The sequence below is a fragment of the Pieris napi genome, chromosome 21 (genome assembly GCF_905475465.1).
Source record: "Pieris napi chromosome 21, ilPieNapi1.2, whole genome shotgun sequence".
In the NCBI taxonomy this organism is placed as follows: Eukaryota; Metazoa; Arthropoda; class Insecta; order Lepidoptera; family Pieridae; genus Pieris; species Pieris napi.
Window position 1 is genome coordinate 3,810,545 of NC_062254.1, and position 144,179 is coordinate 3,954,723.

Consider the following 144,179-nt stretch of genomic DNA (forward strand, 5'->3'; position numbering starts at 1 on the left):
TAAGTGTTCATGGGCTTAACATCAGGTGCGCCTCAAGCCCGTTTGCGCACCATAACGCAAAAAATATATATTTGACATACAAGAGTAATACTTACAAACAAAGCCTCAAGTCAAATTAGTAATAACCAATGTTTTCTTAACGGAAGCGCGGACATGCACAGAATTTGTAACTATACAAATGTCAAAAATTACATGACACTTGACAAAATCACAGAATATAATATATTTCTTGTCTATGGGTTTCTATTATTTAGTTTTTTTTACATGCGATGTTCGAAGGAGATCTTAATACGGCTTTTAAGCTGATGCGTGCGTGTCGAAAAATATCTAGTTTGTTTTAACGTTCGCGAACTAATTACAATTCGCAGAATCCTAATACAGATAGGCACTACTCGGGAGATAGATCTGGGAATTTGTATTATATTGAGGAGTTTTCCAGTTAAAAATGTCCCCTTAAATGTGTTCTCAGTAAAAGTTAAGAGCTTTTTAATATCAGTAGAGAAACAGCATTGACCTGGTTTATAGATAAACAATCAAAGCCAAATGGATAACACAATTTTATGGATTGTAAGAAGTTTTCCGATATATTCCCAATTCACGAATATTCACACATAAGTAACAGTTTCAGAATAAACTCAGTTACTTTTAGAGGCCGAACGTCTAATACAATATTTGCGCCACAGTATATACGACAACCGTAGACTATTGAACTATTTACAAATTTAGTCTGGCTACTAAAAAAAATCATTTCGGCGAAAGGACTTGTATCCAGATCGTGTATGTTAAAAAATAGGATAGTATATGTAACATCTATAAAATAAATATCTATTTTTATCTATTTACGAGATTAAATGATACTAACGTATATCACATTATTATACACACGAGATAAATTAATTTAGTCTTCAACAATATTAAACTTTAACGGTCTTACTAATAAAGATTTATGCACATCGTATAAGCCTGTTATAAGAAAAATGTTACTAATAATTCCTGAATTGACAAGGTTGATGTATACTGCTGTTATAACAAGTGTCTGGTTTGTATGAAGACTTGTACAATGCTTATACAACGCAGAGGCCTAGTTTAACGGGTGTATAAGACAAAAATTGCGTAATTTTATCTGATTTCGCGTTTGACAGCATTTTTTGACTGTTTAGTTCAAGGAAAGATTTAAGTTAGTAGGTATTTGTGTTTGTTGAAAATAGTTTTATAGATCAAATGGAAGATTTAGATAATATTGATATGCAGCTAATACATACGATTGAAGATTTGCCGCCTCCAAGGAAAGTCTAAACATACCAAACTCGGTGCAATCCGTTATTACTTTCGCATGGCGATTTCAAAACAAAATACCGCTTTTCAAAGAAGTATGTTATGAAGATCTGTGACATAGTGCGAGCTGATGTCGAAAAGAGTACTAGAGGTGGAGGGTTTTCGATTTAGGTGTCTTCTTCATGACTTCTCAGTGTCATTAGAAAATGCCAAATTATATATAGTAGCACTGGCAATTCTCCAGAATATTGCTATTGATATCAAAGAAGACCTGGATGTTACGTATGATGACACTGAGAATGCTCCAGAAGAACCAAGGCCAACCTAGACGCCCCCAAGCAATCTGGCTGGACAAGCTGCTAGAGCTGCTTTTATTGAAACATATTTTTAAGGCTGTTTTATTTACATAGGTGTGGATAGTTAAGGACTTGAAATAAATAAAAAGTTATATTTCATTTAAAACAGGGGATTTTTTTTTTTATAAGTATATAATTATTTATTTAATTGCTGCTGTAACAATTTGAGCCTTAGAAGATGCTTCTGTCTAGCCCTTTCGTGAGCTTCGGCAAGTTGCTTCTGTTTGAGCTCATGTGTTTCAGCCATCTGCCTTTGTTTTGTTTCGTGCTCTTCCTGGAAACACTGGAACCCTACCGTATTGCGGAGATTGGCACTTTCCACTATTTGAGATGCCTAAAAAATTTAAGTATGATCGTTGAGGGGTTTTGAATGAAATAGTCCTTTCTCTATCACATTGATACTAACCTCTTCTAACTTTTGTACTGCAGAACGCGGCTTTTTATGTAAAATTCTATTCCTCTTTGTCTGAGGTTTTGGAGTTTCTTTTAGCGGCAAATAATAAAATGTTATTAGTATATTAAGTAAATGTGTATATAATTGCTTTGGTTGATAAAATAAATACAACTTACATTAGAATTATGAGTTGTATCAGAATTATTAAATCAAACGTCAATCAAACACGGCGGGTTGCCAGGGTAACAATAAATAAGGGTCGTTTTGTTATTCAACCAATACACATCGATTATTGGTCAAAGAGGTGTTTATGCCCTGTACAAGCTCTATTCACTGAATTACTATCACATTGTCATAACGCATGTATAGTGTTTTTTTATTAGTAAGACCGTAAGAATTCAATTTTGGAATGATTTTATATTCTATTTTTATTTTGTTTTCCATTCCAAATTAAAATCTTTCAGGAACTGTCAATCATCATTTCTGTATGAAGTTTGACATATTTGACAGCTGTCAAGACGAGACTATCTTGAGATAAAAACTAAATTGCACTAACTAAAGTAATCTTTCATCTCTTCCTGCCCAATTCTGTTTACGCTGTATATACGAGAGATGACTTTAGTTAATCTGTGCTATATTTAGTTTTGCTATTCTGTAGAAACTATGGGTTGATTCCAATAACAATAGAGGATTTCACCCAATTCAAAGAAGTTCTGTTCGATTTTTGAATTACGCGTTTGACATCTAAGTAAAGTCATTATACATATATCTTAAAGTTGTCAGTAATATGGCGTGTATTTGGGCGAGGTGCTGTGTGATGTAATGTGACGGGGACGCGCGTGCTCGGGCTGGTAAATTTCTCGCGCGCTGCCACGCAGCCCCAGATACCAATGGTACATCCCCTGGGCCGTTTAGATTCACGTCGATTTCTGTAAAAAAATATTTAAATTGGCTCTTAATATACACTGACGACAAACGTTTTACAGTCAATGATATTACTATAGGGGTAAAAATGTACAAAAAATCATTTAGGTTTATAAAAATATTTTACGACCTATCTTAGACTTAACGAATATCAACTAATTTCATACAAATCGGTACAAGTATATAGTATATATGAGGACATAAGTGATTGACATTACTATTTGTTTAAGAAAAATAATTGCACACGAATAAATAATATTTTTGTAATACTTTATTATTATTAGAATGTACTTCATTAAATATGTATTTCATTAAATCCTATGTTATACCATTTTAATTGTTATATCTAAAGGGCAACTACTGATAAATTGTTACGTAATACATATAGGCCGCTTTCTATACTCGATCTATTATCTCCAATTTTCGCAAATTTAGATTGATAAATGTCAGAATTCGATCTTTCGAATACAAAGATATTATACAAAAACGATCCATCGATCGGTTATTAAAAAGTATTTTATGAGATTGAAATATCAATCTCTAGCAGTAAAAATTGGATTGGGATTGAGTATAGAAAGCGGCCGTAAGTTTCATTAAATCGCCATAACTGATATCTATAAAATAAGAAGGACGTTCGATTTTCAAACAAACGAATAACTCACTGTGTAAGCTAACTTGACTCTCCATCTTTCCGAGCGCGTTGACTGAGGCGCACACGTAAGTGCCAAAATCGCCGAAAGCCAGCGATTTTATAGTCAGGTTCATCCATAAAGAATACTCGTTCACCGAGCGCTCCACTATACGGAACTTTGGATTCTCGAGCAGTTTATCGCTCACCAACGCTGAAACGCATTATGTATAAATTCTCTTTGTTTACAGTTTGTGCCAAAAGTGGTTCATGTGACTTTAAGTAATGAAACCTTTTTTGTTTCGATATACAAAGATGTTAGATGTTATAACACATTGGTCTTTTGGTACTAGGTTTTTCAATTTACCTCAAAACATATTTTTCAAGTTTAAGATTACTATGAAGAATGACAGACATATTTACTAGATTGATAAGCCTTATCAGGTGATCAATGTATACAAAGCCGAAACAATTATTGCTTCACCGCGAACTGAAGCGAGGACCTCCGGCTATACGCCTATTTGAGTTTGTCTTTTTATTTAGAAGAATTACCCAAATACCACTTACTCGTTAATATTAATGTATATAGGTACACACAATATATATACATAAATAAATAATATGAAACCTTATGCAATGGAAAGGTAGTTTATAATAATATTAGTAATTATTTATAAGCAAGAAAATGAGCCCTTCTTTTCTTAGAATCGAATCCACAACCTCTATGTCAATTTCAAGTGGCAGTTCTATCATTTAATTCATCCAAACCACGTTACGTAAAACCTTGTTTCCACAATAGTTTTGTATGAAAAACCCAAGCAATAAATTCAATAAGTCCAGACTTATTATACTTTAGTAGTGTACCGTTATTAAATCGCACGGAATAGAAAATATTTAAAATTCAAAAGAAGAATGCGATAAAAATAGAACGTTCTAGTCTATCGAGTAATATTCCAAAGATTAGATATAATCTGTCTTCTATGAAGTTCGATTCACGAATGCTGCGTTAATGCGATAGAGATGTCAAAGTTCTCGATAGAACAGGCATTAGTCTCCGGTAATTTGTCTCTCAATTGTCTGGCGGTATTCCAACTCCTAGATAACCTAATGTTAATTGACCTTACGCGTGGTAGATGGAAATATCTTTTACCGTGTGCAACTGTAATCAAGGGCGGCCATTACCTAGTCATTTAAGTTTCGGACAGGACTTGATTGCTTGGTAATAGATCACAGGCGCAAGGTATTTTTGGTGTAATACTATGTTTAGGCTTTTGCTTTGTTTAAGATTGAAGTGTATCACTTTTATCGTGCTTTAGTCAGTATTTTTGATGGCTTGAAACCGAATTAAAGGAGGAGATTAACAATACAACGTGTTTTTGTTGTTGTATCGGAAATCATTGTTGAATAAGAAATACAAAAAAATCAACAATCAAGATAAGGTTTTTTTCTATGTTTGTGTAATGTTTAAATGTGTTGTTTATTTATAATATTGTGTGTTTTATGTGTTAGTTTTTGTATTTTTTATTTAAGTCTTTAGTTCATAACAATTTAAATTTGTGCTGTTGTGTAGCCCTGCAGGCACTAAAGTTAACCACTTAGTGGTTTTTAGGTATTTACTGTACTTATAGTTTATTTATAATATATTAAAAAATAATCAAAAGAAAAATGTAAACGAAATTAATTAATGTTAGTAATTTACCATCTTCCCGGTACCAGGAGTTCATAGCTTTCGGAGAGGCTTCAATATAACACTGCAGTTCTACGTCACTGCGAAGCGGTGCCCCCACTAATTGTAGCGCAGCTTTTACTTGTGGTATAACTGATATAAAATAGTAAAACAATATAGAATTAGTATTTAATTTGAAGATTTCAAATTTAGAACGTTTTATATTACCACTAACATTCTTTTAAAAGGAATATAAGTTGAACGTTCTAAATTTAAAAATCGTTATAGAAATGACAGGTGGATGACTTACAATGTACTTGCACGTGATACCGGCGGCTGACGGTGGGCGGTACCCCGTTGCTGGCAATGCAGTAATATGCACCCATGTCAGTGCGCTGCACGTGAGCCAGCTCAAGACTTTCGCCTTTGTGGATCTCTACGACTGCAAGAGAAATTTATAAATTGGTTTAGGGAAGTTAAGATAGATTTTACTTTACAGTGAACGTGTATATTTATTATGATAATAGGAATTAAATAGAAATAGTAAAACAAACTATTGTCGCCAATAACTTGTTTGATGTCTTGTCAACCACAATAGGCCAACACATTGTCAGACACATATGTTTTAATGTTAATAGGCAATCAAGTTTCTATGCCAGCTTTAATAATAATTATTAAATAACCCAGGAACTAACGCCATGGTCGCTAACAATGACCCTAGCAGATTGTATAATGAATTAAGCAGAAGATAGTACAATGTAATAATATTAATGATCTAATATTGTAATGAAATCTAAAAAAATGGTAATTAAAAACATAACACCAAAACAACAATCTCTCTGTAATATATGCAGTCATTTTATATGCATATTGGCATGTTCTTTTACCGGAAAAATGTAATTTTATAGCCCCGCCTTATCTCTAGGAAGTAAGTCAATCATTCTTTAACAATCCATTGCTCTTTCGAGAGTTTTGAACAAATTAAATTTTCAATGAAACATCAGTGTACACAACTATCTCGTAAATCAACAGTTTAGATATTCCATATAGATTTTCCTTTATTGAATTCCTCGGCATATTAACGTATTATTTCTTACTTTATTCCCGTTATTGCTTTCCTCCGTGCGAAACTAGCGGAGCGCGAAAAAAATAATACAATATAACAAGTGAAGAGACGAGCGCGGAGTGCAAAATTTTACCATTTCACGCGAATATCGTCCATTCTGAAATCGCTTTTGAGTACAAAATCTTTTATTATGCGAACACGGTTCATTTGGCGCGGCATTAAGTGAATTTGTCGAACAACGTATTTTAAAAAATGAACGAGTGAAGGCCGGTTATGAAATGATGAAAGAAAAATTATCGGATCGGAGTGGTTTTGTATTGGAATTTTCTTTAATAGCTCCTTCTTCAGGACGGATGGCATTTGCAAATTAATTGGTTTCAAATCACCCCTTTCGTTATATTGGGAGGTTGTATATTATTTTAGACTTGGAGTAATATCGGAGAATTTTACGGTAATTAAATCAAAATTGCGACGAATCGTTATTTTATATCGTCGACGAATAGACAGGATTCTGATCTGATCTAATTGATATGGACACTAACAATTCGTACTTGAATTTGTGTAGGTATGCGCTGATGTTAGTTATTTTGATGTATTTGCGTGTTGTTCCCACGAGAATGTAAGTGCGTGCTCCTATTTCACCATGCCTCCTGCTGATAGAGGATTAATCTATGTTTTTAATTTATTTTATTTTTATTTATTACTTATGATGTCATGTGGAACATGGTGTGATTGCAGGTCCTTACAAACGTTGTGTAAAACAAAATACTTGGCGATTAAAAAGAGTGGCGGAGAGTTTATTGCCAGTTCTTCTCTTCCGTTCTACGCCCTTAATTTGAGAACTGGCAGTAAATGTAAAATTAGAAGCATTTCATACGTATATTTTGACGTTCATAAGTGTACATTGTAGTACCTATGAATAAATGATTTTTGAATGTTGACTTTTGAAAATACCAAATTCGCGAGTGCGTTGTTGGCCTTTTAAAAACTTTCGTTGGAACTTTACTTCAAATCCGATACATTTTCTTAGATGGATGTTGAGTTAACTTGAGTATAACCGAACTTGATACATATCGAGTAGTTAATTGCTATACGCATATATTATGGAATTGGTACAATGAGCGTAACGGGACAATCAGCGTAACGGAACAATGAGTCATGCTTTTTACGAGTGCAACCGGCGTTCATCGTTATTAGACGTTGTCACGTCAAAAAAAAAAAAAGAAGTCGCGTTCTTCCACGATAGGCCAGCGAGCTTATAGAGAGTGGTGAAGATAGAGAGAAATGGTTCCGGTTGGAGGAGCCTTTACTCTTGAAAACAGCAGCTGCATTTGTATAAAAGTAGGTATGTGTATCTTTTATAAATAGTATTTTCTACGTCGCATTAAATTACAAATACAATTTACTTGAAAAAGATATGAAATAAATAAAATGAAAGCTCTTAGATAAATTACTCCCTATCACGGAGAATTTCTCATAAACAGAAAATATTAATTAAAGCTTTTTACGACTTTACACAGAAATGTGGTTTTTAATACCATACGATTTATACATACAAATAAAAGCTATTTTAATAAGTAACATTTACATATCGGCAACAAGGATATTACGGGTGGCACGGTTGGACATTTATTTTTCATTTCATAGATATTGATAAGTTCTTTAATATTGTGGAACATTTTTTTGTTCTATCATCAATCGTTTTCGCAGCGCATGAAATGAAAGATTTTTTATAGGCATTTTACACCTTGGGTAACATTATTGTAATTTTAGTAGGGATCCTTATTTTTCTTGCAATTAAAATAGCCTATACATATATATATCACTGACAATGTAGCATTCAAATGGTGGAAGAATTTTTAAAATCGGTCCAGTACTTTTTCAGCCAATGCGTTACAAACTTACATACAAATCTTTCCTCTTTATAATATTAGTGTAAACTAGAAAATAGTCAAGATCCGTAGCGAGTGAGGTCTATAAAGAAACATTTATCTACTGTATGACGAGGCTAGCAGTTATTCTGTAAATTAATATTTGCATAACGCAGGCATTTAATTTGAAAATCGCATTCAAAGGCGTGTAATTACTATGACATGTATCTATGATTTACGTTAGATGCGAGTGAATGGTTTATTTTGTATGTGATGTCGTAATTAAGGGACTTTAATGCCAATGCGATTGGCCAGTCCCAAGTAATTAACTGTAAATTCAACGGAAATGTTAAATTGAATTTATACCATATATAGGTATGATGAAAATCTATATAACCCAAAAACTGAGCGGAAAAACTATGTGGATCCAGCGGCCTACCTAAATATTTTTGGACCAATTCGACTTAGGGTACTTAAGGAAAAGAGCGTTCCAATTCTTAAAAGGCCTGCAACGCACTCGGGAGCCGAGGCATTGAGTGCCCTTGGGCAGCGGTATCATTTAACATCAGATGAGCCTCCTGTTCTATACAAAAAAACCCCAATGGAGTTGCGCATTTTTTGGGTTGATCCCTCATGCCTCGTTTCAACAGCGTACGAGCCATATCAATTCAAAATATCACCAGCATCACCTTGATGGCTGGAAGTCTTCCACTTCGAAGGCCGGCAACGCACCCACTAATAAATCGTGTACATGGGTGGCGATGGCAGCTCTTTGGGCGTCCCGTAGGATATTTTGCCCCCTATTCTATAAAAAAGCACTCGCTGGTGAAGAAAAAGATCGTGATGTCGGCATGCCTTAGACCCAAGAAGTCGACCTCGTGTCAGGTACATAAGGCTGATCACCAATAAAGAAAATAATATCAAATCATCACCTCTGAGGGCAACTATAAGCGCACCGAATTACCCGAAATGAATAAAGCATACATTTCACTTCGAGGATCACCTACTATACTATACTATACTATACTTGTGTACAGTGACATAACTATGTGACCCAAACATGACTCTCCATGAGTGACTCGAGGGAACTTTCATTAATACTATGTTATTATAGGTTAATAAAATTTAATTAACTTTTTGATTTAGTCCATTTTTATTGTGGACAATCGTAAAATATTCCTAATAAATTTAATTGTTTCAGTTCAATTTGTTTTTATAGTCGTTTTATATGCCATTACAGTCAAAATGGAATTAAATTGGATTTGAAATTCAAAAATATTTAACTGAAGGAGGTAAGGACACTACACTTTATAGAATTAAAACGCGTTATTGTTTATAGATTTTTTTGCGTTCCGTGCAAGTGAACGTGTGATTGTAATTAAACTCCTAAACGACTGGACCGATTTTGAACAACTCCTTGACACCCTCGGACGCGAACCCAGAACCTGATGCGACTTCGGCTGCGGGTTGTTCTTCGAGTGGATCCCTTCGTCTCTTCGCGCGCTGCAGCCCCCATAAAGGGCTACATAGCCCGCCCCCCGAAATACACTAAATTAGTATAACATTTTAAGCCCGAAGGGGGCAAAAAACCCCCCTCGCGAGGGAGTGTCAGTGTATAGTTTTTTTTTAAATTGTATTTAAGACGTATACTTTATAAATAATTAAGGGTCCTGTAATATGTATAATAGATATTATAAGGAGGTTTCCGGACGTTATAATGTATGATAGGCTATTGTTAAAAATGTTCTTACATTTATAAAAAAATCTGACTTATAATTAGTCTCAAACATGTTAGGATTAAAATATTTTGTTTTTGTTTGTATGCTTGTTAAGGTGTACTGGTAATTTGGTCATGTCAAATCAGATTTCCTACCATGGAGAGTATTATACTGAGGAGTTATTCGGATTAATACATGCAGCTGCATCTCATCATCATCGTCACCTCCACGTCCGTAGTTCCACAACTAACCGTTTTAAGGCACTTTTTCGCGCACACCACCATCATGTGGAACCAGTTGTCTAGTGAAGTATTTCCGAACCAATTCGACTTATAGTCCTTCATAAGAACGTAACATTACCTAAAAGGCCGCCAACGCACTTCCGAGCCTTCTGGCAGGGGGCGTCTGCGTTTGCCCCTTGTTCTATAAAAATGTGTAATGAATAATAATTAACGAATAAAACATGAAAATAACTTCATTGTTAGACAGTTAACTAGTGCGGCTTACTACTAATACATCAGTAAGCGATACAAATATATATAATAGTTATAGAGAGTACTATTCGAATTTGTGTATCCAATATACGCTGCGAAACTATATATTGGCCGAACCTCTCGAGGCCAAAATTGAAATATTTAGATGTTAAATCTATTTTAGACCTTAAAACTAGAGCAATAAAAGCGAGTATGGTATATCCTAAGCTGTTTATCTTGAATGGCTTTTCTTTATTTTGATGTGGATTAGTTTCAACCTAATTATTATGGGCCAGGAATAATGCTAAAGAACTTATTTATATTTACTATAATTTTAGCAGTATAGTAAATACTAATGCAAGCGCCTACTCAAAACAATAGGAATTATTTTTCAAGTTCCCTTAAAATATCTCAACATCAATCATCATCACATATTATGTTTACAATGTGGATTGTGGAATATGGATAGCCCATTTCCGTCCATACATAATTTCAAAATACGTTATAGTAAATAGTTAGTTCATCTTATAATGTACCTACTGACTACTGAGTACTGGGCTACTAGCTACTACCTAGTAGCCAGTAGGTACATAACGGAAGCATCAAGCAGTAACCACTAACCTGTAAAGTGTAACTGTAACAGTAGCGGTAGCATAGCATAGCAGTAGCCCGAAACACTTAGACGTAAGTCTTAGACTAAGACTTACGTCTAAATGCTTACTCAGACTCTTAAATTAAGTTGAATTTCGAACCACATCATAATTTAATAATAAATAAGAGATTTGCACAATCGTGCTATAATCTCATGCAAAAATATTTACAAGTAAGGTGATCAGCCTTTTTCTGTGCCTTTTAAATCGCAGAGCGATAACAATTACTTGGAAACCCTGACTCCTTATACTACGTAGCCCATACTTTGCTACCGCGTTTGTGAAATTACTGTAATGCGCGTGGCGCCATCTATGTGTGAAATTGTGAACTAACTACCAATAGTATCTTGACTCGATTGTTACAAATATAATATTAAAATCTACAAATACAAGATAGGAAATAAGTTATTAGTTTATACATAAACATTTGATTAAGATTGTGTTATATGATTAAAACGGCAGCGTCTATTTAGTGATTAATAGTACTGTATAATGTGTATATATCACACATAAATTCTTGTATATATTAATTAATGCATATAATAATTTTAAAAAATATATGTAGCCGTGCGCATGTTTCACATAACAAAAACTAAGTTGGAAATTATTAAGTAAAAAAAATGTTTTGGTAATAAGAAATATAATATTTTTAATGTGTTCAGATAATGGGATTAATAAGTACTTAATAATTGATTATATTTAATCTACTTCTTTTATGTGAAAGACTTAAAAGTATTATTTACTCTTGCTATTTTAAATAAGAAATTATTTACATTCATGACAGCTGAAATGAATGCTTTGTTAAAGTTGTCCAAAATATATTTTTATTAAACTTTTAAACGAAACCAGAATATACATTATTTTGCAATATTTTTCTAACAGAGTTTTTATTTTTTATTATGATACAGGGCGAGGTCAACGCCAACAAGTATCTACAACTATTTATCGGAATACAAATACGATTTTATTATTAATACGTGCGAATCGCGCCATCTATGGGCCATATTTAATATTCCATTTTTTGGTCTGGCAGCGCCCGCATTTACGAATGCGCGGGAACTTGCTGTGTTTTGTTTTGTAGTGAAATGTAAGTTCTTAGTTAAATTGTCTCTTACATATTTTATTTGGCGCAATTGATGTTTTTTTAGGTATACAGGTACACAATGATAAACAACTTTTTGGAAAATGTACGTCACTGTATAAGTCATTTTATAAGAATAAATTATAAACATAAAAAGAAAGTTTTACAAATTACTAAGTAGTTTTTATCTCATATCATGATTTCGAAGTATTTTTATCTTAAATATTATTATATATTATAATAGTAAGTATATAATTTATTTCAAATATGTATTTAGTAACCGACTTAAAAAAACAGCTATTAGTTGTTTTTTTATTTAAATGATTTAAATATGTATGCTACGGGCGATAATACGGACATCAACCGTTCAACGGGTTTTTAAATTTTCTGACCGAATAAAAATAATTTTGCATAGTAATATATTAGTAAGTCAAGAAATTTCAATACGTTGACAAATTTTAACAAATAAGTAGTCAAAAGTTTTACACTTTGTACATCGCTTATAAAGAGGACAAAATTAAGCAAAAAAATGGGTCAATCAGTTTCCAAAATCTTATCTAGAGGTATACGTTGGGCGTATAAAGTTGCCCAAAAGTACGTGACTTGTGTACACAATTCCAGACTCTACACAAATATAAGAACTGTCAGTTGCGAATAAATTATGATAAGGAATTTTAAAGCGCATACCTCGATTCATCTTTTTTTTTATGGTATAGGGTATTAGTACAACACCAGGAGGTATGCAGGTGCATTGCTGTGCTTTAAAGCAGTGGTACGTTCTTGTCTTATAATTGTTTTGTTTGCATTTAAAAATAAAGAAAGCGCTTTTTTTATTAGTCACAAAAGTATCTTTATATTATAGTGCGTCCATATCGTTATAATTGTCCTAAATAATTAAGAAACTAATTTTATCAGCTGGTTTACTTCATGCAGGTCTAGGCTCAATTGCGAATTGAAATTGTACCATATTATTAGGAATAATGAAAGAAACATGTTTGTGTATTTGGTTAAATTTTCTAAGCGCATAATCACTGGATCTAATTGAACTTAGCTGTATTGGATACTCCAATTAACGAGTAAGCCATCAAACACGGCAGAATTAACTCGAGTATACCGCGGGGTACAGCTAGTTAATGTAAATGTTGCGTTCTTCCTTTAAATCCTAACTATTCACCTTTCGATGCTAGACTATAAATTCTTCACACTGTAGAATCCCTGAACTTGTAAATTGCTTTTTTTTTTGTTTTTGAAGTGAAACTTCTTTATCGGGGTTGGAAAAAAATTTTGTGTAACATTTTTTCGTTACGCGTCACATTTTTCGGTTACGCGTCACATGTTTCGGTTACGCGTCACATTTGACCGATACGCGCGTCTTTTTCTTGTCCCTACCAGGGTTGATTCAAAGAGATTCTAAACCATTAATAACAAAAATGTATAATAACGATAACAATGATACTAAAAATTCTATTACAATTTATGAAATTCTGTAATAATCTTAGTGGTAATAAGGTAAAATGAAATAATTGTATTAAGTATTTGTATTCAAGTCTGTGATATTAAAAGCCTTTTGTTAAACTTTATCTAATTTAACTTTATTTAACCAATATCTGTAAAGTTGCATATTATAGATAATTTTTCGAAAAATAAGGTCATAAAGAAGTTTCACTTCTAACGTGTGTAAACTAGTACACGCACATTTTGTTTTTTTATAAATGTTATTGCTTATTGCCCACTGGCACTTTAGGCAAACATCTAGAATTAATAATATAGGTAAGAGAGTGACAAATGACAACATTTGTCATAGACTAAGTGTCGAAAAAACTAAAATGCTAAATGTATTACGTTCACACGTCTTTAATAATTAATGTTCAAAAGCGGCTAATGAACTAGGTATGCAGATTTCGCACTGCTACCTACGAAATTGTAAATTCATTTTCCTAAGAATCGCTAACAGACCTCATTTTCCTGCTACGCGAAGTAACAAATGCAATTTACATGCCAAATCCATTAGAGTGCGTTTCAGTGTGTAGCCATGAACGACGAAAAATCTCTAAGATAGCGCTCATAATAATCGTGGTAAGGAATTACGAACTTTGAGTATTTTTTTAACCTCCATCATCTCCCAAAAATTGTATCAGATATATTATTAAGATGTTGAAATTCTGTAGGTAGTAGAAGGTTTAAGTGATTAATGTCAAAAAGGTATCAGCAGGTATACATGATGCTACATTTTTTTTATACTGCACGAAGACATCATTTAACATTATGATCTACCCTAACTTAAGACTAATGCGTAGTTTAAGTCTATCCAAGTTAACTATAAAGTACAGTGAAATCTCCATGTAACTTCCCTCCATTTAACGAGGTACTCCCTAAAGCGTCGAAATCACTCGGCTTTGGTCGGTTTAGCTTGTCTTCTATACAATGATACACTCTACATAGCATTACATTCACACGCAATAACAACAATTAAATAATAAAATGTACTTTTTAAGTAGCCGAATATAGTTAAAACTGCGGAACTGTGTACGTTCTTTTGTCGCTTTATTGTCCTAGCCCGTAATAAATTCGACTGTCGACATCATACGTACCGAACTTTCTAAGAAATCCATTATTTTGATTACAAATTGGGATTGCTTGAGCGTGATTTATCACGAAGATGCCTCAATATCGCAAGATATGAATAAAACAAGTACAAAAATACATCATAATTTCTGGTGCAGCAAAAGGCGTCAGGCGAAAATAACAGACTATATTATGCAATAGCGTTCAAATAAGAATTGTTTTTTTATGTAATTACTAACACTAGTCTGAAATAAACTTTTTCTTTTTCTCGATTTTTTTACTTTCTATTTAACGCCAACTCTCTGTAAAGTGTCTTCTATACTTACAAGTTACAGTCTATATTAAGGGGTGATTCAAAGTCTGATTTTGTCTAGGTACTATTTTTTCCACTTATTATAAATTAATTGATACAAATGTAAAGGAAGCGAAATAACCGAATGAAGCTTTATATATAATTCCAATGAAATTACGTTTCGATATCACGGTTGTTAATTCAATTAATTTTAATGCTAATTATTATAAATTAGCAAATTAAACGCGTCGCATTATTACTTGCCGTTCGCAGCGAAAATTGTTACGTTAAATGTATTTTAATAATCTCCTAAAATGTACATCGAGTTATGGTTTGTTTGTTTAATATGGGTATTGTTAATTCCACCGTTTCACCTGGGCGTCCTTCGTTCCATATGTGGACCCAGCTACCCACTGAAGTATTTCCGTACCAATTCACCTTACAGTCCTTCAAGAAAAGAGCGTACCAATTCCTAAAAGGCCGGCTACGCACTCGCGGGCCCTCTGACATGTGTTCATGAGCGGTGGTATCACTTAACATAAGATGACTGGTCCTGAACGTTTAGCCTGTTCCATAAAAAATGGCTTGTTTCACGGTGTGAAGCATAGTAAAAATTTCAAAATAAAAGATGTCCATTTCTTTAATTATGTAGAATTTTTTCTTCTTAAAGGCTTTCATTGTTGTAACGATCTCTTATGAATTACCAATTGATTGCGTGACATTAATATGCCTATCACATGTTTTCTAATATTATTCTGTTCATTCCTTTGAACGCATGATAGACATTTGCTCATCTGATATTAAATGTAACGTTAGGTGACGTACACATTACACATTATTACATTCCTGTCACGTTGTAAATGTATGTGAGCTTATCAAACGTATAGCCGAATATTGTGTACAATTTAGATTTGACATGGATTTTACTGTTTAATCATAGGGATCGCGTCACAATTACTGTTGACAATATTAATAATATGTAATCTGGAAGCGATCTATGCAAATTGTTATCATATGTAAGGCTTGGTTGGTAAGACTAAAGCCTGAATGGAGCTTTTTTCCGTATAAGGTAGGGTTTTGAGTAATGTATATGTTAACGTAAAATTGTAAAAACCGTTAGATTGTAATCTATCGGTTATCGGTTATCGGTATTCGGTAGATTGTACTACACTAACTTAGTTATCATTCAAACTTCTTTGGTCAATTACAGATTAATTTTACTTCCCAACAATTTCATATAACTACCGAATAATAATACGTTAAATTGCAAGCAGTATGTTGAGTTGACAATCTTTCGATAGTTTACAATCTCGCGAGATAGATTACAATCTAACGGTTTTTACAATTTTACGGTGACATATATTTTTATGAATGCGGTGTAATACTATATTCTATGATGATTTCCATAGATATTAGGAGCGGGTGCTAAGCGAAGAGTAAAGTTAAAAAGGTACTTAATGAGGGCCACAATGTTTTACCTTGTTTTATTTGTTATTAATGAAATTATTTTTTCAAATTAAAAATTAATTAGTAGTTCTGATTAACGTTTTCATATAACATTTCACGAGGATATCTATACTAACATTATAAAGAGGAAAGATTTGTATGTATGTTCATAACGAAATGGCTCAAAAAGTACTGGACCGATTTAAAAAATTCTTTCACCATTTGAATGCTACATTATCACTGATTAATCCCTTCTAAAACTACAATGATGTTACCCAAGGTGTAAAAAAAATGCCTATGGAATATCTTTCAAACTCTTGATGATAGAACAAAAAAATATTCCACAATATTAAAGAACATAATTATCAATAGCTACAAAAAAAAAATCCACTCGTGCGAAGCCGGGACGGTCTATTCATTAATATATTATTTACCAAGTAATTTTATTTAGTACAGGACATACAATTAAAACTTAAAGTAAATTGAGAGCTCAAAGTAAGGACATTTATAGGGGTAATACCGGCTGTTTAGTGCAATGCAGCTCTTTTACAAATAATTTCTCAGTTTCACCTAGTTTTCAGATTCAGTCCATGTTCAATAGAAAAGTTCTCATAGTATTAATTAGTAATATTTCGTATTATTTATTTTTATGCAGACTGCATTACGGGTGCTTTAGAAACAGCATTTACATTTTTTTTTAATTTCTTTAACTAGACTAGGCTGTCGCAGTGACTGACTCCACTAGACTAGGCTTTAGTATTAGCAATACGTAATACTATACGTAAGTACGAAATTTTTCTTAATATTTGTACTATAACGATAGCTAGTTTTAGAAAATAATACTAGAACGCTTAAATTGGAATTTTAGAATAAAAAACAACCTCTTTAGGTCTGGGCCTCAGATTTCTGTATCTGCTTCATGATTATTTGTCAATCTAATATGCAAGTAGGCGATCAGTCTCCTGTGCCTGACACACACCGTCTATCTTTTGGGTCTAAGGCAAGCCGGTTTCCTCACGATGTTTTCCTTACCGTTCGAGCGAATGTTAAGGAAAACATCGTGATAGCCGGGGATCGAACCTACGACCTCGGATATGAGAGTCGCACGCTGAAGCGATTAGGCCAACCCTGCTGAATTTTAGAATACTTGACTAAATTATAAAGTCCCCTATAAATATATTCTTTTTCTATACTATTATTAATACAAAGGTTTTAGAACTACATCCAATACACTTTTGACGTACAGGAGTCAGAGTTAAGTTCCGTTTCTGAATCTTATCCTAAAGCCGCTGAAAATACTCGTAACGTCTACTTATGTAAATAATGAAATAAATTCGCTTTTCCTTCTGATAAAGAATTTGATTTAAATGTAATAAACAATAAAATTATATTTGAAATAAGCTTAAATATAACTGAAAGTTTTTGAGCTTATCAAAATTAATCTGATACAAATTTCATTATATACAGCCTTCCGCGAAGTTGGCTAAGCGTGTTAAAAATGAATAAGTGATGCGAATATATTACTTAAATCTTAATACTATTCTCGCGAAGATTTAACACATTAATGAGAAAAGCTTAAGTAACTTTAATACCGACTTTATGAATATTATTTTAACAATTTGAAATAAATACAAGCGGACGGTAAGTACATCTATTCTTAACAGTAAATATTTTTTTATACAACATGGTAAACGGGTAGGAGGCTCATGATGTTAAGTGATATCACCCCGCCCATGGACACTCTCAACGCCAGAGGACTCGCAAATGCGTTGCCGGCCTTTGAATTTTTTTTTAAAGGAAAGGGTAAACGGGCAGGTCGCTCACCTAATGTTAAGTGACACCGCCCATGGACAATCTCAATGCCAGAGGGCTCGCGAGTGCGTTGCCCGCCTTTTAAACGGCCGGAAAAGGGTAAACGGGCAGGAGGCTCATCTGATATTAAGTGATACCTTCTTTGGACAGTCACAATGCCAGAGGCGTCGCGAGTGCGTTGCCGGCCTTTTAATATTTAGTACCTACGCTCTTTTCTTGAACGATGACTTGAACACTAAATCCCGTAAACAGGTTTCTATATGGATATAGAGGTTATTTAGCAAGGAAGCTTCCAGACGTTGAATTTCTATGGACTATTCCTAGAACCCACTACGACTTGTGTATTGGATATAGGAATGTGTTAGTAGATATTTTTGAGGTAATTTTATAGAAGTCAATTTCTGAGAATAGTGGAACAACGGCGTTACATTTAACTTCAAGTAAAGTTCAAAGCAATAGGCTTTCGTGGAAATATTAATAAATTTTACATAAAATATCTTTTAAAAATTATTGCCGCTTTTATCAGCCTAATGTCTGCTTCAAGTGGCTTTATTTTAGTTGCTAGTAATAAAAATACTGTAGATATTAATATTCTAGCAAATATAACAGCTTTAACGGTGAAAGAAGCGAATAAACTACGATATCTTAGAACTGCCTTGCGATTCTGTAACTCCCTTTGACGACTGCTTCACGACTGATTTGAGAGCGACCGCCGATGCGAAAACCGCTGTGTGAGTGCTTCCCTATAAATCGAAAACTATGACCCATTCATGCAAAACACGAAATATCTTTCATTATTCGTACAATACAAACCTTTTTGTTTTAACATTCTACTCTATCCAGATACAAAATCACAAAACACATAAAAATTAAGCTAGCCGAATTGAATTTCGAAACTACAACGGCGTACTTACGTATGATTGAGGTTATAAAAACTACACTCTCAAATACATACACACCCATTCACATACTCAAACATTCACGCATACTTAATGTTAAAAAAAAGGGTGCGTATACTTATGTACGCGGGTAAGAAGTTATACTTACTTGGCATTATTAAAAATAGTTTTTGATTGCGAGCAAATAATTAATTACAATTAAATAATCAAAGACTGGAAAAGGAGTCATTGTAGTCAATAAAGTTCAGTTCACATTTGAAAAATTAAATAAATAAATATTTATTATTATTCTCTTACATTAAGTGTAACATAAATTCTATTATTATTCGAATGTTGTTTTTAAATTATGTCCAATGCTGTAGCATCTTCCGTGGGCAACTTCATTCTGTTAATTTTGTGTCACGGTGCGCGCACTCTCATCAATTTTTCATAACGCGCCTAAAGAAGTATAACTTCAAAAATTGTTTTATACGTGCACAACGGAATAATTGTTATCTAGTTGCCCACAACACAGTGATTCCCTTGTGTGAGGACTAGCGATAGATGAATTTATGTAATGAATAAAGTTTTTATTACAAATTAAATCACAAAAATTACGGCGCACCTTTATGAAAAGGCTTTTATGTAACAAGACGTGTGTGGAATCTGAGAGGTTTACAGTACGATAAGAAACACTAAATCAGAATTAGCGAATGAAGACAACGAGTACTTTCAGCGGGAAATTGCAATTATTGCGGTAATTTCAGAGCTCGACTCGCCTTCCAGCAACTGCAAATGGTTTTCTTAACCATATAATACATCTTATGTCATCAAAATTTTATTTCCAACACACAAATATACAGTATTTACAATATTTATAATAACAATTAAAGATTATTATTATAATTATTATACATATTTATAATAATTAATTTAAATATATTCATTAAATTAAATCCGCGAAAATAGAGGACACCGTGAGCCATTTTTGCCAAAACCCTCCATCTTTTAGTCGATACCCCCTCCAGGGAAATAAATACAGATAATGCAACTTTCTCTGCAGCTTTGATACTTTTTGACATTCAACATCTTTTGTCTTCAGTCACCGTGACCACGCACGCTGTAAAGCACGCGAAACGTCGGATAAATTTAAAATTATGTTAAATAGTTGTAAATTTATAATAATACATAACTTCAATCCGGTCCAAATAGTGTTTTATTTATAATAATAATTAAAAAAAATTGTCATTATAAATATTGTATTGTGTATTGTATAATAAAAAATTAAAATAAATTAAAAAAGTTTGGTCCATGTACCGGACCGAATGCTGGCAGCATTTAAGAATTTTAGTATGTCGAGGTGGGGCATGTTACAAAAAAAGTTGAGAAACAATGTAAAAATAAAATAAAAATAATTAAGTTTAATTTATATTAATTATAAACTATAATACAGTATCTATATAAACAAACTATAATACAGTATCTATATAAACTGGTTACTAGTTATAAAATTCATGTACAAATTATCTTCAGAATTACATATTACATTAGAAATCCGTATAAGATAATCAATGTTAAAACTGCAAGCTTAAAAGTCACTCAGATCTCGGATAAAACTGAATTTAAGATGCAGCTTTAAAAAGCTGTATCTTGATCCACCCTCTACAATTGAGCTTACTCGCTCGGTATATGAGGCTGGTTTAAAATTAAAATAACTAATAGGATAAGTATTAAACCCTGGTACTTCAGAGTAACAGTTTAGTTCTCAAAAGTTAATGAGATTTTAGTATTTGCTATAATTAAATCCGACACACTCATGAAATTGTGTTTCGCTGCCAGAGTAATGGGTGAAGTTTCATTGCGAGCTTTTATTTAATTTATTTTTATTGTTATACGTAGCAGTTTATGCTCCATTTTACGCCCCTTGCAGCTTACATCTTTAATATTATATGCGCTAGAAATCATAACGTTAATTAACGTGTTTTAATATAAACTAATGTTTTACTCGGCTCTCATGTTTGTTAAAGCGTGTATACCTAGTTTAAATACTTAGGTAAAATTTGGATTGTTGCACGGATTAACTATATTGTAATATACTAAAAATTAATGAGATATGCTATTTTCAAAATATTGTTCAGATTTCACATTTGAACATCAACAAACTGCTAACATGGATCCGGTGTGTGCTAAATATTAGCAGCTGAAGAGCAATTTTAATTATATTTTATTTAAATATTGATCATCTGCTGACACGGCTCATATGTGTTTCAAATCTTAACAGCTGAGGTTGCGCGATACGTATGTGTGAATAGGTGTAATTAGTATTTAAGTTTTATAACAATAAATCAGATTTGAATATTGCTCTGTCTTGTTCATTTCTCGCTTCCTCTCAATGTGGCGAAGACTACTTCAAGCCCTTAATTATCGTGGTGAGCCTGCCCGGTACCTTTGAGCTAATCCCACCACCTTGAACCTTTGATCCTACCCGTAGGGCTCCGTCTGTTACCTTAGGTGAAGGTCTCTTGGTGCAGACATCCCGTACTTATTTATATATTCACTATTTATGTGTTAGGGTACGTCTGTAGGGCTTAGGGATCCGTAGGTTGTTAGGTTCTTACGTCTCACCCTCTCATATATTTAGTCATGTAGAGCAGCTTGCTCATACATACATTACATATACTATTCAGATACTCCTGACATTGAATACATATAAATTTGAAAACCCACTTTTCACAGTCCACTAACTAGCAAGCTGTACCTTATAAAGCATATAATTCTTAGTAATATTAATTGATTTCTTTCCTATAAAACTCGCTTTAAGATGTTCATTTAAATTTTCTTCAATCTTTGTTTTATAAATAAAGAAGTTTTAATCTCGGCATCTTTAAGAAATGCAGTAACTCACTTGCTATTTCTAATAATGCATCTAACATTCGCTGAGCGCATCATTGTTGACAATTGTCTGAAGCGATTTAATTTTTTAAAATTGAAAATTCCAAGACTCCGTGCTTTTCTCTTTATTCCTAGCGCGGAAAACTATATTGCGATTTTATTAAAAATGCGAAGTGTTCCAACGACGGGTAAACGAGTACTAAAACGTTATGGTTACTGCGGTGACGTTCGCACGGATAGGAAACTTATAAAATTGGTGATTCTAGCGTTTTAAGACCCATTATTTTCTTAAATATATAATTGTGGCGTCCTTCACGAAAAAACCACAACTCATAAGATGCCTTTTTCTGGGAATGTATTACGTATCACTTAACTTCCGCCTCCTACCCATTTGCCCCCTGTTACAAAAAAAAACCCACGCACCAAAGAATAAAGAGGTATGACAAAATTATTCAGACAGTACACCCTTTGCCACCAGCGTGGGTTTCAATACGACAGCATCAGAGAGGCACTGAAGATAAATATAGCTACTACCGGTAAACGTTTTTTGGCCATGAATATTATTTCTAGGAAACATTTTTTAGTTCAATGAAATAACTATCTACAATAATAAATAGGGGTTGAAAAGGGGTGAAAATTAGGGGTTGTATGTATCGCTCTATGCTGTATGATCAAAAAACTACAAAAAAAAATTTGGGATGGACATTCCTTATAACTTATTATAACTTAGGGATTTGAAATATAGATAGTAGCCGATTCTCAGACTTTCTGAATATGCATAAAAATTTTCATAAGAATCGGTCGAGCCGTTTCGAAGTATGGGAACGAACATTGTGACACGAGAATTTTATATATTAGATATAGCAAAAGAATCTTCAACCCTATACTGAATAGTCTGGACTTCAAGAGTGGCAGGAAACGGGCGAACCAACTACTTTTCCCCCATCCCATTATCTCTTAAGTGTTAAGATAGCTAAGTGTCATCATTTATCCTTTTAATTAAGTTTCTGCAGCATGATACAATTCGCAATTAACGTTTCCAATTTTAAGACGCCCGATCGGATCTCGCTAATAAAAAAGCTAGAATTTGAATCGTTCGTGTTTAATTAAAGGTACAAATTTAATCCACGTACAAATAAATGCCGATGTTCAAACGAAAACAAACAAGCAATTTGGAATTACACACACGTTGGCAAACGCCACACATTAAGCCAATGGCAACTGGTAGAAATTTCCATTTTGGTTTCCACTTCGCTAAGAGAAATTATTAGTCGATCGTTTGGTTTACGCTATTGTTTAAAGAATGTTTATTGTGCATTGACAAGATAAGTTTCATATTGGGTAGTCACGCCACGGCCTGGTGACAAATAAATGTTCCAACAACAATGGACGGAACACTATTAGGCCGGAATTATGTCTATTACAGATAGGTCGGTTCAATGTGTTAGCTAATAAAAATATATTGGCTACGTTTTAATGTCGACGTTATAACGCGTAACTGCGGAAACAATAGACTTGTTACAGTGAAATATTAATACAAGTTATATATAAATGTCTTAAAATATGTTAAAACATACTTATAATATTCCTAATAACTAAGGAATATATTTTAAGTAAAAGTTATATGTTCATGATTTATTTGATAATATAAGTTTAAATTTGGAATGATGTCTCATGTATTGCTTATTTCGTTTTATCACTACATAGTATAAAACAAAGTCGCTTACTCTGTCCCTATATCCCTATGTATGCTTTAATCTTTAAAACTACGCAACGGATTTTGATACGGTTTTCTTTATACTACTACTATACTATATGATTGAAGAGGAAGGTTTATATGTATAATAACATCCATTAAATAGTGGAGAAATACTGTTATTTTTAAGGTTTCTAATGTGATGTCGTAAATAATTACATTTTTCCGCTTACATTGCAAACGCAGGCTGAACCATAAGAGATTTATCAAAATAATGTACTAAATATTGTACACATTGAAAACGTATATTTAGTATCAGCATTGCACCCGTGTGAAGCCGGGGCGGGTCGCTAGTTTAATAATATTTTATAGTTGCTATTTATTCTGAGTGAAATTAGTCTTTGACTCTATACGAAATTACACAACTGGTTGAACCCTATTGTTAAAACATAACTCAAAATATAAACCTTAATATAAAAATCTTTGGAAAGTTTCTTCAACTCAATTCTCAGAATAAGCAACGAATTTAAAGCCCCTGAAACGAAATGTCTTTTAAAATAAAGAAATATCATTAGCGACTTTTATATAATACGCTATAACTCCAGATGCCTGCGGTGCTGTAAGTTCGCTTACATAAAAGAGGCAAACAAAAAATTCATAAAATTCCTCTCAGAGTTGTCCTTTTCGTCTACTACGGCTCGATGTAGAAGTCCGACAGAAACTTCGAAGAAGTCGATTAAAGTTACATAGGCGAGAGTGCCTATATTACGTTTTGTAAATGATGTTTAAAAAGTTCGAGCTTTCACAGAGTTCATAGTGAGTTTAATGTAAACTATTTTGAACTTTAAAAGTGTTCTATTTTCAATTATGTTCTCCTCAAAACCATAGCAATAATAATAATAATTATTATGTATATAACACACTAGCAGCTTAATAAGCTGATGCGCGTGTATTTTTAGATTTGGAGAAACTATCCAATCTATTTTTAAAGGTGTTCAGAGATGGTGCACTGTATTACAATTTGTATTATGTTGAGTGGTCTTAAGTTTTAAAGAACTACCCCATAATTGTAAGTGTTTTTGTTTTATATTAATTTGTCAAGCTTCAAGAGTTCTAGCCGTTGTAGATAAAAAATAAATCGAATAATGTCAAATAAATCCAAGTTGTATATATCTTAAGGTGCGAAAGTTTTTTGAAAAGTTAATGTAAACAATATGAAACGAAAATGAATATAGCTAGCTATGATTTTTGGACACATATATGTGACTAAAAACCTAGATATGTGAAAGGTTTTTGAAACCATAGGACAATGACTTTCTGCGTCGATTTCGTGGATTATATCGCCGTCCTAATCGTAAACGATTGCTGTTAACAATGGAACCCAACGCCTTCTTTATTTATTTTTTATTATGATTTTATACGTCGTTTATAAAAAGAGAGTTTATAGTAGTGTGATGGAAACATAACCTTTAGTTTCTGTTCACCAGCACGTCGAACAAAACTACCTATTTATGAAAGATAATATGTTAACAAAATTAAAACTGTGAACACTACCAAGGTTCGTTATAAAGAAGGCAGTGCAAAACATGTGTTACTAAATCACAGGGGCGGTGTCAATTAGACAAGCAGTAAAAAAATCCACAATTATCTTATAAGATAAAATTTTGTGTACTATTAAAAATTATTGCGCGAAAGAGAAAAATTATCACAAAATCTTTTTATAATGTTCAGTCATTAAAACACTTTACGAATAAAAATCCGACGATAAACATAAAGTCCGCAAATTATTCGATTCATTTCAAAGGAATTTCACTAAAAGGAACGGAAAGTATCTCAAAGCTTTTATATCTCTCTGTCTTGTCTTATTGTCTTCAAGCTTCGCCGATATATGTATTAAACCTTTCTCTTGGGCAGGGGCGGATCTACTTAAGGGATTTTTGGGCTGTAGCCCAGAACCCCGTGAAAACGTAGGGCCCCCAGTCCCCACTGAAAGCAATAGGTGATATTTTTTTTTAAATCTGAAATTTAAAAAAAATCTATTTTCTTGGAATCCCTGAGATCAATCAACCCGATGCGCGTCTATCGAACGGAACAGGGAATTCCCCGTCCCTTGTTTGCGGTCGGTGTATTTTTTCGCGTACAGTGCGTCCATTACGGGGGACTTACCCGTTATAGCCCAGAGCTCCAAAAACTCACTTACTCATTCAGTAATCTATACATGCATATAATTTCAACTAACATGCATCAGTATAATGGATCATCTATAGGATAGGTATATTAAAACTAATGTTCGTGTTTTTAGTAATGTAATTAACAGGAACAAAATAGTTGGCTTTCAGTTTGAATCAAACGGTGATATGTGGTTGTTTATAAATAAAATACAATTAAAATTCAGAACTAAAGTTACAACTAGCCTTTGTAGCTAGGCTCACATAATTAGCATCCATAAATTAATTATTAAATAGTACCTATATTAAAATTGGAGTATACATATAATGTACTTTGAATCAGTGGCGCTACAACCTCTTTAGGTCTGGGCCTCAGATTTCTGAATCTGTTTCATGATCATTTTTCAATCTAATAGGCAAGTAGATGATCAGCCTCAAGTGCCTGACACACGCCGTCGACTTTTTGGGTCTAAGACATGTCGGTTTCCTCACGATGTTTTTCCTTCACCGTTAGAGCGAATGTTAAATGCGCACATAGAAACAAATTCCATTGGTGCACAGCCGGGGATGGAACCTACGACCTCAGGTATAAGAGTCGCACGCAGAAGTCACTAGGCTAACACTGCTCTATAATGTACTTTACATGAAGGTATATCATGGGTCACTAGGTGTACAAAGAAACCGCCTCTTTAAATTAGTGTTAAGCCCAATAGCATATGAGGTCCTTTGACGTGAGTAAATGTTATAAAGAAGCAGGAGAAATGAGAGTGCTTCGTTCCCTAGGGGAATAACGGAAGTAATAAATGCGATTACAATGCAAATTAAAAAAATATTTTTGTCTGATATTAACGTTAATAGGTAGGTGTCTAACAATTTTTATATTTGCTCTAAATTCTTTTTAAAAAAGTCAATAGGCAATTTGACGACTCATTGGTCTAGTGGTTAGTACCCTGGACTGCGAATCCATGGGTCCGGGGTTCGATCCCCGGCTGAGACGAACATCGATGTGATGAGCATTTGGTGTTGTGCTTAGGTCTTGGGCGTTTAAAAATATGTTTTTATATGTCTATCTATCTATAATATGTATGTATATCGTACGCACAACGGACCAACCTCGAGTCTAATTGCGGAGAAAGGAGTCCTTCAACCCTATGTATGTATATCCGTTGCCTAGTACCTATAACACAAGCTTCACCAGCTTAGCATGGGACTAGGTCAATTGGTGTGAATTGTCTTTAAAAAAAAAAATAAGGTACTAAATATATCCTGCCCTGATAACTGTATGCGATTTTAGGTATATACAATAAATAGTAGAAGTAGATTCGTAATAAAGCTGCCTCGTATAAAACCTTAAGTGCAGGGAGTTGACAGTAGGTGTTTCATTCGAGGGACAATGCAAAGTAGATTGAATTGGAAGTCTCTCAATAAGCTTTCAGTACCCGGGGGAAGTAAAAGGGTTAAAAATAAGAACAATGTCCATGATGCTTCCTAAATGTGAAATTGCACTCTAATTTTGTCACGACTTTGTTTCGTTTTACGTTAGCACGACTCAATTTTGTACTGTACATTCGTAGCATGTTTACGTTGCTTATTTTCAACTAGCGTGTTATTTGCAACGTCATCATTTTAAACAGGTTCCAAATTTGAAATTATTAAATAACACTTGTTAAAAATTTTACATTACACACAATCAGTACACAAAGTCTAAGTTTGATAGTGGCTACATGGTGTTCGAAATTTGAAATTTTGGCTATAAATCTATTGGCAAAATTTCAATGCTCTTTTATAATTTCGTCTCTAGAAGAATAAAATTAAGTATTTAAACGAAGCTGTGCAAAACCGTAGGCTACAGCTAGTTTAAAATAATAGACGTTGATTAATATTTAATTGTAACACAAATAATTTCAGTTATAAAAACCTTCTCGGAAAAGGTAATAAAGGCTGTTACGATTGAATGCTGAAATATAATTTTACGAACAATTTTATTCAATAAATGTCGAAAGGTTATTCCTATGTATGGCCCCTTATGTTAAGCTTATATATAACAGTTTTTGACATTCAGAGTCATACTGAGTCCTCTGAATTTTACTAAATACATAAGTTTGCATTTTTGACTAATCAAAACGAACCGTAACCCTATCATAGGGAAAATACTTTAAAAAAAAAGTAAAAATACTTTTTACTATTTTTTAGCTTAAACAATCAATAAACGCAAACTAATGTCATCTTTTTAAAATCATAAATCAGTAGCGCAACAACCTCTTTAGGTCTTGGCCTCAGATTAGATAAAAAAATTCGTTTTTAATTTTTTTAAGATACAGCATACAAAAATACATACAACCCTTAATTTTCATTCCCTCTACGATCAACCCCTATTTTTTATTTGTTTATTAATTGTCTTAAGACTTGAACTGTGAGGTTTATATAGAGAAAAATTGACAGAACAACCTTAAAAGTTTTCATTTCGGAAAACCGAAGTCTCTGGGGTAAGAAAATATTCCATGCTGGTATGTATTAAAATGGTAGGCTAAGTAAAATCACATTTAGGAGAAACGAAGTTCGCGGGGGCAGCTAGTAATATCGTAAATTTCCGTGAAGATGCGCTCAGCTTACGCTCACGCTTTTCAAGCCTTCTATTAAAAATTAGTTTAACCTATCCTCTCTATGACGTTCTTCCCCGTAAAGTCCCCCGTCCTTTAAATGTTAAATGTTTGTTAATGTTTGTGTTTAGTCCATATTGTAAAGCTATAAAATAAAAGTGTAATATATATAAAAAATATTATAAATAGGAAACAGTATTTAATAATGTTATTATTACTCACTCATATTTGCGTTGTCTGTGCTGTCTTAAAACTAACAATCGAATTTCAACTATTTTTTGTTAGTTTAGGTGCATATTCAAAATTAACTTTATTATTATTTTCACTGATCAATCTCCATCGTGCCTTCTCCATCTACACACTGGCAAAGTACCTTGTGCCCAGTTGGTACAAATAAAAGCCGTAACCAAAAAAAAAATTAATTAAAAACTATGTAATAATAAGGACAGAACGCCTGCTTTAATAATATGCACATTTCAATTTAAATTTGTTACCGTTATTTTAACCTGAAAACGAAAACTAAAACTATGTCCATATATAAAATCTTGTCTATTTTGAAAAACCATTTTAGATTATTGTTTAGTCTATGGAACCTATACAATTATGTTTTTTTTAATTCTGTTAAGCTGAAAAGGAAAAAAAGCAAATATTCTTATAACATATTCATAACTTTAGTAACACACCAAAACGTTTATCTAAATAAAAGTGTTAATTACCATTCTTAAGTTACACAAATACACGTTTATTTTTCGATTAAAATAGTCTCAAATCAATAAATCAAAGCTAAGATTAGACGATCAAAGATATCGGTGACTGACTATAACTATGACGCTTTTCAAAACCATGTTTTATATTAATTACTCTCGATAACACTTCATTTTTCATACTGTCAAATGCTCATTAAAGCTTGAGGAATATGAATTACCAAACCTTAACATTGATGGCGTGTATAGCAAACTAGGACTAAATTATCAACAGAAGAAGAAATATGTCTGCCTTGTGCTCCGAGTCCTCTTTAGTGAGTTTATTAGCAAAATGTAATAAAATCTATACCTATACGGGATCATTGGAAATAATTCAACTGAAATAGTTTTAGCTCCGAAAGCGTTCTCTGAATTCGTTTGAATTAATTACGTCTGTAATTCAATAAAGCGCAGATATAAAATACGTCGTGAAAAAGATTACGGTACATATTTGTAAAAACATAAATTTACGGTTACAGGAATATATTCCACACTCAAACGTGAAAATTACTAACATTTTACACATTAATTTGCTGTTAAACTAGCGAGGTCGTTTCGAAAATATTCTGCAATAGAAAGGTGAAATGAAAAATTCTTTAGTACAAAGGAAAGTACGACGGAACAATATCTGTTCTAGGGTGTTTAAAAAGTATTTGCTTTATGCGAATCCTGGATCTAACGAGCTGAGATCCTGACTGGGAAAGCTCTCACAATTAATTCAACGGTTCCGGCACTCATGAATATTTCTTAATAAAATTTTCCGTACATTTGTAAATTTGTAATATTATTCTTTGGGGTAATATTTTGAAAGTTTGGTATGTGAGTTTTGAGCGTCTCTTTGCGTTTTTTACAAAGTTTACTACGGAGAGTGTTCGGAAGAATTGTTTGGGTTGATTCCTCCTGCCTCTTTTCAACACCGTACGAGCCGTACGACCTCTAAATTTCACCAACATCATCTTGATGGTTGGAGGTCTTCCACAGTCCGTTTCACAAGGCATTTTCTTTTGCGAACTAGCGAACTGTGGAATCGACTCCCGGGAGGGTCTTCCCTCAGAGATACGACCTCCAAATGTTTAATGAGCGAGTCTACTCCTCCCTCAAAGGCCGGCAACGCACCCACTAAAAATGGGTGTATATTCGTCCCGCAAGCTCGTTTGCCCCCCTATTATATAAAAAAAAGAGAAAAACGCTTGAATATTATTGCCTTTACGGAATTATAAAGACATATAGATGTGAGATTGAACAAGATCAAGGGTTGTAACGTAACGCTAGTCTGTTAATAATACGAAAATTGTGCATATATTTTAAAAACGATTTTTGTATCACATTAAATAAAACAGTTAAGTATTAAGGTAGTACGAATTCGGACAAAATTTCAGTTTATATTAACATGCTCTAAATCCCAGGGCAATTAAGGAATAAAAACAAAATGAACGAAAATAAACTCGGTCTTTTGCGGTATTTTGAACAGAATCGAGGTGAAATATCAAATTTTAAAGAAATTTTTGAACGTGCAAAATGCTTATAAAATAAATCCGGAAAAATGTTTTTATTTCCAGTTTTGGGTATATAGTTGACAAAATTAGTACTATTTTATAAATACCAGCTATATAAATCTCTCTATGTTTGCTTGGAATCGAAAAGCGTAGTTAAAATTTTACACCGTACAGAGCGTGAGAAAAATTGTTTGGCACCTGAAACCTCAAAGTAACTTCACTAAATAAAAAAGGGTGCGTATACTTATGTTCGCGCGTAAGAAGTTATACTTCTTTGGCATTATTAAAAATAGTTTTTGATTGCATGCAAATAATTAATTACAATTAAATAATCAAAGACTGGAAAAGGAGTCATTATAGTCAATAAAGTTCAGTTTACATTCGAAAAATTAAATAAATTAATATTTATTATGATTCTCTTACATTAAATGTAACTTAAATTCTTTTATTATTCGAATGTTGTTTTTAAATTATGTCCAATGCTGTAGCATCTTCCGTGGGCAACTTCATTCTGATAATTTTGTGTTAAAATTTCACTCTCACCAATTTTTCATAACGCGCCTAAAGAAGTATAACTTCAAAAATAAACTGACAAGCATTTTCGGAGTGTTATCAAAAACAGCGCGTCACGTACACACAATTGTTGGGAAAGTACTTAAGACACCTAAATGCTTCACTAACTCTGTGGGTTAATAAAAATATCAAATCGCGATTTACTTCAATTGGTTTCCAATAAGTGAACGTTAAAGAAATGCGGCTTTCCAATAAGACTTCAAACTATTGAATATATCTCCTAAAGTACCATTATAAGGACATTATTCTCCCTATTTTTTAAAATCCTGCTTTATGGAAAGCTAGATTTACCGTTTATAAGTGAACTCTTACCCTCGAGCTGGGCAAATAAAAATGGTCTGAGATACGCTTATCTATTAAAAGTCTATTCACATTCTCGTTAGAAAATAGTGAAAGGAAAGATAAAACGGGAGAACTCTATGCATTCAAAGCGAGTGTTGTAAGAAAATACCACAAGTGTGGAACAACAGTATGTTCATAGTATTGTCTTTTATTGACATAACTTTTAGACATAGAGATAGAGAAGATGGCCTAAAATTGTCAACCTGGGATCCAATAATATCCAAATTAAAATCTCAAAGTAAACAATCCGCGAAAATAGAAGACACCGTGAGCCATTTCTGCCAAAACCCTCCATCTTTTAGTCGATACCAACTCCGAGGAAATAAATACAGATAACACAACTTTTTCTACAGCTGTGCTACTTTCTGATATTCAACACCTTTTGTTTTCAGTCACCGTGACCACGCACGCTGTAAAGCACGCGAAACGTCGGTTAAATTTAAAATTATGTAAAATAATTGTAAATTTACGTATAATAAAATATAAATTCAAATCCGTTAAAAAAGTGTTTTTCAACAGTATGTTCGTCAATTCTCCGGCTTACGTTACATCTTGTAAGATTACGAATGAAAAATTGAGCAGTGCCTCTATCATCTGTTATTACTACATCCACAGATTATTATTATTATAGAACGGGACAAACGGGCTCACCTGATGTAAAGTGATACCCGCCGCCCATGGACACTCTCAATGCCAGAGGGCTCGCGAGTGCGTTGCCGGCCTTTTAAGAATTGGTACGCTCTTTTCTTGAAGGACAGTCGAATTGGCTCAGAAATACTTCAGTGGGCAGCTGGTTCCACATAGTGGTGGCAAAAACTGCCTTAAAAAACGACGGACATCGATGGTGTGGACGATTTAATTAGTTATTGTATAACTAATATGTAATAACAAATAATTGTTAGCTTAATAATTACCTCACATACATAAAAAGTGAGTGAATTTTAACATATTTTAATAGTTATAATAGTTTTTCGCGCAAATTTATTAAAATGGTACGCATTGGATTTTATTTTTATTATTTTGGTTTTGAAGGTACAGACAACATATTTATTTATGCTTAGGCTGTAATAAGTGCAACTAATTAGATTGTATAATTACTTGAATTATAAATTGTACGGTGGTTTACGCAACGTTAGAACGGTAGACACCGATACTGCCAGAATCGCCGACTTTTTAAGAATTGGTCCATTCTTTTCGTGAAGGAAGTCGTAAAACTTCGCGTCGGTAAGGTTCCACGTAATTGTCGCGGTAATACAATTGTGACGAAGAGATGTTCTCTCAACTTATTTATTAGGTTATTACTAAAGACACAAATACAAAGTATACGCATGATTAATCATTCTTTGCCAATTTTATATTTACGTGGAATTAAATGGTCAAAGCTCGACACAATTCGAACAAAAGGGATTTTAGAAGTGAAACGAAGATGTGCAGCGTTTTTGTCGAAGAAAAGGGAGAGAGCGATGAGACCGATTGAGAGAGAGTGAGAAGGGCGAATTACCATATAAAAATTCCATTTTAAAATTTCGTAAAGAGAATTTATAAAATATTAGTATTTTATATTTTATGAAAAATAATATATAAATCTCAAATGACGAATTGTAAAATGCAACGTTTTTAATATCGAAGAAATAAATAAAAAAATTAAATTTAAATATTTTAGTGACAATTAAAATTATTAAACTCTAAGGGCCGGTTTTTTGATCCGTAGTTAACTCAACTATTGGTAAAAAATCGTTACTATTAGTTAAATATCAGCAAAATGCGTTTTTTGATCCGTGGTAAGAGCATCCAATGGTAAAATATCTGACCATTAGTCAAAAAAGTTAACTACTCAGTATTGGAGGGTTAAAAAGATGGCCGCTGGTAATTTATATAGTAACAGCTGTTTGTCACAGAAATCAAACTATGATAAATACGTTTATTACTATCTAATGATGAATTTAAACATATTGAGATACTTTAATTAATGAGACGATGAAGAAGACGATAATATTATATGAGAATGTGTTAATGAGTGACCAAAAATATTTAGGCAATGCCATCCGCCATTAGAAACCTGGGATGATGTAGATTTTTGTCACTGTTACCTCCTATCGAAGGGAACAGTGCTCTGGATTGTTACTGAAATTGGGAATGATCTTAAACTGCCAATGAACAAGAGAATATATATACAGCAGCTCATACCAACCTATTTTGCTTCATTACTAACTACAGAACCGCAGCAGTATATAATTAAGTATATTACTAATTCATTATGTGTTTTATTGCCTATAATATTAACTTATAATTATTATAATTAAATAAAATACAAGAACAAGAGTATATATAGACAGCAGCTCATACAAACCTATTTTGCTTCATTACTAGCTACAGAACCGCACCAGTATATAATTAAGTATATTACTAATTCATTATGTGTTTTATTGCCTATAATATTAACTTATAATTATTATAAGTTAATATTATAGGCAATAAAATACATAATTAATTAGAGTTAATATTATTTATATATTACTAATAATATTAACTTATAATTATTATAAGTACATACAAGTATGTACTTATACTAAAAACTACAGCTACACATTAGTTAGGGACCTATGATATTCTTTAGGGCTTTTATTACATTTGTGAGTTAGCATCTACCTACTTTATTACAAGAATTTATAAATAAAACATTTGACTTGATTAATAAACTGTTTAATTACAACTTAAATACAAACCATTTTTATTAAAAAAACAATACAAAATTTACATGAAACCCTAAAGTAGCAATTAAATATTTTCTAATTGTTTCTTCTTGCATTTCACCTCAATTTGATGCAACTCTTTTTGCTGCTACATATATTTATTGTGCCTTTCTTCCATCTGCTGCATCACTTTTTGGTGCACCTCCTCTTTATGCAGTATGGATGTTTGGTGGGCCTCTCATTGGTGCAGCAAATGTTTTTGATGCTCTTCCTTAGCATAATTTAACAAATCATCCTCTCTTATTTGTCTTTGTTTCAAAAACTCAATTTTTTTTTATCCGTGTGGATCATAATCCGCTTCATTGTTTCCAAAGGGTTAAAAGATTTTTTCCTTTTGTTGTAGGACACAGCTATACAAGAATAAATATAAAAATGTGCCTACACCTTCATTAAATGTATATTAAATTTAACACTTCGGTGTCTAGACCCATCTGAGTTGAAAACGTCACAGAGATTTCCAAGCTGCATCTTTTTGTAGATTGCTGCAGTGATCAGTTGTTTGCAGGTTACGACTGTGTAATCCTTGAGAAGCATCACCAGTTTGGCAGTTTCTTTTTTGGCGAAGTTAGCAGTATGGTCCCTTTAACAAAACATAAATGTATTACTTTATATTACGAAACACAAGATAAACCGGAATAAATAACACGAAAATATGTTTGTACTTACTTATTTGACCGTTGGCTGTTTGCGGACATCGTTATTTATATATGTATTTAAGTATCGTAAAAGCTGTAAACCGTATTAAAACACAGAAAAACAACTTTATTTATATCGTGTTATTTAGATTAATTTGACACTTCAAACTCTTCAAAGCGCAAATAACGAATGAAGATGGCAAAAATGGATTTCATTCACTCAATATGTCTAGTGTTGTCATACAAAATAAATGTTCCCCACAAAAAAGAACCACATTTTTTGGGATGTCATTGCTCATTGCACTGGCAACAAATTGACAAATTGTTAAGTTTAACTATAGTTAAAAAAGGCATTGAAAAACGCATTTACGATTTTACCAATGGTTAATGTAACAAATGGTAAAACCATTTTTTACTACGGATCAAAAAACTGGCCCTAAGTCTCAGAAATCTAAAGTTTTAGATTTGAATAAATATGAACAAGACTTAAAAATTATTTTGCCAAAGAAGTTTCACTTCTGACATGTATACTTTGTACGCACGCAGTTATTCTTTTAATATAACAGGGGGCAAAATGGCAGGAGCCTCATCTGATGTATGTTAGTGATACCGCCGCCTATGAACATTGCCAGAGGGCTCACTTGCCGGCCTTTTAAGAATTGATACGCTTCTGATTTCTTTTCTCAAAGGACTCTAAGTCGAATTGGTTCGGAAATACTGCAGTGGGCAGCAGACATTGTGGTGATGTGTGGCAAAATCTGTCTTAAGAAACGCTTAGTTGTGGAAACGAACGTAAAGGTGATACGGGTGGTAAAATAAAATAAAATAAAATAAAAGAAAATATGTTTATTATGGAACATAAGATACATGTATCACTTATTCCACGTCATTAAATTTGAATTTGTAGGCATCCCTACTCATCGGCAAAGAAGACAGAGGGTGTAGGCCGAGAGAAAAAGCCGGCGTAAAAAACTCTCGGTACTCTTTTAAAATATCAAATCATCAAACAACACTTATTTTAAAACAAATATCGCAAATTAATTAGAGGTAGCCTGTCTAGCACTAGTCCCAGGCCCTTTTATCAACTAGATAATCGTTGACTTTATAGTAAGCCTTTTTACACAGCTTTTCTTTAATACATTTCTTAATTTTATTGAAAGGCAGAGATAAAAGAGCCTCTGGGATTTTATTAAAGAAGGTATTTCGTATTCTGCCTGGGTTCTTGTTCACATCCCACAACATTAAGTAATAAAATAAAAACAAAATGTATAAACAATTCTTCATATAAGTTGTCCATCGTTACTTTTCGTACAATCCCACATTTTCCTAGTATCTGTGTGAATGTAGAATAGTATGAAATCAACGTCCAATTGAGGCAACTCGAAAACAAGGGAAGCCTTAGGATCCAGGATATTTTCCAAGCTATTACGTTCCCCGCTAGACGCCATTGTGCAGTACAAATTGTTTGCTACTTTTATTCAGGTAGATTCTTGGCCTTTTATGTTTCTACGAATTTCAGGTTTTGACGGTGAGAGCCGCAATAAAAACAATTACCGGAAACATTCTTGTTGTAGTAAAGCCTTTATTAATTGAAGCAATTTATTATTAAGTACCTTAAAAGGTATTTTAAAATATGTTTTGTTCTAATAGTTTTTATTGCTTCTAGTTAAACGATGAGTTTATTCAAAGCATGACGCTTTTCTTGATTACAATATTATTTTGTGAAGGTACAAAATGATAACATTCTTGCTTATTCCTCATTATAGGATTTGTGACCTACGTAGAAACCTTAGGTTTTCTTTAATTTCCCTTCTAGATAAATATATTAGACGAACTTCGTTTCGCCTTAATATGATTTCTTCACTCACACTTCAGCTTTTTTAATACGTAGTAGTATTAGTTACATACGGAACATTTTGATATTCTAGCCTATAGACTTCTGTTCGCTAAACTTTTTTTTCAATTTTTCTCCATAAAAAGTTTCCGCAGTATTCAAGGAATACTATAACTGGTCCAGTCGTCTAGAGCTAAGCAACATGTTTTGCGTTTCATTTTTATTTATATAGATGAAAAACCTACAACCTATACTTTTGAACAATTAATAAAGCATTTATCTGACCGCCTCCGTAGCTTAGTTAACGGACGTGGGGTATAACTAGGAGAATCAGGGGTCGATACAGATTAGTAGCTGTAGTGTTCAACATAAAAATACTGTTTTTTTTTTACGTACAAGTGTACATGTGTAGTGGGGCATGTACCAAATGACTCCACACGGTTCTTATTGAACTTACAAACTGGCAACTAAAGGTAGACCAAAGTTACTCCAGCTTTGGTCTACTCTCTGTCAAGCACTTTGAAACTATATTTCGAAATTTGACGGAGTAGGCATGAGATAGATTGCGATGATGATACGCTAGGGTCCATTAGGGGCTGTGCAGAAACGACTTTTACCAATAAAACCGAATTCCATGGCATTACAATCTACCATAGATTCGCTGATGGGTTATGAACATTTATAACTGATGTTTGTGGCTATCGTTCTTCTTATGTCTATTCAAATGTTATCAAATAGATTATAATAAGATACTTACCTTTTTTCTCCCTTCCTCCGTCGTGTCTAAAGACGATAGGTTGGTTATGTTCTCTCCTCCACATGACAGTGGGCGCGGGTACACCGGTAGCCGTGCAGGTTAGACGAATATTTCCACCTTCTCTTGCTGAGCTGCCTTCAGCCGCACTGTCTACTATATCTGGTGGGATCAGCACTGCTAGATAACCCATCTGTCAAGTATACAATTTAAGTCAGCGCAGTCTTTAAGCTTGGTTTAAAACCCACAAACAAGTTTTTGCCAGCTAAGATAGCACCTATTTCCAGCCGTAATTTAAAAGTAACCTTTTACAAGAACTTGCTCTGTTTTTGTTATTTATCATACCGATCCAAAGTATAGTTGATAGACGCATAATTTTTTGAAATTAATATGTCGCAGCCAACTAGCTTAATTAGCCGTTCAATTTTTTTTAATTTTTCATGATTGGACAATTCACACCAATTGACCTAGTCCCATACTAAGCTGGTGAAGCTTGTGTTATGGGTACTAGGCAACGGATATACATACATATTATAGAAAGATAGACATATAAATACATATTTAAACACCCAAGACCTAAGCACAACACCAAATGCTCATCACATTGATGTCTTGTCTCAGCCGGGGATCGAACCCGGGACCCATGGATTCGCAGTCAGGGGTACTAACCACTAGACCAATAAGCCGTCAACATAACAGCATAGCCTTTTAACTAAACGGCGCCTTTCAAGCCGCTAGTTAGTTTGGCTAGGCTATTAATTGAACGGCTAATTAAGCTAGTTGGCTGCGACATATATATGATATCATGGACAAATTATATATATTTAACATGCCGTTGTTGAAAAAAAGTAACGATGATAGGCAAGCGAGACGCTTACTTATTTGATAGTAAAAGAATTAAACAGATGTATCTGTTGTATTAACACTTAGAAAAGCTTACAATCGAAGTTATATTTATTTGTCAAACAATAACAAAAGCTTTTTCATTTATTAATTTACAGTACCAACATTTAGGAGTTCTATTGAAATCTGATGTCAGCAAAAAAGTTATCGGCGTTTAACGATAAATTATAATTGGCCGATAGCCTGTTAAAAATTGCGTACAAAAATATTACTAAAACGGCAATTACTATGCAATAAAGTGATTGTAACGGTTGATACGATATTTTATAATAAGGCGGCTAGTTATTAATTGAAAATAAATACAATTAAATCTTTTTTGACAATTGAGACAATTCACACCAATTGACCTAGTCCCATGCTAAGCTGGTAATATAAGATCCCGCTATACAACGACCTTCACCGAGATGCTTATTTAATGAAACTTATTTTATATTTAATTTAATATGTCAATAAATATAATCCATATGGGTTGTCTAGCAAATTTCAGTCCAGAGTAAGTTTAATTAATAATTAAAAAAAAAAATATTTTTATAATTTGCATTTAGTAAATTTTTTGAACTTTTTTCAATCAATATTTTTAATCAGGGTAGTATTATATATGTATCACTATAAACTTCTTTTATACTAAAGATGTATATATACTTTAGTGTCACATAAAAAATATACACATAAATAATTAATTGATTAAAAACAACCTAACGTTTGCATATTCTATGGGCTTCATACTTTCGATTGGTATAGAATTTATCTAATAATCATACCGGTGAAATGTTTAAAAAAATATTTTTTTTTAAAATTAATTAAACATACTCTGGACTGAAATTTGCTAGGCAACCCATATGGGTTATATTTATTGACATATTAAATTATATATAAAATAAGTTTCATTAAATAAGCATCTCGGTGAAGGTCGTTGTATAGCGGGATCTTAGACCATGGTGAAGCTTGTGTTATGGGTACTAGGCAACGAATATACATACATATTATAGATAGATAGATAGACATATAAATACATATTTAAACACCCAAGACCTAAGCACAACACCAAATGCTCATCACATCGATGTTCGTCTCAGCCGGGGATCGAACCCAGGACACATGGATTCGCAGTCAGGGGTACTAACCACTAGACCAATGAGTCGTCAAAACTGAGTTTATTAATACTTAACTCATTTTGTTGATTAGGTATCTACAAGTAGAGACTATTGGGCCGTGGGTTCAAGTGAACAGACGATAATTAAAGATTTATGATGGTTCTATAGTAGTTGGTAGATAGTATCGTGACCCCAGAGCTGGTGCTTTCCACGCTCAAGGAATATGTATCGCAATACAGCGAGGAAATGTTGCCAGCATTAACGGTACAATGCCACAGGGACCAAACTTATTTTAGTTTTATTTTTATCGATTTTTAATTATTATTATTACTATGTAGGTTAAGAATATTGTAAAATACTTTATATTTGTGTCAATGCCAGTTCTCAAATCAAACACGTAGAACTAGTAACTGGCAAGAAACTCTTCGGAACTTTTATTGTACTGTGTTTATGTTTCAATAAATGTTTATTTCTTACCTAATATGATGATATATGTGAAGAGAGAGAACCGGCGCGGCGTAGCGGTTATGCGAACTAATAATTCTTATTTGCTATACTTATTTTATCTTTATATATATAATTCTTCTGTGAGTGTGTATGTCACTGAACTTCTCTCAAACGACTGGACCGATTTTGATGAAATTTTTTGTGTGTGTTCAAGGGGATCTGGGAATGGTTTAGATTCACAAATCAGCCCGGCAGGTGGCGCTGCAGTCGGTACTTTCATACTGTAATATCCTAATAGCTTGAAATATCATGCAGGACAACGCCTGTAGGGTCCTCTAGTATTCATATAAAGATAATTAAGAATATCATCGTTCTCAAACAAAATATGTAATTTAGCAATGCTACAACCTCAAATCCCACGGTTCTCTTTCAATACACACATAAGTTAGTTTCGCAATTTAAATAATAACTCTTTCGACTCAAAATGCAATAGAAACTTTGAATAGTAATTGTTGAATTAAACATCTATTGGCACAAGTTCAATTCGTCGAAATGAAACCGTGTTGTAATGATAAAATTAATTTTCTGTTTGATTTGATTCTAACAAATGATGCGCAAACTCCAATAATGCAGAGGTCAATAGTAACAAATTGATAGAACTTGTTTGAATTTCAGACAGTTATTATCAAATCAAAATACATTTATTCAGTTTAGAAGCGTCTTAGCGCATGCTTATGAATTTCAGAAACGTTTTTCAAAATTTGCAAAAGAGAAAACCATCCGTTCGAAAAACAACCAGGAGGCCTTGTTCTGAGAAGAACGGGCAAGAAACTCAGCAAGTCTTACCCTCCCTTTACATTACAATTATTCAAAGGCAAATGAAATGACAAAGTCATTAAAGTTACATAAGTAAAAATGAAATAAAAATCTGTTGTGATTTACCACATTCACCATTACACGCATATTAACAACACCTCAAAGGTAACAAAACAAATTACAACAATATTTAAACTAGAAATATTGCCACGCGTTTTTATATATTATATAATAAACTATTATAAAACTATATGTTACCATGACATAAAAACATGGTACTACAAACTTGATACAATCTTTAGTACAGGTTTAGGAATTATTTCATGCGATCGTAAATACGTCTGCTTCAAATATTTGTATGACAAATATTAGACCACTAATGGCGGTTATGAGCCTAATTCCAGTGGCGCTGGTTAAAAATTGTAGAGTTAGTATAATTATTTTTTTATTGACAAAAGCTAACGCTCGCCACACTGATGAATTGGTACATTTAGAAAAATAAAATACAGGATGTAATGTGACAAGCACTTATAGGCAAAAATGAACACGAAGAGAATAAAAAGCAATGATTCTTAAATTATTAAAACAAAAGGAAAATTTATTTCAAAGTTTTTGGAGTTAGCGTCTATTGTATATCCAGACCTAGCTTATTAGAATGCTCAGTATGGGAATCGGTGAGTTTGGGCCAGAAGACGATCTTTTGAGAGGGAAAAATGGGATGATATAAAGAAAGATCTTTTATTCTTCAATACTTTTATGCATCTGCCCTAAGCCGAATTCGGCGAATGAGATTTTTTTAATAATAAGTTAAATCTATAATTTGTACTACCATTTTTTTTTAATTTTATCTTCACCGTATATGTCATAAGGTTTACACTGCAGAAAAAATTGCAATATAGTGTAAAAATTATACCCGACGGTTTAGTAGTAAAAACTGACAGTTAAGCTAAAATATCACGTCCTTCGGTACTCGGACCTACAGAAAATAATTGTGCTATGCACCTAAGTGAGTAAATAATGTTGTTCATATACAGGGTGTCCCAAAAGTCGACGTCAAGTCGAAATTTTCTCATAGGTAATGCCACACCAGTTATCAGAAAAATTAAAAAAAAAAACACTTTACGCCATCTTATTTAAACCACGCTGTGGTCTTGACGAACGTTTTGGGTGCGCTGAATCATTTGTTGTAATTTCAAAGAGATTGTTAAAAACAGACTTTGTTTAACAAAAAAAATTCTTATGGCCGATCTAAGAAATAATGGGCTCAGTGTTATACCACTGTAGAATCCTTATTAAATGCGCCAACTTTTAAAGCTACTTGCCAAACTGGAGTAATACATTTTTTTTCAGGACGATCAGTTGAAGTAGTGCGAAAGTTAATTTTGAAAACTTGGTACGGTATAAAATGACATTTTCCTAAAAGTTGGAGTGATCAGCACAGAGTTTAGGATCATAGGCTACATAAAACACTATTCGGGATGACGTAAGAGAATTTTTTTTGGCAAAAAGTAAATATTTGTAACAACAGGAATGAAAAAACTGTCACATGGTGTGCATTTTCTGGAATAACAATAAAATATCCATAACTTCAAAAATACATGACTTATTTTTTTTTTTTTTAATTTTTCTGATAACCTATGAGAAAATTTCCACTTGACGTCGACTTTTGGGACACCCTGTATATACGCATATGCAAAAAATTATATATTACTCAAGTAAATAATAACAACATAAAAATGAAAACTATTTTTCTAAAACGGCTTTAACTATTACGGTTTTTGTCTGATTTAAAAATAAAAAAAAATAATGGCTTGCTCGATAGACGAAAAATATGGCACAGAGCGCCCCACGCTTTTTCATAATAATACCAGTATTTTTTGTTCATCACCATTTTCAGCCTAAATTAGGAATTATCTTTCACTTTTTAGTTTGATGTGCTTTAAAAGCATGTGTTCTTGTTTTTTTAAACTATTATTTATTTTTTAGTTAAATTGTTTTTTTTTTCGGATTATTGCATTGTCATCGATCTTTGACAGGTGCGCAAAGTTTGAATTAAATCTGTCCGTTAAAAGTGGGTCAAAATCGAGTCCGAAGGAGTCGTTTACATACATACATACATACAGGTGAAGCTAATATAAAGCGTGTAATAATATTAATCTTAACCCACGTGGTGATAATAATTCAAATAAATAAATAAAAAACTAACACAAATTTATAAATTTGGTCCCTACAGTGTAGCATTATGTTGGCAGCATTTCCTCGCTTTTTATAAAACTATATTCAGTAAAAGTGTTCGATTAGCTTAAATAGAGACTTAAACTAGCGTAAATAGAGAACAATTGAGTTTAACCTTTTGAATTTCGCTTCTAATATGTGCCAAGAAGCGATCTACGAATCACTTTCCACACTAACTAGAACTAATTTTACCTGGCTTTTCATTGGGTCTGTGTTGACCTGGCACATATAAGTGCCTGAATCGTTCGCCTGCACATTGCTGACGTGCAATTTCCACGTGTTGTGATTGTTATATGTGACTGACAGTCGTGGGTTTAAAGCCACCATTTTTGTATGAATAGCGAGGATTGCCTTCGAATCAGATTTTAACCACGCCACCTGTGAGAAAGGAAAATATTAGATTATTTATTTATATATTATTATATACTCGGAGCACAAGTTTTCAATGTGTTCTCTGCCTTAGGTAGGGGTGTATAGTGCCGAGTGGTTTACCTATACTTGGAGGACACTGTCGAATTTCTAAGGCAGTACGGGATACTATAAAAAGGAGACTGTGGTAGAAACATGTATGTATCAACATCCTAGACTGAGGGTTGAAACAAACGGTGCGGCAATTCCCTTTTAGACCCGATAGAATGTGAGAGCAATCCCGGATCCTCTAACGCGGCCTTGTAGGAAATACCCGAGGTGGTTTTAGAATCTCTCATTAGCAAATTTTGGTGTAGGTCTCACATACCCATGCTACTTTCCTTCTCCTTACTTTACCTCGGATATTAAAAAAAGTATAGTGGAAACAAAAAGTATAAGATAGTTTTTTCCGTCCAAGACAGTCGTACAAATTTACAACTTATTTTCCAATGACAATGTTGTTCACGCAACATAATTTAATTAAAATTGCTGCAAATATACATTATAACCAAGCCATTAAGAAAATATATGTTTTAGAAGCTACTTTATAGTACAGCCTTGCGATTCTGTAACTAACTTTTCGAACTCACACAGCGGTTTTCGCATCGGCGGTCGCTCTCAAATCTGTCGTGAAGCAGTCATTTTATGATTTGGCATTCTGATATGGTGGGAGCTTGTAGCTTATTGTTTATTGGCATTCTGATAAACAATAAGCTACAAGCTCGTTAAAAGTTAGTTACAGAATCGCAAGGCAGAGCTACGATGCATGATGTTAAGTAAAATCACAGTCCATTACCACAGCTGGCTACGTTGAGCTTGACGTTATCAAAAGCGATTCCGATTACAATTCCGAAATTGAGTTTTTGTTTTGTTCAAGTTTGCCACTTCATGAATGAGTCAACTCAACGCAAATGTGAAAATTTGATTGCCCTACCTTTTGAAATGTCCTATATACAGGATGGCCAAAAAGTCGTGGATCAATCGTAACTAGGGGATAGATGAGATCATATAAGTCGAAAAAAATACTCTACCGAAAAGTGACCCTGTACTACAAGTTTTGGCGCATTTAATAAGGATTTTGAAAAGGTATTAAGACCCTATTTGCGTTTGATCCACGACTTTTTGGCCACCCTGTATAGGTGAAACTGTGCTTTGTTTATGTTTGAATGTGTATTCCGTTTTTGGCTTTTGTGTACATTGTAATTTTTTGGATATTGTTTAGTCAGTAGCTGTAGGAATACTTTTGAGCAAATAAATAAATAAATATTTCCTGCCAATTATCATAAATATGGAGTCTCTCTTTTAAAGCATTATTAATAAGCTTTTTATATTCTAATGAGTATGTCAATAAATTACAGAAAAGCATGTCATAAATGTGAAGTTTTAGAGAAAAAGAAAAGGGATAATCTTTTCATAAAATATAATGGGTAATGCAACTCCTCCGGTGTGTGAATTCTGTCGCTGTTTAACTATAGTAAACCATCGTGACTTTGATTATATAATTTTTTGTAATTGTAAATATATTATTTATATTTTATGACTCTTAAAGTTTAAATTTTTTTTTGTATTATAGTTTTGTAATTTTATAAGTTATTTTATTTTATATGCACTTTAACCTTAGTATTTATTTTTCCATACTAGGGTTGCCTGTCAAAGATCCCTTGTTAGCGATAAGGCCGCACAATAATCAATCATAACAATCTATATTTATGCTATAGTGATGCATCTCTGTGATGTGATCCATACACCAAATGTGCAAATAAAAAAGCATTAGCTCATATCTTGCGTAATCACCAGCTAATAGTCGATGTAATATACGCGATAAATTTCAAAGTTAAATTCATTATAATCACAAAATATAATTTGAAATACGAAACGCTTGAAACGATGTAGGATTAATTTAATAAATTGTGCCTACAATACTTGCTTCGAAGTTTTAAATAGTTTACATTGTTTGTAGCAAAACTTAATGGCACTGTAGAGTCTAGAGGTGAAACATGGAGGTTGCTGTAAGTAAACGCTGAAGGAATGTACGTCTCCGCGCTGTTTCCGCACATTTTTCATATGACATCTCGCTTTGTTGTGGTTGGAAAATAAATTAGTAACAATTTCATTGTTTGTGAAAATTATTTCCGACTGAAGCCAGTCCCGTTTCCGTGCACCAACGTTATTAACGTATTGTTCTGGAACGACGTGTGCCGTTACGACACTGTCTGTTGTACAATTTCTCCTATTTCTTTTGTTTTCTTCTGTAATATTGTACTTGGAGTTTTTATTTAATTTACCTTACAGCTCTGTACTAATTTTAAAGTCATTTATTAGCCTACCGTTGTAGCATTTAGACCAGTGTTTCCCAAACTTTTTTGTGTCGTAGACCCCTTGCCATGTTTTTCCGTGTTGGGTAGACACTACTTACCTGATATTGATTTCCTGTAACTTTCTAACTGTAGTGAAGTTTAGTGTTAAAAACTTAAAGTAAAAACACATGCTAATTTATACATTTATTAATTGAATTTAAATTAAAACTTAATAAAAAAAAAAATTAAAACCAAATAAAATTTTGTATCTGTTTGTTTGTAATGTATATGTTTTGATATTATAAGATAGTATGATGTAAGTGAATAGGTACTATCAGTGTATGTGTTGAGATCCACTATTGTGGACCCCCATTTTCATTTCATGGACCCCCCCCCAATTTTTTTTCGCTGACGTAGACCCCTTGCAGGTTGTCATAGACCCCTAGGGGTCGATATAGACCACTTTGGGAATCACTGATTAAGACGCTTCATTTAAAGGCCGGCCAAGCATTCTGGTTATGAGAGTGTCTATGGGCGGAATCACTTAACATCAAGCGAGGTTACCGTTTGCCACGTTATATAAAGAAAAAAATTTGTACTCTAGCAGATACGACCTGGACTTTAACAGTAACTGATGGTGGTATCAGATACATTTATTTATTTTTCGTTGCTACATATACAATTGACATAATTAAATGAAAAAGGAGGGCAACTGGCGGCCTTATCGCTTTCGAGCGATCTCTTCCAGGCAACCACTGTGAAAAAAAGAAAATAAAATAAAATTAGATAAGGCAAGCAAGAAGAGCAGAAATACATAATACCTACATAAAGTTACAGGAACAAAAAAACAAAAACTAAACTAAAAAGGACACAATATGAAAAAGAAAACGCACATGAATCACGATAATTTTAGATCAGTCTGACATCGGGTGGTACGAAAGTAAGTACGATGTGGATAGGTAATGTTTGTACAGTAGACATTTAAAAGAAGATAGAGAAGGAGCTAAGCTAATAGGGACGGGTAGTGAATTCCATAGCCTCACTGCAGAGACCTTAAAGGCCAAGTTATATAGTTGCAGAAATATATAATTTTACTCGGTATAGGTGTCACCGTAAAATTGTAAACACCATTATATTGTAATCTATCTCGCGAGATTATGAACTGTCGAAAGATTGTGAACCTAAACGAACTGCTTACAATTTAACGTATTATTATTCGGTAGATTGTAATCTATCGAAGTGAAACCGTCAAATTGTGAAACGGATCGCACCTCGCGCGCTGATTGGTTGAACAGAATATGCCCCGCGCCACCATTTTTGTTTGTTAATTCGTTTGTGGTCGAATGTAATGTGTCGACCAATCAGGTACAACCTTCGGACAGTTGACATTTTAAGATTGTAATTTGACGGTTTCACTTCGATAGATTACAATCTACCGAATAATAATACGTTAAATTGTAAGTATTACGCGGAGGTTCACAATCTTTCGACAGTTTATAATCTCGCGAGATAGATTACAATCTAACGGTATTTACAATTTAACGTTAACATAGGCAAGATTTATTAAAATCTTTGAATACGTGTCTAGCGAAATAATGCTTTTCCTTTGTAAGATTAAATCCTGCAATTGTTCGGAGGACAGCCGTGCTTTCGTACCCAAACACGCTGATTTTAGGTATAGCCTTAATATGCGGATTATAAACATTCCGCAGCACGTCGTTTTAAAAGCAACAGGCGTCTTGAACGACTGTCGTAAAAGTTTGTGAGAAAATAATTTTTATTTGAAAAAGTTTTTATCTGGTTTCATTTAATACGGAGCGTAATGACCAACGACGTCGGCAGAAGCGTAATTACTGCTCACTTATCTTCCATTATCCAATTTGTACATGAGATCAACTTTAATTTCTAGGCACTATTTAATATTCAGCTTTTACGATTATCAAGTTTCAGTTTAAAGTTGCAGCGAAAATGCGGTTTTTTGGAAAATGGGCGCGAGTTCATTAGCTTTATATTTAAGTATAAATACTATTTTTTTATTATCCCCTCCGGAAACAAGCCTAAAATAGGCAGTTATCATATGGACAAAGGCCGGCAAAGCAATCGTGAGCCCTCTGGCATTGAGAACCTCTGCCAGTTCTTTAAAAAAATACCCATTTTAGTGGGTGCGATGCCGGCCTTTCAGGGAGGAGCATGCTCTTTTTTCAAAGTATATATATGTCACCGTAAAATTGAAAACACCGTTAGATTGTAATCTATCTCGCGAGATAGTAAACTGTCGAAAGATTGTAAACCTCAACGCAATGCTTACAATTTAACGTATTATTATTCGGTAGATTGTAATCGATCGAAGTAAAACTGACAAACTGTGGAATATATATGTACCAATATCATACATGTATATTGGTTTTATCTTATAATTTGGGGGGGCCCAAATTCGTTACACAATACTTGAACGCTCCCTGATATGGACAGCTAAAATTTATAGTATGTTTTGAAATAATAAGGAAGAAGTGTAAGCAAGGACTATGCATTATTATTTACATTATCCCTGTTGATTTAAAAGAAAGGCCAAGCATTAATGCGCGTGTAGTTAACGACTGATGATGAATGAAGCCCAATGGTGAACTTATTTATGCGTGGCTTGTGTTTCTATAATGAAAGACTCCGAGAGCTGATGTCATTGTATGATAACAAAACAAAATTATGACTCTAATTAACCTCATTTGAGAATTAAAAATTGGGTTATCATTCTTGAGATCCTTGCTCTTTGTAACATAATAAGCAAATATTTTTCAGTTTTTAACAATACGACCGTTTCATTATGGCCGGAGATAAATTACTCTACATTAATAAGTTTATGACTCTTGTCTCAGTGAAAAAGCTCGTAATTAACGTGACACGAAATAAAGTTTAGCCTTTTACCTTTTATAAGCGAAATTATAATTTCAAATTCTTCTCGTCCATTAGGTACAAATATTTGCGTAATGTTGTTTAAACTTCAGCTTATTGTGTTTTATGGAAGAAGTTATAATTAATATTTTAAACAAAACAATGTTTGTAATGTTCACTTCTTAATTATTTTTAATATATTAATAACCTAATTGATACTCTTTACAAGTTACGAACGTGACTTTCGCTTTTGTTTAAATAAAAAAAAATGTGTGCGTGTACCAGGTGTACTCAAGAAGTGAAACTTCTTTATGACCTTATTTTTCGAAAAATAATCTACTATATGCAACTTTACAGAAATTGGTTAAATAAAGTTAAATTAGATAAAGTTTAACAAAAGGCTTTTATTATCTACTACTACTAAGATTATTACAGAATTTCATTAATTGTAATAGAATTATTACTATCATTGTTATCGTAATTATATATTGTTGTTATTAATGGCTTCGAATCTCTTCGGATCAACCGTGGTAGGGACAAGAAAAAGATGGCGCGTAACCAAAAAATGTGACGGTAAATTTTTTTTCCAACGCCGATAAAGAAGTTTCACTTCTAAAATCAACATGGCGCGTAACCGAAAAACGTGACGTTTTGCTACAAAATTTATCCCATACGGCGATAAAGAAGTTTCATTCCAACGCCGATAAAGAAGTTTGACTTCAAAAAAAAACATGTCGCGTAACCGAAAAACGTGACGATAGCAAATCGTCACGTTTTTCGGTTAGGCTAAAATTTCTATAAAGAAGTTTCTCTTCAAAAATAAAATAATATACATTCTGTAAACAATCGTCCGTAATATATCTGCCAAATCAGTTATTCAATAAATAGTAAGTATCCAATGTTTCTTTAATTCAATTCAGGATCCAATTTGTACGTTTTCCAAAATTTCGTTATTAATGATAACAAAGATATCAAACAACATACCAACGCAACGTTTTATCCTAATTGCGTAGTTGAAATCTGGTATCAGTCCGTAATTGGGTTCAGAAGGATCCTTTTTGGTACTTTTTTGCTTTTAAGTACCATTAGTAAATAATATTATTAGTGTATCTTTATATTTAAAAAAACATTGCTTTTTAACAACTTAAAATCGGTAATCCGATATAATACCACCGCTGACCGCCATAGCACAATTTTTTTTTTTTTGATTTTATGACCTGGCATTTACAACCTTTAGGTCAACTCTTAACCATAGCACAAACAAGGAGATGCACAGACTACATAGTATATAGAAAATACACAGAACATATAAATAATAAATAGAACAACAGAATATTATTTAATTATAGTCTTATTAATTTTAGCTCTTTCCATAGATAAAATAAATCATAAATCAGTGCCACTATTGGTTTAGCGGTGATGGTCTTAAAAAGTATATATGTATTTTTATTAAGATTGACATTTTTGACATACTCAAACTAAGATTAAGGCTTATGTTTTGGCATCTACATAAATATGCTTTCAATTAAAGTCTGTGTATGTTTTGGCCAAAAATTGCAATGTAAAGATTTATATAAAGACTAAATATACAACTAGATTTTCCGATATTAGTAGGTACAGGTAGTTAAGTACCAAATCGTTATTGATGTTAACACTCATTACATAGTTTACTCCTTTATTAACTTCGAAATTAGAATGTAAGATCACAATAGGATATTCTTTTTAAAAAGTTTTAGCATTAATAAATAATGTACACTGATAAAACTATATTTTCTTTTCAGTATAAACAACACTTCGAGAAAGTTCCGTTAAATAAATAAAAATACACTTACCCGGTAATGTGATAGGTGATTGACAACACACGTGAAGTGCACATCCCGACCCTGTGTGACTGTGTGATTTTCCAATGCCTGTAGAAATTCCGGTTCAACCTCAGCTTGAATTGGCATTTCACCTAAAATTAAAATAAATTGACATGGCTGGACCGTGATGGAAAAGGTTATTGTTGTTGACTTTGATAAATTTAAAATGTACTGATTTTTTCATTGAAATATAGTTACAACTACACTTAAAAAGACATTTTCAAGTATTCACTAAACCAAATAACACTAAAGTAAATTTAATTGCAAATCAAGCTCATTACAATAAGTAATGGCATGTGAGCACTGAGCAGTCTCTCACTGTTTGGCGTTTGCTAATTACATAACACTTTTGATCCGATTGCTCTTTTAACTTTCGTTCATTAATTATTATTAATGTAGGCTAGCTATTATTAATACGTTTAAAATTTTTTGTTGTCACTTAAAATATGATAAACATTTCCTTGGTATTTCGTTAGACATTAATTAGTAATATTAAAAATGGTATTGTTAAAATCATCGTTGGATGGATGGAACGATGGAACATAATATTTAGTATTTACCGACAAATGACAATCGAATACTGAATAGTTGTTGTGTTGTTTTTTATGTTGGCCAAATCGTTAACCAATTATTTTCGTATTATGAAAATCAGTCCTACTTTTTTTTACGAAAAAAATGCGTAAAAATATGTCATCTTGAAATATAATTATAACTAATTTGTTAAACACGAAAAAAAAATAAGTTTATTTTTAAATTATTCGAATCCAAATTACGCGATGTTTGATGGATATCGGTAGATGGCATTAAAACATGTTTAGTACAATCAATACCAAACGCAACTTGCTACTAGATGGCGCTGTAAACAATAAATTCTACAGAGACCTAAACAAGTTTAAATTTCTATAAAAAATCATTTTAAATATAAACATGGTGTTTCATAGTTTTTTTAAATACTTCTATCTTCTAACGCCCTAATGTCACGACGTTTAAGAGATCAATGTGATTCAAAATACGATACCAAGAAGATTCTTACAATCTGATGTCGTACTAAAAACTATATTTTAATTGAATCTGTGAATGTCGGATATTAAAAATCGTACAGCTATTGCATTAAATATTGGAACTCAAATGGTAAGCATAGATTTTCTATGCGACGTTGAATTATTAAACGCGCTGAACCGAAATATCCAGTTGAAAAAGATTTTCCAACAAATTAATATTCAATTTCGTTGAGAAAAGAGTCTTAACTTGTCGATGTCGTGAATTGTAAAATGATTAGCGGAATATTTGCTTCAAGTGTTAGAGGAGTCTCGTTGCTTGCTTTAAAGAATTTGACCCTGTGTTACAGGAGAAAACTTTTTCCTATTTATTTTGTACCCGTTGTTCAATTCATTTTAAAATATAATATAATGACCACTAGTCATTTCTCGCCACTTTATTTTATAGAACAGACGGCAAACTGACTGAAGGCTCATTTGTTGTTAAGTGACATCGGTGCTCACGCTGCCGCCTCGCAAGTGCGTTGCCGGCCTTTTAAGAATTAGTACGCTCTGTTCTTTATAAATTACAAGGCTGTGTACCAGTGGATTTTTCTGATATAATTAATACTTGCTTTAAAGAAAAGAATCAATGTCATCCATCAATGGTGGGTTTGCGCTGTTTCGCTGACAGCCAAAAAGAATGACAATTGTCAGTTTGATTTTGACAGAGAGAACCACCAAAGGTTAAATGAGATTAACATTGGCATTCTTCTTGTTCAAATACTGTGTAGTGATGGCGACATAAATGATATAGAGAGAAGGTTGGTTGCGATGATACAGCTTCACTAGATAGAAGCTTTATACATGTTAACGTAAAATTGTAAATACCGTTAGATTGTAATCTATCTCGCGAGATTATAAACTGTCGAAAGATTGTGAACCTCAGCGTACTGCTTACAATTTAACGTATTATTATTCGGTAGATTGTACTCTATCGAAGTGAAACCGTCAAATTACTATCTAAAATTGTCAACTGTCCGAAGGTTGTCCCCGATTGGTAGACCGTTAATTAGTAATACGTTAAATTGTAAGCAGTACGTTGAGTTCACAATCTTTCGACAGTTTACAATCTCGCGAGATAGATTACAATCTAACGGTGTTTACAATTTTACGGTGACATAGATACTGAATACTTAATTAAGCCAATATTAACGAAGTATCAAACTATTGTCTTGAATATGACTGTGATAAGGACAATGTGAAAGACATATTTATGTTACCAGTAACAAAGACGCTGAGGAATGTAGCCAGCCAGCAGGCCGCTTTCGTCGAAGATGAGTACATGTGGTCTTCAAGCATTAACCTGCAACAATTAAATGCATTATCTTCTAAACTTTTTTATTTTTTATTTATTGTGTGTATGGGAATTTATTATTCTTAGAAAATCCTATGTGCCTCACGCTGTCGAATTTTTTGGGACTAAACCATGCCGGTTCCCTCACGATGTTTACCTTCCCCTTACGAGTGTTAAATGCGCATATAGAAGGAAAGTCCATTAGTGAACTGGTGGATCGAACCAACGACCTCATGAATGAGTGTCGCACGCTGAAACCATTTTTTTATGTTTCAGGCAGACTGGCAGGAGGCTCATCTTATGTTAAGTGATACCGCCGCCCATGGACACTCGCACTGCCAGAGGGCTCGCAAGCGCGCTGTCGGCCTTTCAAGAATTGGTACGCTCTTTTCTTGAAGGACCCTCAGTCGAATTGGTTCGGAAATAATTAAGTGGGCAGCTGGTTCCACATAGTGGTGGTGCACGGCAGAAATTGCCTTAAGAATCGCTTAGTTGTGGAACGACGGACGTCAAGGTGATACGGAAGACCATTACGCCAACACTGCTCTATCAACAACAATTCTTTTTAAACGGTATTATTAAACATGCATTTAAGATGGCAGAGATGTTACCATGGCTACGAAATAGGCTATCTCGCTCTTACACTTATATCAAGAATATTAATAACTATATTGATATTTCAGATCAATATTTCTGCTTATAGTTATATTGTTTATTTTGCTCTTAATGACGTTTAAGTTTTTATATAGGTTATACATTAAAATTGTAAATTATTTATATCTTCTAACATAATGTATCTGTGTAATCAATATGTCGTATTTTTATTATGTATTGTTTTAGGTCTTAAATAAATAAATAATAAGAATGGTAACCATAGTCGAGTGTAGAAACGTGGACAGTCTGGAATAGTCTGTTGTATTATCGATTCAAAATTCTAGGCTAGAAGAAGACCACCTACCTACCTACCTGAACAGCAATACATAAACGCCAATATTGGTAACCATGGCAACTAACATTGAACTCTTAATCCTCGTTTAATAATGATATAAAGGAATTTAAATTTGTTTTTTACTCGTAATTTGATCCCGAGTCAAAATAAATTTACTAAGTTATCTTTCAAGGAATTTCGTCTTTGAATCAAATAACTTTATTACCAAAATTAAAAATAATAAGCAATTTAAATAAAGAACGAATATCGAACTGAGTTGATTGAAACGAAATTGTAAAGGTATAATCGACTGTATTTCTTAAGAATATCATAGGCAAATAATAAATCGCCTGACATAACATCTGTTACAAACTATCATGTCCCTAACTTATTTATTATTTACTTACTTTTTTTAATCAAAACGCCAATTAAAACATACTAAACAGTAATATTACTGAGAGAATATGTGTACGGTGTGTGTAACGGAAGTGTTTTAAAATTCGTGATTCCAGTGACATTAAATGTCTGATACTGATATTGTTCTAAGGATATATTTTTTTAAGAGTTTGCGAGGGGAATACCTATGTCTAGTGTTAAAAAAAGTCGGAGTGCAGGTATTACCGATTAAATGATAATAATAATTGTAGTTAGAGGCCTTCGCCACCTGGCAAACGGACACGCAAAAGTGGAACAAAAGAACAATCTACGAAAAATAAAGAAAATACTGTCATGTCCGAAAAGAGGCTATAATAAGTAATAATAATAATTAATAATCATTTTTTTATTATTACTGTGTTGGTTAAGAATATTGTAAATACTAATAAAAATATTCTATTTCGAAAATTCCTAGGTCTTAATTAATCTGATTGTTATTTTGAATTATATCCAAAATATTTGTTACTACTAAATAAAATAAGAGTACGTAAATCTAAGCTATTATGAAGCAATTATGGACAAAGGCAGACAGTTATTCCGAGTCGGCCGGCAACCCGTCTTAATTATTCTGCAATAATCATCAACCTCCAAAGCGCAGATTCAAGTTTCTTCAAATAAGTTGTAAATTTAAATTGGGATAGAATCAATTTAGGGGCTTTGTGCTCTTTCGTTGGTTTTGATATTTATTATTGTTAAAGCGCTGACTGATGAATTAATTTCTAAGCCATTTTCATAGAAGTGAAAGCAGTCACTAATGAACTTACTTAACTAGAAGTTCTAAATATATTATTGTAATTATATCAGAAGCTATGATATACATTTATCAAATCAAGTTGATGTATGCTTCATGAACATTGGAAATATAAAATCTAGTGAAAATAACAGAGTTACTTTATTTATTAATCATATAGCATTACTTAAACGAAGAAAAATTAAACAAGAAAATAATATTAATAATAAAATTAATATTCATTATAATTAGCTATTCAAAGGGGGAACGATGCCAGTATCTCCGGAACTTAAGGGAACTTCTTTTAATAATGTATTTTAGTTATTATATTTAAAGGTTAGTTATTGTTTTTAGTTAAGAAAATTGTAAATAAAATACTGTATTTTTTTATTTTTTGTTTTAATTATTAAATTATCTTTTTTAATTTATCTTCGTCTAAGTAAAGTTTGTATATATTAGTAAATAGTATGTTATTTTAACTAGATTTTATCTTAGAATATTTTAAGTTCAGGCTATACGCCGCTGAAATAGTTAAATTTGACATGAAATGTTTTTTAATTTGACAGGGTTTTTAAAACTATTTCAAATTATTCATAATCGCTTTGAAAATTCGAATTAAATATTCATTATTTTAATAACCCGCCAAAACCTAAATAAGCAAGATGGCGTCAACCAGTCCTTAATCACGGTTAATGATTATTTACAAGTTATTTTACATAAAGATTTTTAAAGCCATTTTCCATGGAGAGTGTTCAAAGGAGTTGTTCGGATTAATACCTGCAGCTGAGTTTCATCATCGGCCGTCGAGGCAGAGTACAAAATACCATCCGTATCACCTCGACGTCCGTCGTTCCACAACTGAGCGTTTTTGAAGGCAGTTTTTGCCGCGTACTTGCCACTATGTGAAACCAGCTGCCCACTGAAGTATTTCCGAACCAATTCTATGTAGGGTCCTTCAACAAAAGAGCGTACCAATTCTTAAAAGGTCGGCAACGCACTCGCGAGCCCTCTGGCATTGAGGGTGACCATGAGCGGCGGTATCACATAACATCAGGAGAGCCTCCTGTGCGTTTGCTTGTTGTTTGTTAATTTTTTTTATAGAACAGGGGTCTATAAAAAAATTATACAGATTACTTTCAATAACACAATTTTCAAACTTCCAAATGTTTAATTTGAGGGAACAACGAGGGAACTTTGTACCTTTAGTTATGAATATTTTTCAAGAAATTCAGTAACATTTACACAATTTAAAAAAGTTTTATAATAATTAATTTTATTAATAATTGGCACTCTATATCAATTTTGTACTTATTTTAATATACGCTGCAAACTTTTTATTAGGATCACAATTTGTTATTGGAAATTTCGCGGTAACCAGTCTGATTCTCGTTGCCTAAAAACACTTTTATAAAAGTATTTTATTAAAATACTAGCAGACCGGCCAAGCGTTGCTGTGGCTAAGGTTTTAGTTATATTACATAGTAGTAACCTATCCAAGGGAAACGGTAGGAGAACACCAGTCATGGGGACCACCATGCTTTTTTGGTGGTAATGCCATTAAATTGTAGCATATTTGAAACGTTGGTACTTTCAACATAGCGTCATCTGTTAGAATTGTGACTATCAAATAATAAATAAATATTTTGCAATAAAATAATTTTGCGGGTATAAATTGAGATGTAAGCTATATATCCAACTGCACACGGTGAGCAAATTTGATTGAAATCGGTTCGGTAGTTTAGGAGTCCATAGCGGACAAACAACGTGACACGTAATTTATATATTTAAGATTATCTAGCTATTAAGGTAATTACTACTACTAATTTCGGTCTTTGACAACTCTTAATAGAATAAGCTGTAAATGTGTAACTATAGACATTCCCATTTAGTATACATTCCCCGTGAAAATACAAATTGTTCCCATCAAGGAATAAATATCTTGTGGCAACCCTGGGGAACTAATTGCAGCCCTATCCGTATTGATAGCACACTAACAAAGTAGGATCAATGTAAATTATCTATCCCTGATCCGCAAACGCGATTACCGTATATCACTGGTGTATGTTAATTTATGCATTAACTATTTATGTAATGGGATTGATTCAATTAAATCAAAATTTATGTGAAATTAATTTGTCCAGCCATAGGGTTACGCTCTTTGGCTGAGATTCAGAGACTCAGCGCTGTTCGACTCAAATGTCAAATGGGATTTTGACGTTCGGATGCGTGGTGTTTTGGACAAAAGAGGTTTTATGTTTTTTTTTATACGAAGTTGGGAATCATTCTAGACTATTTATTCGATCCGCCGTTTATTATTAATTTTATCTTAAACAGTCCACTAATTATCGTAAACTGCGAATAATTATGATAATTAAGGATAATTATGATACAATATAAAGATTTCAGTTCGTATTGATTAACTTTATTTATTTTTCTGTGATTAAATTATCCTTATAATTATTAAAATTTCCTACTGCGTCTGCCTAGAACATTACCTAATTTTTATAGGGTTTTCGCCAGTAGATAATGTGTGATTTCCGAAAACGTTTTAGGAAGATATTTTATTATGGATATGAATCCATAATAAATATGAATGTAAATAATCATTTTATATAGTCATCATATGTGTAACTGTCATAGATCACTGCTACCAACCAGATTCTGCTGCTATAATTTTTACAGAAATATAACAATTATTGTTGAAGAGTTCGTAATAAATCTATAAGCGAAGATGCAAGTAAGATATAATATAAAAAAATAGTGTTTATCTGTTGTGCGTATCGATAGTCAAACCTTATGACTAAGTTGGCGCCTGGTAAATAGTGCCGGTGACCCCAGAGCTGGTGCTTTCTTCGCTCAACGAATATTGAATAAGTATCACAATACAGCGAGTAAATGCTAGTATTAAAGGTTCACTGCCACGGGGACCAAACTTTTTACATTTATCTTTATTTATAAATTTTTAAGTTTTTACTATATATATTTGTGTGTTGGAAATAAGTTAAAGATCATATAAGATAATAGTAATAATAAAAGCGTGAGGAAATGCTTCCAGCATTAAAGGTACACTGCCACCGGGACCAAACTATTTAAATTTATTTCAGTTTTCTATTTATCCATTTTTCATTATTATAGTCGACGTTAATGATATTGTAAGAGTTATTTAATATATTTAACATTTCTTTAGTTTATATATTATTATTATTTGTCATAATAAAAGTTGTAATTAGACAATGGCGTCCAATGTAAAATATAAATGACCTTGAACCCAAAGAACACGCTATTCGAATAAATTTGAATCATTGTTTCGAAAATCCACTATCTGAACTAAATTAATTTCAAAGCGAAGAGCTAACGATGGTTATTAAATTTTGTTCAAGAGACAGGTTTCTACTTCTTCGCTACAAAGCTCAATAAATTGTAACAAAGCTAAAACCTTAATAAATCCGCTTCGAACCAGATTCTGTTGCTGCTATAAATTACTAAATAAATTCGACAAAGACACATTGGTTTTGTATGATATTTTAACGCCCCTTAAGGCTTAGGGTAGGGTTGTACTGCACTCATACCGGAAATATTCGGAAAATAAAATCAACCTTCAGAATTTTGTAGAGTAAACGGACAGGAGGCTCACGTGATGTAAATGATACCGCCTTTGGACACTAACGTTGGCTCGCAAGTGCGTAGCCGGTCTTTTAAGAAATAGTACGCTTCTTTTTTGAAGGACCCTAAGTCGACTTGGTTCGGAAATACTTCAGTGGGCAGCTGGTTCCACATAGTGGTGCGCGGCAAAAATCCTTACGAAATACTTATTTTATTTTTCTATTCCATTTTTAATTATTATTATTACGTAGATAAAATTGTAAATTAATTAATAAATGAAAATAAAAATAAAAATTAATAAATGTGCAACGCAATTGTTGCACAGGGAGCAAACTTTTTAAATTTGTTTTAATTTTATAGTTATCAATTTTTAAGTTTTACTATGGAGTTTAAAATGTTGTAAATTTGGTATATTTCGTCATAGTCGTAGACGTGATCGTGACGGATCTGACAAATAGTAAACAGGGCAGCCATTTCAAAATAATATAATCATGTTAGTTTTGTCATAACTATTTTTAATTCATATTCTGTTATTGTAACAATTGGCATACAAGCAAACAAAAGGGTTTGTTATGAAACAAAATAAAAATAATAAATTTAAATTACACAGTTTTCTAGAAAAATCACATGTTTCTATCAAATCCGTCACTTTACCGACTGATTAATTTGAAATTTAAAACACATGGATTTTTTTTTAATGTAGCCGTAATATTTAGGCAATTCCAAATTCCTTTTGTTATCATATTTGGATACTAATCCAAATATGATAACAAAAGGAGGAGGAATTTGGATTTTTTGCAAATCCGTCATTGTTCTACGATCATGACGAAAATTTGTGTGTTAATAAATTTAATAAATAAACATAAAACTAAACTTGGACTATTATTCGTTGTAATATATGAACTGACAAATCGCGTTAGCTGAACCCGGCTATTTCAGTGATGACAAGGTGTCTCGCAACATAATATTTCATTGGTCACAATTTTCTGTCACCAACAGCTTTACAATTGATAAATATTTCTCTACTTTAAAATCATTGAATTAACAAAGTTATTCTGAGTGAAGCTTCAAGGACTTCTAAAGCGAATTGTATCACTATAAGTTTCCTTTTTCTTTATGCTACGAAATAAAAATATAATATGAATCAGTAGCGCTACAATCTCTTGGTGTAACCTCGTGGCAACAGATTTCTGAATCTGTTTCATGATCATTTTTAAATCTAATAGGCATGTAGGTGATCAGCCTCCAGTGCCTGACACGCGCCGTCGACTTTTTGGGTCTAAGACATGTCGGTTTCCTCAGGATGTATTCCTTCAACGTTCGACCAAATGTTAAATGCGCACATAGAAAGAAAGTCCATTGGTGCACAGCCGGGGATCGAAAGACAACTTCAGGTATAAATAATATAATCTTCAAAATTAGTATCGAGGGACATTTTAATGCCACTAAAATAATTATCATCCGTTTCTTTTATCATTTTTATTTCATAGATAAGTAGGTGATCAGCCCTCTATCTGACACATGTCACTGATTTCTGAATTTGAGACATGCCGATTTCCTAACAATGATTTTCTTTACCGTATGAGCGAGTGTTAGATGTACACATAGATAGAAAGTCCATTGGAGCACGGCCGGGGATTGAACCTACGTCCTCAGGGATGTGAGTCGCACGCTAAAGCCACTAGGCCAACACTGCTTAATAACACTAACCGCAGCCAATTTTTGGTTATCAACTTTAAACAACTTTTTTAAAAGATCTTTATATGATTACTAGCTGATTCGGCTAACGTCGTTTTGCCATGTATATCATGTATAATAAAAAAATAGGGGTTGATCGTAGAGGGGTGAAAGTTAGGGGTTGTATGTATTTTTAATGAATTCATAAAAAAAAATATATCTAAAAATTAAAAAAAAATTAGGGGTAGGACTACCCTTAACATTTAGGGGATGAAAAATAGATGTTGTCCGATTCTCAGACATACCCAAAATGCACACAAAATTTCATAAGAATCGGTCAAGCCGTTTCGGAGGAGTTTAACTACAAACACCGCGACACGAGAATTTTATATATTAGATGTTATTATATTTGCTCGGTCATTTCATGCCTTGGTGGATAGATAAAATATCCACAAGTCCTCCCCATACTTTCTTGCGTTGACTACGGAGATATCGCAGCAAGCATCATATGTTAAAGTAGTTAATTATTGTAATGCTCATTTTTATTATAATTACAATAATTAACTACTAAGTATTTCCCTCTTCACAAAGTAAAATGCAATACATTTTACATGTTTAAATGCTGCAGGCCATCTTTGTGAGAGGCTGGTGTCTATAATAGGACTAAAGTCTCGTGGTAACAACAGACTTCATCGCGGACAGAAAATATACAAAGATATGACTACATAGTATGACTAAACTACTGGTTGTGGGCAGTAGTTTGTTTAGTCATAGTGTGTAAAAAAAAAAGTGAATCTCAAAAGGCTATGAATAACAAATTTTATGTTGCATTGTTATCAAGGCTACTTTTTTTTTTAATATTGCCCCGCACGGTTTGTGCATTGTGGCCCAGGGTCAAAAACAGGGAAACGGGTAAAAACTCAAGGCTACTTAGGAATTTAGAAACAGCATTTTTTTTTAATTGTAGAAGAAGTTATTAAACAATAATGGCCCAAAAAAGCAGAAAATATTATGAAAATGTTGAAATTAAAAATCTTTGCAGATTGCGTCCTGATTGATTTGATGCAATATAAAATAACGAATAAATAAATAATGACACCGAAAGTATATCTCATTCAATATTTAAATTGTGATCCATTCTTAAAGCTCCTAAAACAATACCATTGCAAATAAAGTGTAATAGAATTGGAAGCGATAAAGTAACATTGAAAGCCGATTTCCGTTCAACAGCAACTTGTGAATGTATTATAAGCCCCTAAGCTGGTCGCTTCTGTAATGGAAATTTAGAATTGTGAGGTAGAAGCGATAGTACCTAAGTAGTTTCGTTTATTGATTTTCTTTCTCGCTCGCAGACTTGAAATATGATTTATCATCCTAGTGAATGATGCACTAATCAAGTTTAATCTATGTATATTATTTTTGTTACATACGCGTGGTTAATTGCTAGATACAGATGGATTAACTAAAATTCGAATAAATTTCGGGCATAATAGTTTTAACAAAATGATTTTTGCTTTTGGTAGCTTAAAATTGTAATTAAAACCATAAAACCATTCTTAGTTATATCGGTTTTGATTTGGGTGTAAATTTGATATTTAACTTAGAATGCGTGGGTCTTATCTCGTCTATCAAGTGTTTAGACTACGTTTTTTCAACAACTATAAATATCTTACATAACTTTAACTGTTCTTATTAATAAATGATTATTAGCATGAGACAGTATAGTTCATATAAATTTAATAAAGTATGATATGATATGTACGCTACAAATAATAAAAGAATTGACTTTGACTAATAATGTAAAATGTAAAATTCCTTAAGACAAATTGCGCGCCATTGTGTTTGGCAGAATATGCGAACTTACGATTGTACCACCTTACACATTTTTGTACCATAAATAAATTATTATCATTATTATTATTATTAAAAATAGACATTTGCATGCCAATTTTTATGAGGCTTTTTTATAATAATCAATGTGATTGTACCACTTTCTTTGCATTACCGATTATTATTATTATTAATGACGTATAATGAAAAATACCTTATGCATTAGTACTATTGATTTTAGTAATTTGTTAAATCTGCAGTCTTTATTCGTTAACTTCCATTATCTATACCAACAACGATTTTAATAATGAGTTTTTATACCAACCCAAGGTTCCGACATCATCTACAGATATTGCGAAAACTATATCGAACTTGCAAACGTTTCATCATCGGCGTCAAGGCAGAATACGAAATTCCACCGAGGTGATACCTCGACGTCCGCCGTTCTCACAACTGAGCGTTTTTTCAGCGGTTGGTGCCGCGCATAACCACTATGTGGAACCGGCAGCCCGCTGAAGTATTTCCGAACCCATTTGACTTCGAGACCTTCAAGAAAAGTGTGTACCAATCCTTAAAAGGCTAGCAACGCACTCGTAAGACCTCTGGCCAGCGGCCATGGGCGGCGCGGCGGTATCATTTGCCCCCTGTTTTATTACAAAAAAATTGTCGTATACTTATAGAGTAAGAGTTCTAAAATGTATTTACTGACACAAAAAACTCATTTATTAGTTTCTTTCTTTTTAGAGAGTGTTTACGTATTACGTCACGCAATTTTTGGAGACCCCCCCGCCCCAATGAACGCGCCGTAACGTTTTTCTGTACCCAAGTATAGTAAAACGTTTCGTGACCACCTAGTGACACTTTATGCCTAAAAGTTACCATTATGTGGTGTAAAGTACTGGAAAGTCGAAAATAATATTAACAATAACGCGTAATTCAATCCCCGCCCCGCATCGTAAGGTTTTACAAAAGGACGAAAATTCGTTACGTAACACTTGAACGCTCCCTTATTTGTAATCACAAAAAGTATAGATAGTCATCAATAATACAGATTCACACTAGATTTGTAAAATGAATAACAGAATTTACTCTGACACAAAGAGCTAGTGACATTTTCTCGATGGATTTCAATGCTAATGCGCTGTGCCAGGAAAGTGCCAGCTCTGGGGTCAGTACTATAGCCAAACAGTTAACACTTACTAAGCATACTTTTTGTATACTTTACATTTAATTGTGATTATTATCCTAGTAAATATTTTCATCTTCAAAGGAAAATATGTAATTGTTATTATGAAAGGCTTTAGCAAAAAAGGGCACACAGCTATCAAGGAATGAACAGTGTTACATAGATTATAGAAATATATTTGAATGTAGTATCTCAAATAAAACTTTACTATCACAGTTTATTTAATACAAATTATAGATCAGTGTTGGCCTAATGGTTGCAATGTGCGACTCATCCCTGGGGTTGTACGTTCAAACCCGGCTGAGGGTATTTAACACTCACTTAAAAGGAAACCATGCCGGTTTCCTTTTAAGTGAGTGCCTTAGACCCAAAAAGTCGACGTTGTATTAAGCACAGAAGGTTGATCACTTACTTGAAATTATTACGGAATAATTACAGTAATCTGAGGCCCAGACCTAAAAGGTTGCGCCATTGGTATATAAATTATTAACACGAATATAATAAAAAAATATAAAGCGAAATTTGTATACAAATTCGGAATATATTAAAAAGGTTTATTTAGTGAGATTTAAATGGATATAACAAAGTCATTATAATTTTTTTTAATTCAATGAAAAAATAGGCCTACATCAAAAAGGACAAAATTTCATGAGATAATATGGCCAGAGAAAAGAGCGGATTAATAAATTATGCATTGCAATACAGACTATCAAGAATCAACACTTATTACAAAAAAAACATAAAAAGCGATCTTGGATATCACTCAATAAAAATGTCAAGATTGAAATTGAATATATCATGACAAATGTTCCAAAATTCATTCAATTGTGAAGTCCTTAACAATATGAAATAGAAGAAGGAAATCAACTCACACACATTCATAAAGCATCCATACGGGAAAGAGCGAATCTAAATTGCGCGAATTAAAATTTGATCGTTAGCGAATTGTGCTTAAATTGTTCAAACAATTGCTTGTGCGAAATTAAGGTATGATGCCGGTATCTCTTAGATCGAATCGTCCAGACATAACATCATAATAATAACAGTAAAAACTATTTTCATGACAAAATTCACCTTTCGCTAGTCCCCACACTAGAGAGTCCTTGCGTTGTGGGTAATTAGATAACAATTATTCCGTGGTACAAGGAAAAATTTTAAAACAGGTTTTTGAGAAAAAGTAGTTTTAGTGTTATGACTAATCAAACACAATTCTTCTAAAACAATAAGTATGCGTGAATGTGTGAGTGTATGAATGGGTGTGTGTGCGCATGTATTTGAGAGTGCAGCTGAGAGTTGTTATAAGCGTGCGCTGATAGTACAAATGCCTATACCTATTATCTATAAGACTAAAGAATTAAAGAAATTTTGGTTAAAGTTGTCAACACAGCAATTTGAATTGCTACATATTTTACATTTTCGTCTGATCACAGTTTCAGCTCGCAATCAATAATTGATTTTTTTCTCCCTTTCGCACGGCTGGACATCGGTCTATTAGTTTTGAGTTTATTCGTTACCTGTATAACAAATCCTTTTAATAATATAATAGATTAAAATAAACAAAATTACAGTACGAACATACTCATTATATCTCCCCAAGAAAAAGTACAAATAAGAAAACAATTTAGTCCATTGAAATGTTACATAGGCTGAACATTTGTTAGATAACGCAATTTTATTTATGGGAAATGTAGAGGGGGTCAATACTAGCTTAAACCCAAGTTTGTGGGGTTGGCGCCCTTGTCCCCCGGCCGCCATCTTGGAAAAAGGAGTGAAAACACGTTTTTGGCTATATCTCCTAAACTATCCATCATACAAAAAAATTGTGAGGACATATTTATGGGACATGAAGAGGGGCTACATGTCCCATAAATAAAATTGCGTCCTCTAACAAATGTTCAGTTCGGCCCTCAAATTGTAACATTTCAATGATAATTGAGTAATACAAATTGGATTTTCTCTTAGCAGTGTATTTGACATTTAGATAAATAATGAGAGAAATACATAGATGCATTATTATTACCGTTATATTATACGATATCCTTCTATCGGCTTCTTCTTGGCATTGGTAGAACATTCAATTCAATTCAAAAACATTTAATCATATGGGTAACACATTGTACACTTATGACTTGTCAGTAAAGAAATACATATCAATGCTTATAATTTTACATTTAGTGCCAGTTCTCAAATCAAGGGCGTAGAACGGAAGAGAAGAACTGGCAATAAACTCTCCGCCACTGTTTTTAATCGCCATTTTTTTTACACAACGTTAAGGTTTTATAATTTGAAGTTACAATTCAAATTTCGAATTTAAACAAATGAAGGCTCCAATTTGTTATTTTCTCGTTTAAAATCAGTTGCAAAAACACAGCTTATCTCTCCAATACAAGCGTCCACACACGTTGAAAGGGGCTTGTCACTTCTTATCCAAGCGGAGCATTAGCGACTGACAGTTCATTCATCTTGTTTGTTATTCGGTTAATTAAATCCACCCAACAGAGGTGTTGTAATTTTCTTGTTGATTTGTTCATTTGCGATTTATTGCTGAATACACTTGTAAAAGTGCTTTGTTAGATATAATAACTGGTTGAATGTAAGTGTGTAAAGAAACAAATATGTATTTCGTGTTGATATTTTTGTGTACAGACAAATAAGAAATTGTTATAAAGATTTAAAATTTCAAAATTGTAATCGCAATAAAAAAATTATAAACTTTTTTAATTTTGCTATGGAAGAGTTGGGAAGTTTGAAACAGGTATTTTATAAAGGTTGATAAAGGTCCCCAAATATTATAAAAGAATAATATATAATAATAGAATATAGAAGTTTATATTTGTATTTTCACATCATTACATTACCAAAGTTTTTATACGGTTCCCTGAAAATATCTTTTAACCTATGTTCATCCATGTGTATTCTAATGGTGAAAGAAGTTTTGATATAGGTGCAATAGTTATGGAGCCTATGCAAACAAACAATTAAAAACATTCTCTTTAACATCTTTATTAGTGCAAACAATTCCGAAACACGTCAAAAAAACGTATGTATGTAGCTCTTATAAGATCGGTCACATATGCGCCACTAGTAAACACTGTAGGTATAAATTTACTTGCCTCCTTTGATTCTCTGATTAAATGCTTAGTGTAAGCATATCTTAATACGCTATATATCTTTTTAATATATAAACCAAGGTCGTGTGAGTTACACCACTTATAACTCAAGATTGGCTGGACCGATGTTAGTTATCTCTTTTTTAGCAGAATAAGTAATAAAATATCGGATAAGTTTTCGAGTAACAATAAATAAATTAATTAATTTTACGAATGCAAACACCATGTGGTGCCATCTGTTGACATAATTACGCACCATTTTACATAAAATTCGTGTCAGTTCAAGAAATTCCGACTTTGAAATGAATGAGGAAATGCATAACCAGGCTTTGATCTTGAACGAATTTTGTGTACCTATCAGAAAGTGATTTAACATACAGTATCGCAATATTGGCGATAGAGAGAAGAGGCCTAATGTGTAAAACTGTCATTCTTCTTTCGCAATGGCAAGCAATAAAACATTTCTGTATTTGCAAAAAAAGTTGTATAAATGTCATGAAATCCTAAATTCAGTTTAACTAAAGTTAACACGATATTATTAGACTGTTAGGCGGTACGAAGTTAGCCGGGTCAGATAGTATAATAATATAACTGACCCGTAACACCTAAATGAATTTACAAGACATCACACAGTTCACCGAGAAACCCAACATTTTTCTATTCATAATAAATGACCAACCAAAAAACCAGATACACCGATCAAGTGAAAAACTTTTCGTCCTACTGTCATTAGAGAGGCACTGGACAGAAACCGGTGGAAACAGACAGTCAGCTCCAGATGGTTTCTTGCTGACCACCACGCTCAGACATGAGCTGCCGATTGCAGAGAGAGACACAATAAATGTAATTAGTGAGGCTTCTGAAATACATCAGGACGAGCGTACCTCCAATAGGCCACATCTCACTTAATATTACGTATAGATGGGATTCTGGACAAACGTCAAAGTTCTGTATTAAAAAAAGGACACATGTTATTTGGCCTGCACTAAAAACACGTTACAGATACCGGCAAACATCTTGAACAAATGTCCTTGCCTGCGAAGAAGCGATTTTTAGGTATCACTGGCGGTTGTGGCGGCGGGAGAGTGACGTGTCGATCGCGTGATTGGTAAAGCAGTTCACGTTTGTGTCCCGCGCTGCGCAAACTTTCCCCCACTCCCTTGTTTAATGTTCAAGATGTTTGCCGGTATCTGTACTGTCTGTTTATTTAGTCTGGCCTTTGGTAAGCCAATAAAACAAAAAATAAATTGGGTGGTTATGGGACTCTATTTGTAAGATTCAGCGCTAAGTATGCATGAGGTCTACCTTTACAGGCAAAAAGGATGTCCTTCAAGTCTATAATGGCTTTCATGAAGTCTTTCCTCGTAGTTCGAATTGGGGAAAAAACCGCCTTTACCATGCAAAACGAGGTCCCTTACTATGTACATTTGCACATACAAGTGAGCTTCCTGCTCTACAGGCGAATAACCACCCCGCGACGGTTCAGCCAAGTTCCAAGTCCCCTTCTCTCCAGAAAGCTCCAAAAAGCCCGCCCGTAAGCCCAGCAGCTTAGGTATCACGACCCTTCAGGTTAACAGCGAGATTTTATTAAAAAAAGCCGTAGTTTGAGCATATGAACTCCCCTAATCATTCATCAATAAATCCCCGCTAAATCCTCGAATCAAATAGAAAAATGTCAAATTATGTCTATAAAAAGCGAGATTAAGCACTGCTCACTGATTAAGTGTCTAACGGTTTGAACCAAATGACAATTAATTGTAGGATCCGCAGTCTAAACCTCACATTAAATACTAATTACGAACGCTAAATTGCATATTTGATTATTCTAGAAACAGGAGAATTAAATTCGCTTGATCAGTTTATATCACAGCGTTTATTCGTTGCCATTAATAACTTGAAATTATCATGTAATTGTCATAATTTTCAATAATTTCAATATTATTTAGCATACACATTTTTATCGGACTTAGTTAAGATCAAGTAGTAACTGTTTGTGTACAGTGTAATAAGCCAAAGAAAGTTAATCATGCCTTGGGCTCCAAATGAGAATCGTTGGCTTGATAATGGTAAGCATATCTTAATATATATAAATTACGCGTCATGTTGTTTGTCCGCTATGGACTACTAAACTACCGAACCGATTTAAATCAAATTTGCACACCGAGTGCAGTTTGACCCAACTTAAAAGATAGCTTACATCTTAATTTATAGCCGCAATATTATTTTATTGCAAAATATGTGTTTATTATTTGATAGTCACAATTCTAATAGATAGCGCTGTGTTGAAAGTACCAAAGTTTCACATAAGCTACAATTTAATGGCATTACCACCAAAAAAGCACCGTTTCCCTTGAATAGTTTACTACTATGTAATATTACAAAAACCTTAGCCACAGCAACGCTTGGCCGGTCTGCTAGTTATTATATACTTCTTTCTTTTTTTTATCAGTGGCATTACAACCTTTTTAGATCTGAGGCACAGATTTCTGTATCTGTTTCATGATCGTTAGTCAATCTAATAGGCAATTGGGTCAGCTTTCTGTGCCTGACACACATCGTCTACCTTTTGGGTCTAAGGCAAGCCGGTTTCCTCACGATGTTTTCCTTCACCGTTCAAGCGAATGTTGAATGCGCACATAGAAAGAAACTCCATTGGTGCACATCCGGGGATCGAACCTACGACCTCAGGGATGAGAGTCACTCGCTGAAGCCACTAGGCCAACACTGCTCATATATATACTTCTTAGTGTCTAAAAAATATGTTATTAATATCTTTATTTGTTATGTAATAAATATTCTCGAAACGTTTGTTATCGTATTTGACACTGTAAAGCTTTGTGGTAAGACCACGTAGGAAATCACAAATCAAAAGCTTAGTGTTCCAAAACGTTGTATAAGCTGACACACACTAACATACGGTCAGTAATCAAACGTCATAATCAAACAGATATTAAAATAAATCACACTTTAATGGCAGATCCTTTGTACTTGTAAAAGATAATTAAAATGACACATAAGAGATCATATTTATTAAAATTATGGTCTCGACTATAACTTAAATAATAATAACCCATATTTATGTTTGAGAAATGACACAGTGTCTTAAAAAGGAGCTTGCATTAATAAATGAAGATAAAAAATTACCCACCATATTATAACTAAATACATAGGTTTTTAAGTAAAAAAACTTTGGACACGTTCAAATATATTCATAAAATTAAGTCACTCTAAATTTATACTTTCTGCTAGTTCTAACATCGCGGGAGATCGGACGAGAAGAACTGGCAAGAGACTCTCCCATCTTATCGCCAATTATTTGAAGACACTTCATAAGATTTAACTATTACACCCTACTCCACATGACATGAAATGAAACACTTTAATTGACACGATTTATCGAATCTCGTTTCATAATATTTGAATTTCGAACGATATATTAAGGTCGATTTACATCAAACGAGCGAATGCTCATTCTATCCCCACTACATCAAATTCTTCTAGTGTAAACAGGCGTAGAGCATTCTTTCGTTGTTCTTAGTGCGTTCGCAAAGATTCTATAGAATATTCTAAAGGTGGGAACTGACCAATGTTACGAAGTGTAATGTAACATGTAATGTAATGTTGTACAGCGAGCATTCGTGCAGTCAGTACGTCGTGTTACGTTGTTTTTCCCCGTAACACGACGTACTGACTGCACGGAATACTCGCTGTGTAACATTACATTACATGTTACATTACACCTCGTAACGTTGGTCAGTTCCCACCTTAAGAATGCTCGTTCGCTTGATGTAAACGGCCCAAGAGCGCGCGAACAGTTACTTAGAGCGTTCTATCGTGTTCGGACGTGCTCGCGCCACTGAGCGGTCTTTTCAAAGCGTTCTTGTATTCTAGCGATTGTTTACGTATCTTATCGATTAAATTATGGATTGGTCTCAAGAAAAATGTTTTTTAATGTTTTTTTTTTGTTTGTTGTTTATTGTTGTTTATTTATTGCACATACTTCAGATATAGCATTACATATTGTCGATTTAGACATTTTAGTAAAATACATAAGGTTTCCATAGGAATCTCCAGTTGCCAAAAATCGCAAAGTCACTGCTAGTTTGTCATATGCAGGAATCGAGTCTCTAAAATTCGTACTTAATTTTCGAATTTTTTCGATGGTCAGAGATAGTAAATGATCAAAATCCTCCGGCGCCATTCTACAAAAGTTTTGGAATTGTCCACTTTCTTCTTGTTTTCGCATATCCGTCATTGTTTCACCTACATTATCCAATGTCCTTCGATGCATTAAATTTGTAACCCACCAACGTCTCTTCCTTCTTTTATTTTTGAGTTTTCGCGACAAAATAATAAATGCAGCACTTGCAATAATGATATCGCTGTCAGAGTCAGACATAACGAAGCACTACCAATACTAACCACAGAATTGACACGAATGAGCAAAGAACATTCGATCTAGCTTTTGTTTACACTAAAAGATTACGAAAGAATGCTCTTGTTCTAGCTCTAGCTCTATGTTCGTTTGATGTAAATCGATACCTCTAGCTTTCGTTTACACTTAAAGATTACGAAAGAATGCTCTTGTTCTAGCTCTAGCTCTATGTTCGTTTGATGTAAATCGACCTTTATATTACTTTGTTACGATTATTTAGTGAACAGAAAACAACAAAAAAATCCGTAAAAGAAGTAGATTCTGTTTGTGACTTAGGTATATGGTTAGATTATAAAATGACGTACAATAACCATATTGACACAATAGTTGACAAGGCCTATAAGCAGCTTGGTTTTTTAAGACGTGTTAGTGAACATTTTCATGATGTCGACTGTATGAAAGTGCTATACTATACATACGTAAGAAGTATTCTCGAATATGGTTGCTCGGTTTGGTCACCTAGTTACACTGTACACAAAGAAAAAATTGAAAAGATCCAAAAAGACTTCATAAAATTTATCTCCTATAACACATACAATAAGTTTAATACATATAATGACGCGTGTGAACATTTTAAAATTAATACTTTAGACTCTCGACGAAAACAATATGATTTATTGCTACTACATGACATCATATCAAATAAAATTAATTCTAGAAAAATTGCCCTTCCTTGTTCCTGCCTACCAGACTCGTAATCGTGCTTTGTTTCATGTTCCTCACATTAACACTAACTATGCAAAAAACTCATGTTTAAGCTGTCGCGGAATATGATTAAAAGGAGTATTAAGAATATCCATAGCGCAAAATCACCTGCATCATGAGCATACTCCACATACACACCTTCACACAACACAGCCAAATTAGGTATTATTTAGTTGAATAATTTCGTTTGTTTGTTTTTGTAAATTTTTGAACCTTTTTGTAGTAAAATGTGTTCCATTTCTGGCTATATTTTCAGTGTAACTGTTTATTATTATATATAATTTATGTTAGCTGTAGGATTACGATTACGAAATAAATAAACAGTATATGATATAGAACATATAAAGTAAAAATCCCTGTTTTGTAAAAGAGAAAATGTTGCTTACTTCAAGGCTACTTACTTACTTCAATATTGAGCATTCTGATAAACGAGCTGGGTCTGGATATCCATAGTTGCTCCCCTCACACTTTAAAATCGATTTTCGTTTAGTTTTTATAGTTGAATTGTTTTGTTTAATTTATTTTTGTTATCCCTTCGTGAATGTTATGTTTGCCTATAAGTGCTTGTCACATTACATTACATGTTTATTTATTGTGAACAATAAATAATTGATCTTGAACAATAAATAATTACTTGTGAACAATAAATAATTAATTGTGAACAATGAATAATTACTTGTGAACAATAAATAATTAATTGTGAACAATAAATAATTACTTGTAAACAATAAATAAATAAATAAACATGTAATGTGTTGTTCACAATGCATAAATAAATAAACATTAAAAATTGTATTTTATTGTCCTTGTACCAATGTCAGTGTTCCGAGCGTTGGCAAGATTTTACAAATAAATAAACAATCATAGATTTTCAAGCTTTAATCTGACAGTATTCTCCCTTTTATGTTTTATGTAGACTAGACAACAATGCCTGAAGCAATACATATTGTGTTTGTCAATATAGAAATTGGTACTCAAAAACAGCTTTTAAAACAACACGAAATACATCAGTATTAAATTTCAGCGATAAATAACAAATTCCGGGAAAACAAATCGATTTCCAGCGTTCGTCGTCTTGTTGGCGTTTATTTGAATTTTGCTTTCCGTTGCTTGTATCCAATCTACTCGATACCGCACATAGCTTTATATATTAACAGTAAGAGATTACACGAGATTTGGCCTCAGCAAAAATAGTTATGGTTCGTACAGGTTTAATTTCACTAGTATTCTATAGGTACTTCAGATTTTCGTATAAATAAAACTTATTTTTACATATTATTGAATTATATTGTCTCATTTTGCATGCCACTTAAACATCGCAGAATGTGCTGTTCTGTTAAAATTCTATTCTCCATGCTATTTCGTTATTCCTGGTAAATAAAGACGTTATTTATTTATGGAAAAAGCGAGCACCACACTACTTAGAACAAAGTGCTAATCATCTTCCTGCTTTCAACACTGGCCTGGCTATACTGATTTTTGATTGATTTGTGATAACAATCTGGTAATTTCTATTATATGACCAACGGTCTCACTTAACATCAGATGAGCCTCCTGCCCGATTACCCCATGTTCTATAAAAAAAACTAATTTAAAACGCATTCAAGAGTATCAGTCCATATCGAAGTCATAGAAATCGGCTAAAAGCTACAGGACGGAATTGAAAGTATGCTTTTCATAAATACTCCAAAGCTTAATTAATTATTATTTCATCGTTTAAAACAAATATATGGTCAATATCGTGACAAAGTAAAACAAAAGACAAATGGCGCATTTCGTTTCATTGTGCCTGGTCAACGACTACTTCAAGTTGACATGAAATGTCATTTAGGTTCGTCGAACGCACGTTTTCGTCTTTAGTTTTAAGCTCTGCCCTGCGATTCTGTAACTCAAAACTCGCTGTGTGAGTTCGAAAAGTGAGTTACAGAATCGCAGGGCTGAACATGTTTTTTGTCAATACGTTTCTAGTTTCTCTACAACAAATAATACGACATCGTTATAATATCTGTTTTATTTAGATTACTGGTCGTTATCTTATATTTGAATTTCACTAGAAGTCCCGAATGACAAGAGGCAAATATAGCCTTTGCTTCGTTACTTTGTGCCCACAATTTCGTTTGATTTTTCATTGTTATAATATTGATTTAGTTTTGTAAATAGAAAGAAATTCAGAAATGTTTACTTGATGGTACTTTGATAATTCTTAACGTGATCATTACTGGATGTAAGATGTGTTTAGGTGATGTAGGTAATGAAATTTTTAGTCTGCCAACCCAAGAGAAAAACAGAACAGGAACACCACATTATACGCCGTGTTAGCAAATCTACTGGATAGTGTATCATATTGTGATATATGTGACTTAATTATATGGTTACAAATAATTTTCTAGGTATTAGACGTTTCCAACCTGATGGTTTACCTAATTTTGTCAGTCAAAGCTCAAGTGAGTCTGCAGCTTTATTATGAAAATTAACTTACTAATTTTGAAGTACAATTTAGATGAAGCCATGTCGAATAAATCTATATATTCAGTCTAACTAGATACGAGAGTACTAACTAGACTGTAAATGGCAATAAACTCTCCGCCACTCTTTTTAATCGCCAATTTTTTTTTGTTTTACACAACGTTTGTAAGGAACTGCAACCATTACACCATATTCCACATGACGTCTTAAGTAATAAATACAGTAGAACCTCGATAACTCAAACCTCGGTAACTTAAAAACCTCTATAACTTCAAAAAATAATATGTTCCCTTCCCATCAGAGCCAAAAAACATCCATAACTTAAAATACGCAACCTCTGTAACTTAAATAAGTAATCTCTGAATTGGCCCTCAGTAACTTAAAGAAATGTTTCCACAACCTCTATAACATAAAATTGTTTGTCAATGAGTAACATTGCGTATCAATAAATGAAGCAAAAACAGCTTTAACAACTGTAAGATCATTTATAGAGCAGTGTAGCAACATAAAAGATAATGTATACTCTTCTCTATTTGTCATTGAAAATCAAATCGCTTTAGAAACTGTGAATTGTTTAAAACAAAAGAAAATCACAGACTTTTTTAAGTAGACTAAACCTTTAATTGTTGTTTTATTTTTATGTAACGTGTGTAATGTGAATAAATAAATAGGAATATTTAAATTTCTGTATTTTATTGAACCAATCCTTCTGACGCATTCGAGTAAAAATAGGAATAAGGGTACATACATACATATGTACATACCTACCTCTATATTAACCTATCCCTAACCTAACCCTTGATAACTTAAAACCTCTATAACTTAAAATATTTTGTGTTTCCCTTGGACTTTATCCTATCGAGTTTCTACTGTAATAATAAAATAAATTAAAAACAAAGATTTGTCCCTATCAGCAGAAGGCATGGTGAAAAAGGGGCACGCACTTACAGTCACATCAACTTACAGGAAGAACACGCAAATACATAGTCGAAATAACTAAGACACGAGTTCAAGTACGACCAGTCGCCTACTTGTGGCGACTGGTCGTACTTGAATGCGCGCTCACGAGTATGACGCATGGCCAGCCATCGGCAATATCGTCGAATAGGAAACAAAATAAGCTTTCAATTGAAATTGAATATGTAATTTATTTGAATTGTATATGTAATATACTTAGTATGCTAGTAATAATAGCATTACCTTCTTTTATTTTTCCTGAATTAGATTTTTTATTTTAAGACTTTGTTTCCCGGGGCAAGCGATGTCATGTTTTCGTAGAGGGGAAAAAGAGTTAATATGTATTAAATAATAAAACACCTTAGTTAATATGTTACCTGCACTTCGACTTTTTTTAATACCTAGACATATCCCTCACAAACTCTTAAAAATACATATTTGTTGTGCAACAGTTATTTTTCATTTAATAAAGTATTTATATTCCTTTCTAACCGGAAATCCATAACAGAACCTGAGATTTTATCTATAGATACTAAATTTAATCCTGAATACGAGGGCGATAATTTACAATCTTATTATAGTCTTGTTCTTGTGGGACCTGAGTAAATCCCCTACATCTGTTAAACGCTTCGGTAACTGACCATGCTGCTTTGTCAGCGGTCAGCGTTAATCTAGATAAGCATAGAGATTGTAAACATGAGTGCCAATAGCTGTGATCAAAAGGATCTTGTTTAGTCCATGGTTTCTCTCTTCATAGATAGCGTATACAAATAACGGCAGCGCTACAATATTTAGTCTCTCAGATTTCTGTATTTCATAATTTTGTTTTTAAATCTTAAAAGCGTAAGATCAATTCTTTCACAAATAATACTATGTTAATACAATAATATTAAGGTTCATTTAACACTTTGAGCTGTGTTTTGGAGAAGACAAGGCAACTTTTGCATACAGTTACAAATAGTTTTCTTTGTAAGGTAGTCCCTAAGGCACTGGCGTTTAATTCGATTCTGGTCGCAATATCCGAGTGATTGATGACAGAATACCAATCCCTAGTGAGTCGTGACCGCTTTGTGCTGATATTTGATACACTGCAATACATTACTGACCGTAAACTTGAATGAGTAGAGAAATATAAAATTCCCTTCGGTTGTATTTATTTTAAAACAAGTGAATATTTTATCAAGATATTTACATTATAATTTTAAATTGACAAAAATACTTTAGTGGAGAACAAAATAAATTGCCATTAGGTATGTTCGTTTTTTAAACACAACTGAAACTTCATGAAAGATATCGATAACACATTCTCATTTTAAAAACTGATAACTGCGAAAATTATTTGACTGAATACGAAAAGAAAACTAGATCTGTTAGATATGGATGGTGTTCGTTTTTCGAAAACTCATGAAACTTCGATTTCACATTCTATTTTTAAAAACTGATAACTGCCAAATATATTTTAGTAAGTACGATAAGAAAACTAGTTCCATTAAGCATGGATGGTGTTCGTATTTTAAACAAGTAAATCTCATGAAACTTCGATATCACATTCTAATTTTAAACACTGCCAAATATATTCGAATGAAAAGGAAACTGTGTGCCTTCGGTATGGATGGTGTTCCTTTTTTAAATTCAAGTAAAAACGAAATCAATATATCGATTACATATTCTAATTTTAAAACTGAAAACGATGACAACTGCCAAAAATATTTCAAATCAAAAAGCAGAGCGCGCATTAAAAAGCCGTTTTGCAAATAGAAAAATAAAAGTGACGAAGCTTGGACGCTCTGTGTATTGTTGGTAAAAAATATATGGACAAATATACTGGTATGTCATATCTCGATGATAGATGAGCAATATCAGAGTTCAGTTATTCAAAACGTGCTGTGATATGCACTCGAATGATGAAATTTAAAATATTTAAATTAACAAAGGCTGTCGGTAAAACCCTCATGTCTCATTTAATTTTAAAAGCCAATATAATATTAATCTATTGTTCACTTAAATCGTAATTAGTTAACCGAATGTTCCATTTTCGAATTGTCCAAACGAGCCAGCTTTAAAAAAACATTTTTATGATCAAACTTTTTCATAGCAACATTATTCCTTAACACGTACAAACATTTTATATTATTTTTAATGATAATAGCGTTCCGCGACTTCGTGCTGTTCTGAAATGATAACTTATACTTCATATGTAATTATTATATTTAGCAGTGTACTGACATTATAATGTGGAACATTTAAATCGTCGTTGCTTTTGAATTAGTACGTCCACATAAATCATAAAAGCCAACAAATAAGCCAAGAAAGGGAAAACACATTGTACAGCGTGGAATAAATGAAACGAGACAATGCGTCAGAATACAATTGCAGTGAAAAGACGTGGTCCGTATGTCCCAGTTCGGGATGCGAATGGGACGGCCTCAGGTGCACAATACGCTTGTAACAATGCATCCTCTATTGCCGACGCCGCGATTGCACATCACTTGACGTGAGTGGTGAATTTTCATCGCGCAGATGACAACTAATTGTTGTCATGGCAACAGTGGAATTCCAAATTTAAATGTTTCAAGTTTTTACACGCTTTATATTAGCTTCACCTGTATGTATGTATGTATGTAACCGACTCCTTCGGACTCGATTTTGACCCACTTTAAACGGACAGATTTAATTCAAACTTTGTACACTTATAAAGAATCAGCGACAATATAATAATTTTATAGGTTTATCTCGAAAAAACAATAAAAAAAATTTTAAGTCCACAAGGCAATACGATTAAATTGAGACAACACGTATTGCTGCTAGGACTAAAAAGTGGAAAAACTAACAAAAAATACTGGTATTATTGTGAAAAAGCGTGGGGCGCTCTGTGCCATATTTTTCGTCTATCGAGCAACCCACGCTTTTTCAAAATAAAACCAGTATTTTTTGTTCATTACCATTTTCAGCCTAAATTAGGAATTATTTTTCACTTTTTAGTTTGATGTGATTTAAAAGCGTGTTTTATAGTTTTTTTAAACTATATTTATTTAATTTTAATGCGCATTTTAGTTTGATGTACTCTACAAACAAAAAAGGGCGATACATCGTTAGGTTTTCGGTGTTATTCACTCTCAACATCAAGAGTTTTTAATTTTCTTTCAACAATTTACTAATGTTTGTAATACACAAATATTTGAATTTGATTTATATTAGCTTTGACGTTTTGAGTAATTCATAACGGCATGAAATGAAACGTGAATTATACTCTAATAAATTTATTATATTGCGTGATAGTTCAATTGTAAAATATATAGGCTTTATTATTTATGCAATATAAAATAACGAGGGTAATTTCTACCGGTCGCTAATTTCTAAGTGACGCACTTACACACTTATCTAATAACTGGTAAAGTTACATTATAATCTCGCAAGAGCTTATTTTTTAAATATTTTTGTCAATTGATGTTACCTAATACAACCAAAGACTAATAGGTGCTTCAATACAAAGAGTACCTATCTCAGTATATTAATATTAGAGATAATTAGAGGTAATATACATGTCAAGGCGTCCAACATTTCCTGACGTGGTATGAAACGGGAAATTTCATCTAATTTCCCTTATAATAATTAGACATTTATATATATTATTGGGTTCCATTAACAGGAAAATAGTAATTCAGGATCGAATATTTTTATTTTTTTATTTTGGGACAGGATACAAACACTTAGATTTAATTGCTTGCCCATGGTCAGAATACTTGTTAGAGCAGTGAAATCGACTAAATTTGATCAAAAACAGTATTAGAAATGTGTCGATAAAAATTTCGATTTAAGCGAAAAGCACTTAAAGAAGACAAATATTAGAAATAAACCTTAATTAAACTTGTATTTGTTATTCAAAATCAATCAAGACGATATCCAAAGTTCAATAAATTGGAGAGCTTTGGGTGTTGCATAAATAGGGTTAAATTGGACTCCGAAATCTAGCCACATAGTGACGTTAGGTGTCCTTGGGGGCGGGAAGGGGATAAAGTTAGAAACTTCAGAGTTTGCATTGTTGGTCCCGACCGCTATGACTGGTCCGAATTCGCATCGAGATTAAATTGGACATGATGTTTGTGCTATGTGCAAATTAAATTGGACACATTTGACTCTATGATTCAGCACTTTTCGAAACTATTGAATTCGAAACTTTCGAAATTCATTTAAATATTTTCCAGCCAGACTTATCTGAATAAAAGCTTTTGTTTCAATGAGACCTCTTTGAGCGATTGGTCTTTTTATAACCTATCTTGTTCATAAAGTATAGATAGTCTTAGATATTAAAATTAATGGAGAATTATGATACGTATGTAAGCATAAAAATACCACAACCTTTTAGGTCTGGGCCTCACATTTCTGTACCTGTTTTTTGATAATTTGTTTTTTTTTATAGGCTTTAAGTGATCAGCCTGCTTGACACACGCTGTCGACTTTTTTGGGTCTACGTTATGGCGGTTTCCTTACGATTGTGTTCCTTCGACGAACAAGCGAGTGCTAAATGTGCAAATCGATAGAAACTCGAAATGCCCATACAGGAATCGAACCTACGACCTTAGGGATGAGAGTCGCATGCTGAAACCTACCACTGTCTATTAGTAAGACATTATCCATTTCAGACTAAATTTCTATTAAACTTAGGCAAATGTAATTAATGAATTTCCGAATCCGAAATGAATATTTATTCAAATGTTTTTACTGGATACAAAGCTACAATTCCACATTTTTGCTTTACATTACTCTCTTAATCAATTTACTATGAAAATTAATTTTAAATAATATTATTTGCGTGGAACTTTCATTACATAACTAGGTTAATAATGTCAGGGTTTTTAATATTTTCATCATGTGATTTTTACTCTAAGTGCAGTGTTGGCCGTTTTAACGTTCGACTGTAGGTTCGATTCCCGGTTGTACACCAATAGACTTTCAGTCTATGTGCGCATTTAAAATTCGGTCGTACGGTGAAGGAAAACATCGTAAGGAAACCAGAATTCCTTAGACCCATATGGTTATCGAACGTTAGACGGCATGTCAACTACAGAAAGCTGATCACTTATGTCAATTCAATAAATATATAATTACGAAATAGATAGAGAAATTCATTTATTTTTTTCTGGGCTTTTTTTAAATAGCGGTAATAGTCTTTTCAATTTGAAATCATAAAACTGTTTGTTTTCATCAAAATTCCAATAAATAAGTTCTCGGATAAATGTATGAAAGCGTAAGCAACTCTACGAGTATGAATCCATCCGTTAGATTATCCGACCAGAAAATAAAGAGAAAACTCACTAAATCGAAAACATCCAAGTTTTAAGTTCGAAGTGGATTTTTAAATTAACTAGATACATGCAAATTCTAGGATATAGTTTTCATGGAACAGGTGGCTACAATTTTTAAACTATTCTACAATTTTAGATTGCGCTTCGCCAACTCGAACTTTATCTAACAGCTGATTGCGTCGCTTTCTTTCTAAAAGTATCGTTAGATCTTTTCTTTACTTTTCTTGTTATCTCTCGCAACTTATATTTCACGGGATACAAGTTCACTTTGAAATTCCGGTTTATTCAATTCAATCATTGAGTAATCAAACAATTGCTACGAATCGATAACTTTATACAAATTGAAATAACAATATTTGCATATATTAGGGTAAAATATAGCTGTGAAATGGCAACACTTTAAGTCTATACTCAAACACGTGGTATGTGACGGAAGACAGGACATTATTTTATATATTTTAATTATATATGTGACAAAAAAGTTATGCCGAAATAGAAGAGTTCAGTCCAGCCCCACATTATAGGCGAATACAAGGCCCATCATCTACTTTGGCTTGAGCACCTTGAGCGCATGGCCAAATATTGGGCGGTAAAGGAGGCATACATGAGCCGGCCTAGCGGTCTGCTGGATTGACAGAGTGGAGGAGGAGATGCTGCAGCTGAAAGCCAGCAATGGACGGGAGGTAGCACGGGGCAAGGAGCGCTGGAAGATTCTCATTTCGGAGGCCAAGGCACTTTTTGGGTCGCAGAGCCAGCGGAATAAGTAAATAAGAATAATCTGACACCGTCAAAAGCAAATAATTTAACCCTAAATTCCATAACTTAGACGTGTAAAATATTTTGAATTTCGAATTCCATTTGTTGTTCAAATTGTAATGCCCGAAATTTCGATTAGTGCTGCCTAATAAATTATAGCTTATAATTGGGGCAACACCACATTTTGTTGTTCTCTTGAATTAATACATGTTAAGCTTGAACATCGTATACGCTTTTGTTTCCTTAACAAAAGCATTCTTGCTGTTAGTCAAATGCAATGGATGCAAATGACATTTTTGTTTTGAACTGTCACGCGAGTTTAAATGATAAAATAAAATGTTTTTACGATGAATAGAGCTCTTTAGTTTCAGTAAACAATAAAATACATTGCAACAGAAGTAAGATAAGAAAAATATTTATCTTATAACATTTGTCTTAAATATTAAGTAGAATACAATTTATCTATTTATAAGTTCTGAAGCAACGTGTATGCATAAAATTATACACGAATATATGACATCACTATTTTTCTACATATACACATGTATATTAACATAAGCAAGTTAGCAAGGGAAAAAATAAAACAAGCAACCACAACATAAAAAACAAAACAAAATTATGTATAGGTACTTGAAACACATATATGATTGAATGAGTTTTATATAATTTAACAGTGCTAAAGAACCTGTAGGTAAGGTGGTGTATGCCGGAACTACTGGTTTGGATGCCCGGCGAATCATAAACTGAGTCCTTACTCTATAACTTCCAATACAGCGATACAGCGATCCTGTTTTTTTTGTGTGCAATCCCAAGGTTGTGACATGAGCATTTCGGATATACTCAATAGAGAGGACGACATAAAACCTTCTTTTTTTTTTGTAAAAGCTTGCTAACGCTCGGCACACTGATACATTGGTAAAAGTATAGTAATATATAGTAAGTATATACTATATAATATATATAATATATACATTATACGCTGTTGCGTTAATATATTAACGAAATATAGCGAAAAGTGTAAAAGCCCCACTACACTACGAGACAAAAAAAATAAAAAAATTGACATTACATCTTCTTATAACGTATCACGTTTTTGTAAAACAAAGCGTAAAGTATTTTTTTGTGTAATACGTGTAAATGTAAATAAAATACATTAAGATGTATACTTATATTTTTTGTATACGGCCAATATTCACTGCATGAAGTTTATATATTCAAAAACACAATTACAACTTGAGACATAAGGCACTCACGGGGGAATATTTGTTTTTTTATAGTCTCTTGTTATCTATGTTTAGTGATGTTCTGTGGGATTAAAACAATTTAAAAAGAAAGATCTTTCCTACTCTTGTTCGTCGTTATCATGACAACATGATGTAGATTGTAGACACTACATAGCGAAGAAACATTTATTGATTAAGATTTATTTATTTATATTTATAAGATACAGGAGTAATAGATCACAAGTGATTGTAGTCTAGTCTTGTAGTCTAGCACTACAAAAATGTAGCATTATTACTCATGGAAAAGCTGGCAGCTTATTAAAATCTGATGTTAGAGTAAAATAAATCGACAGTAATAATGCTGCACGATCCGAATGGTCAGTTTCAACCTAACAACTATTTATTTATTTACACTTAATTGCAAGGAAAACAGTACAATTCAAATAATTACATTAAATGGAGGGTACTGGCGTCCTTATCGCTTTCGAGCGATCACTTCCAGGCAACCACTGCAAGAAGTGCAAAACTACATGAGTTATACAACTACTTAGACATAAATAATAGAACAAAACAAAGTAATTAAAAAACAAGGACACATTAATCACGATGATTTCAGTTAGATCAGTTACAAATAAAAATTCTGGCTAAAAACGTATTAGATGTGATCCAATTTTTCAAATGCGTAATAAACGTGAAATTTGACGGACGTGGACCAACCCGTTACTTAAACTATACCTTGTAGCTTTATGTGATTAGTGTGGCACAAATGGTAACTTCGTATGTAATACATACTATTAATATAAAAAAACAGTTCAATTTCTCTTAACTAAAGTTCTCTTCTATCTCTTTTCATCTCAGCATAAACACAATTTAGTTACCAAGCGACTCTCCCTGAAGTAGGATCCCCAGCTATGCACCAATGGACGTTCTAAGTGGGCATTTAAGACTCGTTTGTGCAGTAAAAAATCGTGAGAATAGCACAAAATGTCAATAGCGTGTGACGTGTGAAGGCTGATCACCTATTAGATACAGAAATCTGATGTTCAGATCGTGTTGATCAGATGTAGCGCCACTGGTTTTTTGGTATATATGATTTGACAGGAGGCCAAAGAGTACTTTGTACAGTTTAATAAAACCAATGTTGTTATTATGAATAAAAATATGTGAAGAGAAGAAGAAGAGAATGAGAAGAAGTAAGAGAAAATTATTCAATTGAACCGGTTAAAAACATTTATTGAAATTAAATGTTGCTTGTTATCTTTGAAAATGAATTTCAATTTAAAAAGACATATGTTTGATTTAAAGTTCTTGTTTAGTTTCGGTCGGAAATCGAACCAAGGGGTCCCATTTAAATTCACTAAAATATTTAAAAGAAATAATTAATTCAAAATTAGTAAAGTAATATACATCGACGAAATATGTCACACAAAGATTAAGTTCAGTTGTCTAATCTTGTAAAAAGGTTTAACCGTGGATTAAAAATCTAAATACCTCTCTTAAATCATTCAGCTCGAGTAAATTATGTTTAACAAGGCCGCGGGTTTTGTATAGAAAGTACTGAATTTTAAAATGTTGCAAAGTGGCACTTGCAACCTTTTTGAACAAAAATAATGCTTCTCCATTTAAATTAAGAATGTAGAATAAATAGGTTTATATTGAAGTGAACGAGAACGAAAAGTTGCGAATACTGTAACTTTTCCAAAAAAAAAAAAAAAACGATAAACCTCTTAACGATCTGGGCATGGAGACCCTGCAGCGGTTTATCTATGGCTGTCATTCTAGGTACTAACACTTTAACTACAGATATACTAAATAAATCACTTTCGAGGTGAAAACACTTATTTTACTTATTATAAAAGTTCTAATATACTTTTGGAAATCTCAAATCGTATCTTATGTGTAAGCGAGATAGTTGACTGAATTGTAAATGGTATTAGTCTAGTTTAACCATGTATTATTATATGTATTACAATTATAATAATTCATTATTCATACAAATCAGGTTATAGACAATATGATATATTTTGTATATTCATAAGATTAGTATATCAAGAGCGAAGATAATTTTAATAGAGAAACAAAGCTATTTTGAAGATGTCATTGAAGTCGGAAGGAATATAATATAGATAATATATTAATGATATTGGATACTAGAAAAATATCAGTATTGCCAATTTTTTCAATATAATGTTATTATATACAGAAACTTGCAAATGCGCTCTCCATTGTATTAAGTTTACGTCCATAATTTACGAGCCCTTAAACTATAAACCCATTGTAAATATCGCTTTATGGGTAATTAAATACATTTAGTTGTGTAAATATTCAGGTTGCTTTTGAAACGTATTCAATGTTTTATTTCTATACGGCGATCGAAATTCAAAAATATATTAAATTATTTTAAATAAATAAAAATCGTTAAACTCCATATACGCGTACGTAACTGATAAATCGTTAAATAGTTGATAATTGGCTAATAACTTACTTTCACAATAAATTATAGCACGACTATACAGTCCTCAAAGTCCACAATATAATTTAAATATCGAATAAAAATAGTTGAATTTCCGCATCACTAAACCACGTGGACTTTAGCGCGGGAAATCGGAAAATTTTAGCGGCAAAAACGACCCGGCAGACAAGCATCGCTCTCCGTAAGCCACTATTCACTGGCTAGCTCCGAGCAACTGACAGAGGAAACGGGCGGGCATTTTGGTTGCGTACGTTTCTTATTTGCCAGCTAGCTTTTAATATTCTGAAAGTATCCGACTTTAAGTTTTTCGTTTTGTCCCTGAGAAATGTATGGATATGGAAGGATTTTTTATAATACTTCGCATAGATTATGTTACTTAGTTAAATATATTGTAGTGTATTTTATAATTTTTATTGATTTTTCCTTTCGTATTCTTTGTACCTTTTTATGTATTTGATCTTTGGCTATGTCTTTGGTATAATTGTTTTTGAAGTTATACTTCTTTTGGCACGTTGGGGAAAAATGATGAGTGTAAATTTTTACGACGTGCGCGCACACCGTCACAAAATCCGACACCCTGAAGTTAGCAATGGACAACATTTTAGTTTTTTCTATTGCTAGTGTGGTTTTTTCTACAAACGTAGTAAATTTTTGAAACGATTTTTATACATAAGTAAAAACAAGTTTTTTGTAGTTATATATATAATTTACTTTAGCTGTAGGATTACGAAAAAAATAATAATAGTAAAGTAAATAACAACATCTTTGTATTATAAATCAATAGATGTATGTACACATAATGTAACAGTAATTATAAAGAGAGACGATTTAGAAGCAAAGCAAGCAAAATATAGACTTCAAAGTCATAATATAGATAAAAAACATAATGACATCATAGATATGAAACAATAATTATTATAATTATTTACTTATTAATTATTAACTAACTTAGTACTACATACTACTACTACAACTAATTTAAATTACAAAAAAAAATCTGCTTTTGAAAATAAAAACAACTTGCATCTCTCAGTGTCAAACGAACCCAAAGCTGTCATGTCAGTTTTGGTAAAGGAAACGGTTAAGAAGTAGGGAAATTAGATACACAGCAATATGCCACTCAAAGCATTCAATCCAAAGCCTACTGAAACTTCACGACGTAATAAAAAAAACAAATCCAAAGACACAGTGGTGATTGACTTGTTCCAAGTAGACGGTTGGCAAGCAGCAGCCAAAGAAAGAACAGTTTTTCTGTGTTCTTTTGTCTCCTAGGCTTACTACGTGAATAGCAATAATATATAGACCTTTATCAAATGAAATGGCGGCGAAATCTCGTGATGCCAATACCAGCGAACTTAAAACAGCATATAACTCAGCCTCCAGGTCCTTCAAACGGGAAATCACTAAGGCAAAGTCAGAGCACATCGCCAGATTTGGCGAGAGATTGGCCCAACTCCCATCAGGGACTCGAGCCTTCTGGTCTCTCGCCAAAGCTGTCCAAGGGAATTGTTGTCAGCCCGCCATTCCGCCACTGCACAGGGAGGATGGCTCTCTGGCCCACACTGCGAAGGAGAAGGCCGATCTTTTGGGCTGTCTCTTCGCGTCCAACTCGACTTTGGATGACCGAGGGAGATCACCACCGACCATTTCGTGATTCTTCGATGCCGGAAATCACATTCCGGCAACGTGCTATCCGCAAAGCACTATCTTCCTTGGACATTCATAAGTCGAGCGGGCCGGATGGTATCCCCCCAATTGTGCTGCGTACTTGTGCTCCTGAGTTGGCTCCGGTCTTAACGCGCCTTTTCCGGTACCTGTACTCGCTCGGCACTGTCCCGAAGTGCTGGAAGACCGCTTCGATACATCCGATCCCAAAAAAAGGCGATCGCTCTGATCCGTCCAACTATCGCCCAATAGCTATAACCTCCTTGTTCTCCAAAATAATGAAAACCATTATTAATAGCCAGCTCTTGAGGTATCTAGAGGGCCACCAGTTGATTAGCGATTCTCAGTACGGCTTTCGTCGTGGTCGCTCAGCTGGTGACCTCCTTGTATACCTTACCCATAGGTGGGCAGAGGCAATTGAGTCCAAAGGGGAGGCGCTGGCGGTAAGTTTGGACATAGCGAAAGCCTTCGATCGGGTGTGGCACAGAGCACTGCTCTCGAAGCTTCCAGCCTATGGGCTACCCGAGAAATTATGCGATTGGATCTCCAGCTTTCTGGCCGATCGGAGCATCAAGGTCGTCATCGACGGAGCATGTTCCGACCTTAAACCCGTGAACGCTGGCGTCCCACAAGGCTGTGTTCTATCCCCGACCCTATTTCTTCTGCATATCAATGATATGTTGCAACTTAGCAACATTCATTGCTATGCGGATGACAGCACTGGGGATACTTTTTACACTGGCCGGGCAGGTATTTCTCGGGCAGTTGTCGATGAGTACCGGAACAAACTTGTGTCTGAAGTCGAAACTCTACTACGTGGAGTCTCAGACTGGGGCAGACTAAACCTAGTCCAATTTAACCCCAAGAAGACACAAGTTTGCGCGTTTTCCGCTAAAAAAACACCCTTTGTCGCTACTCCTCTTTTCGAAAACACTCTTCTTAAAGCCACAGCCAGCATTGGAATACTTGGCGTTGACATATCGAACGACGTTCAGTTTCGCGGTCACTTGGAGGGAAAGGCTAAATTAGCCTCCAAAAAGCTTGGTGTGCTCAGCAAGGCGAGGCGGTACTTTACTCCGGGCCACCGCATGCAACTATATAAAGCGCAAAATCGGCCCCACATGGAGTACTGCTCTCACCTCTGGGCGGGGGCTCCCCAGTACCAGCTCCTTCCACTTGACCGTATACAACGCAGAGCGGTTCGAATCGTCGACGACCAATCCCTCTCCGAGCGGCTTGATCCTTTGGCGTTGCGTAGAGATGTGGGGTCACTCTGCATCTTCTATCGCATTTACCATGGAGAGTGTTCAGAGGAGTTGTTCGGATTAATACCTGCAGCTGAATTTCATCATCGGACGTCGAGACAGAATACGAAATTCCACCCGTATCACCTCGACGTCCGCCGTTCCACAACTGAGCGTTTTTCAAGGCAGTTTTTGCCGCGCACCACCACTATGTGGAACCAGCTGCCCACTGAAGTATTTCCGAACCAATTCGACTTAGGGTCCTTCAAGAAAAGAGCGTACCAATTCTTAAAAGGCCGGCAACGCACTCGCGAGCCCTCTGGCATTGAGAGTGTCCATGGGCGGCGGTATCACTTAACATCAGGTGAGCCTCCTGCCCGTTTGCCCCCTGTTATATAAAAAAAAAAAAAAAAAAAAAAATGAAATAACATTCTTTACAAGTGATATTTCTTATAAAACCATTCTAAAACCTCAAGCCACATCGTAAACGTAAGATATAACAAACTACAATTGATGGAATGGTCGTAAAAGTACAAAAATTAAAATTTTATTAATCATAAAGTAAATGGAATATGGCCTTTATCTGTTCTTCTAGCAACTTAAACTTTTAATAATAAATCAATTATTATAAAAAACCGACGTCAAGTTTTCTACATATATATATTTTCTACATGTATATTATTAAACAGCAGTGTCTCTTATATTGATTGTCCATATAATATATTAAATAAATTCGGCCTCATTATTCCTTGAAACGATACTATTAACAACATATAAAGGTTGCAGGTGCAGCTGCAAGTATTAGACCGAACAAGTCCTCTGAACACTCTCCATGGTAAACGCTTAGAAGACACATAAACCTGCAAAATAAATGATCAAACAAACAGATGCAATAAGAGTCATGTCGGTTTTGAAGAGCCAATAATTGGCTTTTCAATATTTTGATAACAGAGTGGTGGATATTTTCTTGACGGCTATTCTCGTCCGTTCTACGCCTTCAATTTGAGAACTAGAACTAAAACAAGATACCCACGCGAATAAGTTATATTTTTATTGTTTTCAGCTATCAAATTAACATTGTCTTGTATCGACAAATAAACCAGTACAACTCTAGGCCTTATATCTGACATACGCCGTCGACTTGGCTCTAAGGCATGCCGGCAACCTTACGATGTTTCCTTTCACCGTTCGAGCAATAAAAGCAAGATGATAGAAGCGCACATAAAAGCAAAAGTTTGTTACCCGGGGTACAAATCTACGACTACAGGGATGAGATGCGCAAAGCCACTGGAGCCTTCTTGTATCGAATACTATCGTTAAAAATCCAATTTGCAAACAATTTTCTCTTTTATAAGATAAAGGAATTGTTTTGAAGCTTCTAACTACGTTATGATCAAAGATGTACACGGTCGGGTTTACCTGTGAACCCCGCCCAGCGTGTAGCAGGTGTGAATTATACTGATGAAAGAATACATATTCCACTTTCAAAGGGCGTTAACCACGATAGACAAATTTGTGAATCAATCCAATTATTTTGCCTCGTTTTTAACCAATGAAAATATTTTTATTTATTGAGGTTGCCAACAGATTATATAAATTTAAATGTATACGAGAAAAAAGTCCTTATAATATAAATGTCAGTGCGTCTGTGTTTACGTATGTGTGTGTATGTATGATAGACTGTTTATTTATACTGTGTGTTATCTGTCCCGTGATCATTTCTAATAGGCAAGTGATCAGGTGATCTGTGAAGGTGAACAACTTTCTGTGCCTGACACACCGTCAATAAATCATTATTTGTGTGAGACACTGTAGTTAATATAAATTTAATAAAGTATGATATGTACGATACAGATAATATAAGAATTGACTTTGACTAATAATGTAAAACTCCTTAAGACAAATTTGCGCGCCATTGTGTGTGGCAGAATATGCGAACGATTTACGATTGTACCACCTTAACATTTTGTACCATACTCTTGCAACAAATAAATTATTATTATTATCAAAGAAAACAAATATCTTGAATGATTCACATCACAGAATAAGGTTCTTATGTTTCGGCAAAATAACTTGGTAAATCTAAACAAAAGCTGACCAAGAATTACTTACAAGTAGTTGATAAGTATGGTGAAGCACTTTTCAGAGGCGTTTATACAAAGCTATGAATAACAATTTACCAGAGCCGAGAGCGCAAACATTCGAGTGTGGAAGTTTGTTTCCAAGTGCCTAAACTCACGAACAATGGCCTACCGTGAAGCGAAATCAGTATAATAGAGTACTCAATAATATAGTATTATCCTTGAATAAGATAATATCTTGTTTGTGTTAATATTAAAATTGATATGAGTTAAAAATAAGCAGTGTATCTAGTATTTTCTAACCCATCTAAAGCAGTAAAGAGAGATGTATGACATTAAGATTTCGTTATTATTTATGAGTGTTAAGGGAACATATCGGTACTCTGTTATCCACGCATATTGAACAAACTTGATTATTTTTTGTTAAAAAATTATTTATTTTACTTAAAAAAAGATACCAATCCAATTTCGAGGAAACAGGCTTTTATAAATGATTCTGATTCTGTCCGCAAACGATTCAAAGTATATTTAAAATACTGAATTATTGAAACGAAAGTCTTTAAAGTTAAATATGCCTATATTTTTTACTGTTTATATTTTGTTAAAAAATATAAGATATATTTATCAACTATAATATTCATTCCAACCCACAATTGTACAGTATTTACAATATTCTTAACCTAAATAAGAATAATAAGTGACAATGGATAAATAGATAATTAAAAAGTTTGGTCCATGTGGCAGTGTACCCTTAATGCTGACATATTATTATTAATATTTTTTTTATCTGTTTGTTATTATAGTCTGAGTCTTCATAGGCTGTGTTTTGTGTTGACAAATTATTTATGTCCGAAATAAATAATAATAACTATTTAACACTTAGGTATTTATGTGGAGAGGAATCGGACCTAACAAATTTACACAAATGACACGATTGCATAAACGCTTTAAGAAGTAAGATCGAAAATTTATTTATTAGACTAAAAAGTACTATATAACTTTTTTTTCATAAGGAACAGAAGTTTAGTATAACAATAAAATGTTCTAAACATTATGCGGCAATACGTCTGGAAACTCATGAAACCTTCAGCGAGTTATAAAATTTCTAACTTTCGGGTCTTCGCAAAAACCATTCGTAAAACTTCGACTACTGAAACCAATTCTAAGAAACATTTTCTCTGTCACCCTAGAAAAAAAATACAATAAATAATGTGCAAAAAATTTGTTTATCCAACAATGGCGAGTTTCTCAATAAAAAGTTTTTAATAAACGAGCGCGTATCAATAACTCGGCTCATTTTATCGTCGAATTAAACAACGCTTTCATTCAATTCACTGCAACTTTGTATTAACTATGAATATTAATTATTTTATGGGCTTTCATAAGTTTAGTCGTGTATTGTTTTATAATAAATAAAACTTCCTTTTTATAGTAGCTTTCATTCTATTTAATTTGAATTTGGAAAATTGTGATTCCTTTCTTCTTCTCGGCCTACCCCCGCGAAGTTTATCCCCGGCTAAATGCTGGCTGGCTTAGTGGTGCGTGCACGGGAGCTACTTGTGGTGACTGATCGTGCTTGATCGTGTACGTGGTGATATTATAAGTTAGTGCGTGCTTATATTTCACGCGCTGATGCTAAGCGTTTGTTCCTTTGTTTTTTAAACATTTGGTTTCAATATGTCAAGTGATGTATTGTGTAATGGTTGCAATTTCTTACAATTCTAAACCAAAACTTAGCGATTGAAAATAGTGATGTACTGTTTTTTATTGGTTCTTCTCTGGAAAATTTAGATACTTTTTAAATATCGACGGTCATAAATGTACAGTTACCAATATGTATATGTAAATAACTTTTGATTTCATTTGTTTTATTGGAGGCCATCCTTCCGGATCAAATTCAATACACTTTTGACATAGTCTCGACACTTTTTTTTTATAGAACGGGGGGAAACGGGCAGAAGGCTCGCCTGAAGTTAAGTGATACCGCCGCCCATGGACACTCTCAATACCACAGGGCTCGCGAGTGCGTTGCCGGCCTTTTAAGAATTGGTACGCTCTTTTCTTGAAGGACTCTGAATCTAAACTTAAAAATCCAATACTAATATATAAATTAAACAACCCAGACTGCTCGTAAAAGATGCGTAAAGACAGTTGTATAATTACAAAACAATAATGGAACACGTCTGAATCTTTTGAAGTGTTAATACATTTATTTTAATGTCAACGAACACATAAAGAACCGAGAGACTGTAAAATGACACAAATACTATGAACACTAAGAGAACATAACAAACAACTTTACATAATAGCATATTAAATAGCACACTACACCAGCCATTATTTAGCAGGAAATATAATTAGCAAAAAGCGAGTAAGAGTGAAGAAGGCTTTCATGGTACATGTACTCTATTATGAAGAGTTATTTGTTGGCTCGTTAGCTAGTGAAACTGTGCATTAATGATACACAAGATGTGTTCTGGTAGAAATATATCGTAACAACGTGAATGAATACGGGTCACTAGGCACACTAGTATCTAGTAATTTTTATTATTTATTTAAAACATATTTTACATAACTATATAGGTTATGTTATATATAATTATTTGCCTTCCTAATTTATCTACGTCTCGTTGTATATGAGACTGGCAAATCGATATTTTTACGAAACTATCATTAAAAAATAATGATATAGTCTTTACTCTAAAATACGAATTAATTGCATCAGACTTTTCGTAAAAAATACTTTTTTTAGAACAGAGGGCAAATGGGCAGGGGGCTAACCTGAAATTAAGTGTTACCTTGTGCTCGTGAGTGCGTTTTAAAAATTGGTAAACTTTAGTGATGATGCTACTATTGAAACAAAAACTACGCTAATACTTTTAGCGTAGTTAGCAAAATGTTGCACACATTCAAGTCCAATTTAAATATGGAACAAACATGAGGTCAGCTGAATTAAATGACGTACCCCATTTGTCGGCTTTTCGCGAGCATCCTGCCACGGTAGCTGGCCAATTCGCAAATTAATTGCTTTCCGATACTATTTTTTGTAAAGCTCCATCTAAAGTAGGTATAATGGATGGATTAATAAATTATGGCGTCAGAAATTGGTGATTTTATGCAACTTTGAAATTATTTTACATTCTGTTTTATTACGAGAACTTTCGCTCAGTTGCCGGCATAGCTTTAATTTATTTAATATGTGCAGTCAGAAGGTCCTGAGTTTGAATTTGTTTTAAAACAACTATACAATACTAGATATTGTCGACATATTTCTCACTGTTATTAGGTTCAATGCCCTTAGTCTGTAACCAATAGCGTATATATTATGTAGTGTGGGCTCAGTTTCCGCACTTTTGATCCGTTGTGCGTAAAATCCTGGCTAATTAAGTCAGCCTTGCTCGTACCTGGAGCCTAAAAGTTTCTTGGGCTCTTCGCAAGCTTCACGGGGCAACCCTACTGCTGTGAGGATGTCTTTTCATTGGGAAGCCACATCCACGCACTCCAGCAATACGTGGGTGACTAATTCCACTGCGCTGAAACAGCCTTTGCACAAGGGATTATCTGTCGCGCCACGGACAAAAAGAATGCTGTTGGTATCGCTATTAGAGTAAATGCTTTGGTTTCTATGTACCAGCTTGAATTAATTTTTTGCCAAAATTAATGCGCCTTGGAGGATTTTTTTATGGGACAAAACGCAAACGAGCTAGCACTTTGAATACAGTGATAACCATCGCACTTGGATACCTGAAACGCCGGAATCTACCAGGTATGTTGCCGACCTTTGTCAGCAAAAACGTATTTTTTGTTTATGTAATATTAAAATATTAGTGCAGATATAAATAGGAGCAGTGTTAGGTTAGTGGTTTCAGCGTGCGACTTTCATCCCTGAGGTCGTAGGTTCGATCCCCGGCTGTGCACCGATGGACTTTCTTTCTATGTGCGCATTTAACATTCGCTCGAACGGTGAAGGAAAACATCGTGAGTTAACCAACATGTCTAAGACCCAAAAAGTCGACGGCGTGTGTCAGGCACAGGAGGCTGATCACGTACTTGCCTATTAGATTGAAAAATGATCATGAAACAGATTCGAAATCTGAGGCCCAGACCTAAAAAGATTGTAGCGCCACGGATTTATTTATTTATTTTATATGTAGATTGATATAAGTAAAGGTCAAGGCAAGACGGGTTGGATGATAAAAAGTAGGTACCTAGTTACAAAACTATTACAAAAATAGCTCCTTTTTTGGTACTACTACTACTAGTATAATTGTTACCTTCATCCCCTATTTAGCTGTGGACCTGTGATTTCTGTATCATCGGACGTCGAGGCAGAATACGAAATTCCACCCGTATCACCTCGACATCCGCCGTTCCACAACTGAGCGTTTTCAAGGCTATTTTTGCCACTCACCACCACTTTGTGGAACCAGCTGCCCACTGAAGTATTTCTGAACCAATTCGACTTAGGGTCCTGAAGTCAAGCATCAAGAAAAGAGCGTACCAATTCTTAAAAGGCCGGCAACGCACTCGCGAGCCTTCTGGCATTGAGAGTGTCCATGGGCGGCGGTATCACTTAACATCAGGTGAGCCTCCTGCCCGTTTGCCCCCCGTTCTATAAAAATAAAGTTTCGTGATCATTATTTTTTTTTGTAACAGGCAAGTAGATTGATTCTGATTTATTGTTTATAAATAATACGCGCAATATAAATTATCAATCTCCTTTATCACGGTAAAAACCTTATAAGCGGTTCTAGCCAAAGCCGTTTTAAGCTTGATGGAGGCAGTATTAAGTTTAATCCCTAAGTTACCTCTCCTAAACAACTCAAAGTTGACTTCATGGTGCTAAACTTTGTTACGCCCCAATATTTGAGCTTACTTTGCACAGTTAATATTTATTATTCGTGCTCTTTAATGCGCGAAATTTTTAGGTAAATTTTTGAAAATTTCGTCATCATCGTAGAACAATGTCGGAGTTGAATAAAAGTCATTTTTTATCATATTTGGATACTACATTGACTAAATATTACGTTACATGAGCTTTAAATTTCAAATTAATCAGTCTTTAAAGTGACGGATTTTATAGGTACGGTCATAGAAGCATGTGATTTTTCTAGAAAACTGGGTCATTTAATGTTATTATTTTAGTTTCAAAACAAACCCTTATATTTACTTGTATGCCAATTTTCATACTTAGAGAATACGAATTAAAAAAGTTATGACAAAAACATGGCTGCCTTGTAAAGTTTACTATTTGTCAGATCCGTCACTATTCTACGACTTTGACGATTAAAGCTATTGTCACAAGTGTCGTTTATTACAATCCAACCGATCAGGTTGTGAACTTAATGCCCGATTCTTGACTGATTTTAGGTAGCACAAGTAGGCTCCATAACCCTATTTTATGCCATAAGTGATGATCCTATCAAAGTGTGTGCGTGAACACGTAATAACTGTGTAATAACATACAAGTTCTAGTTAATATAGCAACAAACGCCTCAAATGAAGCCTGGCGAATTATATCCAATTAAATACCAGATAAAAGTCAAGAATTTTCGTAGAAGTCAGCAGAGCAAACGATTTATCGCCTGGCGTATGCGTACAAGTTTGCTCTGTGACTTGTTCAATAAAATACAACGGCATTTATGTAGGGACACAGTTTGTTCCAGAACAGGCATTCAGCGTTTATTTTGTATATTTCTATTTTTGAAGTTACACTTCTTTTGGTGCGTTAGGGAAAAATGATGAGAGTAGATTTTTACGATGCGCGGACACCGTCACAAAAAACCGATACCCTGAAGTTAGCTATAGTCAACAATTAAGTTTTGAAGTTATACTCTTTTTGGTGCATTAGGGAAAAATGATGAGAGTAAATATTTACGATGCGCGCACACACCGTCACAATAAACCGCCACCCTGAAGTTAGCTATAGTCAACAATTAAGTTTTGAAGTTATACTCTTTTTGGTGCATTAGGGAAAAATTATGAGAGTAAATATTTACGATGCGCGCACACACCGTCACAAAAAACCGCCACCCTGAAGTTAGCTATAGTCAACAATTAAGTTTTGAAGTTATACTCTTTTTGGTGCATTAGGGAAAAATTATGAGAGTAAATATTTACGATGCGCGCACACACCGTCACAAAAAACCGCCACCCTGAAGTTAGCTATAGTCAACAATTAAGTTTTGAAGTTATACTCTTTTTGGTGCATTAGGGAAAAATGATGAGAGTAAATATTTACGATGCGGGCGCACACCATCACAAAAAACCGATACCCTGAAGTTAGCTATAGTCAACATTTTAGTTTTTTTTTACGTAAAAAATTAAAGATAAAAATTTTGAAAAGATGTTTATCTTGTTACGGCACTAGAACCTTTTAGCTCTGGACCTGTGATTTCTATATCGGTTTCGTGATCATTTAATTTTTTCTAACAGGCAATTATTAGGGAGATTGACCTTGAAGGCTAACCGCCTTCTGTGCCTGACACACATCGGCTTTTTGGGTATAATACATGCCGGTCTTTCACCAAAAATAGTACAATAATATTATAAGAATCGTGAGAACATTTTTTAAATTTATGTATTTTAAGAATCGAATGAAAATATGGAAGTATATTTAAATAGAAATAAGACACTAAAAGTAACTGAGCATATAAAATATGGTACGCAAATCGTAAAGCAATAAATACAGATCGCAATACAAATAGCCGTTTGCGGTCGACATGCAAATTGCATTACTCCAATTTAGAATATTGTAAGGAGTATTATCCGTCCAGCTTACAGAATACAATTTCGTTCTGGTGCAAAGTGTTTCGTAGCTTTAAAAATCTCTACTAACAAATCTTAAGATGAGCGCTCTAAACCCGCTGTTAGCAGCTTTACAGTCACAATAAATATATTTCTTGACGTTGTTCACACATTTATCACTTGTACGATATTTTCTATTTCTTAAAGGAAGTAAGTATAGAGTATATAGAACCAGTTAATAATAATAAAAAAATGTATGCGTGTACTAGTGTACACACGTAAGAAGTGAAACTTCTTTATGACCTTATTTTTCGAAAAATGATCTACTATATGCAACTTTACAGAAATTGGTTAAATAAAGTTAAATGTATTACTATCATTGTTATCGTTATTATATATTTTTGTTACTAATGGCTTCGAATCTCTTCGGATCAACCGTGGTAGGGACAAGAAAAAGATGGCGCGTAACCGAAAAATGTGACAAATGTGTGTAAATTTTTTTCCAACGCCGATAAAGAAGTTTGACTTCAAAAAGCAACATGGCGCGTAACCTGCTACAAAATTTCTCCCATACGTCGATAAAGAAGTTTCACTTCAAAAGATGGCGCGTAACGGAAAAATGTGACGCGTAACGAAAAAATGTTACACTAAATTTTTTTCCAACCCCGATAAAGAAGTTTCACTTCAATAATTTATTTATTGCAAGAATATGGTACAAAATGTTAAGGTGATACAATCGTAAATCGTTCGCATATTCTGCCACACACGATGGCGCGCAAATTTGTCTTAAGGAATTTTACATTATTAGTCAAAGTCAATTCTTATATTATCTAGTATATTATACTATATACAATATACATTACATCATTAATTTTATATCAATTACGGTGTTTCACACAAATAATCATTTATTGAAAAGTACCTACATTCTTTCTAAAAGTAAGACACTAAGTCGCTTTTTAAAGACTATCTAGTCATAATACTCTTGCTTATGGTAGGAATTGAAGAAAAATTAATTTAATTTTCGTCCAATTCTTAAATTCATCAAAATGGCTGCGTGAGCAACAATGACCTTCGCCTGAATGTTAATAATCTTTAGCAGTATGGACGAAGATTTTGTATCATACATTCATTATTATTCAATCTCATAATTAATCGTATATTTGCGCGAAAAGTGGTATATTTAGATTGATTATTTATAAAAAAACCGCACCCTAAGCCATATAAATATAGGCAAGCAAATGTCATATTAATTATCATAATAATAAAATATTTTTTTAGTTTTAAGAGTTCATTTTTATTTTTATGCAAAATAAGCGTAGGTACCTATGTGTTTAACAACGTGTTGGTGTTTTGTCCTCACTATAGTCTGTAATTGAAGTGCGTGCTTTTCTTACTTTATTATTATGACATTCTGTTTCAATATGTCAAATGAAGCCTGGCGATTCTTACTATTATATATATAATTTTCTCATACACGAAAACTAGGCTATTTGAGATTGACGGAGAGCTTTTTGCCAGTTCTTCTCGGCCGCTCTACGACCTTGATTTTGGAACTCGTAATTAATGTAAATTAGATCGTTCTATTCACGTTCAAAGTGTGTAAATACCAATATGAAAAAACAAATTTTAATTTGACTTGTCACTATAATATAGAAGTTAGTCTTGAGTATAAAATGCGTTTACATATTACAGAATCCATAAGACACGTGTGTACATTATTGTTACTTAATTTTGCCGATAAGATAACTTCACCTATTTATGAACTCAAAAGACAACTTATTAGGTATTATTGATTTTATTTTTATTTATATAACCACGCCTTATTCCCGAATGCGTAGGAAGAGACCACCGATCTCTTCTTGCTATAGTCCTGACATTCCTTTTATCTCTAGTAGGTACTTTAACTTGTCCCTCCTTTGTACCACCATTCCACGCTTACCTTGTATATACTTATTAGGTACCAGAATACAATAAAAAAAATGTATAAAATATAAATATTTTATGTATGGACCTCAGATTTCTGACTCTGTTTTGCGATCATTTTTCAATCAAATAGGCAAGTAGGTGGTCAGCCTCCATTGCCTGACAGTTGACACACGCCGACGACTTTTCGGGTCTAACACATATCGGTTTCCACACAATGTTTTTCTTCACCGTTCGAGCGAATGTTAAATGCGCACATAGAAAGAAAATCCATTAGTGCACAGCCAGGGATCGAATCTACGATCTCAGAGATACCAATAAACATATATTAACAATTAAATGACTCGTGAGTTCCGATATATTAGGTAATTGTATTACCAAAAATAGACTTAATTTATTATTTAACGTTTACCAGTACTAGTTACATATAACTATCTTCTTCAGACGTAATGTTAAGCTTTTCGAAAACAGTGAAAACCTTTGACTCGTCTACAATCTCCATTTAAACTTTATTCATTGTTTCAGTTGCAACTGCGTTGTAGTCAGGCAAGCTCAGATTGGATTTGTCTTTCAAAGTATTCTTGGGAAGAATTAAATCTCACTGTGAAGTTTAAAAGGTTAACGGAATTAGTACAATTGTTTCGATATTATTGTAAGTCTTATTCATCAATATATTAAAAAATTTTAATACTAAGAAATATGTTACGGATAAAAATAAAGCTAGTTTATAAATAAAATATACTTATGTTTTAAAAAAATCGTTTCTTGCTTTCGCTTATAAACGTAAATAAACAATCTTTTTTTATGTAATAGGAGGCAAACGGGCAGGAGGCTCACCTGATGTTAAGTGATAAAACAGTGTTTTTCCGCCGCCCATGGACACTCTTAATGCCAGAGGGCTCGCTAGTGCGTTGCCGGCCTTTTAAGAATTGGTTAGCTCTTTTCTTGAAGGACCCTTAGTCGAATTGGTTCGGAAATACTTCAGTGGGGAGCTGGTTCTACATAGTGGTGCGCGGCAAAGGTTGTCTTAAGAAACGCTCAGTTGTGGAACGACGGTAGACGTTTCTTTATACTGTATTGAATTATATTGGTTGTAGTCTGTCTTTAGCAAACCTGCATTCTACGGCTATAACCACTGCGATGACGACATACCGTTAAACGTGGTAACAAAGACTGGTCAAGGATCCGCTTTTTAGATTGGAGGATCTGTTCACTATCATTCCTCCAAGTTAGAAATGTTAAATGAACAACGGTGAGAGCAGTGTTGGCCTAGTGGCTTCAGCGTGCGACTCTCATCCCTGAGGTCGTAGGTTCGATTCCCTGTGCACCAATGGACTTTCTTTCTATATGCTCATTTAAAATTCGCACGAATGGTGAAGGAAAACATCGTGAGGAAACCGGCTTGCCTACCCAAAAAGTCGACGGCGTGTGTCAGGCACTGGATGCTGATCACCTACTTCACATATATATAGAAATTTGAGTACCGTATTAACAAGCTAAGAACCTTACAAAAATATAGTGTGATAGCAAGGAGAAACCCTTACCTCTTTATTGTTCCTACCATACCCAATACAACAATACAACCTCATGAAAATATATCTACTTAGTAAATTTATTTTGAATTCGCCCCATTAAAGAGTATTTCTTTAATAATAACTCTGATAACATGCTTTGTAACCATAGGTATTTTAATTTAATCAACCTTCTAACGGAAAATTTGAATTTCGCCCCATTAAAGAGTATTTCTTTAATAATAACTCTGATAACATGCTTTGTAACCATAGGTATTTTAATTTAATCAACCTTCTAACGGAAAATTTGAATTTCGCCCCATTAAAGAGTATTTCTTTAATAATAACTCTGATAACATGCTTTGTAACCATAGTTATTTTAATTTAATCAACCTTCTAACGGAAAATTTGAATTTCGCCCCATTAAAGAGTATTTCTTTAATAACATGCTTTGTAACCATAGGTATTTTAATTTAATCAACCTTCTAACGGAAAATTTGAATTTCGCCCCATTAAAGAGTATTTCTTTAATAATAACTCTGATAACATGCTTTGTAACCATAGGTATTTTAATTTAATCAACCTTCTAATGGAAAATTTGAATTTCGCCCCATTAAAGAGTATTTCTTTAATAATAACTCTGATAACATGCTTTGTAACCATAGGTATTTTAATTTAATCAACCTTCTAACGGAAAATTTGAATTTCGCCCCATTAAAGAGTATTTCTTTAATAATAACTCTGATAACATGTTTTGTAACCATAGGTATTTTAATTTAATCAACCTTCTAACGGAAAATTTGAATTTCGCCCCATTAAAGAGTATTTCTTTAATAATAACTCTGATAACATGCTTTGTAACCATAGGTATTTTAATTTAATCAACCTTCTAACGGAAAATTGAGCTGAAAACTCAAACCTACTTGGTATCTATTTAAGTGTTAGCACTTGAATGTCCAGCAAGAATGTGACATGTCTCCAAACCACTAACCACCCCACAAGCCGCTACAAACGTGTGTCATTACGCGCTGCCATCGCCCCTTGTAGTAAATGTCCATATAACCGTAACATTGTCTAGTCCAAGCTAGATCTCTACGTTAATTCTCATTTGTAATAATGAATTTAGTTAGAGCATAGTCGTTTAGTTGAATTCAATTAAACAAACCTTGCTTAATGTATTAAACGCGAGAGTCGCTGACGAGTACTGTGTAACTTCCAATAGAAGTGTCTCTGTGTATCTGTATAGCTGTTGGTATCTCTCTGGTGTTGGAAACTCTTGTTAGACGTCACATCGCGGTTATAAAAATAAAAATAAAATCAGTGGCGCTAGAATCTTCTTAGGTCTGGGCCCCAGATTTCCGTATATGTTTCATGATCATTTGTTAATCTAATAGGCGGGTGGTTGCCATTGACACATGCCGTCGACTTTTTGGGTCTACGGCTAGCCGGTTTCTTCACGATGTTTTCCTACATTATTCGAGCGAATTTTAAATGCGCACATAGAAAGAAAGTCCATTGGTGCACAGCCGGGGAGTCGCACGCTGAAGCCACTAGTCTAGTCTAGTCACTAGTGCACTTGCGTTTGCGCATATAATTGTTTACTATATTTTCTACGTAAATGGTAAGTTTCGGTAAACACCAGCCCCCGAGTGATCCTGGATAACTTTTTTACTATATACGTGTATTAAAAGCAGTTGCACTACAACCTTTTGGCGTTAGGCGCTCAGGTTTCTGTATGTCTATATGTGAAGTAGGTGATCAGTCTTCTTACGTTACACGCCGTCGACTTTTTGGGTCTAAGGCATGCCGTTCTTCACGATGTATTCTTTCACTGTACGCGAGTGTTAAACGCACACAAAGACAAAAAAAAAGGGCACAGATGGGACCAAATCTATGACTTCAGGGATGAGAGTCACACACACAGCTACATATAAACTTCAAGAAGTAAATAATTGCCATATTAAGTATGATTAATGTGTACGCCAGTATTATAGCTTATTGCTCTACTCTCAATATAAAATAGCAAACGTACCAGCTCGATTTTCTCGCCATTTAAACTGTAACAACTCGTAATTTCTCAATTCGAACTCTAACGATTATTTCTAAATTAAAAACAAACTTTAATTGCTTTGTCGATGTGTGCCGTGGCTCGTGGGACGTGTCATCTATTGGAGACTAAGAAAATTTACGATTTTAAAGAAGATATTTGCTAAGCGACTGCAATGACGTCTTTAGAATTTCAAATAATGCAATTGTTCTTGTGTGTCTGTTTTTTGGTGGCTCAGTCAATGAACTAGTATTATATTATATAAGAAGGGTAAGATTGTTGTGGCTTCACGAATATCAGTGCAATTAAAATTTTATACAATGCGTTAGTTAGAAGTCACTTGGAGTGCAATGCAATGGTGTGGGCCCCATATGAGGCTAAATACAGTCTCATGTTAGAGCGAGTACAAAATAAATTCACCCGTTACCTCTACAAGAGACTGTATGGACCCTGTTTGTTCTGGGTATGGTGGGTTATGACCAGCTACGCCTCAGAAGAGAGCTAGCTTTGTCTGTGTATTTATTTAAGATACTTACGGGTCGGGTTCATAATCTGGATATAATAGAGAGACTGAGTCTACGGGTACCAAGTAGAAACCTAAGGCGGAAGTCTCAACTTTTGGATGTACCGCGCGCACATTCCAACTTGGTTAGCGAAGCACCACTCACGCGAGCTTATATTTAATAAATACCATTTCTGTTGAGGTAGACCTATTTGTTTGTACATTGGCTGAGTTCACAAGAGTTGCTTCCTATATTATTAGTTATAAGTTTTTTATCTAGGTTAATCGGTGTGGGTATAAACATAGTGTCTACATATAAATATTGAAATGAGAGGAGGGGGTTTTCGAGCCTCGGCTGGTCCAAAATCCTCCCTTTATGTTGGAAGAACAGCACACTTTCATATTCCACAAAATTATATTACTTATGATTCTGCCTCATTCAAATTTAAAATCATTATTATGGTAACACAATATAGGTACACTTATAAACGTCAATAAAGAAATACATATTAAATGCTCTAACTACATTGGCTGCCAGTTCTCACGAACAAAACAAAAGAATGAACGAGAAGAACTGGCAATAAACTTTCCGCCACTCTTTTTAATCGCCAATTTTTTTGGTTTTACAAAATGTTTGTATGGAGCTGCAACCATTACATCATGTTCATGAGTCTACTAAAATACATAGAAACATTTCATCATTTTAAGCGTAGCATTTATAATATACCCCAAGTCTCGTAAATCACATGTGACGTACCAATAGAGATAAGCGATGTTAGCCGTAGTGGGTAACTTAATTAAACTGTCATAGGCAGAGTTAAGACGCTCTTAAGTACACCTATGAAATTAGGCCAAAATGAGGCTTTATTTAAGACTGAGAGAGTTATGTATGTCTTTATATTACTGGTGCTTCTTTCAATGATATAACCTTTAAAAAGTAGCTATGTTTATGGCCACGCGTTTGAAATACTTTTTTCGAATTTGACCCGCATTTTTTATTAGTACATACACGCAGTATGAGGCGGGCGTAAGCAACACGGACTGTCGCAACACTTAGATGTTTGATGATGTGGTGGGCAGGCCACATATCGTGCATGGACAAGAACTGATACTATACGAGAACTCATAGGCTCTTCGAATGGAGATCTCGCCAGAACAAATAACCGTGCAGGCGGACACCGACTCTAGGTGGACTGATGATGTCGTCTAAGAGGTTGGCTCCCAGTGGATACAGAGAGACCAGTGTAGGGTGTACTACCAGGAGGAGTTTCAGATGTACCAAATAAAGAGGCTGAGGATGATGAATTTTTCGTTCTGTTTACCGACCTTAATGCTTGCACTGTAATTTCTCCTCTGTAAAGAAATCGGCAGATAAGTTAAACGAAACAAACATTGATAAGAGTTGCCGCATTTGTTGCCATGGTTACGACACTAATCCATGTAGCTGAATATATATATTGATAAAATAAGATTGAGATAGCATAAGCTGTATTGTAAATATGCCGTCAACATTCGCCCTTATACATTTTAACTACGCCTGGCGGTCATAGTTTTTGGCGGGTCTATTTTCCCGTATAAACGTTTCCTGGATTCGTTACTAGGCGAAACAATACTATATCGGTTCGGTATCACGTCTGCTGTAACAGTCGCAGAATAGTATCTGCCTTACGGGACCAAAAACAATAGCCTATCGTACTTTCGCACTTAGCATAGCTTCTATCGCGGGCCTCGACTCGAGGCCCTTAAGTCAGAGAATTATGTATTAAATGAGCAGGCAAGATTTAGAAAGTGCTATCCACTCATGGACACCAGCTTAGCACGGCAGCTTACTAATACACTGCTGGCCGTTAAGGAAGTATTAATTCTATTGAAGGCTCCTAAGACATGCCGCTTCGGTTATACCTGGAATGGCGGCTAGTAGTGTACGGCAAGGAGTGTCTTAAAGCTGTGGTCTAATAATATAAATTAATATATTTTGTATGTTGAGATGAGTGAAGGTGAACAAACAGACTGCATAATGAGACAGTTATTGTCAGTAAGAGTATTATATCAGGAAAATTGCAAGCGCTATTTCCCGACTCGGCAGTTTTCACGTTCTACCGATTTAATACCATTATGCGTTTAATATAACGCTCGTAAATTATGCTCGATTTTATTTTCACTTACGGCATTTCATTTTAATGACGTTTACGTTTTATAATTTATTTTAAATGATCGATAATGCGCTCGCCGCTCTTCATCTGATAAACGATTCAACATTTACAATGTTCAGTGTAAAATAAATGATTTTAAAGTTGGAAAATTGTTTGTATGTTCACTAATGTTATAGAAGAGTTTATATGGATTAAACGGGTTAATCTCAGAATACATATTTGTGTTTTTTTAATAAATAAATCCACTTATCTATTGTTGCGTTATTTTACAGACACTGATCCCACACTAGGATATTCCTGTGTTGTGGGTGACCAGACTACCGAGGTACAATAAAATAATTAAAACTACTTAAAAATATATACCTACTAGCTGACTGACTTGTTTTGCCATGTATATTATTTCTAAGAAACATTTTTTAGTTCAATTAAAATCACTATCAACTATAATAAAAAATAAGGGTTGATCGTAGAGGGGTGAAAATTATATGAATTTTTGTATGCTGTATCATAAAAAAATAAAAACAAAAGATAGATAATGGGCAGGAGAAATGGGCAGGTCATATTGCTAGAGCGCGGGATAAAAGATGGACACTAGAAATAACGAAATGGACTGGACCTACTGGAAAGAGATGTATAGGACGACAAAGGAAAAGATGAACAGATCACATTGTAGAACTAGCGGGGGAAAACTGGATGAATGTTGCGCAAAACAAAGAAAAATGGAAAAATATGGAATAGGCTTTTACCCTAAAAAGGGCCATACAAAAACTAGATATAAAAAATAAAAAATAAAATCTAACTTAAATTTTGTTAAAACTTACTAACTTAACTAATACTAATATAATATTAAGGAATATAAACTAACAATTATTGTTGTATGTATGGATTAAATAAAGCTTAATAATAATAATAATAACGAAAAAAATACATAAATTTGAGCATGATATGTATGTGTATGCACGTGTGTGCGTGAATGAGCATATGAAAGGCTGCCGTCTCCGTAGACTGTCTCACCTCAAACCACCATAAGTAGTAATATTTCTGTAGCTTTTATTTTAGATTGTAGAAAGCTTGAAGAGAAGACATCGGCGGTTGATCGCACCGATTAACGCGCCTGAATTCGTGGGACATAGATAAATAAAACTGGTTGATTACTATTGTGACAGGTGAACTTATGCACGAATTAGGCGATAGATGCGTGGTATACTAATATTTATTTCTAGTTAAAATAGCTGCTGATGCATTCAAGCCATAAAAGCCTTCAATTTAGCCTCAAAATACATGAAGTTTCGACTCTGAACCTTCTAAGTCAGGCCGTAAGTACACAAACTATTACCCACCACTCCAAAATCTTTCTAATTTCCGATACAAATAGATCTTAAATAATAGAAATAAAACAAGATAATTATGTTATAAATGAAAATACATCAATCAGAAAATGTTAATTTTGAATGATTAAATACAAATCTGTATAACAAAACAAAAGTTCATGTTTTTGTCAGTTTTGTTACGTTTATAATAACATATTATCAATACATGTCAATAAAATTTCAACAATTTAAAGTTAGAAATAATAGCGTAGCTTAGCTGTGGCCGTTGTCTATCTGGTAGTATGTTTCTGTCTCTGAATTCGACTCTCGGATTTTTTTAAAAATGTAGACCTTATTTTATAATTTTCTTAAATAGTCGGGTTGATAGACCAGTTCTGTATGAAGTTAATTTGAGATGTGTCTTCGTTTTATAGATTTCTTTATAACATACTAGCAAACCGGCTAAGCGTTGCTGTGGCTAAGATTTTTTTAATATTATATAATAGTATGATACTTGAATAGTTTCAAGAGAAACGGCAGGAGAACACCAATCACCCATGCTTTTTTGGTGGTTAGGCCATTAAATTGTAGCTTTAATTATGTGAAACGTTGGTACTTTCAATACAGCGCCATCTGTTAGAATTGTGACTATCAAATAATAAACAAATATTTAGCAATAAAATAATATTGCGGGTAAAAATTGATATGTAAGCTATCTTTTAAGTTAGATCAAACCGCACACGGTGTGAAAATTTGATTCAAATCGGTTCGGTAGTTTAGGAGTCCATAGCGGACAAACAATGTGACACGTAATTTATATATATTAAGATAATGTAAAATAATAATGATTAATATAATAATTATGTATAAAATGATATATTTATAGATGTTACTAGCTGACCGGGCAAACGTCGTTTTGCCATGTATATATTGTATATTTATAATAAAAAAATAGTCTTTGATCGTAGAGGGGTGATAGTTAGGGGTTGTATGTATTTTTTAATGCTGTATCATAAAAAATAAAACAGAAAAAAATATCTAAAAACTAAAAAAAAAAAATATTTAGGGGTGGACTACTCTTGGCAATCAGGGGGATGAAAAATAGATGTTGTCCGATTCTCAGACATACCCAATAAGCACACAAAATTTCATGAGAATCGGTCGAGCCGTTTCGGAGGAGTTTAACCACAAACACCGCGACACGAGAATTTTATATATTAGATATTATAGATAAAGACTATTCAAAATAGTTTCAGCGAATATTTTGTATATTAGCGACACAAGTACCCTAGGGCTCTCTGATAAACCACACAGCCTTTGTGTACAACACAGGTGATTTACAAAACCTTTTTCGAACGAAATTTTCAACTGGGAATATCAAATTGAGTGCTCGCTGAATAAAATTTTAAAGTTACAAGAGAGCTTCCTTTCTGTATACATTATTTATGTGAATTCGATATTCAGGTTACAATTGGTTTCTTTAATGTCTGTTGTGATTTATGGATCATATATCATTACTGTTTTAATTAAAAATTAAAATGCTTTTAATCGCTTTTGGTAAGTTGTAGATTGTTCAATACCTGTGAGGTGAAAGTGATGCCATATTGATGATAGGAAACGCAATGTTCACTTATGAACGTCAAAAAAGGAAATGTATATGAAATGCTTCTAACTTTACATTTACCGCCAGTTCTCAAATCGTAGCGTAGAACGAAAGAGAAGAACTGGCAATAAACTCTCCGCCACTCTTTTTAATCGCCAAGTTTTTGATTTTACACAACGTTTTCTCCATCAGCAGAAGGCATGGTGAAATTGGAGCACGCACTTACATTCTCGTGGGAACAACACTCAAATACAATTTATTATAATATAGTATGGCATGATTATAATAGAGGTAATAAGAACCCTAAAGACCCATGTGCTGGTAAGGTGAAAGCGATCCATAGACAATCTGATGTGTTCGGTTTGGGAGCCGAGGCAAAAAGTCAATCACACCTTAATCTTTTTTTTTTTTATATATAATAGGGGGGCAAACGAGCTTGCGGGACGACCAAAAAGGGCAGTCCATAGACACCCATTTTTAGTGGGTGCGTTGCCGGCGTTTGAGGGAGGAGTAGACTCGCTTTTTGAACATTTGGAGGTCGTATACTAACTATATTTTTTTATAGGCAAACGAGCCCGTCGCCCAAAAAGGGCAGTCATCTATGGACACCCATTTAAGTGTCCATGGGCATTTACCATCAGGTGAGCCTCCTGTCCGTTTGCCCCCTGTTCTATATAAAAACCCAATCCCGATTAACCAGCAGGTAGAGTAAATAAAAATTTACTTAATTAACTATTGTACAAAATAATATAAAGGAGGCTAAACAAACCCGCCTAATTCACTAAATCAACAAATTGTGTATCAAAGGTTTCTCATGAGGCAAGGTGTTCATTTGATTAAATGAATATAACAGTTACGTGAGCCGTGTACAGATATGGGGATTACATCAAAACACACTATTTACTTGGTTTTAGTTTTATTGATAAACATTTCTACAAATAATTCAAGAGAGAGAATATTTTTTATTTATAGCCTCATATTAGAAATACAAATATATACTATTATTGAAGTGTAACTTCTTTATCGGGGTTGGAAAAAATTTAGTGTAACATTTTTCGGTTACGCGTCACATGTTTCGGTTACGCGTCACATGTTTCGGTTACGCGTCACATTTGACCGTTACGCGCGTCTTTTTCTCGTCCCTACCACGGTTGATTCGAAGAGATTCTAAACCATTAATAACAAAAATTTATAATAACTATAACAATGATACTAAAAATTATATTACAATTTATGAAATTCTGTAATAATCTTAGTGGTAATAAGGTAAAATAAAATAATTGTATTATTTGTATTCAAGTCGGTGATATTAAAAGCCTTTTGTTAAACTTTATCTAATTTAACTTTATTTAACCAATTTCTGTAAAGTTAGTTGCATATAGATAATTTTTCGAAAAATAAGGTCATAAAGAAGTTTCACTTCTAACGTGTGTACACTAGTACACGCACATTTTTTTATTTATTTATATACTTATATCAGAAATACAAATATATACATTATAACTATTGTTTTTCTTAATCTACGATAACCGATTCTGTGTGCCTACTGGCAAAGGGCTCCGCCATTGTTCTCCATTTTTCTTTATTGTATACCAATCTCGTCCTGGTCTTAGTCTTTCCAGCCATTTACATGATTTCATCGGCCCACCTTTTACCTCTGTTTCTTTTATGGCCTCTTGGTTGCCATTGTGTTACAATTTTGCTCCATTTATCTGCTCCTCTTATGGTATGTCCAGCCCATGTCCATTTTAGTTCTTTTGTTTTATATGCAACGTCTGCAAACCATGTTTTATCTCTTAAATTCTTGTTACTTATTTTGTCAATTCTTCTTTTCTTTTTAATACTTCTTTCCATGGCTCTCTGGGTTACGCTTAATCTTTCACATTGTGCTTTGGTAAGTGTAAGATAAGAGACTTACTCTTTAGATTCCCGTACTATCATAACATTAAAAATTCCTCCTGTAGTAGGTACTGACTTGCACTACAGCTTTACTTTTAATAAGCTATAAATTCAATTTTTAATTACGAACAGCTAGTGAAATGTATTTATGCATGTTCCACATTCCTAGACCCCTAGAACGTACAGAAATCCTCGGAAGTCACTCCGTGAAGCCTGAGAAGTGCCCAGGAAACTTCTGTGCTTTTGGAAGGAGTTAGGCTGGTTTAGTTAGCCAGGACTTTACGTAAAACGGACCTATTGAGCGTCTAAGTGCGGAAACTGAGTCCACAAACCATAACCATAACCATCCTAGACCCCTAGTTAAAAATAATCAAAGAAAGAGACGCAATGTTTTCGCCCCATGTCCCCATTGGAACACGTTGACGCACTGTTGTTTACGTACTGCTTATAAACGTTTTCCCCAAAATCATTAAACATAAACATCAAAAGCTAAGAACCGGAAACCTCAGATCTGAAAACGCTTTTCTAATAAAAATACAAATATGAGAATATTTATAATTTGAATCCTTATCACGCGAATGACTTACAATAGAGCCTTTATAAAAGCCCTGCTTTGATTTCTGTAAAAATGAATATGAAAGCGCTCAATCTTTTTAGCTTATCAAACGTACATATTCATGAGACTTAAATGGCGTGACCTTACCGTATCATGTTCAAATAAATTGTACCTAATTAGTAGATCGGTACTAAGACCTAAAGATTACGTTTTTTCATACACAAAGAATGCAAATAAACACATTTGAATTATATTTACGAGAGAAAACAGAGCCCTTACTTCCCTCTAACTTCCAATAGCGACAGTGGTTTTTTTAATGGAATCTCGGTGTTGGCCTGAAGGGCCTTGACAGCTTAACTTGGGTTGTTTTGGTGAGCGTAGCTCGGCTGGAATGGGTCTTGAAGGAATGGGGCTCGGACGGAATGGGGCTCGGCTGGAATGGGGCTTGGTTGGAATGTAGCTCGGCCGGAATAGGTAGCGGGTAGTCTAATATCTGTAGCGAAAAAAAAACTCACACACATTAGACAGATCGAGCAAGGGCCCAGAACGTTATTATTTGAAATATTAGGAACTTTAAAATAAGTTTGTTTAATGTGGTAAACCTTCATTGAATACAAACAATTGGCGTGGTCTTCAAAACAACATGCTCATACAATCGCTCGGTAGAAACAAAAATACATTCCTACGTTTAGTATTGTCTTTTATTGACATAACTTTCACACATTTAATAATAAAACAATTTTTTACCGGATTGAAGTTATGTTTTTACAATTATTTTTCATAATTTTAAATTTAACCGACGTTTCGCATGCTTTACAGCGTGCGTGGTCACGGTGACTAAAGACAAAAGGTGTTGAATGTCAAAAAGTATCGCAGCTGTGAAAAAGTTGTATTATCTGTATTTGTTTACCCGGAGTTGGTATCGACTAAAAGATGGTTGTAAATAATTTTATTTATTTTTTATATTTCAAATAATTGTAAATACATAACTTCAATCCGGTATAAAATTGTTTTATTATTAAACATTCCTACGTTTTTAGTAAGGAGTGTATGCGGTAGGAGAACCTACTTCATTATAGTTCGTCATTATATAAAAATAAATATAGTTTAAAAAAACTAAAAAACACTCTTTAAAGCACTTCAAACTAAAAAGTGAAAAATAATTCCTAATTTAAGCTGAAAATGGTAATGAACAAAAAATACTGGTATTATTGTGAAAAAGCGTGGGTTGCTCGATAGACGAAAAATATGGCACAGAGCGCGTCTCAATTTTGTCTCAATTTAATCGTATTGCTTTGTGGACTTAAAAAAATGTCATTGTTTTTTCGAGATAAACCTATGAAATTATTTTATTGTCGCTGATTCTTTATAAGTGTACAAAGTTTGAATTAAATCTGACCGTTTAATGTGGGTCAAAATCGAGTCCGAAGGAGTCGGTTACATACATACTTGCAGGTGAAGCTAATATAAAGCGTGTAAAAAACACCTTCATTTTTAATTTTAATAGGTTTGCTTAAGTATAGGTATTAATTAGGTTATAGATAGAAAATTTCATCTAATTATGTTCCACGGTCACATCAGTTTTTGTTTTAATTTAATAAAATATAAATTAATGTTTAATTAGTTCAGTCTTAAATGACTTCATCAGTTATTTCCTTTATTTGTCTAAATTAAATTTGTACACTAACGCACACCACTCATGTCAATCCAATTAGTGGGAATTCATTATCTGACATCGGAACGTGTTTCTCTGGCAATAGTGATCTGTCGAAAGAACCCTCGGCATCTTCTAAAGGGCCACTTGTAGGCGATTAACGTTTGAGTACTCTTAACCCTCCTTCAACGGGTGCTGTCGGTTTAGCCCCTGTTCCCGTGCGTGGCTTTTAAGGGTACTTATTATTAGCTAATAGATGAACCTTTGAACTTCAGATCTTATACACAATTATAAGTCTGCAACAGGCAGGTAATTCAAGTGGTTAAGCCTACTTTAACTTGGAGGTTGTGCGTTCACTGCTATCCCATTGGGTATTTTATTGCAAGTTGAAGAAGTGCCGACCCTAAAGTCAGCTACGCAAAAGTCAGCAATTATCGTTTGATTACCAATTTGTCTATTAAACAAATGGGAATAGTGATACACTAGATTAAAAAACGATGGGTTGCACTCCGGGAGTGCCGGCAGAAGTGAAAACTTGAATATTAACGTTGTGCATTTTTGATATTTTGGAATGGTTAGGGAATAATTTTGCACGAATTGCTTTAATTATCAGTATAAAAGTACTATCATTTATGTGGTAGAATACAATAATTATTTATTGCGCTATCGTACACAAACATGACAATTTATATTCATGTTTGTGTACGATTTTTTTATTTTATTACATTAAATACGCCGCGCCAGCTGTCTACTCTCCATCCGTCTTACGAGTTCTCGATCAGGTCACGTGTCCTGACGCGAGTTTAACATTTTTTACCCATTCAAAAAAAAGTGTACTACGCCGCTAAAGAAGTTTTCACTTCAAAAACAAAATTTTGAAATTATATATACAACTGAAGCAGGTATAATTATACAAAGTTTATTATCATGCAAAGTGTTGCCATAGAATTTTTATATTAACCATAGTGTATGAAAAGTCTTTGAAAATATAACATTCACTTGAAATAAAACAATATTAAACTGAGCGTAGATTTATTTAGCTTTGTTTAATTTTGTAATATAGGAGGCTATATAGTAAATATCTTCTCGATCAAAGTATAATGACTAAATCCAGTACTAAACTGGATTTCAATATATAACTCTAAAAAATATTGAAATTCAGATTCTGTCTCGAAACAGTTCAGATAAACCGCAAATACCTAATCGTGAAGTTCGGGTTTAGTCTGAGAATTCACAATTTATTTAGATTCTATTGCAATGTAAATTATGTATTAATTTCTGAATGTAATAATATTACGGATCGATTTGTAATTTAATATTTTTATCGGCCAGCAGCGTGTTTATATTTTCACGACTTTTTCAATAATGAGCGTTTTAATTCTGATTATTTACATAATATATCCCATGATTATATACATATTATATATCATACAAATAGAAGAATAATCGCAGGATTGTTAATTAATTTTATACTCCACACCACTAATATATGGCTTTAAAACGTTTTATTATTATTGAACAGCATTTATGTCATATACATAGTATTAAACAAATTCGACCCAACACTAATTTTAAAAAAAGTCCACATAATTTCCGTACTTGGTTTTGCACTGATTTGACTTTGACATTGTTAATTTGTAAGTTCTGTGACATGTAGGTATGGCAATGGCAGCTGACCGTCACATTTCTGCTTGTGTTTAGTTCACGTGAAATGGGCATAGGAAATCGGCATAGATGGGGCATTTCCTTATTATTCACCATACCAGCTAGTGTTGACTGCACACGGAATCATATAAATAAAAAGGGCACAGGGCAAAATATAAATAAATGCATTTATATCAAGCACTCACAGTTACGCTCAGCGCACAGCAAATATCCCTGAATGTTTTATAATAAACATTTCAACCGCTCGCAAAACGGCTCTCATGAACGATGCGTCACGGTTTTACTTTATTCTCTTTGACGCCTGCACTGAAGGCATGCAAAATTACAAGCAAAGAAGTAATTCAAATGCAGCTCACGATTTGCAAGCATAATGGGGCAATTTCCTAGTCATTTCCTCGTGGCTGCGATTCGACTTGTGGCGTTATAGGCGCTTTTCGTTCAAGATATTTCGTCAATGTCTTTTGTCTTTGTACATCAAGGGGCTCAAATTACAGCTATTATCGTGTGATGTATATTGTCAATATCAAAAATTCGATTTAAAAATCATTTATTCATTTAGGTAACACAATTCTTAACGTCACACTCTTATGAACGTCAATAAAAAAATGTATATGAAATGCTTCTAACTTTACATTTAGTGCCAGTTCTCAGATCAAGGGCGTAGAACGGAAGAGAAGAACTGGCAATAAACTCTCCGCCACTCTTTTTTAATCGCCATGTTGTCCGTTGAACTGACAAAATCCTATACTGTAAGAAATAGTTAGTCTTTTTGTATAATATTTTAATTTAATACTGCTTAATGTTGTAGTGTATTTTTCTATGTGTATGTGATGTAAATGTAAATAGTTGTCGAATTGAAGTAATCTGTAATGGTACTTATTTTGTTAAATAAATAAATCTATTTTTCAGTTTCTGTCACAATTGAATCATTTTAATACCACTTGCATAACAAAAAGTAATTACCACAAAGTATCTTTAAACAATGTTCAATTAAAAATTAACACAATAAAATTAAACCAAGTTTCGTGACCGCTGATCAATTGATGTGAAAGATCAAAATTTATTCACTGCTACCTACAATAACTTCCGAGAACATTGCTGGCGCGAACATTGGAAAGTTTTCTTGTTAAAAGTTCTCTATTGCGGAATGAGAATAATAATTCTCGAAATCACTCTCATACTATTTTTGAGGGTCTCGAGATTATCTACACTAAAATTGAGGCAAAAGATTCTTTCCAGTTTCAATGAATTGCCTATGTTTAAATACGTTTTAACCGTGATTCACGACGCGACCACCGATTGATGGAAAGCTTTGGAAACGTTATGTTTTATTAATACTTTATAATTCGCGTCAGTTTCGATAAAGAAAGTTTTATTATTATATAAATTGTCTTTGTAAACCACAGACTTTTTTTTTTCGTGGGGAAATGCGTTACGCATACCCTCCCGTGGCACGGTTGACCTTGGTGGGGAAGGGTTATGTGGGACTCGCACAACAGTGCATACCGACTAAAACCCCACGGCGCCACCAGCAATCGCCCGGGGCAGGACACGGTAACAGCGTAGCCTTGTCCGCATCCAGAAGAACAAACAATCTGCACTTACAAATAACTGCGATGACGTCATACAATGAAACCCGGTTGCTAAGGATATATAGAAGACGGCCAGTCAGTGTTTAGACTAATCGAAGATTGTCCATTTAGATTGTAGGAACAGCCTTGCGATTCTGTAACTCACTTTTCAAACTCATACAGCGCTGTAAAAATCGCTGTGTGAGTTACAGAATCGCAAGGCAGTACATGATCCTTCCTCCATAACGATATTAAAATAAGACGAACGAATATAATAAATAACCAGGTCATGTGCGCAATAGACAAAAGCTCGCATGAGTAACAACATGGGTGCACCTGTTGGTAACAAAGCAGGCACATTTTTGTGTACTTTTTAGATATACATACCAAAATCTCATTCAAAAACTCGACCAAATGAAGTTAAGAAATTAAAACAAATCTAAGTATTCAATTTATTTTATAAATCAATACAATTAGCCCAATAAGGTGTAAAACTAATTTCCTCTAATTACAAGCATTTGAAACAACGATCCCGAATCTTTCCTTAACGTCTACAAAGACCGATAATACGCAATTTATAAGAGCCATTACAGAATCAGCAAGCACTTTAGATAAAATAACATAGCTAATAAATGTTACTGGAATCTAATTATCCCGGTGTATACAAACTCGTCGAGCGAGAATGAAAAACTGCTTGTATCATCTATCAACTGAATTTTGTAACATCCCTGTCACATCCTCCGAAAGCTTGCTTCGAGACCCCGTGAAGACAAGCGGAAAATTAGAAAATAAACACTGACTTCCTTTTTTGACGCACATGAGATCTTCCAAATAGATACGCAACATTTGTCAAAGAATAATTATTTTGAAATTTATTCAATTAAATTAGACGAATTACCGCAGGCGTTGTGAATACACCCGGGGGCTGGGAGACAAATTTCTCTGAAAACAAATGCGATTCAAATTCAGACAAATAGTCCCTCTGCGGAAAAAGCAGTTTACCAGGAAATTTGTCCATCACTCTTGAGCTTGAGGCCGGCAAATGTTTTGCTGTTTCCTTCGTTGGTTGGTTCCGAGCTAAATAAAATTTAACCTATTAGAAGATGGAGTGAGTGCAGACTTAAGTATGTTAACTTAATGAGTTTTGAAATTAGAACGTTCAAGGAATACTGTTTAAGGCCGATTTACATTATCTTAGTGTTTAGGAGAGTGCTTTAGGATAGTACTTTAGTTGAAACATGTAAACGCTACTTGCTTTAGTACGGTTCTACTTGATTTTCAAGTTGAATCAAAATAGAATCGCTTTTTATTTTTGTTTCAAGTGATACCCCTCCCGCGCCCGCGCACCCCCCGAGATCTTTCCTCGTTGTGTGTAAACACGTAATTTAGTAAAATCTTTAGGAGAGTGCATAAGTGCCGTGAAACGCGTGCGTGTTTTTTGATTTTTAAAGATGGCTAAATGGTCGGAAGATACAACTATCAAATTTGTGTCTGAATATGTTGTTCACGAATGTTTGTGGAACGTTAAAAACAATTTATACAAAAACAAACCGGCTAGGTATTCGGCATACACTGCCTTAAAAGAAGCTATTTTGTTTATTATTTATATTTAGTTTATTTATTTCGAATAAAATCTCGTCTTCTATTTGTTCCATAACTACAGTTAGTATTTTGCGTAGAATAGAGCGTATTTGCCGACGTCGTTGCGCGTTCATTGTGGCGCTGTAATGATACTCTACTGGAAGAAATGTAAACGTTCACTCGCAACGCACTAAAGCATTAAAGAACTTGCCTTTCAAGTTGTACTAAAGCACTCTCCTAAACACTAAGATAATGTAAATCGGCCTTTATAGGGAGTGGCTAAACTTTGGCTCTTAAAATATTAAGTACCTACTGGTATATGTCACGGCTTGATACGGCGGATATGGCGATTGCGATCAAGATTTCAATGTTCAGTTTTTATACCGTGATTGACCGTGATTGTGACCAGCGCATGTCAGTGTATTAATTGATAATCAATGCTCAACGATTCATATTGCCAAATCATACACACCACAAATAAGTAATTAAATCGTAAAATACATAAAATAAGAATAAACTCGTGAATATACAAATGATTCCTCCCACAGAACGTTTGAAGTAAATCGTTCGTAATGTTTGCCCGAAAAAAATCTTTTATCCAGTGCGCTCGAGCATTAGGGACTGAGATCTATTTGTCTGGCCCAGGGTAAGATCAGGCAATCGTAAAATGTTCTGTAGTCACGACACCTCTTGACATTTGACTGATAACTCCTATTTATTTTGCAAGTTTTATTTGCGAGATTCGTGAACACTTCTTATAAAGCTTAAGGTTCTTGAAAGCGTTTTTAAATTGTTATTGTAATATTGCTGTATAAAATGAAGATATGGGTCAATTACAAATTAAAAATCTTTCTATAAACAATTCATCATAGTGTGTAAGATTTGGAAACCATTTTAAATGAAATATATCCAAGTCATATAACATAACCAATTTAATAGTAAATTCAATCTTCTGTGAAAAACTTTATAGTTAAGTATCCCCCTATCTATCTCTCTATTATTACAGAAAGCTGTGTAAAAAGGCTTACTATAAAGTCAACGATTATCTAGTTGATAAAAGGGCCTGGGACTAGTGCTAGACAGGCTACTTCTAATTAATTTGCGATATTTGTTTTAAATAAGTGTTGTTTGATGATTTGCTGTTTTAAAAGAGTACCGAGAGTTTTTTACGCCGGCTTTTTCTATCTGCCTACACCCTCTGTCTTCTTTGCCGATGAGTAGGGATGCATTCAAATTTAATGACGTGGAATAAGTGATACATGTATCTTATGTTCCATAATAAACATATTTTTTGTTTTTATTTTTATTTTAAAGAACGCGATGGCGAAGCATTGTAGACCCCTTCTGACCTAGGGGATATAGGAACATGAGTCAAGAAAGACACTCTTTGTTCATAGGTTGACTCCTAAATTAGTAAAATTGGATGCTCATCAGCCAAATCTAAGCCAAATGGCCAAAATAGGCAAGGAATCTTGGCATTCCTTTCGTATACTCACCTACAAGGGTGTAGTGTATTGTTAGACATACATCTTACCGATGTTTTTATTATATTTTGACTAAATCTGAATCACGTATTAATAATTACGTAGAAATCGATTTCTCCTTTAAAATTACTACCTCGAAAGCTGTTGTATAATTAAATGTCTATAATCTAATTTTGTTTAACTATTTCTCTGCATTTATTACGTAGCTATTTAATAGAATACCTTGTTTGCTAGTTCGACTACTATGAAAACTATTTAAATACGCTCTTGTCGGTAAATACATAGAGTTTTCATACAAACCTCAACTGGAGCAAAGCCGCTTAAAACGTCTGGTATATTTCATATTGTATTTTAACTTATAAAAGTTTTATTTAAGAAATATTTTTCCCTATTATTTTTCGTATATTTGAGTACAATTAGGGCAAAATTAATATATATAATATAGTTATAATGTAGCACTCAGATGAAAAATATTAATACTATTAAGCGTGTCACTATGTCCTGTCAATGATGCAATGAGAATAATTGTGAAAGCATTTTTTAAATCGCTGAATTTTGGAGATCATTTCATACAGACCTCTCGTAATTTTTTCTATAATTAAGACGTAAACGTATTCAATATATTTTTTATTTACAGCAAACGGGCAGGAGGCTTACCAGGTGTTAAGTGATACCACCGCCCATGGACAATCACATTGCCTCATTACATTGCTCTTTTCATGAAGGAACGTAAGTCGAATTGGTTCTGAAATTGTGCAGTCGACAGCGGGTTCCACATAAAGGTGCGTGGCAAAAACTGCCTTAAGAAACGCCCAGTTGTGGAACGACGGACGTCGAGGTGATACGGGAAAAATGAGACTAAGAGAATATGTTACAACTATTTTCTATTTTATAATAGTACTGATAACAATATGCCACATAACGTTTAGTTTTATTTATTTATTAACACTTCGTTGCAAAAAACAATAAATCAAACACAATACAAAAAAAAATTATAAGGGATGCAACGGGCGGCCTTATCGCTAATAAGCGATCTCTTCCAGGCAACCCTAGTTAAAGAAAAAACTAAAAAAAAGAAACATGATTCGTGCGAGAAGTGCAGAAACAAATGTTATATAAAAAAAAATATATATATATATACTAAATATACATAGTACCTTAATCTAAAGTAATACAAAAAAAAATATTAACAACAGACTAAAAACTTAAAAGCTAATCTTACAAATACATGGACAGCAAATCCATTTTACATTCCATTTAAGTTTAAAACTAAAAAATTGTCACTATTCGATTCTGCTAATCAAACACGTTTGAATTCTGAGATACTGTAAATGCTTGTGTTTGCATTTTCACTCTCCTTGTCCTGTGGAACTTCCCGCCTGTTGCTGACCTTACGGCTGCCGCAGGTCCTCGTTCACTCTGAGTATTGGTACAGGGCAGTCCAGTCATTGGGTTTGCTCCGACATGCTTCCTTCGAAGCCCGTTCTTAGACCTTGTTCAATTTGCACTAAGCCACTTATCCATGGGCCCTCGGTGATAATGTTGGCCTGGGCAACCAATTCTTTTGTTTCGGTATTTTCTGTGCTCTTTAATTGTCGGTCCAAGGATTTTACAAATAAATAGAACAAACAGATCAAAATTGATTGATAGATGCATAAAATTGATACCGATTTAATATTTAGTATTTTTGTTTGGCAACGTATCAGAGTCGCAAAGAAAATACTGCTTAAATACAGATAATGCGTACGTGGTCTGTGAAATCGAATAAACAAAAGTATTTTGGTGAAATATTTCTTAAACAATCCACTATCAGTGTCTGTCTGCGACGGGAAGGCACAGAGCAGTGTCATATAGAGCAAGCGACCCATAACTAAAACCAATTTCACATCGATCGAGTAGCTATAGTATCTAAAAGGCAAAATTAAGATTTTGCTAGAACAGTTTAAGATTGGCGTTTGATACACCGTGATTTTATCTATGGCAGAATTACTTATGTTGCCAAATAAGAACTAGTCATAAAAACGAATTCAGACTAACTGCACCGTTTAACTAAAGTACTCATCTGTCACTTTTTTCACACAATTATTGGTCTGAGATTTCTGTATCTGTTTCTTGATAATTTATTTCATAAGACCTACGTGCCTGACGTAGGTCTTCTATGCCTGACAGACGCCGTCAATACATTGGGCCGGCTTACTCACGATGTTAAGGCCCTATCCCAGCACGAATTTCTTTGTCAGTGTCTCGGGGAGGACTGCGAGGCGCAGTGGAGAGCTGGAGCACTGAGGCGCGCCGGCCTGTAATAATAATTAGTTATATAAAACATTAAATTAATGTAATTTTATCAATTTTTTTCTGAAGTGAATTACTTGGCTTGCGATAAAATATATCGTGTAAATTTCAAAATCATGTTCTATATACATTTTCGTCATAAAATGAATTCAAAGTGTCAAAAATTGACAAAATATTTTTTTTTTTTTTTATCGAGAAGTTATTTATATCGTGTATCGATCTTTCAAAATGGATACTTAAACTACCTAACTCCACCATTTATTTTTTCCATTTGCCCTACTTCAAGAAACGATGACGAAAAATGGAAATAAACAATGTACTTTTCTGGAGTTAGGCGACCAGATAGGTCCTTAAATGCGCACATAGAAAGAAAAGTCCATTGGTGCAGTCAGACAACGTTGAGACCTCAATTATGAGAGTCGAACGCTCAAGCCTCTCGCCCAACATAATATGTATAACACACTAGCAAACCCGGCGAACTCCGTTTCGCCACCAGATGGCTTCGTTTTATGTAACATTTCGTTTGGTGATCCCGCTTTTCTGTTGAAATTTTTCCTGAATTTTCTTTACTATAAACCTCATGAAGCCCGAGACCTTTCCAACGAATGCAAAACCGTGGAAATCGGTTCGTGCGTTCTGGAGTTATAGCGTCAGGAAGGAAAACCCGACTTATTTTTATATGTATAACACATAATTTAATTGTTTGATCGCTCTGTTTTGATGTTCTCTATGAAAACGCGGGGCGTGTGCTCAAAGCGAGGATTATCCGCAAGCAATATGCTTGTTTGTTGAAGGCATCGCTATCACAGCCACCCACTCGCTTATTTACTTTACGCCTCCTCTTCGGACTTTATATAATGGATTGTTACATCCACAACAGTATTATGCCCATGCTAAGTAATTATTCTTGATGGTGAAATTAATTAAAATATGCTTCGTTTCTGGCTCCACGTTTAATCTAAAGAAATGTTATGTTAGCGTAGCGAAACGTTATATTACTCGACACTCACATTGCCAGAATTGCTCGCAAGTGCGTTGCCGGCCTAAAATAACCTAAAATATTCCCTAAAATAATAAAAATGCCTTTGTTGGTCAAGTTTTTGGTCGGAATTCTTCTAAGACGTTTTCTAGATCTCTAATCTTACCTAAACCTTAGTAAAAGATTTTTTTAGGATTTAGGATTTTTATCATAAGAAAGTGTCCAATAACACTACTCACAGTCTCTATTAAAGGGAAGACACTCTGTTCTTGTGTTCAAGTTTTTCACTCACTGTTGAGCATTTAATACTAACGTGCACTAACACTAATTCACAAGTTCAAATGGTTTTGTCCTTTTCAGTCTTCTCACTAGGCCCGTGGTGTCGAGGAGTTGAATAGCCTCGACATTCACGTGATGGTGGAACCTATGTTCGTGGGCTCCAGCAGTCATTTTTACTAATGTGGCGACGTCCTCAACATTAAGGTCCCGTACCCTAGTAAGAGAAAATTATTAAGAAAAGAGTTCTCATAGCTTCACTAGACTATGGGTGAGATCTATAGTGCGCACTTGGACTTTGCTCAGACTTTACTTACGAAAAACACTAAGGTTAAACTATGATTTAGTATATTTATAGAATTTTAACGGTGAGATTAAGCTAAGCTCAAGCTAAGACAGAAATTGATGTTTCATTTCATGCAATACCTTCTTTATTATCCTTTAAAACAGTAAAGAATGGTTATAGTTAAGTCTGAGCAAAGTCTAAGTGCGCTCTATAGATCTCACCCTATAACTCTGAGTGTTTCCCACATAAATTAACAGAAAACAGAAAAAAAACTAATTGATTGTGTTGTAGCTAAATGACAAGATACCGTTCAAATATAAAATTACTCTTACGAGATGTTGCGTCATATGTTAGATTCTAAATGAATAAATATGCCTTCTAACTATACGAACTAATAGAAATGAGAAACCCGTCATGCAAACATGGAATTTGTCTGAAATTCAACGACGTGGCTCGAAAAGCCACAAAATGTAATAAAACGATTTAATAGTGATGTACGCAGTATGTGTGTAGTACACCCACAACGGAGCCAATGACATTTAATGCCTCGCATTTACACTTCGTGCACGTTATTTTCATCTGATGAGATTTTATAATTGAATTCAGTAAAATTAAAATTTTATTTCATCGTACAAAATGCGAGAGTTATTTTAATAAGCGTAATCTACGCTGTAATAAGCGTTCGAAAATTGTCAGTCAGCCATGTGATTAAAATGTATTTAATTAACGTTACATTATTTTACATATTATAACGGAAATGTTGTGGTGTGTATTTCTAATTATCTTACGCATTTCATGGACTCAGAACTGATAATAAACTTTAAGAGATAACTCCTGTTTTAGAAATTCAGGTTTGGTGAGCTTTGAAATCAATAATGTGCACTTTACAGAGAAGGCAAAAGGATACGTCAAGTAAGAAGATGGGTCTGCCGAAGAAATGGACTAGGCTAGCCCAGGATAGAACAGAAGTGGCTAAAATTGGGGAGGCCAATGTCAGAAGACTACCGGAACATCAATCTGACTACAAAAAAATTGTTTTACATAATTTTTAATTATTTTGTTTGCGAATAACAGAAAAATGCTATTTTATTTAATTTTAATCAAAAATGGTTGTGCATATTGCTTTTTATATAAATAAATAAATCATAAATTTGCAAGAAAGTGGTACATTTAGATTGATCAATATATAAAATTCCGCACAATTAGCCATATAAAATAGGCATGCAAATGTTATATTAATTTTCATAAAGTAACATCAACACAATGTCATAATATGTATGTCACCGTAAAATTGTAAACACCGTTAGATTGTAATCTATCTCGCGAGATTGTAAACTGTCGAAAGATTGTGAACCTCAACGAACTGCTTACAATTTAACGTAGTATTATTCGGTAGTTATATGAAATTGTTGGGAAGTAAAATTAATCTGTAATTGACCAAAGAAGTTTGAATGATAACTAAGTTAGTGTAGTACAATCTACCGAATAATAATACGTTAAATTTTGAGAAGTTCGTTGAAGTTTACAATCTTTCGACAGTTTATAATCTCGCGAGATAGATTACAATCTAACGGTGTTTACAATTTTACGTTAACATGTATAACAGGAGGTATATTGACAAAGCGAGTGATGCAATTCTTAAATGTTGTTTTTGACTGACAAATTGCTAAGTATTGTATGTATTATAAATATCTGATGCAAATCAATATGTTATTTTATATATAAATAAAATAAAAAAACAGATAAAACATATTTTCTTCTTCTTCAGTCGCACTCTTCATTTCTGAAGGTCGTGTTAGTGGCACCGCACAACTTCCTCCACTCTCTCCTGTCTTCGGCAAGCCTCTGCGCTTGGGTAATGGCGAGTAGGGGATCGGCTTTGAAATCTGGTACTCTACACTATGCCTGTCATTATGAGTTTTTCAAGGCTTCCTGGATCTCTATGTTACATATCCAAGAAAATTTAGGATGCATTGGTAAGAAAGTGTCGTGAGACGATTTTTTATCTGCAACCGTCTTATTATGGACATACTAAAACATACTTTACGGGTATTCATATCATTGTGAAAATGCGATATTAAATCTGGGTGAATTGTGTTTCAACGAAAACTTATATAATAACAGTTAAAACAAAGAGAAAATTCCACTGATAGTCTGCAACATCCCTCATTTCGCGATCGTAGCACGCGGTGTTTGTGAATGGTTAGTTGAATATTATCATAAACTCAACTTGAATGTATTATGATCGAAAGAAATTTTAGATTGTATATATTTTTTTCATATATTGGAGTAGAAACAGTAAACGCGCAAGTCGGTTGTGTGTTTGAATGCACAGGAGGTTGTCCATGTACACAAAACGATAAGCAATAAAGAATAATAAAGGGAAGATTCAGAGTCAAAACTTATTGCAACAAATGCTGTGCAAAACCAAAACCTAAAATGTTTTTTGATTCGATGACATGATTCTTATCTTATATTATATTATGTCTAGAAAGATTATCAAGTAAATTATGCCAAAGTCAAGGTTTTTAGCGCCAATGTTTTTTTACTTCGGATATAATGAGCTGAGAAATTAGAATGGAGAGCTTCCATTGTGTTTAAACGATGTCTTTTCGGTGTAATGTCTACTTTTATATCTATAATAAAGAAAACATCTTGGCATTAATGGTTGTGATTATGTGGATATTCACGCTGGAGTGCGAGTTCCTTTTTAGGTCCAAAATTAAATATAGGTAATGATGCTGTAGTTTGTAACTTTAACCCGAAACAATTACTAAATATCTATAATTTTATCAACTGATTCACGGTGACCATATAAACAAAATATTTTGTCAATCGCAAAACTCGAAGACGGCTGGACCAATTAGAGTTATTTATTTTATTTATACCTTGAACTCTGAGGATGGTTTTTATCGATAAAGAATTGAAAAAAACTGTATATATAAAAAAATTGAAGTTTAGTTTTATTTAGAACTTAAGTTTTTACTCTGGTAAGCTAACAACTCTTTGGGGCAAAGCAAATGTTGGTATGTAGCTACTAAAAAGGTAGGCACACATATTAAGGTAATACCAAGTTCGCGGGGGCTGCAAGTTTATTTAAAAATTTATTACTCTCTTTGTTGCTTACTGTAAGATATTTGGAAACATATTACCTGTAAAGGTTATGAGGAGAGGAACTTAAAAAAGTTCTAAAATAATCACATAGTAGGTAATAATAAAAGGTGTCGGTGCCCAAAAGATCAAAGGACAAATTGAGACAGATTCCTCACCACAGTTTCTTAATATGAACATAATACTATCGTATAACAGTACAACAGTAGTTAAATCATGCCATAATTCTATAAATCTATCTTGTTCGTAACAAAATGGATCCACTTACAGTATAAGTTGTGTTTGATGTTCGATCGGGCTTAAAGAAGTTTCAAGACGTCCCAACGACCCTAAACATTTTGATAACCGCAAATACGTGTTTCACTTTACAAGGGTACGGCCCCTGGAACCGCGAAACAATGACAGCAATATCCACGCTTCGCAAACTTTGTATCTCCACGTTAATGTGCTTAAAATAACATTGAAGGGTCGAACTTACTTTTACAGTTATGTTTTGTTTTTATGAGTACTTTATGTGTTCACGCCATCCAGGTACCTTTAGTCCTTTCTGTTCACATTTTCTCTCCTTACCACACCCATTCCCTAAACTCTGTCTCTTTTGCTATATATTTAAGTGAGAAGAACGGCCATTCTACCTGCTCCCGCGCTTCAGAGAAGATGGATGGATGGCGTGAACAATATCTTTTTTACCTTATTGTAAAACCCTTACCTTCAAACTTCTAAAAGGCACGGTGATCGGCCTCACACGTTCCGTCGAATATTTGGGTCTAAGGTATGCCTTTGCTCACTATGTTTTCTTCTACCGTACGAGCGAGTGTTAAATGCACATATAGAAAAGTCCGTTGATGCACAGCCGGGGATCGAACCTACGACCTCAGGGATGCGAATCTTTCAAGTGCTCCCCTACTTGCTTTGTAGAAATCTGCGCATGACACCGACAGTTAAGGTCTAAGTCTGGTCTGTGTAAGCGAGTGTTAAATGCGCATAGACAAAATAGTTCCTTAATGGACAGACGGGGTTCAAACCTACATCCACAGGGATGAGATCGTTCAAGCCACTATGCTATCAGTGCTCTATTAATTACTTTAAGTCAATTAACGGTCTTCATGACAAAGGTGCATTGCAAGGCTGAAAGTACTGTTAATTTATCGCCAACTTTTTAAAACATTTTAAAATGCTGATGACAGAATCATTGGCTATACAATTAGGACAAATACAAAAACAATTACAACAAATTTTGTATTAACATTAATATGAAATAAAAACTGATGTTATAAACATTCGATCTCAATTATATTTAGTGAACATTCTTTTTTTAAATTTTTCTCCAAACCTTTTATAGAGCCTTGTCAAATTAAAACTAAAGTTTTGAAGTCGGTGCGCCAGGGGACATTTCAAAAATGGAGTGACAAAAATTCCAAAACTTTCTCCATACTGTCACAGATTAAAAATAAAAATAATTACAGGTAAAAATAAAATAAAAACAGGTTCATATAACAACATTACTTTTCGTATCTTTATATATCAAAATATTTGGTTTTAAATTGTGTGTGTTCTAATAACATCATTACTTCTAAATTAATAATTGTTTGCACGGATGAAGGTTCTCTTTCTTCTACAACCAGTTTATCCATGAATCGCCGACTCTGCTTTTATTGAAAAGAAACTCGCTGTGGGCCTAAAGCGCCTTGACAGCTTGATCTGTTTTGGTGAGCGTATCTCTTCTGGACCCCAGTGGCATATATGAGAAGTTGTATCTATCCTTAGCAGTCGGAATAACTTCAAAAGCTTGTTTCCTCGCCTCGGATTGTACTGCGTCAAGTCAAGTTAAAATCATTTATTCATATAGGTAACAAGTACACGTATGAACGTCAAAAAAGTCTTCTTATTTTACATTTACTGCCACTTCTCAAATCAAGGGCGTAGAACGGAAGAGAAGAACTGGCAATAAACACTACGCCACTCTTTTTAATCGCCAAGTTTTTTGTTTTACACAAGCTGACCACTGACCAGTCACCACAAGTAGCTAGCACCCGTTCACGAGTATGACGCATGGCCAGCCATCGGCCCCCTCGCCATATTTTAGGGAGAGAGACAACCCGACGCATGGACGCCAGTTTTAATGGAGATAAAGATACTCCATACAATAAGATACAGGCTATATAAAATTATAGCCCGTCTCTAACATTGAATCACTCGTGGCATTTGACAAGTTCACTTCATGAGCAAGCAATTAGCTATGAGGAAATTATTTTGCACAAGCTGTGCGCGGGAAAATCATTATTGTGCAATTTATCGCACTCGTGCGTTAATGCATATTACCCTGATTAATTTATAAGGGACCACAGCTTTGCAAAATTGATAGCTACTCCATGAATGATAATACGCTTTTGCGATATTATTGTAATATTTGCTGATTCATTTTTAACTAGCGGATTTGTTGGGCGTGTGTTTGTGTATTTCCACACGAAACTACCTTTTGGAAGGGGCAACTAGAATCTTCTTTGTATTTTGTTTGACGTTCAAAAGTGCCATTTTAGGTGGTCTAATTGAAATAAATGATTTGACTTTTTATTCTTGACGATTAATCTCACTTAGCAATACAAACTACCTATGATATTTTGTTAATAAATTATTGAACTTTTTTAATTTAAATATTGCAAAACAATAGTAGATAGTTAAGATGTTAGCAGAACTTTTATTAAAAGGTCAAGATAAGTAAAGCACGATTTTCTTATTTCAAAGGATATACTTTATCCAATTTAAGACAAATAAAATCTAGTTTAGATGTCACGAGTATTGTAGATTATTTCTCAGTGGCGAAAGCGCGAAAATTCTTGTATTATTTCAAAATTTCAACAATCTTGTGAAATGAAATTCCTTTAAGAAGAAATAGCAATGTCCAGTTCTATTAAATTTAACAAAACTACTAAAATTATATTGTACAGTGTTAGATTAGTGGCTTAAGCAGCATAGACGAATTATGTGACCTAAAAAATATGTGTCTATCAACTTGTAGGTATCTTTTAGAAGCACAGGGCCAGATGTAGCATTTTTAACAATAAACATTACCATGCATTCTTGCCATATTTCATCTTGAAAAGGTATGTTATATAATATTATATTCTCACCTCTTGCTTGCGTAACAAACACGATATAATATAATGTCAGGAAATATTCTGATCGAGTCAATTGACCGTTGATATTTATTGTTTCCTTGGTTAATAATTGAGATTTCTTCCATTACTTTTAAGAATTATAATTTAATTTGATTCGATTTTTTTTTGTTATTATTTAATTGTTGCATAATTTAGAATCAATCAATGAATAAAAGTACGAATATTGTTACGACCAATCAGAGCCGAGCAAATGTCTCGAGTGGGGTCGAGGCGCCATCTTGACTTTGGACAGAATGTTCAGTTCAGCTGTTGAGGGACGCAGAGTAGTTCTGACTTCTGATCTAGTATTCAGTGAAACATTGTGGTGATGAGACGTTAGACCGAGTTGGGTCTATGTGATTAATGGTTGAGTAGGATTAAAAGTGAGATCGGTGCCTAGAACCCGCTGCTCGATATAACTTAAGCTAAAAAATTTATTTGTAATGGAATCGAATCTATATTAAATACTGTACGATAATTATTCGGGTCTTTTGTGCTCCCACATTACCCACACGACGCCCACTAAACCCGCTATATCGATGTCCATATCGATGGAGTGACGATTTATTTCTCCCACATATAAATATTCGTATTTCGTATTGAACAATATATTTTTAAGTCTTTTATACGGCAACGAAAAGAAGTAAATGATATATATATTTTTGAAGTGAAACTTCTTTATCGGGGTTGGAAAAAAATTTAGTGTAACATTTTTTCGTTACGCGTCACATTTTTCGGTTACGCGCCATGTTGCTTTTTGAAGTCAAACTTCTTTATCGGCGTTGGAATGAAAGTTCTTTATCGACGTATTGGAGAAATTTTGTAGCAAATCGTCACGTTTTTCGGTTACGCGCCATGTTGCTTTTTGAAGTCAAACTTCTTTATCGGCGTTAGAATGAATTTTTTATCGACGTATGGGAGAAATTTTGTAGCAAATCGTCACGTTTTTCGGTGACGCGCCATCTTTTTCTTGTCCCTACCACGGTTGATCCGAAGAGATTCGAAGCCATTAATAACAAAAATATATAATAACGATAACAATGATAGTAATAATTCTATTACAATTAATGAAATTCTGTAATAATCTTAGTAGTAATAAGGTAAAATGAAATAATTGTATTTGTATTCATGTCTATGATAATAAAAGCCTTTTGTTAAACTTTATTTAACCAATTTCGTGAAGTTGCATATAGTAGATAATTTTTCGAAAAATAAGGTCATAAAGAAGTTTTACTTCTTATCTGTGTACACCTAGTACACGCACACATTTTTTTTTAATTTCTTTATTTTACAAAAAAAATATAATACAATCATAATAAGTTAAGTAAGTTAAGTATTGGTCGTCGCTGGAACAAAAAAAGTTCTAGTACCAGTCTAAATTCTATAAACTAATTTAATTACAATAAAACTTACATACTTACTTACAAATTTAAAATAATTACAATATGTGGTAGCTTAATGCTTCGTTTCTTACAAGTCCAGATTATATCTCAATTCTAAGTAAGTTATTCTAAAGTATTCCACTTTTAATGCGCCCAGTAATCACAATTTGACCTACTGGTACTTGGTATAACAGGGCAAACAAAAAAGTCAAAACAGAGACCATTATAGGCATGAAAATTAAATAATACCATAGCCAATGTAAACACACAGGTTGGGCAAACTAAATCAATTTACTGTGGGGCGGCTCGACTCTAATTGATTTACCTTGCAACAAGATACCAGCCTCAATTAAAAACCCGTACCAACTAATTGACTATAACCGTAACTAGGAAGGTGCAGTATGAAATATAATTTAGTTACAAATCGCAGACATTAAAATAAACGATATTTTAAATTTAGTCATGTACAGTGGCGCGGAGCAGACACTTGAAGTGGAGTGTACTGTGTAGGAGTTTCAAGATGAATTCAGGAGGAAAAATAAGATGATTTGTTTGATTGATCATAAAGAAATAATGTATACCAACGCAATCAATATTTCGTACTTGAGATTTCTATAAGAGTTTTCGCAAGTGTAACAACATCAAAAAGTAAATAACAACCGACACTAGATAAGGTCATATTACATACAAAAGAGGTAATAACGTATTTATTACTGTAACGCAAACACGTCTTATTCATTTATCAATTTATCGAAGGTATCCATTTTTAATCGCGTATCAAACCTAAGCTGTGGTGATTTTAAAACAGTGTTGCGACCACGTCACTGTAAAATGATAATAATATGTAATAGGGCTCTATTTTTAACGAATCTGTTGTGCCTATATGTAGTTTGTATTTATTATTTTTCAACAGACAGCGTCCCCCCTTTTAAAACAATCAAACCCCCCCCCCCTGCTTGAGAAACAACGATCTAGATAATATGGAGTACATGTCGTTGGGAAAGTATCATAGACATACACGGTCATTCATTCAATAGTAACTCAAACGATTGTTTTCCTGGTGATGACCAGTAAAGTTATCATAAACTAAAACAGGTATTTCTATGCTAACCCGAAGAGAACCAACGATGAACAGTAGACCACGTGACGGGGAGCGGTCAAAGCTTTGCTGGTACCGCGGAAAGAGCGAGTTTTAGTGCTTCCGTGGGTGGTTTCAATGGGTTTACACACATTGCGAGTCCCACATTACCCTCTATCCTAATGCCCGTCTTCCACTGCGAGCGAAACGGGCCCATTACGGACTCCGCTATACTTGTAACGATGATTTTCCTCTCGCAGTGGAAGGCGGGCATAAGCGGTCCCGCTGCTGCTGACTTCATTCATATTGGTCTAAGATCCCGCTATACAACGACCTTCACCGAGATGCTTATTTAATGAAACTTATTTTATATTTAATTTAATATGTCAATAAATATAATACATATGGGTTGCCTAGCAAATTTCAGTCCAGAGTATTTTTAATTAATTTAATAAAAAAAAATTTTTTTAAACATTTCACCGGTATGATTATTAGATAAATTCTATACCAATCGAAAGTATGAAGCCCATAGAATATGCAAAAGTTAGGTTGTTTTTAATCAATTAATTATTTATGTGTATATTTTTTATGTGACACTAAAGTATATATACATCTTTAGTATAAAAGAAGGTTTTAGTGATACATATATAATACTACCCTGATTAAAAATATTGATTGAAAAAAGTTCAAAAAATTTACTACATGCAAATTATAAAAAAAAATTTTTTTTTTAATATTAATTAAACATACTCTGGACTGAAATTTGCTAGGCAACCCATATGGATTATATTTATTGACATATTAAATTAAATATAAAATAAGTTTCATTAAATAAGCATCTCGGTGAAGGTCGTTGTATAGCGGGATCTTATACTATATTTACACATTTCTAACAAAGTACCTACATTCAACGCATAAATAATTTCAATACTTATTAATATATTCTGCTGAGTTTTTAGCTTATGGTAGGGGAGCCCAAGAGGGGATTTCGGGATTTATTAAAGCGCGGCAGATTAATATATAGGGGGATACCTTGTACCCGGTTAAGTACCTCCACAAAATATGAGGCCCATATATAAGGCCGCCCGTAAAGGAGACAGGATCAGATTAGTAAAAAAAAATTGACCATCAGAAATTCCCGAGCGCGTCAGATTAAGGTAGGGTGAGTTAATTACATCCTAAAAAGTGTATATTCCACTAATCTGACAATTTGAGAGTGACGGAAAAAAAGGGGAGGGTAACAAAGTTGTAAAAAAAAAACGTCATCTCGACTTTCTCGAGCGTAGCTAATTTTTTTTTATTTTGAAGGAAATAGCTCAAGAATAATGAAAAATATATAATCTGACGATTTCCGCAAGCCGAAATAACAAAAATTCGTCGATAAAGTTAAATGCGTGCAGCTGCGTGATGCCTACATTTCCTTAAACCGATCGGAATCTACTAAACGGCGTTCTAAGTATTTCCCTCAAAATTACATTTCCTGTGAATTTGAACCGATTCGGACCGATAGATTTTGAGAAATTTTGAAAAATCTTAAAAAAATAAGAAATATTTTTTTTTAAAGTGGTTTCTTTATCGATCAACTTCAAAAACTAATCCGCCTTTGAGCTTGAAAAACCACGTCGATCGCCACCAAGCTGGTCAAAAGCGGTTGATTCGTTCGAGAGATATCGTGAACGAAAGAAACCCGAAAAAGTGTTTTTTCCGGATTACTCCGAAATTTGTGGTTTGATCAATTAAAATTGTAAAAAAAATTATTATCTCAAAATTACTTATGAGTATGATAAAACTGCGTCGAATGCCGCCAACCGCGTGAAAATTGCTTGATCCATTCAAAAGTTATTGCGGTTTGAAAATTCCAAAAATAGTGTTCTATGAAACTTCTATCAGACTTTCGAGCTGGGAGAGCTCAAATGCATAGAAATGTTATTTCTTTGAACTCAGCGAGCTCAAAATATCAATTTTAAGCGCCCAGGAAAGGAATTAGCGGGAAGTTGCAGGGATGGCCCTTTAGGTGAACCGTTTTTCTAAAAAAAAAATTGTCAGATCAGGCGAATCCCTCTAGATAATCGTCAGATTATGAGACAGTACGTTTAGAACATAAAGATGAACCACATATATCTTAATCTGACGCGCTTGAGTATTTCAAAATTGCGATTTTTTTTGCAAATTATGAAAATGGCCGTAGGTTTTCGTCCCATCGAAATCGTCAGATTAGTGAATGAGAGCTTTTTCTTGGTGCACTAAACACTCCCTTAGAAAATCTGACGCGCTCGATAACTTTTATTTTTTTTTCATTTTCAACCCTTAAATACAACCACCCGCATCATGCAAACGATCAGATTAACATACGTACATTATTAAAAATACGTAGGGCATTGATGCTATCAATATCCGACGCGCTCGAGGATGTCCATGCAACAGTTTTTTTTTTACATATTTAACAATCTATAGCCGCTTCCCCCACCGATGAAAAGGTATATATCAAATAACATTTTTTTCTTCTTATTATCCCAATAGGTCTCTACGACGCTCGAGTAAATCCCCATTTAGCATCGTGGGCTCCCCTACCATATATAGGTAAACTAGTACACTTATGACCGTCAACAGAAAAGATGTTAAATTGATTCTAAATTTACATTTCACAAGTCAAGGGCGTAGAGCGGACAAGAAGAACTGGCATGAAACTCTCCGCCACTCTTTTTAATCGATTCGAGTCAAGTGCATTAGGTCTTTTAAGAACTCTTACTATCCTAAATCCATTAAAGCGTCTACACTTCGTAGATTATTCTATCAACAGTGATTTAATAACATATAGTCGTTTTTTAAATTAAAGATCTTTTTACTTTTTACATTGTATCATAAACAAATGCTTTCATACATAAACAAAAAGTTCAATTATTATCAGCAGCTCGTTTCGCGTTATGCATTGCCAGCCCCGAGTGCAGCTGAACTAACAAATTGCTGAACGGAACAGATAAAGCACAGGTGCATTTTTCTCTTGTCTTCTTAAAAAATAATATAGCTGAAATGATATATAGGAAGTGTACGTTCTTACATAAATTACTGTAGTTGTTGTGGAGTTTATATACCGGCTTAAAATAACCCGGAAAACGATTAAATGTTAATTTTTTAAGAATTCAAGTCGAACTGTCGTAGAGTTTTCTGTCTACCATCACTTAATATGGAAATTTTAAGTTTGTAGTGAGACTAGGAAATGTATTAAAACTATATTAAAAATAGTGAAAGGAGAGTTGTATGACTGGCGTTTATTAATAAACCGCTAACGCAATTTATTTCTTCACAACTTTAGAATATAATATCGTCGCTGTAGAATGATAACCTCGTATGTCGATAGAACCAAACATTGCAGGAAACGAAAAAAATATCATTTCGTCAATGTTCGTTAAAATACTATTATGTGTTTTTGTCCATAGTTTTAGATGGTAAAAAGGAATTATTGATTAATAACATAAATTAGTCCGTACTTCATGATTATACCAGTTAAATGACATAAGAGTATAAGAATAAAAAATAAATGGTTTTTTGATATACGAGGTTATCATTCTACAGTGACGATATAATGTTTTCAACCACCAGTGTGGCCTAGTGGCTTCGGCGTCCGTCTCTCATCCCTGAGGAAGTTTCCATAACCGGCTAAACATCGGGAGGAAACCGACATGCCTTAGAGTCTAGAGTCTAAGGCTTAGACCAACTAAATAAACAGCGTGTGTATATATATACTATAGAAGGCTGCTCACTTTACTTGCCCATAAGAAACAAGACAAATGATCCCGAAACAGATACAGAAATTTGAGACCCTGACCTAAAAAATGTTGTAGCACCACTCTCCAGATTTACCCAGAAATTTTATAAATTTATTGTAAAGGTATATAAGTAGATATATATTATACGATATAAGTTTAAAAAACTATAAAATTATATCAGACGTTCACAGTTATACCTACAAGAAATATTGAATAATATTATATGACAAAGGAATCCAGGGACAGAATGAAATCAAAGAAATAAATCACTACTTTTGTTCACACCTCAGTTCGCGCGGTTTTAATAATTTGAATCTGAAACCATTTTACTGTCTATTTGCCGTCTGCTTCGAGTTTGCACTTTTATTAAACGAACCTGACTTTATCTATATATATATATTTTAAACTGGTTAAACGCGCGATTTTCAAAATCGAGGTCGTGCATTGCGGTTCCAATAAGAGTTTTCATTTCATGTGTGCTAACTATCCCGTAAAGTGATAATCAACATCGCGAGGAAACCGTCCCTAAAAATCTACGTTTTTCGCCTACTTGCGTATATAGCAAGTAGGCACGAAATAGATTCTACTCTGCCTTACCTATGGCTGCGAAACTTGGGCACTCTCTAACCAGCACAGGGGCATGCTAGCACACTGCCAAAGAGCCATGGAAAGAAGCATGCTGAGAATAAGAAATTAGACAAACTAAGAAACACAGACATAAGAGCTAGAATAGGTGTGACAGCACACTTATGCCTTAATCACACGTACCGAGCAAACCGGCGAGACAGTAAAATGTTTCTCGGCCGAGACAGTGTAGTAAGCGAGTAGCTGTCCACACACATTTTGAAATCATTCAGTTCTATTGAGACTACAATACAAGATGGATCGTAAAAAGATAATTAGAAAATATACAAAGTTATTACGAGTACTCGACCGAGAGTACTGTCTCGTCGGTTTGCTCGGTACGTGTGATCAAGGCATTAGATAGACCAAATTAAATGGAGATGGATGGGTTATATACTACGGAGCTCTCATGAAAAATGGATTAAAATATTGACGGAATGGTACCCTAGAGACGAAAAACGAAGAGGCCGACAACGCAAAAGATGGGATGTTGAACTTAAATTAAAAGTAGGATACAATTGGAGAAGAGTTGCATAGGATAGAGAACAGTGGAAATGGTTAGAGGAGGCCTTTGCCAAGAAAATATATTAAATATCACCGAACACAGAGTTTTGGAATATAAAGGCTATACTATTAATATTATAGATGCAGAAATCTCTAGCGACAGTACAATTACATTTTTTGTGCACAGCCAGGGTTTGAACTTAGACCACCGGGTACAGTCGCACGCTAAGCCACCACCACTAAGCCAACACGGCTCTCGTCTTGTAAGAACGACCTATATAAAATAAATAAAACATTGTCGTCTATAAATTGTTTATGCCTGTTAAAGCGCATGTATCAGGGATGCACCCGCGGGGTTTCGGTCACTTGGCTCGATGTCACCACAATTCATTTCTCATTTCCGTTATATCGCTTCAAGCCAGTATGGACACTTATGTTATAAAATAGTGAGAAAATGGTATAGTGGATATGGACATAGTACGACAATGGTGCTTTTAAACGTATATTACTGAAAACACTTTTTGACCAGATTGAAGTTATGTTTTTAATTTACAATTATTTTACATCATTTTAAATTTAACCGACGTTTCGCGTGCTTTTCAGCGTGCGTGGTACGGTGAAAACATAACTTCAATCTGCCCTGCGATTCTGTAACTCACTTTTCGAACTCACACAGCGGTTTTCGCATCTTAAATGCCAAATCATAAAATGACTGCTTCACGACTGATTTGAGAGCGACCGCCGATGCGAAAACCGCTGTGTGAGTTCGAAAAGTGAGTTACAGAATCGCAGGGCTGGTTAAAAAGTGTTTTCTTTAAATGAAGGTTATGTCAATAAAATACAATACTACGTATATTACTGTTTTAAAATTGTATATGTTTTATTATTTATTTAAATAAGCTAGTATTATCAAAATGGGGGTTCGCATATCATTATATTTATAATTCTACTGTACGTGAATGTCACTGAACTCCTCTTAAACGGCTGGATCGATTTGAATGTTTTTTTTGTATGCGTTTGGGTGGCGCCCTGGATGGTTTAGATTCACACATCAGCCGGGCAGATGGCGCTGCAGTCGGTATCTAGGTTATTTATTTATACAGCTAAAAGACAGCTGGTATATATATTAGGTCCTTACATATGAAATTGGCGTTTTACGTTTTGTCTACTTTGACCTCAAATATCTCCTCTTTGGTTAAGAATTCCAAATCAAAATTTGTACAGCAATTTACTCATGTATTTGTGCTTCGATGACCGTCATTCATTTGTTTTTTCCCTTCTGTTTTTTTCTGTTTGCGTCACTCATTTTACAAAATGGAAAACTTAAAGTATCGCATTATTTACGAGTACGAGTTCCGCCGTGGCACTAGTGCTGCGGAAACGACTCGAAGGGTGAATGATGTGTATGGCGGTCATGTTGCAAAAGAAAACACAGTTCGTTTTTGGTTCCAACATTTTCGTTCTGGAAATTTCGACCTGCTGAACAAGCCCCGTGGACGGTCTGCGACCCAAGTTGATAATGAAGTATTGAAGGCTATTGTGGAAGCGGATCCATCGCAAACTACGTCCGAGTTAGCTGCAGGCTGCTGTGTTAGTGATAAAACTGTTTTAATTCACTTGAAGCAAATTGGGAAGATTAAAAAGCTTGAAAGATGGGTACCTCACGAATTGACTGAAGCAAACCGGCAAAAGCGCGTCGACTGCTGCGTTACATTGCTGAACCGGCACAATAATGAAGGTATTTTAAACCGAATCATTACCTATGATGAAAAATGGATTCTTTACGATAATCGGAAGCACTCAGCACAATGGTTGGATCCTGGCCAGCCAGCCAAATCCTGCCCCAAGCGAAAATTAACCCCAAAAAAGTTACTTGTAAGCGTTTGGTGGACTAGTGCCGGTATTGTTCATTGCAGTTTTCTCAAATCTGGCCAGACTATTACGGCTGATGTCTATTGTCAGCAATTGCAAACCATGATGGAAAAGCTAGCGGCTAAACAACCTAGGCTGGTCAATCGCTCCACGCCACTGCTACTTCACGACAACGCTAGACCACACACTGCACAACAGACGGCTACCAAATTAGAAGAGCTTCAATTGGAATGTCTAAGACATCCTCCGTACTCTCCGGACCTTTCTCCAACAGATTACCATTTTTTTTCGAAATTTGGACAACTTCTTGCAAGGGAAAAAATTTAACTCTGATGGGGCAGTCCAAATTGCCTTCACAGATTTTATTGATTCCCGTCCGACTGGTTTTTTTAGTAAAGGGATCAATGAACTACCTATGAGATGGCAAAAGGGCATAGAAAACAATGGTTCATACTTTGATTAATTAAATATATTATATTTAAAAATATTCGACTTTTTGTTCCTCCCATACAAAACGCCAATTTCATATGTAAGGACCTAATATAAATCTTCTGTGCATGTATACGTAATTAAACTCCTAAACGGTTGGACAGATTTTGATGAAACTTTTTGTGGGTTCAAGTGGAGTCGAGAATGATTATTAGATTATTAGATCTTTTTTTTTAAAACGTGTGTATAGGACAACGTCTGTCGCTGTCGCATCCGCTAGTACTATATAGTTTACTATAAGGTTCAATGCACTTTAGAACTTTTTGTAAATATACCGACGCCGTCCACTACTCTTACATTGCCAGAAGACTCGCATGTACGTTGCTGTCTAAGAATTTGTACGTTCTTTATAGACCAGTCATTATAGACATTCGAAATCGAAAATTTGATAATAATTCCAAAAGTTTTCAAACTTCGGTCAAGTGAATGGTACATTGGGACGACAATAAATCTCATTTTGCAACCTTGTCCGCAGTCCGGAACATTGTTAAAATTGCAATTAAATTAATTTTTGCTGTATGGTCGTGAACAAAATTCCAAAAGTTCTGCAAACTTGGGGAAGTTTTCGATATAATATTTCATATCACGTATAAAATTTGCAACCAACCTAAGTCTACGGAACATTTTTTGTTATTTATTTTATTTTCGATATATCTGTCAAATTTGCAGAACTTTTGGAACGTTTTCCTTCAGTTTAATAAAGAAAAACATTAATTTTTAATAACAAAAAATGTTCCGTACACTTAGGTTGGTTGCAAATTTTATACGTGATATGAAATATTATATCGAAAACTTCCCCAAGTTTGCAGAACTTTTGGAATTTTTTTCACGACCAAAACTTATTTTTAACAATGTTCCGGACCGCAGAGCAGGTTGCAAAATTTTATAGTTTGTTTTAATACCACTCTCGACCTTACATCAAAATTTGAAAACTTTTGGAATTATAATGAATTAATTGTCTTGACTGACTGGACTATTACTTGAAGTCGAACATCTTAAACTTTAAAGCATTACAATTATCGAGCATTTTTATTTTTGTGTGCATATCGGTAAGGTTTGGGAATCGGACAACATCTATTTTTCATCCCCCTAAATGTTTTATTTATAAGACATTTTTTTTTATGATACAGCATACAAAAAACATACATACATACAACAAACATATATATAACCCCTATTTTTTATTATAGTAGATATTATAGTTATTTTTATTGAACTAAAACAATGTTTCCTAGAAATAATATACATGGAAAAACAACGTTTTCAGATCAGCTAGTTTTTTATAAAAATCCAGTAAAGCTGTCCGCAACATCTCTTCATAATCTTATCAGTGTTCTAATGACTGTCGAGATAATTTACATTTTAAAGCTCACAAAGCTCCACTAATGCCCATAAGGCATAAAGTTAAAAACTTGGTAACTTTATCAATATTTGATGTACAAACTTGTAAGAAAGGGTAGGCTTTGAGAGTAAATTTCCCGTAGTTTTGTTAAGTTTATTACATTGTGTGGATGCCTTATTCATTCTTAATATTCTCTTTTGACATGACATGAGAGAACAATTACATTTCTTGTCTCTTAAGTTCTACAGCCTTGCGATTCTGTTACTCAATTTTCTTCACAAACAATAAACTACAAGCTCCCTCCTTATCAGAATGCCAAATCGTAAAATGACTGCTTCACGACTGATTTGAGCGCGACCGCCGCTGCGAAAACCGCTGTGTGAGTTCGAAAAGTGAGTTACAGAATGGTAAGGCAGGACATGTTTTTATCACTATACGAAAACACTATTAGCGTAGAAGTTTAGATCGAATTGGCAATAATTTTTTTGTATCCACTAAGCATTCTAACTTGTTTGTTCTCCAATATACAGAATGTGCAATCGTTTCAGTGCCCGAACAAGCTTGATATTTTTTCGGATCGCTTATCTGATTACAGAAAGGGCATGTTATGTTCTTAGGGTCTTTTGTTATGCTTTGTAACATTTATCTTTATTATCCTGCCCGTTTGCCTCCTATTACATTAAAAAAAAAAAAACTTTGTAAACTTATTAATTATTAACAGTAATATATTATTAGTTATTCCTTTATACATTGATTCGGCCTTTTCGATAATTAAACAAATGAAACCAACTGGTTTCATTAGCCATATGTTGACAGGTCACGGTGGTTTCTTGTCGTATTTTACAGGTGAAGGGTTAGACAAGGAAGAAGTCAAGGGGGTAGTGCTGCCTGTCCTTGTAGCAATACAGCTTTCCAATGTATGGATACAACGGGTATAACACTGAACAAGCTGTGGGAATAAAAGTAACAGAGACGAACTTACAAGAAATAATGTTCAACGATAGGTTACTAGACAAATTTCTGGAATACGCTGTAAATGTTATACAAAAAGTTGATAAAAGAAATAGGTAGTAGTACTTAATCATCCGGGTTACCAATACCATTTTCTTAAGTTGTATTTATTACCTCTGAAGACAACATAGTCGGGAAATTAGCTAGAACATATTATATTTAAAAAAATATATTATAAACATTATGTTTGGGCACGCGCGCCGTTCGCAGATATTATCGTGCCGTTTTTGTTAGTAGCCTTGTTGGCGTGGTTATCAATAAATCACTAAAAGATTCATATATAAATATAAAATATTTGCAAACATGTAAGTAGTTTTGCGTTTAAATTCAAATCAAAGCAAAACCACGCGTTCATAAAAAGGTTAGGTTACATCGCTTTGAATCATGTCAATGTACACTGTAAAAAGCGAATACACGAAAGCGTTATCAAATTGATGGGCTATGACGTTCAAGAGTCTCTTTTTATTGAAATCGCTGGCATGAGCTCAAACACTACTACGCTAGCAAAATTAAATTATGGCTGGACCAATTACAGCCGTTTTTGAACCGCACGATGGCTGATCGCCAATTTATCCTCTTAACGTCAGTTATAACATAACAATTCGTTATCGTTTATGAAAACTATTTTTATGTTTTTGTGTATAACTACAAAAATGCAGTTATTTTTTATAAGAGAGATGTTTATGCTACACGCCTTGAAAGTTAATCAATCTGCAATAGAATAAAGAGAACGAGAAATAGGCTCCAAAACTACAGGAGTGATTTTAAAAATTCTTACACCATTGGAACGCTACGTTTTCCCTAATGAACATAGATTCAATATTTTAAAAACTATCCGTATGAAATTACAATAAAGAAGATGTGAAAAAGACCATTCAGATGTCCCATATCATCGTTTCTCAAGCGGGGGGTCGAGTTTTTTTTTGTAAGGGCAGTCTGTTGAAAAATGATACTTGCGCCTTTTGTTTTTATAACTAAGGCAATTAACGTGTACGAACCTATCCTAGCGTATGTGCCATGGGATACGCAAGGGGCTTATTTGACAAGTTCGTGCAAGTACACCGCAGTTTAAAACCAATAAAGGCTAATATTATAACGTAGCTGATGAAAATAGCGCGCTCTATATATATTATTATAATTGTACAGTGACGGCGTCGCAGTTCGTAGTTCGCATAAAAACGGTTGAGGATCGATATATTTTCGCTACCCAACTTCAACATTTTAATTATAAGCAATATGTGTTTTTTTCGGAAACACAGTCAAACAAACTCATAACAAAAATCACAAATTACCCATAACTATACTGGTTATGCAGAATAGAATTATTTGTAGAATTTATTACTTCAAGCGCCTATCATAACTATATCAGAGACAGGGAAGTAGTGCACTTTCTCTTTTAACTGTTACCTTTTTTACTATGTGTAAGAGATGTTCTTCCTTCTTTATTAAACACTCTTTACTCGCATAGTCACATCAAAATTATGCTAAAAGATTGAAATAAACATATGTCATTTCAAGTCATTATTTTATTATACATATATTTTAGGTCCATTTCAATTTTACCGTACCAATTCGGGAGCTTGATCGTTTTCATTAAATAATTTGTAGCATCATTTGTGTTTAACATAATCCGATACAACCAATTTTATTAATGAAAATTAGGTTTATTTGGAAAATAATGTTATGTAGAAAACACCGAATAATTTAGCCCTGTTTATGAAGCTTAACGTATTAGTGAATTAATTTGTTTAGTATTATTGATATACATGAGTTTTAATTAATGTTTATTTGATTTGGTTAATATAATAAATGTATTTGATTGCAATGACGCAATACCAGGTAAAGAATAATGGAGGAGGCCTACGTCTATAGATGGACCTAAAAGAAATGAATAGATGATGATGATTAGAGGAGATGACAGTTAAATATATAGCTTAAGAGCAGTGACTCTTATCCTTCAGGTTGCAAATTCGTCTTCCATTGGGCACCAATGGACTTTATGAGCGTTCCATACTCACTCGTACGGTAAGGAAAACGTAATGCCGCAGCCCCAAAAAAAACTACGTGTGTCAGACCCAAGCTGCTCCGTATGCTATCCAAAAAAATATCACTAAACAGATAAAAAATAGAACTGAGCCCTAGAAGGTTGTAAAGCCACAGATTATGAAAAATAAATAGAAAAGAACAAACTTTATTACACAACAAAAAAGGATGTACTTAAAAGAGAAAGTGCACAAGCCCACACGCTACGATTCCCTGAGTCGTGGGAAGATAGTCTCTTCCATTTGACTACATATTAATGTAGGTGTTAATACATACATTAATATGTCGTCAATGAAAAAATTCCAATTTTTTTCACAATTAAACGACTGTTGCACTAGAAGAATACTTTCGGGTTCAGCATAGGTTTAGAAGATTTTTGCTTTTTTAAGGTTGTTAAAACCAAAGTATTTTATATATTATCGCCTTCGTTCTTTAAAACCGAGTAGATTGTAACGATAAATTCGGAGTATTTAAAAGCACCCCATCTATCGTTAATCAAATCAAGCAAATGATCCGTCGAACCGTGCCAGGACTAGGGGATTTCGACACAAAAATATTGCCGACTTACGATGATTTCCTTTCTACGTTTTTTCTCACAGAACCAATGGCGTATATAACAGGGAACATTTATCAAGCTATTTAGCCTTATATCCAGTATTGGGCTTTAACAAAAACGTACATTTCTAGTACAATAAGGCTTTACACATACGCATGTTTCTTTATTTTTAAAATTATTCTTAGAAAACTGTGTCTAAATTTCACCAGCATCATCTTGATGGTTGGAGGTCTTCCACAGTCCGTTTCACAAGGCATTTTCTTTTGCGAACTAGCGAACTGTGGAATCGACTCCCGGGGGGGGGGGTCTTCCCTCAGAGATACGACCTCCAAATGTTCAAAAAGCGAGTCTACTCCTCCCTCAAAGGCCGGCAACGCACCCACTAAAAATGGGTGTCTATGGGCTGCGTAGACTGCCCTTTTTGGTCGTCCCGCAAGCTCGTTTGCCCCCCTATTATATAAAAAAAACTGTGTAATTTATTTTCTAAATATGGTCACGTTTTTTATGCTTAAAGAATGCCAGGGCCCAAACGTGCCTGAAAAACCCATACATATAACATATGGACTGCGGGCTTACAAACCTCGTATTATCATAAGATCTTTTAAATTAAAAATCATAGCCACAATGTTCAAAGCAGCTGAGACATAAACACTGCATTTACTAAATACTCGGTCTTGTATGGTAAACATCGCGTAGCAAATACCTACTTAGCTGCACAGCCTGGGGGTACACCACACCACAAGACATCTTGGGAGAAATTTCAACTATGTAAGTTATCCGTGCAAAGCTCCACTGTAAACGTAAATTATTGACACCGCTTGATGCTTGGAGAATTTCACGAATGACAAACTCTCGGTAAACGCGAACGAGGCATCTCGCATAGGAGATAAACTATCAAATTGTTCAAACAAAGTTCGGCGTTTCATAAATTACTATAATTATTTCTCGTAAATTGCATGCATCAAAATCCAGTACTTGAGAGTATGTATGCTTATTGGTTATTCTGTCTCGAACGTGATTTTCTGAACAAGCACAATGTATTTAGTTACACGTAAAATGGTTAACTTTATAGGAAAGTAATATTGTTTTGGGTACAAAGCTTTAGCAGCGTTGGTGTAAGCTAAATGAACATTGTTTAAATAGTATTCGTGTAGCTATACCATTTATATGAGAAAACTCAGTCCTGAAATGGCATAATAATATTTACATCTAAACTGTTGGAACACGTCAAGGAATATCGAATGCAGTTTTTAAGAAAAGAACTTGGAATTGCATTTGATTGGCATTGGTCAAAAGCGGGTATAGATCAAAGACCCGATAGATAGTTTTGTTTTCATTGTGCACTTTAAACTGGGTTTATTATAGCTTTAAATCTCTCCGAGTATATTACTACTTAATATCTCCGCAATATGCAAAATAGCACAGTTTTATACTAGTTACTAGTACAATGCTGCTACGCTACATACTAGCAAAGACAAAGAGGCTATTGGACAAGATATTGAATCATTTCAGATTATTCATTAG

The 144,179-nt window shown here is 33.9% G+C and overlaps 1 protein-coding gene and 1 long non-coding RNA gene across 2 annotated transcripts; both read right to left on the reverse strand.

Moving 5' to 3' along the window:
- Window positions 1-2,422: 2,422 nt before the first annotated feature.
- LOC125060160 (lachesin-like) lies at window positions 2,423-84,889 on the reverse strand. The gene is made up of 9 exons (XM_047664925.1): window positions 84,699-84,889; window positions 52,793-52,875; window positions 50,503-50,624; window positions 43,269-43,454; window positions 37,585-37,774; window positions 5,554-5,685; window positions 5,277-5,396; window positions 3,612-3,791; window positions 2,423-2,954 (listed from the first exon to the last, which is right to left on the reverse strand). The coding sequence occupies exons 2-9, from the start codon at window positions 52,869-52,871 to the stop codon at window positions 2,770-2,772; spliced, it is 1,194 nt and encodes a 397-aa protein (XP_047520881.1). The 5' UTR covers window positions 52,872-52,875; window positions 84,699-84,889; the 3' UTR covers window positions 2,423-2,769.
- On the reverse strand, window positions 34,529-35,076 carry LOC125060164. Its single transcript, XR_007118807.1, has 2 exons — window positions 35,025-35,076; window positions 34,529-34,938 (listed from the first exon to the last, which is right to left on the reverse strand). It is a non-coding gene; the product is annotated as an uncharacterized LOC125060164 (long non-coding RNA).
- Window positions 84,890-144,179: the final 59,290 nt, after the last annotated feature.

Coding starts and splice junctions, on each gene's coding strand:
- LOC125060160 (XM_047664925.1), bottom strand. CDS start 52,871: ATGCTTGAAGACCACATGTACTCATCTTCGACGAAAGCGGCCTGCTGG. Junction 50,625..52,792: donor CCTCAGCGTCTTTGTTACTG/GTAACATAAATA, acceptor TTTTAATTTTAG/GTGAAATGCCAATTCAAGCT. Junction 37,775..43,268: donor CAGACCCAATGAAAAGCCAG/GTAAAATTAGTT, acceptor TATACTTGACAG/ATGGGTTATCTAGCAGTGCT.